Source organism: Hordeum vulgare, chromosome 4H (genome assembly GCF_904849725.1).
Source record: "Hordeum vulgare subsp. vulgare chromosome 4H, MorexV3_pseudomolecules_assembly, whole genome shotgun sequence".
Classification (NCBI taxonomy): domain Eukaryota; kingdom Viridiplantae; phylum Streptophyta; class Magnoliopsida; order Poales; family Poaceae; genus Hordeum; species Hordeum vulgare.
In genome coordinates, this window is record NC_058521.1 from 493,357,556 (window position 1) to 493,501,734 (window position 144,179).

The window sequence follows — 144,179 nt, forward strand, 5'->3', positions numbered from 1 at the left end:
CTTGGCAATTCAATCCATTTTGTACTTGAGCATGATCCGCCAATCTAAATCATAAAGGTTTTTGCAAAAACCTCTTAGGGTACGACTAGAGCGTTACAATTCAATACCCTATATGGTGTTATCTTTTTCAGGCAAGGATTCAATATTCTTACCAGCTCATGCAAAGCATGGTGACTATGAAGTCCTTTTTCTCATAAAGAGAAAATCCAAATCGCAAGGCAATAAAGCTCAAAAGGGTGGCTTATATTAAAAGGTAATTCCAAAAGCTTCATTAAAAATAAATTGATGCCTTATATGGTGTTATCTTTTCTCAGAAAACTGACACTATTTTATCATATGCATGCATCATCTTGCATTGCATCATGCATCATGCATACATTTCATGCCGGTTTACAAACCGGGTCAAAGCATAAACTTCTGAAGGAGCAAATAGATCTTTGATAGCCAATATGGTTGGATCTACATCATGGTTTATCATAACCAGTGTTAAATGATTGGGGGTTTCTAAGTCACCTCGTAAGAATTGATAATTTTGGAAGAGCTGTCCTATTGCATATAAAGCCAAGTCATCTAATTGACCGACTCTTGGATTTTTTTTTCAACTTGTGCTTTGTAGTAAACTACCACACTTATGGATTTCTCAAAAATATATTTGCCGGGTTATGTTGCAACCATGCTCCAGGATTTCTTTCACCACAAAGGCATCATGAGTTCACAAAGTGGATATCATTTTATTCCACAATGGAAGGAATAGTCCCAAGTCGCTGCAGGCACACGACCCGACACTTGGGGGCTACATTATTCAAATCACGATTACATCAAAGTATGAAAGTCCCATGTCACTGCAAGCATGCACCATAACACTTGGGGGCTAATGCAAACTGCTCTTTCAAATCGTCACATCATCAACAGACCCGGCCATCTCAAGGAGATAAGCCGGCTCTTGGGGGCTACATATCACTCTTTATTCAAGTATGGATTCAAGGAAGAACAGGGTCATCATTTTTATGATGACCCGATCCTTGGGGGCTACACATTGCTGCTCAAGTTTACATAATGAGATCTACAAAGTCCCTGCTCATTATTGCATAATGACCCGGCCCTTGGGGGCTACATCATATGATGTTTTATTTTCAAAGGAGAAGAACATGTAAGTCCCGAGTCGCCGCAAGCAACCAACCCGGCACTTGGAGGCTGCACTACTCAGATTAAGAAAAATTGAAGTCCCAGGTTGCTACAAGCACGACAACCCGGCACTTGGGGCTACATGGTCAAAGATATTATTGCAAACCACCAAGTCATCATGAAATGATAAACTTGGAGCTTGGGGGCTATAGGTAATATGGACATATCAAAAAATTGAAGAGCACTTTCAAGATGTCAATTTTGAGAAGACCGACTCAACATATTTTTATCTAGTTGAAGTATTGAAAGACCGGCTCAACATCATATAGGTTTCTTTAAATCCCAATAATTTGATCAAATCAATTAGAGTTCAGTTTTTTGACGAGGCATTACCAACTATGACCCGACATTATAAATCCTAACTCGGCAACTTCGACGATCGCAACTTGACAATCTCTCAACATCTTCCAGCCGGAAGTGTTCAAAGCTGGCTCAACACAAGAAGGTTATTTTAAGTCTAATATTTTTTTCAAGCCAAAAGAAGTGGAGGTCGACACAATGGCATATGAATTTTATTGCAAAGAACACGTGCCTGCAAGATGATTGTGAAGATGGCTCGTTAATATGAAGAAGAAACCCAGATTTTCTAAGGAGCCACTTCATTGAAGTACGCCGGCCAGGGAAGCAAGCCGGTCTCTTGGCATATTTATTTCAGGAGCTTACCATGAATAAATTCAAGCTAACCTGGGGTCATATGTCGGGGATATACCCCACGATGTAAACCAGCTTGAAGTATGACCCAACTGGGACTCGACGACTCACTCGTGACCCGGCCGAGCTTGGCGACTCAGTGGTGACTCGGTAGGCGGGTCAGACAAATGATAAGACTGAAGGCCCAAGGCACGGCGTGCACCCCGGCTTAAGGGCGCTCATAGAGAGGCATGGAGGGCCGACTCACAAGGAGAAGGCCCAATAAGAAGAAAGACTCCCCCGAGAAGGAAATAAGACTCGAATTAGGATTCAATATGGACTAGTCCTAGTCCTACTCCTAGTAGGACTCTACATGTAAAACCTATCCATTCCACCTATATAAGGAGGGGTAAGGCGCAGAAAGAGAGACAAGTTAGGTTAAGCCATGACAAGTTCAAGTCATTAGAGATATACAAATTGGACACCCTCGAGATTAGAGGTAGCGATTACGCACCCTTGTAATCGAGATCTTCATCTTCATCAATGAAACACAAGCAGGACGTAGGCTTTTACCTCCATCGGAGGGGCCGAACATGGGTAAACCTGCGTCTCTTGATTCCAACCAACTCCTCTCAAGCCGCCACATAATTACGACGGCCTCACACATAAGTCGTTTTACGAGGACATATGCCATGACTAAACCACGACAATGCCCATATTGGTTCCTATATATTCTACGAAGATCTTGAGCGGTTGAACCTCTATGTCAAGGATTCAGTTAACCCGGTGACTAGCACTCTCTGGCAATAGCTAGACGAATGCTGATTCTGTGACAACAAACCTTCCCCTGCAATGGCACCAGAAGAATGCTACTAGCACTCCCCGGCAATGAAACTAGAAGAATGTTGTTGACGGCCCACCAGCGCGTGGGATCGCAACAGTTTTCGAGGGTAGAGTATTCGACCCAAATTTGTTGATCGCCTATAGGAGGTGAGAGGATACTCTCAAGTATTAGCAGCTGAATGTGTCAGATTCAACCACACCTAAAAGATTAGTATCGTCAAGCAAAGTAGTAACAACAAAGTAGTATGATAACAACGCTGTCAGAAACGGTCTGTTGACACGGCAGACTATTTCTTACGATTGTATCAATGGCGCCAAGTTGCCTCGTTGACGGAAATTGTCTGTTCCCGTCAACGACCAGCGAATCAAGATTGTAGCACGTAGCAGCAGTGCAAGACAAGTAACAGCAGCAGTAGGACAAACTCGTAGGCAATGGGTCGGTGATTTGTTTGGATGATATTCATCATGCAACAGTTATAACACGAAGAGATATGTGGCTAGCTCCCGTTCGTCAATGTGATGTAGGCATGCATGCAGTGTGTCGTCATACGTGCTTAGGGAAAAGAACTTGCATGACATCTATTGTCCATCCCTCGCGTGGCAATGGGGTCCAAAAGGAAACTACGGGATATTAAGGTTCTCCTTTTAATAAAGAACCGGACTAACACATTAGAACTTGGTGAACACATGAACTCCTCAAACTATGGTCATCACCGGGAGTGGTTCCGGTTATTGTCACTCTGGGGTTGCCGGATCATAACACATAGTAGGTAACTACAACTTGCAAGATCAGATCTAAAACACACATATATTGGTGACAACATAATAATTTCAGTTCTGAAATCATGGCACTCGGGCCCTAGTGACAAGCATTAAGCATGGCAAAGTAGTAGAAACATCAATCTCAGAACATAGTGGATACTAGGGATCAATCCCCATCAAAACTAACTCGATTACATGATAGATCTCATCCTACTCATCACCGCCCAGCGAGCCTACGAATAGATTACTCACGAACAACGAAGAGCTTCATGGGATTGGAGAGGGAAGAAGTTTGATGATGACGATGGCGGCGATTTCCCTTCTCTGGAGCCCAAAACGGACTTCAGATCTGCCCTCCAGATGAAGAACAGGTTGTGGCGGCGCCTCCGTATCGTAAACACGATGAAATCTTCTCTTTTTATTTTTTCTGGGACGAAAGTGAACTTATAGAGCTGAGATGGGGGCGGCAGAGCCGTGTGGGCCCCACAAGCTTGCCCACCGCCACCAGGGGGTGGCGGTGGCAGGGCTTGTGGCCCACTGGCCCACCCCCTCAGGTGGATCTTCGCGCAGATATTTTTCATATTTTGCAAAAATGTTCCCCGTAAATTTTCAGGACGTTTGGAGAACTTTGATTTCTGCACAAAAATAACACCAAAGCAATTCTACTGAAAACAGCGTCAGTCCAGGTTAGTTCCATTCAAATCATGCAAATTAGAGTCCAAAACAAGGGCAAAAGAGTTTGGAAAAGTAGATACGATGGAGACGTATCACCCCATATGTTGTTCCCTTTGTCCAACGATATGTTACTTACCCAAGAATCGATCGTCGGTATCTGCATACCTAGTTCAATATCATTACTGGCAAGTCTCTTTACTCCTTCTGTAATACAAGATGTCGTGGCTAACTCTTTAGTCACATTGCTTCCAAGCTTTTTGTGATGTTGTATTACCGAGTAGGCCCTGAGATACCTCTCCGTCACACGGGGTGACAAATCCCAGTCTTGATCCATGCCAACCCAACACACACCCTCGAAGATACCTGTAGAGCACCTTTATAGTCACCGTGTTACATTGTGATGTTTGATACACACAAGGTATTCCTCCGGTGTCAGTTAGTTGCATGATCTCATGGTCATAGGAACAAATACTTGACATGCAGAAAATAATAGCAATGAACTGACAGGATCATATGGTACGTTCATAGTTTGGGTCTTGTCCATCACATAATTCTCCTAATGATGTGATCCGGTTATCAAATCACAACTCTGGTCTATGGCCAGGAAACCTTGACCATCTTTCATCAACGATCTAGTCCTTAAGAGGCTCACTAGGGACAGTGTGTTGTCTACGTATCCACATATGTAATTGACTTTCCAATCAATACAATTATAGCATGGATAATAAACGATTATAATGAACAAGGAAATATAATAATAACCACTCTATTATTGCCTCTAGGGCATATTTCCAACAATGCCATCCTCTGTATTGCGCCTCGTGTGTGCCTTGCCATGTGTCTTTCAAGGGGTACAAGAGTGATTTCGGAGTGGACCACTGGCCAGCGGTCAAGATTATCCTTAGTAACTAGAGAACTATGGAAATGTTTCTCGATTATGGAGGTGTTAAAAGAGTTCGTCCTAAATAGGTTACATCGATGCAAGCTTTCACACAAATCCGGATAACTCTGAGTAGCAAAATGGATTTGTATAGTGGAGTAGTCATTTGGAATAGCTCCAAGTCAAGTGTGGTAGAGGCGTCTACATTGTGACATGGAGAGCTTAAAAGTACACACGGTTCTGAATGTTACAGAACCATTGACTAAAACCTCTCTCACAAGCAAAACATGATCAAACCCGAGAACTCACTCGGTGTTAATCACATGGTGATGTGAACTCGATTATTGTGTGTAGTGCAAGTGGGAGACTGTTGGAAATATGCCCTAGAGGCAATAATAAATTGGTTATTATCATATTTCCTTGTTCATGATAATCATTTATTATCCATGCCATAGTTGTATTGATTGGAAACTCAGATACATGTGTGGATACATAGATAACAAAGTGTCCCTAGTAAGCCTATACTAGGCTAGCTGGTTGATCAAAGATGGTTAAGGTTTCCTAGCCTTAGATATGAGTTGTCATTTGATAATGGGATCACATCATTAGGAGAATAATGTGATGGACAAGACACAAACCGTAAGCATAGCATTTGATCGTTTCACTAAGTAAATTGCAATTGCTTTCTACATGTCAATGTATCTGTTCCTATGACCATGAGATCATGCTATTCCCTAACACCGGAGAAATGCCTTGCGTGTATCAAACATCGCAACGTAAGTAGATGATTATAAAGATGCTATACAGGTATCTCCGAGGGTGTTTGTTGAGTTGGCATGGATAAAGACTGGTATTTGTCACTCCGTTTGACGGAGAGGTATCTTGGGGCCCACTCAGTAATACATCAACACAATAAGCTTGCAAGAAATGTGACTAAGGAGTTACTCACGGGATCTTGTATTACGGAACGAGTAAAGAGACTTGCGGGTGACGAGATTGAACTAGGTATGGAGATACCGACGATCGAATCTCTGGCAAGTAACATATCAATGGGAAAACGAACTGCATACGGGATTAACCGAGTCCTTGACATCGTGATTCGACCGATATATATCTTTGTAGAATATGTAGAAACCAATATGGGCATCCAGGTTGAGGGATCGATAGAAGATGTGTCTAGAGGGGCGTGAATAGACTACTTTTCAAGAAAAATTCCTAGCCTAACCCAATTTCAAGGAAGGCAGAAATTCAGCAGTTCTAACAAGTGTAGTAGACCCTACACTTGCTAGTCTTTCCACAAGGTATGCGCACACTCAATGTTCTGGAACTGATTAAGCACAATTCTTGGTAATCCTCTAATGATTAGATAGAAAGTGTTAAGATTACCAAACATATCAATTTCATCATCATGAGAAGGATGTATGGGATCAATGGTAGGCTCATAAGGATATTCAACATCATGATATATGGGATCAATGGTAGGCTCATAGGCTCATAGGGATGTATGGGATCAATGGTAGGCTCATGGGATCAATATAAACTCTACAACTAAAAATCACGGAACTAGTCACACTCATCTTCCTCCAATGGTGATTAAACCAAGGTCTTGGAGACCATGCTGTGATACTAATTGAGGGATCGATAGAATATGTGTCTAGAGGGGGGTGAATAGACTACTTGTCAACATAAAACTCCTAGCCTAACCCAATTCCAAGGAAAGCAGAAATTCAGCAGTTCTGACAAGTCTAGTACACCCTACACATGCTAGTCAACATATATGTCAGCGGAAAAGTAAAGACTTTGCACATGTAAAGGAGTAGAGTTTAGAAGATCAAACGCAAAGAGGTTAACAAAGTGATTTTTGGCATGGTTCCGATAGGTGGCGCTATCGTACGCCCATGTTAGTGGAGACTTCCACCCAGGGAGGGTAACGACTGTGAGAGTCCACGGAGGGATCCACCCACAAGGGGTTCACAAAGAATCGGCCTTGTCTATTCCACCACGGTTTCCGCCCACAAAGGACTAGCCTTACTCACGGTAGATCTTCAGAAGTAGGCGATCTCCTTGCCCTTATAAACATCTTGGTTCAACTCCACAACACGAACTAGGAGGCTGATACGTCTGCAACGTATCTATAAATTTTTATGGTTTCATGCTATTATCTTGTCAAACTTTGGATGTTTTGTATGCCTTTTATATCTTTTTTGGGACTAACTTATTAACTCAGTGCCAAGTGCCAGTTCCTGCTTTTTCCATGTTTTTGACCCCTTTCAGAGGAGGATTTTAAACGGAGTCCAAACGGAACGAAACTTCCAAAAAGATTTTTTCTGAAACAGAAGAAGATCGGGAAGCCTGAGAATCAGGGCAGGGGGCCAGCAGGGACCCCACAAGCCCCCTTGCCGCGGCCAGGGGGGCCCGCGCCTCCCAGGCTGGTGGGCTCCCTAGGCCACATCTGCCCTAGGTCTTCCGCCTATATATTCCCTAAAATCCCAGAAAAAATCAAGAAATCGTAGAAAGTACTTTTCTGCCACCGCAAACTTCTGTCTTCGCAAGATCCCATCTGGGGCGCGTTCTGGTTCCCTGCAGGAGGGGGGATTCGGATACGGAGGGCTATCATGTAACGACTAAGATGCGGTCCTTTCTGATCTGGGGATCGAGGCCCTGAATTGGAAAGGAGCGCATCTAAGCGTCTCGCAAACATGTAACACAACACATACATAATAATAAAGATAGACAATGAGGGGTTCAATTGCCTTCTTGCAAATATATCAGAGTACATCACGCATACAAGCAAAGTAGTTCCGCTACGGACTACAAAACATAGAAAGGCTATGCTACCCTGCCTGCAAGCCCACGATCACGACCACGCCTCAATCTTCTGGATAGTTCACGTACAGGCGGTCTGTCTCCTCATCATACTGCCACGCCAGCTGCGTGCCGTCGGGATCATCTGTCTGTGGGATACCTGAACCTGTTGGTATTGTGGAGGAATCTGTGAGCCACGGGGACTCAGCAATCTAAGACCTTGGTGCCAGAACTAGTCAAGTTATTAGGTAGGATAAGGTGAAGTGTTTAAGGTTGCAGCATCCTAAGCTTGATTTGGTGGCTAACTTACGTAGAGCATTTATGAAGGTGTACTATTCTCGCGGTCGACAAATAGTTGATCACTAAGTGATCCTGAACACCTACCTACGTCAATCATAACCCCACCGTGTTCCCGATCGAAGAGAGATCTTCGAGTGGACAGTCACGGTTACGCACACTGTTGGCAAATTTATTAGCTTATGTTTAAGTTATCTATTACCGGATGTTTAGAAAATATTCCAAGTTGCCACATAACCGCGGGCACGGCTTTCCGAAACATTAAACCCTGCAGGGGTGCTCCAACTAGTCCATCACAAACGTACACAGGCCGCAAAGTAATCCTCTATCACGAATCTCGTGATCTCGTTGGATTCCTTAGAGGAAAACCTCAACTGTGGGGAGAACCAAAGCTTCACTGGGATTCCTATACGCAAGATATATCGCTAAGGTAAGGCAAGGCTAGCAGGACCTCCCGACGTGTCGACGACCCTGATAAGAGCTGCGTATCTCAGTCTCAGGACACGCCGGATGAGCGGTGGTTACCACGCCAAAACACCGAGTTGCCCCGGGGAGCGTAATAAGCTGTTGTGGGTTGGACCAACGCTCATGAGGAGCACTGGCCCGGGTTGTTGATTAAATTCCTCGGGGTAGCTATTCCCTATGCAGATTATTATTAAGTGATTAGCAAATTAACATCAATGTTGGGTCCTACCGTACAAGCCTTAGCACTACGCGATTTATCGAGGGGGTCCCCATAACAACCCCGAACGTGTTAGGAGCGATCAATAAGGAATCAAATACCGGTAGCCGGTAACTAAGGCGCCAATAACGGAACAAAGCACCCGGCAAAAGGCTAGGCCTTCCGTTATTTACCAAGTATATAGGTGCATTAATTAAATAACAGAATTTAGATAATGATATCAAGCTCATGTTGTCACATGAGACAAAGCACCTGCATCTAGCAACGCTAACATTAGTAGTTGAGCAAAGCCTACTTAGCCATTCAAGTTTTGCTAGGTAGGGACAAGTGTTTGGTTTCATGGCATATCAAGAGGCAATTTAATTTAGTGGTAGACAGCGAGCAATATGACATGGAAACGCCAACTAGCATAACAACTCTAGAGATGGAATCAAGGTCATATCATCTTGCCTGTGATATCCTTAGCTTGGAATGGTTCTTGATCGTCCTGCACGTACTCTCCTGACTCCACGTATTCGTTCTCCGATCCCGGTGCTACCCAACATAAGAATAACATACAATGAACAATAGCACCTCAAGATGCAACAAGCACATGATGCATGAAATGAAATGAGCATGCATTACTATTTCTATCACTAACACAAGCTTAAGGAGCTAAAACAAGTTCCTGGACAGAAATGCATGCTAACCTATTTTGACATGCATGAGAATGAAATGATCAGATGCTTCTCTTGAAAACGATGCAAAACCATATAAAGAACATTACAATCGGAGCTACGGATCAACGGGAATCAACGAAACAAGATATGAAGCCCTACGTGTCAAAATCATCACCACACACTCAAATGGCACAAATCTGGTATTCCCAGGTTGCCAAGACATAAAACAACCCATCATGGATGGGGTGGAGCAAAGAAGAACACCACAACATCAACTAAGCACTCACAAACATCAAAATGACAAAACTACATAATCTGCCATAAACTGCATCATAGCACTTTGTGAGCTACATGCAAAGCACCTACAGCCACCCAACTATGACAAATAATATATGTGGCTGTAGCTAGCCAAGAATACTACCAGCACAAGCAAGAATCACACAAAAAGGAATTAAACACAGGAAGATACAAGGCTGCAAACTTTCCCAAAACCATCAGATCACAGGGACTTAGTGAAAATTCCTGCACCTAACTTTCTGTCTTTGCTCTGAAGCTTTTTGACAGCAGCCAAAACAATACCTACAGGGCTCCAAATGACATGAAATGTTACAGGGAGCTACACAAACATATCAGGTACAACTTTCTAGTTGAAATCTAGGGCTAGATCACAACACAATGACCAGAACAACCTCATCTACAGGAGAATAAAATATAAACAGATTCTCAGACTCTCAGATTTTCACTAATCTGGAATTTCAGCCACATGCCTACTTTGGATGGGAACAACTTGCACACATGGATTCCAAATCATGAATTGAAACCAACATGTGGTAGAGGGGGTCACCCTCTACTACCACAACCAAGAAACAAATACAAGAGCACATCACAATTCATGGAACCAAGCTCTAAACTTAGAAGAAAATGTAAACATGACTTTTCCAGAAAATGTTCCAATGGCAAAAATGATTTCACCAATGGATTCCTGGGATCTTTCTACCCCAAAAACATATATAAAACATATGCACTTGCTTGGAGCAAGTGAGCTCAAACTAGGAAGAAAAAACTACATAGAATCCAACATAGTGAATAGTGCAACATTACATGTGCTATTTACTAGAGCTACACCTACATAATCCATGCACACTATCACAAGGCCAATGGTGGCATGAGTCCATCACCAAGCACATGGACACACCCATTCATACTACAATTAAGCAAGAACAAACACACACACTCACTCACCTACACACAAGGTTGTCAGAATCGCAATTCTGAATCGGATCGGAGCCGCGACAACAGGATCGCAAATCGTAGAATCTTCACTATCAGGATCGTAAAAACGTAGATTCTGTGAACCAAAATCGTTGAATCAGAGGGGTTTGTTTGGATCGTAAAGTCGTAGAATCGTACAACAGAATCACGATTCTGACAACCTTGCCTACACATACACACTCACATGGGTGTGTATGCATAAGTGTGTGGGGGGGGGGGGACACACACATGCACAAATATACTAACACACAAATCTTGAACTCAAGGGCTTGTGCAATTGCACAAGCATGTGTGTATAGACACACACACACTTGCACACACACTCACCCTCAAGCACTCACTCACACACACATAATTCTACACATGCATACAACCCTCACCTACATGCACTCCCTCTAGAGCACACACACACAAATCCAAATCTAGGTAGGGAAAGCTGGAATCAACAGCAAAAAAATAAAATCACACTGCTGCCCAAGCAAGCTGGGAAGGAATAAAGAAAATACTCCCAACAAAAAGAAAAAAAAACAAAGGGGGTCACTGGGTTCGAACCCAGGATCCCCTGGTTGCATTACACTGCCTATGCCACTCTGCTACTGGCCTGCTTCTCGACAGCATAGGGTCTCCTGGCAAGGTAAACTCACTCTGCTGCTACTGCACCAAAGCTCGACAGAATAAAGGAAAGTCAAAAAGGGGGTTGCTTCTACTGGGGATTGAACCCTGTATCTCGCACATACAACACACACTCTCGAACCACTGTGCTATGATATGGCTGCTGGTAGAACAGAGAGGGATGCACTAACAAAGTCACCGTATACGAGGCCTGCTCTGCCTACAGAACTGCATAGCGACAGGGAGGTCGTCGGCTTGCCTCGCCGTGGCTGCTGCTGCGCACTACCGAAGGATTCTACCACCACGTCGACACAACACGAAGGAGGAGATCGCCTGCTACTGCTACAACCTACATGTCGCCCTGATAGAGGATAAACACACGCACACATGCATCTACTGCTACTGCTACACATCTGCTTGACAGGGTCATGGCGACATGGAGGAAACGAAGAGCTCTACCTCGAATCTAGGCCGAACCAAGGAGGGGAAGGAAGGGCGATGCTCACCTCGAGAAGGGAGAAGGAAGGAGGGGTCCCGGTCGGAGGAGGAGGCCCTGCCGGAGATGAGGAAGAAGCTGGAGGCCCTCCTGTTGCAGAACCGCAGACGCGGAGCAGATCACGTGGAGCGCGGCCTTGGCGAGCTCGGGGCCGTCGGTGTGGTCGCTCCCCGACCCTACCGGCTGCGGGAATGGAACACGGGGTCGAGGCCCGAGCTCCTGGACATGGAGGACTCGCCGGACGGTGACGACGACGGGGTAGACGCGGCGATCTCCTTCTCTGCTCTCTCTGCTACTCCTACAGAAGTCTTACCACGAGGGAAGGAAGGGAGGAAAGATGGCGATGGGGAGAGGTGGCGGCGGCGGCCGAGGGGGGAAGGGGAACCCTAGGCGAGATGGCATGAACGCCAACGCGTTTTAAAGGGGGTGGCCTCCATGTTGCTGCTGCTCACGGCGCTTGCGTGCCCTCTCTGGTGGCCTAACGGAACGACAGAGAGAAAGGGAACGCCGTGAGGGAAGAAGGAGATGGCCTCGCTGGGCTCTGTGCGTGGAGGGAAAGGGGGAAGATGGGCCTGCCTTGTGGGAGGGAGCCCAAAAGGTGGCACCACTTAAAGAAAAAGACACCCTGGGCCTTTTCTTTTAACAGGAGAAACCAGAGAATAGGAGAAATGCACAGAGAAAACTACTAGGGAGAAAAATACAACAGAAATGCCCCTGCGCAAGGAAAAATCTATTCTACTTTAATAAAGTAACAGAGAAGTATTTGGGGCAACTAAATATTTACAAAACAGCATTGTCATTGGCTGTTTTGTAACTAGTTGCACCTTTTAAATATGGATTTAAAACAGAAGATACCCCACTTCACAACCACCACAAAATATGCTAAAACAAGGACATTTTAAAAACAGGGATATAAAGGTGGAATTTTGAACCTGAGAATAAAGAGAGAAAAGAGTTTGCAAGTAAAAGGAGGGGTTTTGAAAATATGACAAGCCCCACTACACTGAGTACTACCAACACATGAAATCATCGCAGCACCTCATCACATATACAAGAGCACATGCATCACAAGGTACCTAACCACAAGATCACAACCACCACATGAAATGCTATGACCATATTGCAACAACACAAGACATATGTTATGCATGCATGCAAGGGAAGGAAGTAGTAAGGGACACACATGAAATCATGACTCAAAATGACAACATCATATCCATGACAAGGTGGACCCACTTGCAATAGAGTTCCAAATATGGCAATTACACACTTGGGGCATTACATATCAACACCATGACCTCTCCGATGATGCGTGAGTAGTTCACCACAGACCTAGGGGTCCAGAGCTAGTAGCTAAATGGCTTCTTCTCTCTCTTGGATCTTCAATACAAAGTTCTCCATGATCTTCATGGAGATCTATCCGGTGTAATCTTCTTTTGCGGTGTGTTTGTCGAGATCTGATGAATTGTGGATTTATGATCAGATTATCTATGAATCTTATTTGAGTTTCTTCTAATCTCTCTTATGCATGATTTCATATCCTTGTAATTCTCTTCGAGTTGTGGGTTTTGTTTGGCCAACTAGATCTATGATTCTTGCAATGGGAGAAGTGCTTGGTTTTGGGTTCATACCGTGCGGTGACCTCACCCAGTGATACAAGGGGTAGCGAGGCACGCATCATGTTATTGCCATCAAGGGTAAAAAGATGGGGTTTTCATCATTGGTTTGAGTTTCCCTCTACATCATGTCATCTTGCTTAAGGCGTTACTATGTTCGTCATGAACTCAATACACTAGATGCATGCTGGATAGCGGTCGATGTGTGGAGTAATAGTAGTAGATGCAGAAAGTATTGGTCTACTTGTCTCGGGCGTGATGCCTATATGTATGATCATTGCCTTAGATATCGTCATGACTTTGCGTGGTTCTATCAATTGCTCGACAATAATTTGTTCACCCACCGTAATATTTGCTATTTTAAGAGAAGCCTCTAGTGAACACTATGGCCCCCGGCTCTAATTCACATCATACTTTCAGCCTTACACTTTTTCTTTGTTGCACTTTCCGCCTTCAGATCTCACTTTGCAATCAATCTTGAAGGGATTGACAACCCCTTTATAGCGTTGGCTGCAAGCTCTTTTGTGTTTGTGCAGGTACTCTGGACTTGACAAGATTCTCCTACTGGATTGATACCTTGGTTCTCAAACTGAGGGAAATACTTACTGCTCCTGTGCTGCATCACCGTTTCCTCTTCAAGGGAAAAACCAACGCAAGCTCAAGAGACGATAGAAGATCTCTGTCGTCGTAGCAGAAGAATTTCTGGCGCCGTTTCCGGGGAGGATCAAGTCAAGAACTCATGCAAGTAAGTGTCACAAACTCATCTCTTGCATTTACTTTTTTGTCTCTCATTTTCCTCTCCCCCACTTCTGAAAAAACAAAAATTTACAAAAAAATCTTTGCGTTTTTCATTTCCCTTTTCTTCATTTGCCCTTTTCTCTCGCTTGCTTTCTGTTCGCTTGTGTGCAATGTGCCTTCAAAATGCTTGCATCTTCGCTTGCTAAGAATCTAGTGATATGGATCCTCATCCACTTGCTAATCTCTTTAAGAGATCCAATTATGTTGATCCAATTGCTAGTGAGTTGAGTGCACTTGACTATCTTCATGGAGTTTTGCTTGAGATGCGTGAATCTGAAAATTGTGAGGAAGAAATTTATGAAGTGATTCACGAGGGCTCCTTGGATGAAAAGCATGATTGCAATGGTTTCACTATAAATTTTATTAGTGACAATCATGCTAAAAATATGCAAAACCCTAATGATTGGGGATGCTAAAAATATGCTAAAAATATGCAAAAATAGTGGGATGCTAGTTTTTCTATGTCCACTACTGGTTGCAATGATCATGATTGGGGTGATGATTTTTCTTATGATCTTGAAATTTTGTTTAAGCCTCATGATGAATATGATATTTGCAATATTATTGAAAGTGGGTTTGGAGAAGTCATGACTTTAGTTTATGATAATCCCACTATTTTTGAAGAGCGTCAACTTTGCATGCATGTGGATCATGAAAATAATATCCTATGTGATAGTTACATTGTTGAATTCGAATATGATCCCACATGTAATTCTTATGAGAGAGGACAATATGGTGGTAGAAACTTTCATATCACTAAATCACCTCTCGTTATGTTGAGATTGCTCTTGTCTCTTTCTTCTTCCTTGCATATGGTAACTATTGGTTGTCTTGACAATCTGTATTGCTATAAAATGCCTATGCATAGGAAGTATGTTAGACTTAGATGTGATTTTCACATGCTTTATGATGCTCTCGTTGTGCTTCTATTCTTGTCTTTTGTGTGAGCATCATTGAATTATCAATGCCTAGCTAAGGGCGTTAAACAATAACGCTTGTTGGGAGGCAACCCAATGAATTTATTTATTTTATTTCTGTTTTGTTGCGTCCACACCATCATATTCTGTTATGATCGTGTCTTTCATGTTTATTTTTGTGTTTGAGCCAAGCAAAACCTTTATGACTAGTCTTGGTGATGGTTGTTTGATCCTGCTGGAAAAAGACAGAAACTTTTCGCTCCCGAGATGATTTTTCATTTTTATTCAGAAAGAGATTTTGAGTTGATTCTTTTTTCTGCTGGTTGATATGCCTGTTTCCCAGGCAGTCGTACTTTTTCAGAATTTTTGAGGTACCAGAAGTATACGAAGTATACAGATTGCTACAGACTGGTCTGCTTTTGACAGATTCTGTTTTTGTTCAGTTGGTTTCTTGTTTTGATGAAACTATGGATAGTATCGGGGGGTACTAGCCATGGAAAAGTAAGAATACAGTAATCTAACACCAATATAAATAGAAATCAAGATTGCTACAGTACCTAAAGAGGTGGTAGTTTGTTTTCTTGTGCTAATGATATCACGAGTTTCTGTTTAAGTTTTGTGTTGTGAAGTTTTCAAGTTTTGGGTGATGTTCTCATGGACAAAGAGATAAGAAGTGAAAAGAGCTCAAGCTTGGGGATGACCGAAGCATCCCAAGATAAATTCAAGGACACCAAAAAGCCTAAGCTTGGGGATGCCCCGAGAAGGCATCCCCTCTTTCGTCTTCAATCCATCGGTAACATTACTTGGAGCTATATTTTTATTCACCACATGATATGTGTTTTGCTTGGAGCGTCTTGTATCGTGGGAGTCTTTTCTTTTTGTTGTGTCACAATAATCCTTGCTGCACACCTTTAGAAAGAGACATGCACTCATCATGATTTTGCTAGAATGCTCATCGTGCTTCACTTATATCTTTTGAGCTAGATAATTTTTCTCTATGTGGTTCACTTAGATCTTTTAGAGCACGGCGGTGCGTGACTTCGTAGTTGGCTTGTGCTATGAAAGTAGTCCCAAAGGTGATAGGTACCCAAAGAGGATATAAAAACCTTCATCTTCTTGTCCATTGAGTAGAAAGAGAAGTTTTGATTCCTCTCAATTAGTTTTGAGACGTGGATTTGGTAATATTAAGAGTTATGTTAGTAGGGTGTTGTGAATCTAGATATACTTGTGTTGAAGTTAGTGATTCCCGTAGCATGCACGTATGGTGAACCGCTATGTTAGGAAGTCGGAGCATAATTGATCTATTGATTGTCATCCTTTGTGTTGAGGTCGGGATCGCGCGATGGTTAAGACCTACCAACCCTTCCCCTAGGAGTATGCGTTTAGCACCTTGTTTCAATTACTTATAAAAACTTTTGCAACAAGTATGTGAGTTCTTCATGACTAATGTGAGTCCATGGTATAGATGCACTTTCACCTTCCACCATTGATAGCCTCTCTAGTGCCACGCAACTTTTGCCGGTGCACAAACCCACCATATGCCTTCCTCAAAACAGCCACCATACCTACCTACTATGGCATTTTCATAGCCATTCCGAGAAATATTGCCATGCAACTCCCACCGTTCCGTCTCATGGCTTGTGCCGTCACTCTCATATTGCCATTGCATGATTTTAAGATAGCTAGCGAGATGTTTCAACGTCATATGCCAAGCTAGATCGTTGCACATCCCGGTACACTACCGGAGGCATTTCCTATAGAGTCATCATCGTTCTAAGCTTTGAGGTTTGAGTAAATAAAAGTGTGATGATCATCATTCGAGCATTGTCCCATGTGAGGAAATAAAAAAAAGGCCAAAGAGCCCAAATAAAATAAAAAAAGGGCAAAAAAGAAGCCCAAGAGCCCATAAAAATAAAAAAAGAGAAAAAGAGAGAAGGGACAATGCTACTATCTTTTTCCACACTTGTGCTTCATAATAGCACCATGTTCTTCATGATTGGGAGCCTCTCGTTTCGTCACCACCATATGCTAGTGGGAATCTTCATTATATAACTTGGCTTGTATATTCCAATGATGGGCTTCCTCAAAATTTCCCTAGGTCTTCGTGAGCAAGCAAGTTGGGTGCGCACCCATTAGTTCTCCTTTTGAGCTTTCACATACTTGTAGCTCCAGCGCATCCTTTGTATGGCAATTCCTACTCATTCACATTGATATCTATTAATGGGCATCTTCATAGCACTTTGATATGCCGAGTCAATGTGACCATCTCCTCCTTTTTGTCTCACAACCACCACCACACTCTATTCCACCTATAGTGCTATATCCATGGCTCACGCTCATGTATTGCCTGATAGTTATAAAAAGTTTGAGAAAGTAAGAGTGGGGAAACAATTACTTGGCCGATACCGGGGTTGTGCATGATTTACATTACTTGTGTGAGGATGATGGAGTATAGCCAGACTATATGATTTTGTAGGGATAACTTTCTTTGGCCTTGTTATTTTGAAAGTTCATCATTACCTTGCTAGTTTGCTTGAAGTATTATTGTTTTCATGTCAATAGCAAACTATTGTTTTGAATCTTACGGATCTGAACATTCATGTCACATGAAAGAAGTTGCAAAGGACAACTATGCTAGGTAGCATTCCACATCAAAAATTCATTATTTATCACTTCCCTACTCGAGGATGAGCATGAGTTAAGCTTGGGGATGCTTGATACGTCTCCAACGTATCTATAATATTTGATGGTTTCATGCTATTATCTTGTCAAACTTTGGATGTTTTGTATGCCTTTTACATCTTTTTTGGGACTAACTTATTAACTTAGTGCCAAGTGTAAGTTCCTGGTTTTTCAATGTTTTGACCCCTTTCAGAGGAGGATTTTAAACGGTGGCCAAACGGAATGAAACTTACAGAAAGATTTTTTCCGAAACAGAAAAAGATCGGGAAGCCTGAGAATCAGGGTAGGGGGCCAGCACGGACCCCACAAGCCCCCTAGCCGCGACCAGGGGGGCCCGTGCCTCCCAGGCTTGTGAGCTCACTGGGCCACCTCTGCCCTAGGTCTTCCGCCTATATATTCCCTAAAATCCCAGAAAAAATTAAGAAATCGTCAAAAGTACTTTTCCGCCGCCGCAAGCTTGTCTCCGCAAGATCCCATCTGGGGCACGTTCTGGTGCCCTGCCGGAGGGGGATTCGGATACGGAGGGCTTCTTCATCAACACCATGACCTCTCTGATGATGCGTGAGTAGTTCACCACAGACCTACGGGTCCATAGCTAGTAGCTAGATGGCTTCTTCTCTCTCTTGGATCTTCAATACAAAGTTCTCCATGATCTTCATGGAGATCTATCCGATGTACTCTTCTTTTGCGGTGTGTTCGTCGAGATCCGATGAATTGTGGATTTATGATCAGATTATCTATGAATCTTATTTGAGTTTCTTCTAATCTCTCTTATGCATGATTTCATATCCTTGTAATTCTCTTCGAGTTGTGGGTTTTGTTTGGCCAACTAGATCTATGATTTTTGCAATGGGAGAAGTACTTGGTTTTGGGTTCATACCGTGCGGTGACCTCACCCAGTGACAGAAGGGGTAGCGAGGCACGCATCGTGTTGTTGCCATCAAGGGTAAAAAGATGGGGTTTTCATCATTGGTTTGAGTTTATCCATCTACATCATGTCATCTTGCTTAAGGCGTTACTCTGTTCGTCATGAACTCAATACACTAGATGCATGCTAGATAGCGGTCGATGTGTGGAGTAATAGTGGTAGATGCAGAAAGTATCGGTCTACTTGTCTCGGACGTGATGCCTATATGTATGATCATTGCCTTAGATATCGTCATGACTTTGCGCGGTTCTATCAATTGGTCAACAGTAATTTGTTCACCCACCGTAATATTTGCTATTTTGAGAGAAGCCTCTAGTGAACACTATGGCCCCCCGGGTCTACTTCACATCATATTTTCAGCCTTACACTTTTTCTTCGTTCACTTTCCGCCTTCAGATCTCACTTTGCAATCAATCTTGAAGGGATTCACAACCCCTTTATAGCGTTGGGTGCAAGCTCTTTTGTGTTTGTGCAGGTACTCTGGACTTGACGAGATTCTCCTACTGGATTGATACCTTGGTTCTCAAACTGAGGGAAAGACTTACTGCTCATGTGCTGCATCGCCCTTTCCTCTTCAAGGGAAAAACCAACGCAAGCTCAAGAGACGACAGAAGATCTCTGTCGCCGTAGCAGAGGCTCCCAAGCGACACCTAATCAATATAGGAGGCACCACCCTCCAAAAGGTAATATATGTGGTATATCAATGAACTCCTTTCTCTTGTGCTTCTAAAGATAGTCTCCTCGACACAAAATCACTCTCTCATAGAATATGCATGGGTAGGACAGATAGATTTGGTGGAAAGCCGTTTGGGGAGGCTAGAGATCAAGTTTCAAATGATTGGATTGGAATATCTTGGTATCAACACATGAGTAGGTGGTTCTCTCTCAGAAAATGAATCTGGCAATGAAGTGTGTGTTCTGAGTGCTTCTCCCACAAATGAGAGGTGGGTGAAGGGGTATATATATCCAACCGTTACACGTAAAGTGGCAAACTCGGTGACACCAAAGTCATAAACTCGGTGGTATCAATGAGTAGAAAAGGTAGACTTTTGAATCTCGATGAGACCAATATACACAACTCGGTGGGACCAAAAAGGTGGCTAACGGTCAGATGGCCAAACTCAGTGGCACCGATACTCAAACTCGGAAAATCTTATTTTGTGTACCGAGGCAACAGAATGTTGGTCACCCAAACTCGGTAGCACCGATATGGATTCAGTTGCACCGATTTGGTGGGAATGACTAGAGTTTATGTCTGAGGCCAAACACGGTGGGTCCGAAATATGAAGGTTGGTTACACCAAATTTGAGTATGTGGAATTGGATAGAATGGATATGTGGACAAATGACTGAGTATTTTGGTGGCTAACTTTGAGCACTTTGAGTAATCAGTTTATGTTACTACCTCACCCCCTTTTAATAGTATTAGCTTTCCTATGGACTCAAAAGTGATTTCTCACAAATATAAAATGAAGAGTCTTCTAGCTGTAAGCTTGAGCCAACCTATTCCTTTCTTGCATCAAGGGGCATCTCCACATCAACCTTTAGCCAAGCTTCTCCTAGGATTAAACCTGAAATATATGGTAAAAGTGTTAGTCCAAGAGACAATGCATGTTGTCATGAATTATCAAAACCACCAAGGGAGCATATTGTGCTTTCGATCTCCCCATTTTTGGTATTGATGACAACATAGAATCAAAGCATCAAATAAGGATAAGCATTAAAATATGACAGTGATACGTCTCCAAAGTATCTATAATTTTTGATAGTTTCATGCTATTATCTTGTCAAACTTTGGATGTTTTGCATGCCTTTTATTTATTTTCTAGGACTAACTTATTAATCCAGTGCCAAGTGCCAGTTCCTGTTTCTTCCATGTTTTTGACCCCTTTCACAGGAGATTTTGAAACGGAGTCCAAACGGAAGAAAATCCCCGAAAACATTTTTTCTGGAACGGAAGAAGATCGGAGAGCTTGGGTGCCAAGCCAGAAGAGCCCCACGGGCCCCACTAGCCCCCACCCCGCGGCCAGGGGGTCGCGCCATGCAGGCTTGTGGGCCCCTGGAGGTCCCCTGACCTGGATCTTGCGCCTATAAATTCACAAATATTCCCAAAAAATCAGGGAAGCATCATAATCACTTTTACGCCGCCGCAAGCTTCTGTCTCCGTAAGATCCCATCTGGGGCACGTCCTGGTGCCCTGTCGGAGGGGGATTCGGACACGGAAGGCTTCTCCATCAAAACCATGACCTCTCCGATGATGCGTGAGTAGTTCACCATAGACCTACGGGTCCATAGCTAGTAACTAGATGGCTTCTTCTCTCTCTTGGATCTTCAATACAAAGTTCTCCATGATCTTCATGGAGATCTATCCGATGTAATCTTCTTTTGCGGTGTGTTTGTGGAGATCCGATGAATTGTGGATTTATGATCAGATTATCTATGAATCTTATTTGAGTTTCTTCCGATCTCTCTCTTATGCATGATTTCATATACTTGTAATTCTCTTCGAGCTATGGGTTTTGTTTGGCCAACTAGATATATGATTCTTGCCATGGGAGAAGTGCTTCGTTTTAGGTTCATACCGTGCGGTGACCTTACCCAGTGACAGAAGGGGTAGCGAGTCACGTATCGTGTTGTTGCCATCAAGGGTAAAAAGATGGGGTTTTCATCATTGGTTTGAGATTATCCCTCTACATCATGTCATCTTCCTTAAAGCGTTACTCTGTTCGTCATGAACTCAATACACTAGATGCATGCTAGATAGCGGTCGATGTGTGGGGTAATAGTAGTAGATGCAGAAAGTATCGGTCTACTTGTCTCGGACGTGATGCCTATATGCTAGATCATTGCCTTAGATATCGTCATGACTTTGTGCGGTTTTATCAATTGCTCGACAGTAATTTGTTCACCCACAGTAAAACTTCCTATTTTGAGAGAAGCCTCTAATGAAAACTATGGGCCCGAGGGTCTACTTCACACCATATTTTCAGCCTTACACTTTTTACTTCGTTGCTCTTTCCGCCTTCAGATCTCACTTTGCAAACAATCTTGAAGGGATTGACAACCCCTTTGAAGCGTTGGGTGCAAGCTTGTTTGTTTTTGCGCAGGTACTTTGGACTTGACGAGGCCCTCCTTTTGGTTCGATACCGTGGTTCTCAAACTAAGGGAAATACTTACTGCTCCTGTGCTGAATCACCCTTTCCTCTTCAAGGGAAAAACCAACGCAAATCATAGAAGTAACAAGAAGAATTCCTACGCACCAGGGAAGGACTTTTGTTGCCGCAGCAGAAGAATTTCTGGCGCCGTTGCCGGGGAGGAAGATCAAGTCAAGAACTCATCCAAGTAAGTGTCGCAAACTCATCTCTTGCATTTACTTTGTTTGCGAGTTGCCTCTCGTTTTCCTCTCCCCCACTTCACCAATTTGCTTTTTTTTCATTCGCCTTTTCGTTCGCCCTTTTTCTCGCCTGCTTTTTGCTTGCCTGCCTGAATGGCCCCACCAAGGGATTTTGATGCTCACTTTGTGAAGTTAGAAGGGATTGAAACTAGTGTTAAAGGCTTGATGTCTACACAGTCTGAATATAATAGTTACTTCTGTAGAGAGCTGAAAGAGTAAAATTATTTTCTCACTTTTATGAGTAGAGAAGTTGATGATATGGCCAAAGAAATCCTAGCGCTAAATTCGCAGTTTGCTCATCTTGAAAAGTTAGTAGGCCAGATTTCTGATAAGCAAGCTACTTTAGTCAATAAAATGGCTGCTAAACCCGAAACTCATGATGAGAATCACGAAGATCTTAAAGTGCTTGGTGTGACTCCCATTGAATCTTTGTTTTCTTGTGTCAAACCTAATGATTATGGGGCTGGATATGAATCCACTTTGGTTGAAAAGTGCCCCAATGATTCGGAGTCCATGTATCTTGATGCTAAAAGCGTTAAAAGTGGTGTAGAAGACGTTAAAAGTGGATTTCAAAGAATTCAATTATGATAGTTGCTCCTTGATTGAACGCATTTCTTTGATGCAATCCATGTTGAACTCTCCACACGCTTATAGCCAAAACAAAGCCTTTACCGATCATATCGTCAAAGCTAGGATAAAAGCTCTTGAAGAGAAACTTGAATTGGAAGTCTCTATCCCTAGAAAGCTTCATGATGAGTGGGAACCTACCATCAAAATCAAAATTAAAAACTATGAGTGCAATGCATTGTGTGATTTGGGTGCTAGTGTTTCTGCGATTCCAAAGTCTTTATGTGATGTTCTGGGTTTTAATGAGATTGAAGAGTGTTCTCTTAATTTGCATCTTGCTAATTCTACTATCAAGAAACCCATGGGAAGGATCAATGATGTTCTTATTATTGCAAATAGGAACTATGTACCCGTGGATTTCATTGTGCTTGACATTGATTGCAATCCTACATGCCCTATTATTCTTGGTAGACCTTTCGTAAGGACTATTGGTGCCATCATCGATATGAAGGAAGGGAATATTAGATTTCAGTTTCCTTTAAGGAAGGGTATGGAACACTTTCCTAGAAATAAAATAAGATTGCCTTATTAATCCATGATGAGGGCCACTTATGGTTTGAGCACCGAAGACGACGATACGTGATTATGTCGCTTTTATGCCTAGCTAAGGGCGTTAAACAATAGCGCTTGTTGGGAGGCAACTCAATTGATTTATCTTTTTATTTCTGTTTTGTTGTGTCCACACTTTCATAATTATGTTGTCATTTTGTTTTTTGTGTTTCTTTTTGTGTTTGATCCAAGCAAAGCCTTTATGATTAGCCTTGGTAATGGTTGTTTGATCATGCTCGAAAAAGACAGAAACTTTCTGCTCACGAGATGATTTTTCATTTTTATTAAGAAAGAGCTTTTGAGTTTATTCTTTTTTCTACTGGTTGATATGCTTTTTCCCCAGACCTTCGTAATTTTTCAGATTTTTTTTAGGTACCATAAGTATACGAAGTATACATATTGCTACAGACTGGTATGTACTTGACAGATTCTATTTTTGTTGAGTTGGTTGCTTGTTTTGATGAAACTATGGTTAGTATCGGGGGGTACTAGCCATGGAAAAGTGAGAATACAGTAGCCCATCATCAATATAGATGGAATTCAAGTTTGCTACAGTACCAAAAGAAGTGGTAGTTTGTTTTCTTGTACTAATGTTATCACAAGTTTCTGTTTAAGTTTTGTGTTGTGAAGTTTTCAAGTTTTGGGTGGCGTTCTCATGGAAAAAGAGACAAGGAGTGGAAAGAGCTCAAGCTTGGGGATTCCCAAGGCACCCCAAGCCAAATTCAAGGACACCAAAAAGCCAAAGCTTGGGGATGCCCCGGGAAGGCATACTCTCTTTCGTCTTCAATCCATCGGTAACATTACTTGGAGCTATATTTTTATTCACCACATGATATGTGTTTTGCTTGGAGCGTCTTGTATCTTTGGAGTCTTTTCTTTTTGTTGTGTCACAATCTTCCTTGCTGCACACCTTTTTGAGAGAGATACATGCACTCATCGTGATTTTGCAAGAATGCTCATTGTGCTTCACTTATATCTTTTGAGCCTAGATATTTTTGCTCTATGTGCTTCACTTAGATATTTTAGAGAACGGCGGTGCATGACTTGGTAGTTGGTTTGTGCTATGAAAGTAGTCCCAAAGGTGATAGGTACCCAAAGGGGATACACAAACAACCATCTTCATGTGCATTGAGTAGAAAGAGAAGTTTGATTCCTCTCAATTAGTTTTGAGACGTGGATTTGGTAATATTAAAGAGTTATGTTAGTAGGGTGTTGTGAATCTAGAAATACTTGTGTTGAAGTTAGTGATTCCCGTAACATGCACGTATGGTGAACCGCTATGTTAGGAAGTCGGAGCATAATTGATCTATTGGTTGTCATCCTTTGTGTTGCGGTCGAGATCGCGCGATGGTTAAGACCTACCAACCCTTCTTCTTAGAGTATGCGTTTAGTACTTTGTTTCGATTACTAATAAAAACTTTCACAATAAGTATGTGAGTTCTTCATGACTAATGTGAGTCCATGGTATAGACGCACTTTCACCTTCCACCATTGCTAGCCTCTCTAGTACCGCGCAATTTTCGCCTGTGCACAAACCCACCATATGCCTTCCTCAAAACAGCCACCATACCTACCTACTATGGCATCTTCATAGCCATTCCGAGATATATTGCCATGCAACTCCCACCGTTCCGTCTCATGACTTGTGTCGTCAGTCTCATATTGCCATTGCATGATCATACTAGATCGTTGCACATCCCGGTACACTGCCGGAGGCATTGCCTATGGAGTCATCATCATTGTGATCTTTGAGCTTTGAGTAACTAAAAAGTGTGATGATCATTATTATTAGAGCATTGTCCCATGTGAGGAAATAAAAAAAAGAGGCCAAAGAGCCCAAAAAAAAGAGAAAAGAAAGAAAGAGGCCTAAGAGCCCAATTAAAAAAAAGAGAGAGAAAGAGAGAAGGGACAATGCTACTATCTTTTCCACACTTGTGCTTCATATTAGCACCATGTTCTTCATGATTGAGAGCTTCTTTCTTTGTCACTACCATATGCTACTGGGAATCTCTTATATAACTTGGCCTGTATATTCCAATGATGGGCTTCCTCAAAATTGCCCTAGGTCTTCGTGAGCAAGCAAGTTGGATGCACACCCACCAGTTTTCCTTTTGAGCTTTCACATACTTATAGCTCTACTGCATCTCTTGTATGGCAATCCCTACTCATTCACATTGATATCTATTAATGGGCATCTCCATAGCCTATTGATACGCCGAGTTAATGTGACCATCTCCTCCCTTTTTGTCTCACAACCACCACCACACTCTATTCCACCTATAGTGCTATATCCATGTCTCGAGCTCATGTATTGTGTGATAGTTATAAAAAGGTTGAGAAAGTAAGAGTGCGAAAACAATTACTTGGCCAATTCCGGGGTTGTGCATGATTTACATTAGTTGTGTGAGGATGATGGAGCATAGCCAGACTATATGATTTTGTAGGGATAACTTTCTTTGGCCTTGTTATTTTGATAGTTCATGATTACTTTGCTAGTTTGCTTGAAGCATTGTTGTTTTCATGTCAATAGCAAACTATTATTTTGAATCGTATGGATCTGAAAATTCATGCCATGTGAAAGAAGTTGCAAAGGACAACTATGCTAGGTAGCATTCCACATAAAAAATTCATTCTTTATCACTCCCCTACTCGAGGACGAGCAGGAGTTAAGCTTGGGGATGCTTGATACGTCTCCAACGTATCTATAATTTTTGATGGTTTCATGCTATTATCTTGTCAAACTTTGGATGTTTTGCATGCCATTTATTTATTTTCTGGGACTAACTAATTAATCCAGTGCCAAGTGCCAGTTCCTGTTTTTCCATGTTTTTGACCACTTTCAGAGGAGATTTTGAAACGGAGTCCAAACGGAAGAAAATCCCCGAAAAGATTTTTTCTCGAACGGAAGAAGGCGCAAGCCCCCACTGGCCACGCCATGGGGGCTTGTGGCCTCCCCCGGGACTCTCTGCCTTGGTTCCCAAGCTTTATGCGTATCTTCTATTCCGGAAAAAAATTCTTTTCGGAAGTTTTATTCCATTTGGACTCCGTTTAAAATCCTCCTCTGAAAAGGGTCAAAAACACGGAAAAACAGGAACTGGCACTTGGCACTGAGTTAAGAAGTTAGTCCCAAAAAAGATACAAAGGGCATACAAAACATCCAAAGTTTGACAAGATAATAGCATGAAACCATAAAAAAGTATAGATGCGTTGGAGACGTATCAAGCATCCCCAAGCTTAACTCATGCTCGTCCTCGAGTAGGGAAGTGATAAAGACTAAATTTTTGATGTGGAATGCTACCTAGCATAGTTGTCCTTTGTAACTTCTTTCATGTGACATGAATGTTTAGATCCGTAAGATTCAAAACAATAGTTTTCTATTGACATGAAAACAATAATACTTCAAGCAAACTAGCAAGGTAATCATAAACTTTCGAAATAACAAGGCCAAAGAAATCTATCCCTACAAAATCATATAGTGTGGCTATGCTCCGTCATCCCCACACAATTAATTTAAATCATGCACAACCCTGGTATTGGCCAAGTAATTGTTTTCGCACTCTTACTTTCTCAAACCTTTTTCAACTATCATGCAATACATGAGCGTGAGCCATGGATATAGCAGTATAGGTGGAATAGAGTGTGGTGGTGGTTGTGAGACAGAAAGGAGGAGATGGTCAAATTGACTCGGCGTATCAAAGGGTTCTGGAGATGCCCATTAATATATATCAATGTGAATGAGTAGGGATTGCCATACAAAGGATGCACTAGAGCTATAAATATGTGAAAGCTCAAAAGGAGAACTAGTTGGTGTGCATCCAACTTGCTTGCTCACGAAGACCTAGGGCAATTTTGAGGAAACCCATCATTGGAATATACTAGCCAAGTTATGAAATAAAGATTCCCACTAGTATATGGTGGTGACAAAACAGGAGGCTCTCAATCATGAAGAACATGGTGCTATTATGAAGCACAAGTGTGGAAAAAGATAGTAGCATTGTCCCTTCTCTCTTTTTCTCTTTTTTTTATTTGGGCTCTTTGGCCTCTCTTTTTTTATGTGGGCAACTTTGGCCTCTTTTTTTATTTCCACACATGAGACAATGCTCTAATAATGATGGTCATCACACTTTTATTTACTCACAGCTCAAAGCTTAGAATGATGATGACTATAGGAAATGCCTCTGGCAGTGTACCGGGATGTGCAACGATCTAGCGTGGCGTATGACGTTGAAACATCTCGCTAGCTATCTTACGATCATGCAATGGCAATATGAGAGTGACGGCACAAGTCATGAGACGGAACGGTGGGAGTTGCATGGCAATATATCTCGGAATGGCTATGAAGATGCCATAGTAGGTAGGTATGGTGGCTGTTTTGAGGAAGGCATATGGTGGGTTTGTGCACAGGCGAAAATTGCGCGGTACTAGAGAGGCTAGCAATGGTGGAAGGTGAAAGTGCGTCTATACCATGGACTCACATTAGTCATGAAGAACTCACATACTTATTGTGAAAGTTTTTATTAGTAATCGAAACAAATTACTAAACGCATACTCCTAGGGGAAGGGTTGGTAGGTCTTAACCATCGCGCGATCTCGACCGCAACACAAAGGATGACAACCAATAGATCAATTATGCTCCGACTTCCTAACATAGCGGTTCACCATACGTGCATGTTACGGGAATCACTAACTTCAACACAAGTATTTCTAGATTCACAACACCCTACTAACATAACTCTTTAATATTACCAAATCCACGTCTCAAAACTAATTGAGAGGAATCAAACTTCTCTTTCTACTAAATGCACATGAAGATGGCTGTTTGTGTATCCCCTTTGGGTACCTATCACCTTTGGGACTACTTTCATAGCACAAACCAACTACCAAGTCACGCACCGCCGTTCTCTAAAAGATCTAAGTGAAGCACATAGAGCAAAAATATCTAAGCTCAAAAGATATAAGTGAAGCACAATGAGCATTCTAGCAAATTCACGATGAGTGCATGTCTCTCTCAAAAGGTGTGCAGAAAAGATGATTGTGACACAACAAAAATAAAAGACTCCTACGATACAAGACGCTCCAAGAAAAACACATATCATGTGGTGAATAAAAATATAGCTCCAAGTAATGTTACCGATGGATTGAAGACGAAAGAGAGTATGCCTTCCCGGGGCATCCCCAAGCTTAGGCTTTTTGGTGTCCTTGAATTTGGCTTGGGGTGCCTTGGGCATCCCCAAGCTTGAGCGCTTTCCACTCTTTATCCCTTTGTCCATAAGAACATCACCCAAAACTTGAAAACTTCACAACACAAAAACTTAAACAGAAACTCGTGATATCATTAGCACAAGAAAACAAACTACCACCTCTTTAGGTACTGTAGCAATCTTGATTTATATTCATATTGGTGTTGGATTACTGTATTCTCTCTTTTCCATGGCTAGTACCCCCCGATACTATCCATAGTTTCATCAAAACAAGCAACCAACTCAACAAAAACAGAATCTGTCAAAAATAGACCAGTCTGTAGAAATCTGTATACTTCGTATACTTCTGGTACCTCAAAAATTTTGAAAAATTACGAGGCAAAAGGCATATCAACCAGCAGCAAAAATAATCAACTCAAAATCTCTTTCTAAATAAAAATGAAAAATAATCTCGTGAGCAAAAAGTTTCTGTCTTTTTCCAGCAGGATCAAACAACCATCACCAAGACTAGTCATAAAGGTTTTGCTTGGCTCAAACACAAAAAAGAAACACAAAAGACACAATCATAACAGAATTATGATAGTGTGGACGCAAAAAAACAAAAAGAAAAAGATAAATTCATTGGGTTGCCTCCCAACAAGCGCTATTGTTTAACGCCATTAGCTAGGCATAAAGCGATAGAATCACGTATCGTCGTCCTTGGTGCTCAAACCATAAGTAGCGTGATCACTCATCATCTTAAGGTCTTCATCTTTCTTACTAGATGATTCACCACTATTTTTAGGAACAAAAAAAGACTTGGTGGCCTTATTGTGGGCAAATTTTGGAGTATTCTGCACAGCGGCAAAAGCGGAACCCAAGTTGGTTATAACATCCTCTAGTTTGCCAATCCTAGCAGAATCATGACCTAGTTTTTCGTTAACTGTGGGTTCCTTCTCCTTTAAATTTTTCAAAACCATTCCCACCTTGGATCCGTACTGAGTGATTTGATTGTGGATCTTTTTATCCAAATTCTCAACGAGTTCGATCGTAGCAACTTTATTTTCAATGACGTCTAGCCTACGCATCACATGTTCCAAAGTTAAGGTAGTTCCATTAACCAAGAGTGGGGGTGAGCCTACCAAATTTATTACAGCTCCGTAAGAATCAACGGTATGGCTATCCAAGAAATTTCCACCTACAACGGTGTCAAGAATATACCTATTCCAAGGAGAAATACTGTAACATCCCAAATTTTGGAATGTTAAAATAATTATTAGAATGATTGTTTGTTTGATTGAGTGATTGAAACTTGAGTGAAAATTTGAAACTTTTTAAAAAATTTGAATGAGAGGGAATAAAATGACTTTCCCCTTCTCCGGTGAATTCAAATTCAATCATTTTAAAAAGCAAAGAGAGAAGATGACGTGACTTCTTCAACTATAAAGAATTTGAACGGATATTTGCATTTGAATTCTTTTGCATTTCTATTTGTTTTCTTCGTGCAAGAAATGCCGGGAAATACATTCTGTCAAACAGAAAAGAGAGGAGGAACATGACCCTCAAACACACGGTCATTTTGAAAGTTATTTGAACCCTAAAACTTAGAGGGTCATTTGAAAATTATTTGCAAAAGAAAATAAATCTTTTAGGCAATTTTGTGAAAATAATTTTTTCTGAAGTTTTTATTTTTGCCGTGGAAAAATGCCCATCATTTAGATTTTATTTTTCTGATAATTTTAGTATATAGAAACTCTATATTCCGAATTGATTTGATTTCCCTTTTATCGTTTTAGTTTCCTAGTTTTGAAAAAGGAAAGAAATCGTGTTTAAATGGAAATAAATGGTGGCCCATTAAGACCTTTCCAAAAACTGGCCCAACAGGATCTTCTTCTTCCTCTATCTCCTTCCTCACGTGCACAGGAAACTTCCATAGCCATGGTGAGAGGAATCTCCACCTTCCTGATCTCCTTGCTCCTTCCTTCTCTGAGCACCCCGAGCCCCTATAAATACTCCCCTCAACCTCCTCTCCCCATTTTCCCCATAGCCCAGCCCCTCCCCTCGTCGAAACGCAGCCCCCACCTCACCGGAGTTCGCCTCCAACAGGAACTCGCCGGAGCTCCTGCTACTCCCTCCCGTCGCCCCCACGCTCCGCGGACGCTACCAACCTTCCGCCCGAGACCTCCTCCATCACCTGGACCCCTCCACCGCCTCGGCCGGCCACCGAAGCAACCTTCCCGCCGTCTTCTCCAACTCCGGCGACTAACTCCGGTGAGATCCACGAAATCCCATATTGCAGTTTTTTCAGAAAATTGCAATCTTAGAAAATTCATATCTATTAGTGTGTAACTCCAAATTAGATGATTCTTTTTGCGTTGGATCAAAAAATTTATGCAGCTTCTGTAGATATATAATTTGTCTATGTTTGGATTTATAAAAATTGAGTTAGATCAGATTTGAATTAAAGATTGTTTTGCTTATTCTGGGAGTTTAAAAATAGCTTTTTATTTGATTCTTTTTGCTGCTGTTTCCTATTGATCATATCTTTCAGTAGTTTAAGTTTCAATTTTTTTTAATAATTTTACTTAGGGTTTTAAGCAAAACAGATTCTGTTTTAGCCTTTTTTGTTTTCTTGCTATTTCTTTGTATTAATTGTTCTTAATTTGTTCTTTTTGTAATTGTGACAAGTTATATTTTTTTATGATATTTACCAGTAACTTTTCAACAACAACAAAATTTTATTTTATTTATTCTTATTTGTTTGCATGGAATCAATACTAGTTCTATACTAACTTGCGAATTGATTGCATTGCTAGTCTGATTTCCTATTTTGAAAATACTTATAAAAAATATTGTTTTGTAAATTTTACTTCTGTTATCTTAGTTATTTTATATTTTTTTTTCTGTTATTTTTTCTATTTTAGTGTTTTATTTTCTGTTAGACAAAAACTATTTAGTGTTTGACGTAGTAGAAGACTCCCTAGTCTTATTTGAAGTTTCCTTCGGATTCCTATTCGCTCTCTCTGTTGTTTTGATTGCTAGAATGATTGCTAGTATGAGTGCTTATGTGAATGATATGTTTGTTATATAGATTTCATCGGAGGGTGACGAGTAGTCTATCAAGTTATTTTCTCGAGAAATTCTTCTTCGTCAACATCACCAGGCAAGTCATTTGATCATGTATCACCTATGTTTTATGCATCGTAGTTCTACCAAGCTATGCCCAATTGCATGCTGACTAGGTACATGGAAATTATGGTTACATATTGTAGTATCACGTGGTAGGCACCCAACAACCTCGATACTAGGCCCGGGACGACAAATTTCATATTGCTATGCTTGAGTAGACGGGATTTGGTTGAGTGCATAACACGAGTGATGCGAGGTTGATTAAATAATCAAGACCGGTTAAGACAAGATTTTCAAGACCTCAGACGCAATGCAACTCTGGGTGAAGGATGGTTGATCGGCTCCCTCGAGAACCCAGTGGATGACCCGGGATGCTGGAGAGGCCATGACATCCTGCGGAAAGCTTCACCCAGGCTCAAAGGGACGGACGGATATTTTCAAGACCCAAGGCTTACCTGCACAGCCACAAGTCATTATGGGCTCTGGCTTGGTTGGACAACGCGGCGACTCTAGACAGGCGGTGCTAGCAGATGTAGAAGAACGGTAGGAATGGATGGGCACCGACAGGGATTCAGAGGGACCCGTTGAAAGACCATGTTTTGATCATCCGGTCTTCAAACACCCTGAAGTGTGAGGACATACACGGAGGTGATCAAATCTTGTGGGGAATGTGTGCAAAACTCTGCAGAGTACTCAAACCTAATCGATTAGCCGTGTCCACGGTCATGGACAACTTGAGCCAAAGGAACTCAAGTTATCTGGATTTCTCAGCACCATTAAATATATTTGATGAGGGTAATTATTGACAACTCGGGTACGAGAACTGGTTGGCGGAACCATCGCGTTAACAACCAACAAAGTAGTAACATTTTGCTTTTAGCCCACTCTTGTTGTAGGAGAAAAACTTGCTTTTCGCTAAAAACTTATAGCCCCACCTGCCATATATGCATAAAGCATAAATGATTACTTTTCTCCCCTCTCTTATGTGACTTGCCGGCATATTCAATATGCTGACCTACACAGCTGCAACGTCTTATGTTCCAGATATTTTTCTTCGACGAGTAAGAGTACGATTCAGGGTTACGGTCTACACTCAACTTGCCGTTGGTGTTTATTGGGAATCCACTCCCTTGACTGCTTCCGCTGAGATATTTAAGGTATATATCAGTTTTACGCTATTTACATGTGATTGCACTTTGATATATACATTGATGTACTGTGTGTGCCAGCATACTGATCCAGGGATGGCACAGAAACACAGAGGCTTGACTCGTCTTGAGTCGGGTCGCTACAAATACCCACATAAAAAATGTGAAGCAGGACGGTAGTAGATTGCTTACGAGTAGATCTACTCTGAGCATTGCAAATCCTATACCAAGCATCCTTTAAGTTATCTTCCTCATTTTGCTTGAAATTGAGAACTTCTTTCTCGGGAGCATCGTTCGGAGCGGTGGGTCTATCCATGAGGACAGGTAGACTATCCCACACAAGCGAACAGGAAGCAAGCGAGAGAAAAGGGCGAACGAAAAAGGCAAAAGAAAAAGGGAAATATTTTTCTAAATTTTTCTTTTTCATAAGTGGGGGAGAGGAAAACGAGAGGCAAAAAAGTAAATGCAAGAGATGAGTTTGCGACACTTAATTGGATGAGTTCATGACTTGATCCTCCCCGGCAACGGCGCCAGAAATCCTTCTGCTACTTCTCAAACAACAGCGCCAGAAATTTGCACGTTGATGGAGACTTGGCTTGCGTTGGTTTTTCCCTTGAAGAGGAAATGGTGATGCAGCACATGAGCAGGAAGTATTTCCCTCAGTTTGAGAACCAAGGTATCAATCCAGTAGGAAAATCTCGTCAAGTCAGGAGTACCTGCGCAAACACAAAAGAGCTTGCACCCAACGCTATAAAGGGGTCGTCAATCCCTTCAAGATTGATTGCAAAGTGAGATCTGAAGGCGGAAAATGCAACGAAGTAAAAGAGTAAGGCTGAAAATATGGTGTGAAGTAGACCTGGGGGCCATAGTGTTCACTACAGGCTTCTCGCAAAATAGCAAATATTACGGTGGGTGAACAAATTACTGTCGAGCAATTGATAGAACCGCGCAAAGTCATGATGATAACTAAGGCAATGATCATACATATAGGCATCACGTCTGAGACAAGTAGACCGGTACTTTCTGCATCTACTACTATTACTCCACACATCGACCGCTATCCAGCATGCATCTAATGTATTGAGTTCATGATGAACAGAGTAACGCCTTAAGCAAGATGACATGATGTAGAGGGATAAACTCAAACCAATGATGAAAACCCCATCTTTTTACCCTTGACGGAAACAACATGATGCGTGCCTCGCTACCCCTTCTATCACTAGGTGAAGTCACCGCACGGTATGAACCCAAAACCAAGCACTTCTCCCATTGCAAGAATCATAGATCAAGTTGGCCAAACAAAACCCACAACTCGAAGAGAATTACAAGGATATGAAATCATGCATAAGGTAGATCAGAAGAAACTCAAATAAGATTCATAGATAATCTGATCATAAATCCACAATTCATCGGATCTTGACAAACACACCGCAAAAGTAGATTACATCGGATAAATCTCCATGAAGATCATGGAGAACTTTGAATTGAAGATCCAAGAGAGAGAATAAGCCATCTAGCTACTAGCTATGGACCCGTAGGTCTATGGTGAACTACTCACGCATCATCGGAGAGGTCATGGTGTTGATGAAGAAGCCCTCCGTATCCGAATCTCCCCTCTGACAGGGCACCAGAACGTGCCCCAGATGGGATCTTGCGGATACAGAAGCTTGCGGCGGTGGAGAAGTATTTTCATGGACCTCCTCATTTTTTAGGGATTTTTCGGAATTTATAGGCGAAGGAACTACGACAGGGGAGGCCCAGGGAACCCACAAGCTTGGGAGGCGCGGGCCCCCCTAGCCGCGCCATGGGGGCTTGTGGCCTCCCCCGGGACTCTCTGCCTTGGTTCCCAAGCTTTCTGCGTATCTTCTGTTAAGGAAAAAATATTTTCAGAAGTTTTATTCCATTTGGACTCCGTTTTAAATCCTCGTCTGAAAAGGGTCAAAAAGATGGAAAAAACATGAATTGGCACTTGGCACTGAGTTAAGAAGTTAGTCCCAAAAAAGATATAAAAGGCATACAAAACATCCAAAGTTTGACAAGATAATAGCATGAAACCATCAAAAATTGTAGATACGTTGGAGACGTGCCAGTCCTCGGGATACCTCACATACATCCTGCCACTGTCTTCGTCGAACTCCCACCTCAGCTTGCTGTCCTCGGGAACATCTGCACTAGGGGTACGTGTACTTGTGGGGGTTTGTAGTAAACTGTGAGCCACGAGGACTCAGAAATCCCATGACCTAGGTATCTTGTCTAACTAAGTTAATGGGTGAGGTAAGGTTAAGTGTTTGAGTTTGCAGCATCCTAAGCATATATGGTGGCTATCCTATGAAGAACAGAAAATAACATATGGCAGTCTACGGAAAAAGGTCGAAGACTAGAATGATCACTAGGTGATCCTGAACACCTACTTACGTCATTCATAACCCCACCGTGTTCTCGATCAGAGGAGGAGCTCTGAAAGAAACAATCACGGTTACACACTCAGGTGGCAAGTTTTATTAGAGTTACTTTAAGTTGTCTAGAACTGGATGTTAACAAAATACCATGTTTGCCACATAACCACAGGCACGGCTTTCCAAAAGATGAAACCCTACATGGGTGCTCCAACTAGTCCATCACAAATTACCACAGTCCGCATAGTAATCCTCTACCACGAAACTCGTGATCTCGTCGGATTCCTTAGTGGAAACACTCAACTCTGAGAAGACTCAAAGTCTCACTAGAATCCCAATGCGCAAGATATATCACTAAGGTAAGACAAGTTTGGCAAGACCTGCCAACGTGTCGACGAACCCGATAGGAGTCGCGTATCTCGTTCTCAGGACACGGCCAGATGAGCGCAGCGTACAGTGGCCTGATAGAGATCTCCCGAGTTGCCCCAAGTTGGCCCCGCACACGACTCTAGTTTGTACCAACACTCATGAGGAGCACTGGCCCGGGGGGGTTGATTAGATTCCTTGGGGTAGCTATTCCGTATGCTTTTTATTAAGTTATTAGCAAATTAATACCAATGTTGGGTCCTGCCAGACAAGCCTTCACGCTAACTGATTTATCAAGGGGATCACCATAACAACCCCGAACGTGTTAGGAACGCTCAGTTATGGAATAAAATACCGGTAGTCAAAACTAAGGCGGCAACAACACAACAAATCACCCGGCAAAAGGCTAGGCCTTACGTTATTTACCAAGTATATAGGTTCATTAATTAAATAGCAATTAAATATGATGATATCAAACTGCCCATGTTATCACATGGACCAACTGGCACGTGCAACTAGTAACGCTAACAATTAGTGGTTGAGCAGGCCTAACTTAGCCAAACAATATTTGCTAGGAGGGGAGGTGTTTGAGGTTTCATGGAAATGTTTGATGGCCTATATATCATGTGGTAGGCAACGGAGATGTAACAAAAGAAACAAATCACTAAGCATAACAAAGCTAGAAACGGTGTCAAGGTCACGATCATCTTGCCTGTGATTTCTTCAGAGCGGAACTGATCCTGATCTTCCTGCACGAACTCACCAGACTCTTTGAACTCGTTTGCAGTCCCAGTAGCTACCCAAAAGAAACAAGCAGGAAATAAATACTAGCAAGAAGATGATGCCACAGACATAATGATGCATGCATGCACTAATTCTAACCATGCACAAGAACCACCCTACGCACATAAAACTATTGCCACCTCACCACAAGGGGACTTTCTAGACATATGCTCAAAATCAGATACCGGTACCACCATTGGATTCCTTTGGATTTTCTACCCCAAATCCATATAATATATTGCCATGTTTGCATGCAGAAAAACGCCAAAAACAAGAAAAGAAATTGCACATAGTTTCCAATTCAACTTATAAGTCAAATCTTGCCTAGAATGGAAACTTTCCAAATATGTCTACCTCACCATTTGGAATTTACGTAAAGAGGAAAAACACTCAAAACCACATCACACCAAAGAAAATGCATGGGCTCAATGGTCATTGCACCATGGACCCTCGCGAGTGTATGCCAGTGGGCCATGCCCACATACACACACACACTCACTCACACTCACACACACACACATGCTCACATGGCATGCACACACACACATGTGTATGCACACACATAGGGCACACACACAGCCACACACACATAGCCACACACACACACATACACACAAAAAAATATAGGTGCAGGGGGGATTCGAACCCTGCACCCCTTGCTCACACCACACACACACTATGCACTAAGATACACTAGGATAGTTGCACTAGATGGGGTCGAAGGCCTCCTGTACTAATGCCACTGCTACACTACAAGAAATAAAACTAAAATGAAAAGGGGAGCGACGGGGACTCAAACCCGCGACACCAAGGCCAACGGAGAAGGCGCTGACCACTACACTAAAGCACGGAACTTGACATAGGGGGTGTGACTCCTTTTGAGCAGCCCCTCTACATCGCACACTACCACGGCGGCGGCCGGAACAGGGGATGACGCCGGCGACACTACGACCTATGAACTTCGAAGCGGACTACCAGCGGGGGATGCGGAGGCCAAGGGGGTCTCGTTCCCGTGGTCAACCCACCGGGAGGGGGAAGCCAACAGCGGTGTAAGGAGCTGCTGCTCCTGGCCATGGCAGAGCATGACATTGGCGACAATACTATGCACAGAGAGGGATAGAGCACGTGGGAGGAGAAGAGGACGATGCTGGCTCACCGAGGGGCACGAAGACGAGGACGAACAGTGCGAGGAAGCGAAAGAAGAGGCCAGGCGGCTCTACGGCGAAGCTGCAGCCGTTGTGCTCCGTGACGGTGGAGACGATGCCAGGGAAGGTCTCCAGCCTCCCCTAGCGGCGAGAATGGAACGAGAATGCCACCTGCATCCTCGCGGCCATCTTGGATACCACGGGGGAAGGCTACCGGTGACGAGGGGACGTGGGGACAGCGGCGATGCTCCTGTGTCTCTCTCTCTGAACCTCTCTGCAGTACTGAACCATACCTTGCAGAGGGGAAAGAAGGAGGGAGAAGACGATGGCGGCAGAGGAGGGGAGAGCACACAACCCTAGGCAACACAGGGTCACCTAAATATCCCCATCCACACACTCCTAGCCGTCTGATGATGGCTGGAGAGCATCAGTGGTGGAGGGGGAGGTCGTACAGGAGGTGATGACCGCACGAGGAAGAAGGCACGTGGGAACGGGCTGGACCGAAGGGGTAAGTTGGGGCTTGGCCCTCTCTCTCTCTCTCTCTCAAAGAATTAAAACCTCGGGAGCTAATTTAATTAAAACCCACAACAACTTTGAAATAAAAACCAGGGAGGAAAGAAAAAGAGTTTTTGTCAAAGTAAAAATACTTTTGGAAATATAAAGTGGACCTCCTATTTATAAAAATAGGTGGGACATTTTAGAGTAAAGAAAAATAACATGTTTTATTTGAATGTGGCTCTATTTTAAAATAAAATAAAAGGAAAAATAAATTCAAATAAGTGTGTGTTGCCACGCACAATTATCTAAAAGGGTTTTCAAAGATCTTGAACATTTTTAATAGGCCAAAACAGGAACTTGAAATATGCCCTAAATCATTTGAAAAGAGAGAGAGAGTTTTGGGCATGGTGCAACTAAGGGTTTTCAAGGGCTCTTGTTGCACCGACACCACACTTGACAAGATCAATCACAAGAACACATGCAATCACATGCCCACCAAGGAGGCACAACTACACCAAGATCAAACAAAGAATACAAAAGAAATAAATGCTATGCATGATGCATGATGCACATGAAATGACAACATCACCAAGTCTCTCATCCATTCACATTGCATCACAGGGTTGCCAAACATGGAAAGGAGTTACAAATGGGGAAGGAAAAACATTGGGGCTATCACAACTCTCCCACACTGCAAGAGGATCTTGACCGGAGATCTACGACTGGAAGAACTCCAGGTACTCGAAATGGAGGTGGTCCTTGCACTCCCAACTGGCTTCTTTGTCTGAATGATGTGACCATTGCACTTTGAGGAACTTGATTGACTTATTGTGGGTCTTGCGCTTAGTCTCTTCAAGTATTGCTATCGGATTTTCATGGTAGGATAGGTCGGGCTGGAGATCGATATCCTGGAGATCAACTATGCGCTCGAGAGTCTTGAAGCATCTCCGGAGCTGAGAGACGTGAAACACATCATGCACATTGGAGAAGTTGGATGGAAGCTCTAACTGATATGCAAGATCACCTCTCTTGCCAACAATTCAAAAAGGACCAACAAAGCAAGGAGCGAGCTTTCCTTTGATGCCGAAGCGCTGAGTGCCCTTCATGGGAGCCACTTTCAGATACATAAAATCATCGAGATGAAAAGTCATGTCACGATGCTTGCTATCGTAATACTCTTCTGGTGGCACTGAGATGCTTTGAGATTATCTCGAATGACACGACACATTTCTTCTGCTTCAGCAATCATGTCATTCCCAAGAATCTGATGCTCACCAGCCTCTGACCAATTGAGCGGGGTACGACACTTCCTGCCATATAGAATCTCGAATGGGGCCTTGCCTGAGCTTGCTTGAAAGTTGTTGTTGTATGAGAACTCCACAAATGGTAGGTAGTCTTCCCACTTCATGCCAAAAGAAATCACACAAGCTTTGAGCATATCTTCAAGGATCTGATTGACTCTCTCAACTTGCCCACTTGTCTGAGGATGGAAAGTTGTACTAAAACGGATCTTAGTACCCATCACAGTCTGAAAGGAATCCCAGAACTTGGAAGTAAAGATGCTTCCACGATTTGAAGAAATGAGCATAGGAACACCGTGCAACGAGACTATCCTTGATGTATACAACTATGCCAGCTAAGCTGCTGAGATAGACTCTTTGACCGGTAGGAAATGAGAAACTTTGCTCAACTTGTCGATGAAGACGAAGATGGCATTGTTGCCTTTCTTGGACTTCGGAAACCTAGTGACAAAATCCATTTCCACATGATCGAATTTCCACTTGGGTATAGGCAAGGGATGCAGAAGACCTGCTGGACGTTGATGCTCCGCCTTCACTCTACGACACACATCACACTCGTTCACAAACTAAGCAATCTCACGTTTGAGTCCACCAGAAGGTCTGCTTCAGATCCTGGTACATTTTGGAGCTTCCTAGATGTATCAAGAGAAGGGGATTATGGTCTTCCTCCATGATAACTTTCCTAAGCTCTCCTTTTGGAACAATAAGGCGGTCCTCGAAGAACAAGGTATCTCTGTCATCAACATGGAAGCACTTATATTTCGGAATGCTCTTTGCCAAGCCAATCTTTACTTTCTTCACCATCACATCAAGAAGTTGAGCTTGTCGGACTAGGTCTTCCAAGGTAGGAGAAATATGGAGATTAACAAGAAATCCCTGAGGTACTATATGAAGGTTGAGCTTCCTAAAAGATTCACAAAGATCAGGATGGAGAGGCTTCTGAATGAGACTGTTGCAGTAAGCCTTTTTGCTCAAAGCATCTGCAATGACATTTGCTTTTCTTGGAGTGTACTCGACACTCGGATTATAATCTTGGATCATTTCCACCCAACGAGTTTGCCGAAGATTGAGACTAGACTAGGTGAAGATGTATTTGAGACTCTTGTGATCAGTGTAGACGTCAACCTGGTCTGCCCAACAAGAGATGTCATCAAAGCATGGACCACTGCCGCCAACTCAAGATCATGAGTGAGGTAGTTCTTCTCACTTGGCTTCAACTGCCTCGAGGTATAAGCTACCACTTTCTTATCTTGCATCAAAACTGCACCAAGACCTTGAAGAGAGGCATCAGAGAACACTTGATAAGGCTTGGAATCATCATGAGAAGTCAAGACTGGAGTCGAAGTGAGCTTCTCTTTGAGTGTTTTGAAGGCCAACTGACGCTCTGGAGACCAGAAAAACTTCACTCTTTTGAAGAAGGCTGGACAGAGGCTTAGCAATCTTGGAGAAGTTCTCAATGAACCTTCTGCAATAGCTTGCAAGCCCGAGAAAGCTTCGAAGCTGCTTCACATTCTGAGGAGGTTCCTACTCGACAATGGTCTGCACCTTTAATGGGTCAACTTTGATGCCCTGGGCAGAGATGATGTGCCCAAGGTACACAAATTCCTTCAACCAGAACTCACACTTGGAGAACTTCGCATAGAACTTATGCTCTCTTAACTTATGAAGCACAAGCCGGAGATGTTCTTCATGCTCTTCCTTAGTTTCATAAAAGACCATAATGTCATGAATATACAGCAAGCCAAATTCATTCTTGAATGGGGAGAAGATATAATTCATCATCCGACTGAAGGTCGGGAGCATTGGCGAGACTAAAATACATCACTGTGTACTCATGAGAACCAAAGCTTGTCCTGAAAGAAGTCTTGGGAATTTCTTCTTCACGATTGTAGATCGGATGATAGCCCATCCTCAGATCAAGCTTAGAGAAAATCTTGGCCCCTTTCAATTGCTCGAACAATTCATTGATGTTGGTAAGTGGATACTTGTTTCTGGTCGTCTTCTTATTCAATGGACGGTAATCGACACAGAGTCGATCTGTTCCATCCTTCTTCTTGCCAAAGAGAACTCCACAACCCCAAGGAGATGAGCTTGGTATGATCAGACCCAGACACTCTTGCTCATCAAGCTGCTTCTAAAACTCTTTCGGATCTTCAGGACCCAGTTTATACGGTCGCTTGCATACTCCTTCAGTTCCCGGTTCAAGATCAATTATGTACTCAACTGCCCGGTGCGGAGGCATTCCTGGTAGTTCTTCCGAAAAGACATCTTCATACTCACAGACCACTCGAACCTGAGAAATTGGAGAGATCTCACCCTTCTCATTCAAGGAAAACAGACGGATCGTGTCATCGCAGGCAGCGAAGATAATCACGTCCTCTGAAGGATGAGTTAGCTTGACTTCTTTAGTTTGACAATCCAGAAACGCCTTGTTCATTGCCAGCCAATCCATCCCAAGGATCAGATCAATATCAAACTTGACAAGGACAATTGGAGAAGTCGATAAGGAATAGTCGCCCATCTTGACACAAACATCCCGAATGATGGACTAGAATTCACCATCAAACCAGGTGAGTGTTGGAAATATGCCCTAGAGGCAATAATAAAATAGTTATTATTATTTTTCCTATTTCAAGATAATCATTTATTATCCATGCTATAATTGTATTGAATGGAAACATAAATGCATGTGTGGATATATAGACAAAACTATGTCCCTAGTAAGCCTCTAGTTGACTAGCTAGTTGATCAAAGATGGTTAAGGTTTCCTAACCATAGACAAGTGTTGTCACTTGATGACGGGATCACATCATTGGGAGAATGATGTGATGGACAAGACCCAAACTATAAACGTAGCATGTGATCGTGTCATTTTGTTGCTATTGTTTTCTGCATGTCAAGTATTCATTCCTATGACCATGAGATCATGTAACTCACTGACACCAGATGAATGCCTTGTGTGTATCAAACATCGCAACGTTACTGGGTTACTATAAAGATGCTCTACGGGTATCTCGGAAGGTGTCTGTTGAGTTAGCATGGATCAAGACTGGGATTTGTCACTCCGTGTAACAGAGAGGTATCTCGTGGCCCACTCGGTAATACAACATCACATACAAGCCTTGCAAGCAATGTGACTAAAGAGTTAGTCACGGGATCTTGTATTACGTAAATTGTAAAGAGACTTGCCAGTAACGAGATTGAAATAGGTATGGGGATACCGACGATTAAATCTCGGGCAAGTAACATACCGAAGGACAAAGGGAATGATATACGGGATTGTTTGAATCCTTGACATAGAGGTTCAACCGATAAGATCTTTGTAGAATATGTAAAATCCAATATGGTCATCCACGTCCCGCTATTGGATATTGACCGGGGAGTGTCTCAGGTCATGTCTGCATAGTTCTCGAACCCGCAGGGTCTGCACACTTAAGTTTTGGTGACGTTTCGGTATAGTTGAGTTATAGGTGCTGGTGACCGAAGTTTTGTTCGAAGTCCCGAATGAGATCCGAGACGTCATGAGGGTTTCCGGAATGGTCCGGAAATGAAGATTGATATATAGGATTGTTGCATTTGGCTTCCAGAAAGATTCCAGGCATTGTCGGCAGTGTACTGGGAGTGATGAATGGGTTCTGGGGTTTTACCAGGAGGGGCCACCCACCCGGGAGAGAACCTAATAGGCCCATGGGTGGCACACCAGCCCTTAGTGGGCTGGTGAAGCCAGCCTAATAGGGCTATTTCGGCCAAGGAGAAAGAACAAGAAAAAGGAAAAAAAGGAGGTGGGAAGGAAGGAAGGGACTCCTCCCTCCAAACCAAATTGGAGGAGGATCCCTCCTCTCCTCCCTCGGCAGAAGCCCTCCTACTTGGAGTAGGAGGCAAGCCCCACCCCTTGGTTCCTCCTATATATATTAGAGGTTTTAGGGTTTTTGAGACAAAACTTTGCCACGTGCAATGGTATTGCAACAAAAGACCTTCCAATGGCGCCAGAAACACGTGGTGACGGGAGACTATTCTTGTCTTGATTCTCCTCAGCAACGGCACCAGGAATCCTTCTGCTACGGCTATGCCTTAAGGGACTTCATAGTCAAATATGCAAAGGATTTCCCTCGTGGCCTTGGAGCCTTGCGTTGGTGTTCCCTCGAAGCGGAAAGGGTGATGTAGCGCAGCGGTGGTAAGTATTTCCCTCAGTTTTGAGAACCAAGGTATCGATCCAGTGAAGGAGTATCACAAGTGCCTGCACAAACACAAAAGCTTGCTCCCAACGCTATGAAGGGGTTGTCAATCCCTTATAAATTGTTTGCCAAGTGAGAACTGAAAGCAACAAAGTAACAAAGCGAAGTAAAAACGAAGTGGAAACGATAGGTGTGAATAGACCCGGGGGCCGTAGTGTTTACTAGTGGCTTCTCTCATGAAAGCAAGTAGACGGTGGGTGAACAAATTACTGTAGAGCAATTTATAGAACCACGCAAAGTCGTGATGTCATCTACGGCAATGATTATATCTATAGGCATCACGTCCAAAACAAGTAGACCGATACTTTCTGCATCTACTACTATTACTCCACATGTCGACCGCTATCCAGCATGCATCTAGTGTATTAAGTCCAAAGAACAGAGTAACGCCTTAAGCAAGATGACATATGTAGATGGACAATCTCATATCTATGACAAAGTCCACCTTGTTACCCTTGATGACAACTACATGATGTGTGCCTTTCTGACCCTACTATCACTGGGAAAGGTCACCACACGGTAAGAACCCAAAACCAAGCACTTCTCCCATTGCAAGAATCATAGATCTAGTTGGCCAAACAAAACCCAAGACTCGGAGATACTTACAAGGATATCAAATCATGCACATAAGAAATCAACAAAGACTCAAATATATATCATAGATAATCTGATCACAAATCCACAATTCATCGGATCTCGACAAACACACCGCCAAAGAGGATTACATCGGATAGATCTCCATGAAGATCATGGAGAACTTTGTATTGAAGATCCAAGAGAGACAAGAAGCCATCTAGCTACTATCTACGGACCCGTAGGTCTGAAGTGAACTACTCACGAGTCATTGGAGGGGCGATGATGTTGATGTAGAAGCCCACCAACTCCAAAGTCCCCTCCGGCAGGGCGCCGGGAAGGGTCTCTAGATGAGATCTCGCGGAAACGGAAGCTTCCGGCGGCGGAAAAGTGTTTTCATGGATTCCCTGATTTTTTTCTGTATTTTAGGGAATATATAGGCGAAGAAGCTAGGTCAGGGGGGCGCTAGGGAGGCCACAAGCCTGCAAGCCCCCCCCCCCTAGTGGCGGCTAGGGGGCTTGTGGGCTCTGTGTAGCCCTCCTGGCTTGGACCTCAAGCCCCGTGATCTTCTTCCGTTCAGGAAAAAATTATTTCGGGGATTTTATTCCGTTTGGACTCCGTTCCAAAATCAGATCTGAAAAGAGCCAAAAACACAGAAAAAATAGGAACTGAATTAATAAGTCAGTCCCAAAAAATATTAAAAGATACATAAAACATCCAAAGAAGACAAGATAACAGCATGACACCATAAAAAAATGTAGATACGTTTGAGACGTATCAAGCATCCCCAAGCTTAACGCCTTCTCGTCCTCGAGTAGGGAAGTGATAAAGAATGAATTTTTGATGCTTTCATGCTACCTAGCATAGATGTCCTTTGTAACTCCACTTATGTGACATGAATGTTCAGATCCATTAGATTCAAAACAATAGTTTGCTATTGACGTGGAAACAATAATAATTCAAGCAAACTAGCAAAGTAATCATGAACTTTCAAAATAACAAGGCCAAAAGAAAGTTATCCCTACAAAAGCATATAGTCTCGCTATGCTCTATCTTCATTGCACAACGAATTTAAATCATGCACAACCCCGGTATTGGCCAAGTAATTGTTTTCACACCTTTACTTTCTCAAACCTTTTCAACTCTCGCGCAATACATGAGCGTGAGCCATGGTTTTAGCACTATAAGTGGTGTGGAGTGTGGTGGAGGTTGCAAGAAAAACAAGGAGAAGATGGTCACATTAACTAGGCATATCAATGAGCTGTGGAGATGCTCATCAATAGACATCAATGTGAATGAGTAGGGATTGCCATGCAAATGATGCACTAGAGCTAAGAGTATGTGAAAGCTCTTAAAGAAAACTAGTGGGTGTGCATCCAACTTGCTTGCTCACGAAGACCTAAGGCCATTTTGAGGAAGCCTATCATTGGAATATACAAGCCAAGTTATATAATGAAAATTTCCCACTAGCTATATGGTGGTGACAAAACGAGAGACTCTCAATAATGAAGATCATGGTGCTTAATATGCACAAGTGTGGAAAGGTGGTAGCATTGTCCCTTCTCTCTTTTTCTCTCATCATTTTTTGTGTGTGGGCTCTTTGGCCTCTTTTTTTTGGTGGGCATCTTTGGCCTCTTTTATTTCCTCACATGGGACAATGCTCCGTCAATAATGATCATCACACTTTCAACTCAAAACTTAGAGCAACGATGACTCTATATGGAATGCCTCCGGTAGTGTACCGTGACAATGATCTAGCATGGCATAGACATTAATGGAAACATCATGCTAGCTATCTTATGATCATGCAATGGCAATGTAGAAGTGGTGGCACATGTCATGGTGGTAGTTGCATTGCAATATATCTCGGAATGACTTTGAAAAAGCCATAGTAGGTAGGTATGGTGGCTGTTTTGAGGAAGGCTAATGGTGGGTTTTGTGCACCGGCGAAAGTTGCACGGCACTAAGAAGATAGTGATGGTGGAAGGTGAAAGTGTATCTAAACCATGGACTCAACATTAGTCATGAAGAACTCATATACTTGTTGCAAAAGTTTTATTAGTAATCGAAACAAAACATTCAACTCATACTCCTAGGGGAAGGGTTGGTAGGTATAAACCATCGCGCGATCCCGACCGCCACACAAAGGATGACAATCAAAAGACTAATCATGCTCAGCCTTCATCACATAGCGGTTCACCATACGTGCATGCTACGGGAATCACTAACTTCAACACAAGTATTTCTAGATCCACAACACATTACTAGCATAACTTCAATATTACCACAACCACAACTCAAAACTAATTGAGATGAATCAAACTTCTCTAACTATTCAATGCACATGAAGGTGGAAGTTTTCGTATCCCTTTGGATAACTACCCCTTTTGAGACTACTTTCATAGCAAAGATAAACTACCAAGCCATGCACCGCCGTGCTCTAAAAGATATAAGTGAAGCACATAGAGCAAAAGCATCTAGCTCAAAAGATATAAGTGAAGCACATGTGAGCTGAATTGTCTACCAAAGGATATAAGTGAAGCTCGACAAAATCACGGTGAGTGCATGTCTCTCTCTCTCTAGGTGTGCAGCAAGGATGATTGTAACACAACAAAAATAAAAGACTCCTACGATACAAGACGCTCCAAGCAAAACACATAACATGTGGTGAATAAAAACATAGCCCCAAGTAACGTTGCCGATGGATTGAAGACGAAAAAGGGGATGCCTTCCCAGGGAATCCCCAAGCTTAGGCTTTTACGGAATACTTGAATCATCTTGGGGTGCCTTGGGCATCCCCAAGCTTGAGCTCTTTCCACTCTTTATCTTTTTGTCCATAAGAACTTCACCCAAAACTTGAAAACTTCACAACACGAAACTTAAACAGAAACTCGTGATAACATTAGTATAAGAAAGCAAACCACCACTTCCTTAGGTACTGTAGCAAACTTAAATTCTACTTATGTTGATGTTGGGTTACTGTATTTTCAATATTCCATGGCTAATACCCCCCCCTATACTATCCATAGTTTCATCAAAATAAGCAACCAACACAACAAAAACAGAATATGTTAACAGCAGACCAGTCTGTAGCAATCTATATACTTCGTATAATTCTGGTACTTCAAAAGTTCTGAAAAATTACGAAAGTCTGAAGAGTTTGCGTAGAAATCAGCAGCAAAAAGAATCAACTCAAAAGCTCTTATATAAAAAAAATGAAAATCATTTTGTGAGCAGAAAGTTTTTGTCTTTTCCAGCATGACCAAACGATCATTCCCAAGACTAATCATAACGGTTTTGCTTGGCACAAACGCAAAAAGAAACACAAAAAACACAATCATAACATAATTATGAAAGTGTGGAAAACACAAAACAGAAAGAAAAAGGATAGATTCGTTGTGTTGCCTCCCAACAAGCGCTTTTGTTTAACGCCCTTAGCTAGGCAAAAGGTGATGGAATCACATATAGTCATCTTTGGAGCTCAAACCATAAGTAGCCCTCATCATAGATTCATAAGGCCATCTTATTTTCTTTCTAGGATAGTGCTCCATGCCCTTCTTTAAAGGAAATTGAAATATAATATTCCCTTCCTTCATACCGATGATAGCACCAATAGTCCTCAGGAAAGGTCTACCAAGAATAATGGGACATGAAGGATTGCAATCTATGTCAAGTATAATGAAATCCACGTGTACATAGTTCTTATTTGCAACAATGAGAACATCATCGATCCTTCCCATGGGTTTCTTGACAGTGGAATCCGCAAGATGCAAATTAATAGAACACTCTTCAATCTCATGAAAACCAAGAATATCACATAAAGACTTTGGAATCGCGGAAACACTAGCACCCAAATCACACAAAGCATTGCACTCATAGTTTTTGATCTTGATTTTGATAGTAGGTTCCCACTCATCATGAAGTTTTCTAGATATAGAGACTTCTAGTTCGATCTTCTCTTCAAGAGATTTCATCATAGCATCTACGATATGCGCGGTAAAGGCTTTGCTTTGGCTATAAGCATGTTGAGAGTTTGCAATGGATTGCATCAAAGAGATGCATTCAAACAAGGAGCAATTATCATAATTGAATTCCTTGAAATCCAAAGTGGGAGTTTCATTTGCGGCATTTTTCAACCAAAGTGGATTCATATCCATCCCCTTCATCAATAGGTTTGATACGCGAAAACAAAGATTCAAGAGGAGTCACACCAAGCACTTTAAGATCTTCGTGATTTGCATCACTAGAAAGCACCCTTTTAAACCATTCATGCCTAGCGCGAATTTGGGCGGTTCTTTCTTTGCTCTGATTCATGGAGACACGCATACCTTTCAAAGTTTCATCCAAGTTGACCTTGGGAGGAGCACATCTAACTTTCAAAGCATCAATATCACAAGACATTCTATCAACGCTTTTAGCCAAATCGTCAATTTTGAGTAGTTTTTCCTCTATGGACGCATTGAAAATCTTTTGAGAGTTGATGAACTCTTTGATATTACTCTCTAAATCAGAGGGTAATTTGTTGTGATTTCCATAAGTGTTGTTGTAGGAATTGCCATAATTGTCAGAGGAGTTACTAGGAAAAGGCCTAGGAACATAGTTTCCTCTAAAAGCATTGTTGTTGCCAAAATTGTTCCTACCAACAAAATTCACGTTCAAACTAGCGTTGCTACTCTCAATCAAGGAAGATAGTGGCATGTCATTAGGATCTAAAGGAGCGTTTATACTAGCAACTGAATTCATCAACTCGTCCATCTTAGCGCTAAGCGAGTTAATTTCTTCTATAGCGTGTACCTTTTTGCTAGCAGGTGACCTTTCAGTGTGCCACTAAGAGTAGTTGGTCACGATATTGTCTAGGAGTTTTGTAGCGTCTCCTAACGTGATTTCCATGAACGTTCCACCTAAGGCGGAGTCCAAGATATTGCTATAAGCGAAATTCAAGCCACCATAAAAGATTTGTATAATCATCCACAAACTCAAGCCATGAGCGGGACAATTTCTAATCATAAGCTTCATCCTCTCCCAAGATTTCCATGAAGGGGTTGTCAATCCCTTATAGATTGCTGGCCAAGTGAGAACTGAAAGCAACAAAGTAATAAAGAAAAGTAAAAGCAAAGTGGAAACGATAGGTGTGAATAGACCCGGGGGCCGTAGTGTTTAATAGTGGCTTCTCTCATGAAAGCAAGTAGACGGTGGGTGAACAAATTACTGTCGAGCAATTGATAGAACCACGCAAAGTCGTGACGTCATCTAAGGCAATGATTATATCTATAGGCATCATGTCCAAAACAAGTAGACCGATACATTCTGCATCTACTACTATTACTCCACACGTCGACCGCTATCCAGTATGCATCTAGTGTATTAAGTCCAAAGAACACATTAACGCCTTAAGCAAGATGACATGATGTAGATGGACAATCTCATATCTACGACAAAGCCCACCTTGTTACCCTTGATGGCAACTACACGATGTGTGCCTTGCTTCCCCTGCTGTCACTGGGAAAGGTCACCACACGGTAAGAACCCAAAACCAAGCACTTCTCCCATTGCAAGAATCATAGATCTAGTTGGCCAAACAAAACCCAAGACTCGGAGAGACTTACAAGGATATCAAATCATGCATATAAGAAATCAGCAAAGACTCAAATATATATCATAGATAATCTGATCACAAATCCACAATTCATCGGATCTCGACAAACACACCGCCAAATAGGATTACATCGGATAGATCTCCATGAAGATCATGGAGAACTTTGTATTGAAGATCCAAGAGAGAGAAGAAGCCATCTAGCTACTAACTACGGACCCGTAGGTCTGAAGTGAACTACTCACGAGTCATTGGAGGGGCGATGATGTTGATGTAGAAGCCCTCCAACTCCAAAGTACCCTCCGGCAGGGCACCGGGAAGGGTCTCCAGATGAGATCTCGTGGAAACGGAAGCTTGCGGCGGCGGAAAAGTGTTTTCGTGGATTCCCTTTTTTTTGTATTTTAGGGAATATATAGGTGAAGGAGCTAGGTCAGGGGGGCGCCAGGGAGGCCACAAGCCTGCTAGCCGCCCCCCTGGTGGCGGCTAGGGGGCTTGTGGCCCCCTCTAGCCCTCCTGCCTTGGCCCTCAAGCCCCATGATCTTCTTCCATTCGGGAAAAATTTATTTCGGGGATTTTATTCCGTTTGGACTCCGTTCCAAAATCAGATCTGAAAAGAGCCAAAAACACAGAAAAAACTGGAACTGGCACTTGGCACTGAATTAATAAGTTAGTCCCAAAAAAGATATAAAAGATACATAAAACATCCAAAGAAGACAAGATAACAGCATGAAACCATCAAAAATTATAGATACTTTTGAGAAGTATCATGCAACCCTAATCCTCTACCTCATAGTTCTTCCTCAAGATTAGATTTCTGCGGTGCTTAGGCAAAGCCATGCAGGAATAAGATCATCACCAACATTGACGCGGCGTCATGCTGCCGGAGAACTCATCTACTTCCCCGTCTCTCTTGCTGGATCAAGAAGGCGGAGATCGTCATCGAGTTGTACGTGTGTTGAACACGGAGGTGCCGTCCGTTCGGTACTAGATCTGGACAGATCGTGGGACCGCGGCGATTTAGATCGCGAGGAAGTTCCACTACATCAACCACGTTTCTTAATGCTTCCCGCTAAGCGATCTACAAGGGTATGTAGATCCAATCTCCCTCTCATAGATGATCATCACCATGATAGATCTTCGTGTGCGTAGGAAATTTTTTGTTTCCTAAGCAACGTTCCCCAATAGTGGTATTACAGCTAGGTTCATGCGTAGATGATATCTCGAGTAGAACACAAAATAGTTTCTGGGCGTTGATGATCCATTTGCTGCCCTCCTTGGTCTTTTATTGATCCTGCGATATTCCTGGATTGAAGCGACCCGGACCAACCTTACTCGTACGGTTATGAGAGATCGGTTTCATCGACTAACATGCAACTTGTTGCATAAATATGACTGGCGGGTGTTTGTTTCTTCAACTTTAGTTGAATCGGATTTGACCAAGGCGGTCCTTGGAGAAGGTTAAATAGCAATTTGCATATCACCGTTGTGGCTTTGCGTAAGTAAGATGCAATCATACTAGATACCCATAGCAGCCACGTAAAACATGCAACAAAAAATTAGAGGACGTCTAACTTGTTTTTGCAGGGTATGCGTGTGATGTGATATGGCCAAACACATGATGTAATATATTGGATGTATGAGATGATCATGTTGTATTAGTAAAATATCGACTTGCACGTCGATGCTACGGCAACCGGCAGGAGCCATGGGGTTGTCTTTAAGCTAACGTTTGTTCTTGCAGATGCATTTACTATATTGCTAGGTTGTAGCTTTAGTAGTAATAGCATAGATAGCACGACAACCTCAATGGCGGCACGATGATGGAGGTCATGGTGTGGCGTCGGTGACGATGAAGATCATGTCGGTGCTTTGGTAATGGAGATCAAGAAGCACAAGATCATGGCCATATCATGTCACTTATGATTTGCATGTGATGTTAATACTTTTATGCACCTTATATTACTTAGAACGATGGTAGGATCATAAGGTGATACCTCACTAAAATTTCAAGATAAAATTGAGTTCTCCCCGACTGTACACCATTGCGACAGTTCGTCGTTTTGAGACACCACGTGATGATCGGGTGTGATAGACTCAACGTTCACATACAATGGGTGTAAAAAAGTTGCACACGCGGAATGCTCAGTTTAAACTTGAGGAGCCTAGCATGTACATACATGGCCTCGGAACACAAGAGACCGAAAGGTCGAGCATGAATCATATGGTAGATACGATCAACATGGAGATGTTCACTACTGAAACTATACTCAACTCACGTGATGATCGGACTTCAGTTAGTGAATTTGGATCATGCCACACTCAAATAACCAGAGGGATGTCTATTTTAGTGGGACTTTATTAGTAATATTATTAGCTAAACTCTAGTTGTCTTGAACATAGTCTAAGTAAACTTTGCAATATTTTATGTTGTACATCAATGGCTCGCACAATTGCAACCGTGAATTTCAATACGTTCCTAGAGAAAGCTAAGTTGAAAGATGATGGAAGCAACTTTGTTGATTGGGCTCGTAATCTGAGGCTTATCCTCGCTGCTGGCCAAACGAATTATGTCCTAGATGCTGCGCTAGGAGATGCACCACCCACCACGGCTGACCAAGACATTTTGAATTCTTGGCAAGCGCATAAGGATGACTACTCACTAGTTCAATGTGCAGTCTCGTATGGCTTAGAACCGGGACTTCAAAGACGTTTTGAACGTCATGGAGCATATGAGATGTTCGAGGAGTTGAAGTTTATCTTTGAGAAGAACGCACCGATCGAGAGGTATGAGACCTCCGATAAGTTCTATGCTTGCAAGATGGAGGAGAATTCGTTTGTCAGTGAACATGTGCTCAGAATGTCTGGGTACTCAAACCGTCTAGCTGAGCTAGGGATTGAACTCCCGCAAGAAGCTATCACTTACATAATTCTTCAATCACTGTCGCCTAGCTATAAAGGCTACGTGTTGAACTATAACATGCAAGGGATGAATAAGTCACCCGGTGAGAGCTACGGCTACAGAAATCTTCTGTCGTCTCTTGAGCTTGCGTTGGTTTTTCCCTTGAAGAGGAAAGGGCAATGCAGCATAGGAGCAGTAAGTATTTCCCTCAGTTTGAGAACCAAGGTATCAATCCAGTAGGAGAATCGCGTCAAGTCCAGAGTACCTTCACAAACACAAAAGAGCTTGCACCCAACGCTATAAAGGGGTTGTCAATCCCTTCAAGATTGATTGCAAAGTGAGAACTGAAGGCAGAAAGTGCAACGAAGTAAAAGTGTAAGGCTGAAAATAAGGTGTGAAGTAGACCCGGGGGCCATAGTGTTCACTAGAGGATTCTCTCAAAATAGCAAATATTACTGTAGGTGAACAAATTACTGTCGAGCAATTGATAGAACCGCGCAAAGTTATGACGATATCTAAGGCAATGATCATACATATAGGCATCACGTCCGAGACAAGTAGACCGATACTTTCTGCATCTACTACTATTACTCCACACATCGACCGCTATCCAACATGTATCTAGTGTATTGAATTCATGACGAACAGAGTAACGCCTTAAGCAAGATGACATGATGTAGAGGGATAAACTCAAACCAATGTTCGTCGTTTTGAGACACCACGTGATGATCGGGTGTGATAGACTCAACGTTCACATACAATGGGTGTAAAAAAGTTGCACACGCGGAACGCTCAGTTTAAACTTGAGGAGCCTAGCATGTACATACATGGCCTCGGAACACAAGAGACCGAAAGGTCGAGCATGAATCATATGGTAGATATGATCAACATGGAGATGTTCACTACTGAAACTATACTCAACTCACGTGATGATCGGACTTCAGTTAGTGAATTTGGATCATGCCACACTCAAATAACCAGAGGGATGTCTATTTTAGTGGGACTTTATTAGTAATATTATTAGCTAAACTCTAGTTGTCTTGAACATAGTCTAAGTAAACTTTGCAATATTTTATGTTGTACATCAATGGCTCGCACAATTGCAACCGTGAATTTCAATACGTTCCTAGAGAAAGCTAAGTTGAAAGATGATGGAAGCAACTTTGTTGATTGGGCTCGTAATCTGAGGCTTATCCTCGCTGCTGGCCAAAAGAATTATGTCCTTGATGCTGCGCTAGGAGATGCGCCGCCCACCACGGCTGACCAAGACATTTTGAATGCTTGGCAAGCGCATAAGGATGACTACTCACTAGTTCAATGTGCAGTCTCGTATGGCTTAGAACCGGGACTTCAAAGACGTTTTGAACGTCATGGAGCATATGAGATGTTCGAGGAGTTGAAGTTTATCTTTGAGAAGAACGCACTGATCGAGAGGTATGAGACCTCCGATAAGTTCTATGCTTGCAAGATGGAGGAGAATTCGTTTGTCAGTGAACATGTGCTCAGAATGTCTGGGTACTCAAACCGTCTATCTGAGCTAGGGATTGAACTCCCGCAAGAAGCTATCACTTACATAATTCTTCAATCACTGTCGCCTAGCTATAAAGGCTACGTGTTGAACTATAACATGCAAGGGATGAATAAGTCACCCGGTGAGAGCTACGGCTACAGAAATCTTCTGTCGTCTCTTGAGCTTGCGTTGGTTTTTTCCTTGAAGAGGAAAGGGCAATGCAGCATAGGAGCAGTAAGTATTTCCCTCAGTTTGAGAACCAAGGTATCAATCCAGTAGGAGAATCGCGTCAAGTCCAGAGTACCTTCACAAACACAAAAGAGCTTGCACCCAACGCTATAAAGGGGTTGTCAATCCCTTCAAGATTGATTGCAAAGTGAGAACTGAAGGCAGAAAGTGCAACGAAGTAAAAGTGTAAGGCTGAAAATAAGGTGTGAAGTAGACCCGGGGGCCATAGTGTTCACTAGAGGCTTCTCTCAAAATAGCAAATATTACTGTAGGTGAACAAATTACTGTCGAGCAATTGATAGAACCGCGCAAAGTTATGACGATATCTAAGGCAATGATCATACATATAGGCATCACGTCCGAGACAAGTAGACCGATACTTTCTGCATCTACTACTATTACTCCACACATCGACCGCTATCCAACATGTATCTAGTGTATTGAATTCATGACGAACAGAGTAACGCCTTAAGCAAGATGACATGATGTAGAGGGATAAACTCAAACCAATGATGAAAACCCCATCTTTTTACCCTTGATGGCAACAACATGATGCGTGCCTCGCTACCCCTTCTGTCACTGGGTGAGGTCACCACACGGTATGAACCCAAAACCAAGCACATCTCCCATTGCAAGAATCATAGATCAGTTGGCCAAACAAAACCCACAACTCGAGGAGAATTACAAGGATATGAAATCATGCATATAAGCGATCAGAAGAAACTCAAATAAGATTCATAGATAATCTGATCATAAATCCACAATTCATTGGATCTCGACAAACACACCGCAAAAGAAGATTACATCGGATAGATCTCCATGAAGATCATGGGGAACTTTGTATTGAAGATCCAAGAGAGAGAAGAAGCCATCTAGCTACTAGCTATGGACACGAAGGTCTATGGTGAACTACTCACGCATCATCGGAGAGGTCATGGTGTTGATGAAGAGGCCCTCCATATCCGAATCCCCCTCCGGCAAGGCACCAGAACGTGCCCCAGATGGGATCTTGCGGAGACAGAAGCTTGCGGCGGCGGAAAAGTATTTTCGTGGATCTCCAGATTTTTTTCTGGGATTTTAGGGAACATATAGGCGAAAGACCTAGGGCAGAGGAGCCCCAGGGAGCCCACAAGCCTGGTAGGCGCGGGCCCCCTGGCCGCGGCTAGGGGGCTTGTGGGGTCCCTCGTGACCCTGTGCCTTGGTTCTCAAGTCTCACGATCGTCTTCTGTTTCGGAAAAAATCTTTTTGGAAGTTTTATTCCGTTTGGACTCCATTAAAAATCCTCCTCTGAAAGGGGTCAAAAACACAGAAAAAACAGGAACTGGCACTTGGCACTGAGTTAATAAGTTAGTCCCAAAAAAGATATAAAAGGCATACAAAACACCCAAAGTTTGACAAGATAATAGCATGAAACCATCAAAAATTATAGATACGTTGGAGACGTATCAAGCATCCCCAATTTTAACTCCTGCTCATCCTCGAGCAGGGAAGTGATAAAGACTGAATTTTTGATGTGGAATGCTACCTAGCATAGTTGGCCTTTGTAACTTATTTCATGTGACATGAATGTTCAGATCCGTAAGATTCAAAACAATAGTTTGTTATTGACATGAAAACAATAATACTTGAAGCAAACTAGCAAGGTAATCATGAACTTTCGAAATAACAGGGCCAAGGAAAGTTATCCCTACAAAATCATATAGTTTGTCTATGCTCCATCATCCCCACACAACTAATTTAAATCATGCACAACCCCGGTATTGGCCAAGTAATTGTTTTCGCACTCTTACTTTCTCAAACCTTTTTCAACTATCACGCAATACATGAGCGTGAGCCATGGATATAGAACTATAGGTGGAATAGAGTGTGGTGGTGGTTCTGAGACAAAAAGGAGGAGATGGTCACATTGACTCGACGTATCAAAGGGTTATGGAGATGCCCATTAATAAATATCAATGTGAATGAGTAGGGATTTCCATACAAAGGATGCACGAGAGCTATAAGTATGTGAAATCTCAAAAGGAGAACTAGTGGGTGTGCTTCCAACTTGCTTGCTCACGAAGACCTAAGGAAATTTGAGGAAGCCCATCATTGGAATATACAAGGAAAGTTATATAATAGAGATTCCCACTAGCATATGGTGGTGATGAAACGAGAGGCTCTCAATCATGAAGAAAATGGTGCTTTTATGAAGCACAAGTGTGGAAAAAGATAGTAGCATTGTCCCTTCTCTCTTTTTCTCTCATTTTTTGTTTGGACTCTTTGGCCTCTTTTTTTTATTTGGGCTCTTTGGCATCTTTTTTTATTTCCTCACATGGGACAGTGCTCTAATAATGATGATCATCACACTTTTATTTACTCACAGCTCAAAGCTTAGAACGATGATGACTCTATAGGAAATGCCTCCGGCAGTGTACCGGGATGTGCAACGATCTAGCTTGGCGTATGATGTTGAAATATCTCGCTGGCTATCTTATGATCATGCAGTGGCAATATGAGAGTGACGGCACAAGTCATGAGATGGAATGGTGGGAGTTGTATGGCAATGTATCTCGGAATGGCTATGAAAATGCCATAGTAGGTAGGTATGCTGGCTGTGTTGAGGAAGGCATATGGTGGGTTTGTGCACCGGCGAAAATTGCGCGGTACTAGAGAGTCTAGCAATGGTGGAAGGTGAAAGTGCATATATACCATGGACTCACATTAGTCATGAAGAACTCACATACTTGTTGCGAAAGTTTTTATTAGTAATCGAAACAAAGTGCTAAACGCATATTCCTAGGGGAAGGGTTGGTAGGTATTAACCATCGCGCGATCCCGACCTCGACATAAAGGATGACAATCAATAGATCAATTATGCTCTGACTTCCTAACATAGAGGTTCACCATACGTGCATGCTACGGGAATCACTAACTCCAACACAAGTATTTCTAGATTCACAACACCCTACTAACATAACTCTTAATATTACCAAATCCACGTCTCAAAACTAATTGGTAGGAATCAAAACTTCTCTTTCTACTCCATGCACATGAAGATGAAGGTTTTTGTATCCTCTTTGGGTACCTATCAACTTTGGGACTACTTTCATAGCACAAGCCAACTACCAAGTTACGAACCACCGTGCTCTAAAAGATCTAAGTGAAGCACACAGAGGAAAATTATCTAGGCTCAAAAGGTATAAGTGAAGCACAACGAGCATTCTAGCAAAATCACGATGAGTTAATGTCTCTCTCAAAAGGTGTGCAGCATGGATGATTGTGACACAACAAAAAGAAAAGACTCCTATGATACAAGACGCTCCAAGCAAAACACATATCATGTGGTGAATAAAAATATAGCTCCAAGTAATGTTACCTAGGCCTGGGCATTCGGTATAAACCAAAAATTCGGCTAACGTATTTTGGTATTTTTAAAATTTCGGTTTGACAAAACTCTAACCGAAAATGGCTGAAAAAAATAGGAAACTGAAACTTCGGTGAACCGATAATTCGGTTCAGTGTTCGGTTTCCACCGTATATACCGAGATATAAGTTCAATGGCGTGCACACCTGGGTTCCCTTGCAACCTAGCGTTTTATATAGCTGAGCGACGTGTGCTCCTTCACATAGCCAGTCGAGGTGGGACTAAACCCACGACGACAGTCACGGCACTCGGGAAGGCACCACGTCCTGCTGGTTTCCCATGTACAGAAATAGTATGTGGGCCGGACATTACCATGCACAAAGCCCAAAAACAAGATGCGTGCATGGTGGTTGTTGGCAAGGCCCACCCTTGGTGCGCAGTTTGTCCATATGGGATCGTGGTCGTGACTCACGGAGGCGACCCTAGTCGTGACTCGCGGAGACGTTCGCTGTGCGGACTGCGGAGGACTGTGTTATTCTTCATTTTTTAGTTTGACTCGTCTTCTTCGGTAGTTGTTCGGTTAACCGAGATGGAAAATGAACCAACCGAATCCTGTTCGGTTAGTTAACCTGAAAACCGATTTTTCGTGTGGCACTAGATAAAACCGAAAATCCGGTTTATTCAGTTTCGGTATCGGTTCGGTTTTTGGTTCGTCGGTTTTTATGCCCACCCCTAATGTTACTGATGGATTGAAGACGAAAGAGGGGATGCCCTCCCGGGGCATCCCCAAGCTTAGGCTTTTTGGTGTCCTTGAATTTGGCTTGGGATGCCTTGGGTATCCCCAAGCTTGAGCTCTTTCCACTCTTTATCCATCTGTCCATGAGAACATCACCCAAAACATGAAAACTTCACAACACAAAACTTAAACAGAAACTCGTGATATCATTAGCACAAGAAAACAAACTACCACCTCCTTAGGTACTGTAGCAAACTTGAATTCTATTGATATTGGTGTTAATTTACTGTATTCTCACTTTTCCATGGCTAGTACCCCCCCCCCCCTATACTATCCATAGTTTCACCAAAACAAGCAACCAACTCAACAAAAACAGAATCTATCAAAAACAGACCAGTCAGTAGCAAACTGTATACTTCGTATACTTCTGGTACCTCAAATATTCTGAACAATTATGACTGCTTGGACAAAAGGCATATCAACCAGCAGCAAAAAGAATCAACTCAAAATATTTTTGTGAATAAAAATGAAAAATAATCTCGTGAGCGAAAAGTTTCTGTCTTTTTCCAGCAAGATCAAACAACCATCACCAAGACTAGTCATAAAGGTTTTGCTTGGCTCAAACACAAAAGACACTGTCATAACAGAATTATGATGGTGTGGACAACAGAAAGAAAAAGATAAATTCATTGGGTTGCCTACCAACAAGCGCTATTGTTTAACGCCCTTAGCTAGGCATAAAGCGATAGAATCATGTATCGTCGTCTTTGGTGCTCAAACCATAAGTAGCCCTCATCATGGATTCACAAGGCAATCTTATTTTCTTTCTAGGAATGTGATCCATCCCTTCTTTAAAGGAAACTGAAATCTAATATTCCCTTCCTTCATATCAATGATAGCACCGATAGTCCTTAGGAAAGGTCTACCAAGAATGATAGGGCATGTAGGATTGCAATCAATGTCAAGCACAATGAAATCCACGGGTACATAGTTCCTATTTGCAATAATAAGAACATCATTGATCCTTCCGATGGGTTTCTTGACAGTAGAATCCGCAAGATGCAAATTAAGAGAACACTCCTCAATCTCATTAAAACCCAGAACATCACATAAAGACTTTGGAATCGCGGAAACACTAGCACCCAAATCACACAAAGCATTGCATTCATAGTTTTTGATTTTGATTTTGATAGTAGGTCCCCACTCATCATGAAGCTTTCTAGGGCTAGAAACTTCCAATTCAAGTTTCTCTTCAAGAGATTTTATCATAGCTTCGACGATATGATTGGTAAAGGCCTTGTTTTGGCTATATGCATGTGGAGAGTTTAGCATGGATTGCATCAAGGAAATGCATTCAATCAAGAAGCAACTATCATAATTGAATTCGTTGAAATCCAAAGTAGTAATTTCATTACTACTCAAGGTTTTAATATTTTCTACTCCACTTTCAATGCTTTTAGCATCAAGATAGACGGACTCCGAATCATTGGGGCGTTTTTCAACCAAAGTGGATTCATATCCAGCCCCATCATCATTAGGTTTGACACAAGAAAACAAAGATTCAATGCGAGTTACTGCTACTGCAACAAAAGACCTTCCAACGGTGCTAGAAACATGCGTGTTGCGGCACCAGGAATCCTTCTGCTACGGCTACGCCTTTAGGGACTTCCTAGGCAAATATGCAAAGGATTCCCCCGTGGCCTTGGAGCCTTGCGTTAGTTTTCCCTTGAAGAGGAAAGGGTGATGTAGCACAGCGGCGGTAAGTATTTCCCTCAGTTTTGAGAACCAAGGTGTCGATCCAGTGAAGGAGTATCACAAGTGCCTGCACAAACACAAAGAGCTTTCTCCCAACGCTATGAAGGGGTTGTCAATCCCTTATAGATTGTTTGCCAAGTGAGAACTGAAAGCAACAAAGTAACAAAGCAAAGTAAAAGAGAAAGTGGAAACGCTGGGTGTGAATAGACCCGGGGGCCGTAGTGTTCACTAGTGGCTTCTCTCATGAAAGCAAGTAGACGGTGGGTGAACGAATTACTGTCGAGCAATTGATAGAACCACGCAAAGTCGTGACGATATCTATGGCAATGATTATATCTATAGGCATCACGTCCAAAACAAGTAGACCGATACTTTCTGCATCTACTACTATTACCCCACACGTCGACCGCTATCAGCATGCATCTAGTGTATTAAGTCCAAAAGAACAGAGTAACGCCTTAAGCAAGATGACATGATGTAGATGGACAATCTCATATCTACGACAAAGCCCATCTTGTTACCCTTGATGGCAACTACACGATGTGTGCCTTGCTTCCCCTACTGTCACTGGAAAGGTCACCACACGGTAAGAACCCAAAACCAAGCACTTCTCCCATTGCAAGAATCATAGATCTAGTTGGACAAACAAAACCCAAGACTCGGAGAGACTTACAAGGATATCAAATCATGCATATAATAAATCGGCAAAGACTCAAATATATATCATAAATAATCTGATCACAAATCCACAATTCATCGGATCTCGACAAACACACCGCCAAAGAGGATTACATCGGATAGATCTCCATGAATATCATGGAGACATTTGTATTGAAGATCCAATAGAGAGAAGAAGCCATCTAGCTACTAACTACGGACCCGTAGGTCTGAAGTGAACTACTCACGAGTCATTGGAGGGGTGATGATGTTGATGAACAAGCCCTCCAACTCCAAAGTCCCCTCCGGCAGGGCACCGGGAAGGGTCTCCAGATGAGATCTCGCGGAAACGAAAGCTTGCGGCGGCGGAAAAGTGATTTCATGGACGCCCTGATTTTTCCTGGATTTTTAGGGAATTTATAGGCCAAAGACCTAGGGCAGGGGAGCGCCAGGGAGGCCACAAGCTTGGTTGCTGCGGCCTCCCCCTAGCCGCGGCAACACGACTTGTGGACTCCCTGTGGGCCCACTTGCTTGGCCCTCAAGCCTCCCAATCTTCTTTCGTTCTGGAAAAAATCCTTTTGGAGATTTTATTCCGTTTGGACTCCGTTCCAAAATCAGATCTGAAAAGAGTCAAAAACACAGAAAAAACAGGAACTGGCACTTGGCACTGAGTTAATAAGTTAGGCCCAAAAAAGATATAAAAGGTAAACAAAACATCCAAAGTTGACAACATAACAACGTGAAACCATCAAAAATTATAGATACGTTTGAGACGTATCAAGCATCCCCAAGCTTAACTCCTGCTCGTCCTCGAGTAGGGAAGTGATAAAGAATGATTTTCTTATGCTTTCATGCTACCTAGCATAGATGTCCTTTGTAACTCCTCTTATGTGACGTGAATGTTCAGATCCATTAGATTCAAAACAATAGCTTGCTATTGACGTGGAAACAATAACACTTCAAGCAAACTAGCAAAGTAATCATGAACTTTCAAAATAATCAAGGCCAAAAGATAGTTATCCCTACAAAATCATATAGTCTGGCTATGCTCTATCATCATTGCACAACGAATTTAAATCATGCACAACCCCGGTATTGGCCAAGTAATTGTTTTCACACCTTTACTTTCTCAAACCGTTTCAACTCTCACGTAATACATGAGCGTGAGCCATGGTTTTAGCACTATAAGTGGTGTGGAGTGTGGTGGAGGGTGCAAGAAAAACAAGGAGAAGGTGGTCACATTAACTAGGCATATCAATGAGCTGTGGAGATGCTCATCAATAGATATCAATGCGAATGAGTAGGGATTGCCATACAAATGATGCACAAGAGCTAAGAGTATGTGAAAGCTCTTAAAGAAAACTAGTGGGTGTGCATCCAACTTGCTTGCTCACGAAGACCCAAGGAAAATTTGAGGAACCTATCATTGGAATATACAAGCCAAGTTATATAATGAAAATTTCCCAGTAGCTATATGGTGGTGACAAAACGAGAGACTCTTAATCATGAAGATCATGGTGCTTAATATGCACAAGTTTGGAAAAGTGGTAGCATTGTCCCTTCTCTCTTTTTCTCTCATTTTTTGGATGGGATCTTTGGCCTCTCTTTTTTATATATTGGTGGGCATCTTTGGCCTCTTTTATTTCCTCACATGGGACAATGCTCCATCAATGATGATCATCACACTTACAACTCAAAACTTAGAGCAACGATGACTCTATATGGAATGCCTTCGGTAGTGTACCGTGACAATGATCTAGCATGGCATGGACATTAATGGAAACATCATGCTAGCTATCTTACGATCATGCGATGGAAATGTAGACCTGGTGGCACATGTCATGGTGGTAGTTACATGGCAATATATCTCGGAATGACTTTGAAAAATCCATAGTAGGTAGGTATGGTGGCTGTTTTGAGGGAGGCTAATGGTGGGTTTTGTGCACCGGCGAAAGTTGCACGGCACTAAAGAAGATAGTGATGGTGGAAGGTGAAAGTGCATCTAAACCATGGACTAAACATTAGTCATGAAGAACTCATATACTTGTTGCAAAAGTTCTATTAGTAATCAAAACAAAGCATTCAACGCATACTCCTAGGGGAAGGGTTGGTAGGTATAAACCATCGCGCGATCCCGACTGCCACACAAAGGATGACAATCAATAGACTAATCATGCTCAGACTTCATCACATAACGGTTCACCATACGTGCATGATATGGGAATCACTAACTTCAACACAAGTATCTCTAGATCCACAACACCTTACTAGCATAACTTCAATATTACCATAACCACAACTCAAAACAAGTTGAGATGAATCAAACTTCTCTAACTATTCAATGCACATGAAGGTGGAAGTTTTCGTATCCCTTTGGATAACTACCCCTTTTGAGACTACTTTCAAAGCATAGATCAACTACCAAGCCACGCACCGCCGTGCTCTAAAAGATATAAGTGAAGCACATAGAGCAAAATCAACTAGCTCGAAAGATATAGATGAAGCACATGTGAGCTGAATTGTCTAACCAAAAGATATAAGTGAAGCTCGACAAAATCACGGTGAGTGCATGTCTCTCTCTCTAGGTGTGCTGCAAGGATGATTGTGACGCAACAAAAATAAAAGACTCCTACGATACAAGACGCTCCAAGCAAAACACATAACATGTGGTGAATAAAAATATAGCCCCAAGTAACGTTACCTATGGATTGAAGACGAACGAGGGGGTGCCTTCCCGGGGAATCCCCAAGCTTAGGCTTTTACGGCATCCTTGAATCATCTTGGGGTGCCTTGGGAATCCCCAAGCTTGAGCTCTTGCCACTCTTTATCTTTTTGTCCATAAGAACTTCACCCAAAACTTGAAAACTTCACAACACGGAACTTAAACACAAACTCGTGATAACATTAGTATAAGAAAGAAAATCACCACTTCCTTAGGTACTGTAGCAAACTTGAATTCTACTTATGTTGATATTGGGTTACTGTATTTTCAATCTTCCATGGCTAATACCCCCCGATACTATCCATAGTTTCATCAAAATAAACAACCAACACAACAAAAACAGAATTTCTTAACAGCAGAACAGTCTGTAGCAATCTGTATACTTCGTATTCTTCTGGTACTTCAAAAATTCTGAAAACTTACGACAGTCTGAAGAATTTGCATAGAAATCAGTAGAAAAACGAATCAACTCAAAAGCTCTTACAGAAAGTAAATGAAAATTCTTTACGTGAGCAGAAAGTTTCAGTCTTTTCCAGCATGACCAAACGATCATCCCCAAGACTAATCATAACGGTTTTGTTGGCACAAACGCAAAAAAGAAACACAAAAAACACAATCATAACGAAATTATGGAAGTGTGGAAAACATAAAACAGAAAGAAAAAGAATAGATTCATTGGGTTGCCTCCCAACAAGCGCTGGTGTTTAACGCCGTTAGCTTGGCAAAAGGTGATGGAATCACGTATAGTCATCTTTGGTGCTCAAACAATAAGTAGTGTGATCATTTATCATCTTAAGATCTTCATCTTTATTGGATGACTCACCACTAACTTTAGGAACAAAAACAGACTTGACGATCTTTTTGAGAGTGAGATTTGGAGTATTTTGCACAGCGGCAAAAGCGGAACCCAAGTTGGTTATGACATCTTCTAGTTTGCCAATTCTAGAAGAATCGTTAACTATAAGTTCCTTCTCCCTTAAATTTTTCAAAAAATTTCCCACTTTGGATCCGTACTGAGTAGTTTGATTGTGGATCTTTCTATCCAAACCCTCAATAAGTTCAACTGTGGCAATTTTGTTTTCAATAGTGTCAAGCCTTTGCATCACGTGTTCCAAGGTTAAGGTAGTTCCATTAACCATGAGCGGGGGTGAGCCTACCAAATTCATGATAGCTCCATAGGAGTCAACAGTATGGCTCCCCAAAAAATACCCGCCTACAATGGTATCAAGGATATACCTATTCCACGGAGAAATTCCAACATAGAAACTGCGAAGAAGAACGGTAGTGGATTGCTTATGAGTAGATCTACTTTGAGCATTGCAAATCCTGTACCAAGCGTCCTTTAAATTTTCTTCCTCATTCTACCTAAAATTGAGAACTTCATTCTCAGGGGTATCATTTGGAGTGGTAGGTCTATCCATTGATGGACTATCTCAGACACAAACGAGCACGAAGAGGGAGAGTGAAACGGGCAAAAGAAAAACGGCAAGAGAGAAAGGCAAAGAAGAAAGGCAAATGAAAACGGCAAATGTGAAGTGTGGAGAGGAAAACGAGAGGTAACTGGCAAAAAAAGTAAATGCAAGAGATGAGTTTGTGAGACCTACTTGGATAGATCTCTCCTTCCCCGGCAACGGCGCCAGAAATTCTTCTTGCTACTACAACAAAAGACCTTTCAACGCGGCAGAAACAAGCGTGTTGCGGCACCAAGAATCCTTCTGCTACGGCTACGCCTTTAGGGACTTCCTAGGAAAATATGCAAAGGATTCCCCCGTGGACTTGGAGCCTTGCGTTGGTGTTCCCTCGAAGCGGAAAGGGTGATGTAGCACATTGGCGGTAAGTATTTCCCTCAGTTTTGAGAACCAAGCTATCGATCCAGTGAAGGAGTATCACAAGTGCCTGCACAAACACAAAGAGCTTTCTCCCAACGCTATGAAGGGGTTGTCAATCCTTTATAGATTGTTTGCCAAGTGAGAACTGAAAGCAACAAAGTAACAAAGCAAAGTAAAAGCGAAAGTGGAAACGCTGGGTGTGAATAGACCCGGGGGCCGTAGTGTTCACTAGTGGCTTCTCTCATGAAAGCAAGTAGACGGTGGGTGAACGAATTACTGCCGAGCAATTGATAGAACCACGCAAAGTCGTGACGATATATATGGCAATGATTATATCTATAGGCATCACGTCCAAAACAAGTAGACCGATACTTTCTGCATCTACTACTATTACCCCACACGTCGACCGCTATCCAGCATGCATCTAGTGTATTAAGTCCAAAAGAACAGACTAACGCCTTAAGCAAGATGACATGATGTAGATGGACAATCTCATATCTACGACAAAGCCCATCTTGTTACCCTTGATGGCAACTACACGATGTGTGCCTTGCTACCCCTGGTGTCACTCGGAAAGGTCACCACACGGTAAGAACCCAAAACCAAGCACTTCTCCCATTTCAAGAATCATAGATCTAGTTGGACAAACAAAACCCAAGACTCGGAGAGACTTACAAGGATATCAAATCATGCATATAAGAAATCAGCAAAGAGTCAAATATATATCAAAGATAATCTGATCACAAATCCACAATTCATCGGATCTCGACAAACACACCGCCAAAGAGAATTACATCGGATAGATCTCCATGAAGATCATGGAGAACTTTGTATTGAAGATCCAAGAGAGAGAAGAAGCCATCTAGCTACTAACTACAGACCCGTGGGTCTGAAGTGAACTACTCACGAGTCATTCGAGGGGCGATGATGTTGATGAAGAAGCCCTTCAACTCCAAAGTCCCCTCCGGCAGGGCACCAGGAAGGGTCTCCAGATGAGATCTCACGAAAACGGAAGCTTGCGGCGGCGTAAAAGTGTTTTCGTGGACGCCCTGATTTTTTCTGGATTTTTAGGGAATTTATAGGCCAAAGACCTAGGGCAGGGGAGCGCCAGGAAGGCCACAAGCTTGGTTGCCGCGGCCTCCCCCCCCCCCCTCGCCGCGGCAACAGGGCTTGTGGGCTCCCTGTGGGCCCACTTGCTTGGCCCTCAAGCCTCCCGATCTTCTTCCGTTCTGGAAAAAATCATTTTGGGGATTTTATTCTGTTTGGACTCCGTTCCAAAATCAGATCTGAAAAGAGTCAAAAACACAGAAAAAACAGGAACTGGCACTTGGCACTGAGTAAATAAGTTAGTCCCAAAAAAGATATAAAAGGTAAACAAAACATCCAAAGTTGACAAGATAACAGCGTGAAACCATCAAAAATTATAGATACGTTTGAGACGTATCAGTCACACCAAGTACTTTAAGATCTTCGTGATTCTTATCACGAGAACACGCCTTTTTAAGCCATTCATGTCTAGCACGAATTTGGGCGGTTCTTTATTTGCTCTCACTCATGGAAACACGCATAGATTTCAAAGTTTCATCCATATTGATCTTGGGAGGAGCACATCTAACTTTCAAAGCATCAATATCACTAGACATTCTATCAATGCTCCTAGCCAAATCGTCAATTTTGAGTAGTTTTTCCTCTATGGACGCACTGAAAATCTTTTGTGAGTTGATAAACTCTTTGATATTACTCTCCAGATCAGAGGGTAATCTATTGTAATTTCCATGAGTATTGTTGTAGGAGTTGCCAAAGTTATTAGAGGGGTTACTAGGAAAAGGCCTTGGAACATAGTTTCCTCTAAAAGCATTGTTGTTGCCAAAATTATTCCTACCAACAAAATTAACGTCCAAGCTAGCGTTGCTACTCTCAATCAAGGAAGACAAGGGCATGTCAACCAAATTCATTAACTCATCCATCTTAGCACTTAACGAGTTAATTTTTTCTATAGCATGTACCTTCTTACTAGTAGGTGACCTTTCAGTGTGCCACTGAGAGTAGTTCGTCATGATATTGTCTAGGAGTTTTGTAGCTTCTCCTAACGTGATTTCCATGAATTTTCCACTTGAGGTGGAGTCCAAGATATTTCTAGAAGTGAAATTCAAGCCGGCGTAAAAGATTTCTATAATCATCCAAAGACTCAAGCCATGAGCAGGACAATTTCTAATCATCAATTTCATCCTCTTCCAAGATTGTGCAACATGTTCATGATCAAGTTGCTTAAAATTCATGATATCATTACGGAGAGAGATAATCATAGCCGGCGGGAAATACTTGGATATGTAAGCATCTTTGCACTTATTCCAAGAATCAATACTATTTTTGGGCAAAGACGAAAACCAAGTTTTTGCTCGATCTCGCAACGAGAAAGGAAAAAACTTCAATTGAATCACATCATTATCCACATCTTTCTTATTTTGCATATCGCAAAGCTCAATGAAGGTATTAAGGTGGGATGCGGCATCTTCACTAGGAAGGCCGGAGAATTGCTCTTTCATAACAAGATTCACCAAAGCAGCATTGATTTCGTACGATTCCGCACTAGTGGGGGGAGCAATCGGAGTACTAATAAAATCATTATTATTAGTATTTGAGAAGTCACAAAGTTTGGTGTTTTCAGTCATGGTGACTTCAGCAAGCAAGCAAGCACACAAGCGAACAGAAAGCAAGCGAGAGAAAAGGGCAAACGAAAAAGGCAAACGAAAAAGGAAAATGAAAAAGGCAATCGAAAAAGGCAAATATTTTTGTAAATTTTTGTTTTTCGAAGTGGGGGAGAGGAATACGAGAGGCAAAAAAAGTAAATGCAAGAGATGAGTTTGCGACACTTACTTGGATGAGTTATTGACTTGATCTCCCCCGGAAAGGCACCAGAAATTCTTCTGCTACGGCGACAATAATCTTCTGACGTCTCTTGAGCTTGCGTTGGTTTTTCCCTTGAAGAGGAAAGGGCGATGCAGCACAAGAGGAGTAAATATTTCCCTCAGTTTGAGAACCAATGTATCAATCCAGTAGGAGAATCGCGTCAAGTCCAGAGTACCTGCACAAACACAAAAAAGCTTGCACCCAACGCTATAAAGGGGTTGTCAATCCCTTCAAGATTGATTGCAAAGTGAGAACTGGAGGCAAAAAGTGCAACGAATTAAAAGTGTAAGGCTGAAAATAAGGTGTGAAGTAGACCCGGGGGCCATAGTGTTCACTAGAGGCTTCTCTCAAAATAGCAAATATTACGGTGGGTGAACGAATTACTGTCGAGCAATTGATAGAACCGCGCAAAGTCATGACGATATCTAAGGCAATGATCATACATATAGGCATCATGTCCGAGACAAGTAGACCGATACTTTCTGGATCTACTACTATTACTCCACACATCGACCGCTATCCAGCATGCATCTAGTGTATTGAGTTCATGACGAACAGAGTAACGCCTTAAGCAAGATGACATGATGTAGAGGGATAAACTCAAACCAATGATGAAAACCCCATCTTTTTACCCTTGATGGCAACAACACGATGCGTGCCTCGCTACCCCTTCTGTCACTCGGTGAGGTCACCGCACGGTATGAAGCCAAAACTAAGCACTTCTCCCATTGCAAGAATCATAGATCAAGTTGGCCAAACAAAACCCACAACTCGAAGAGAATTACAAGGATGTGAAATCATGCATATAAGAGATCATAAGAAACTCAAATAAGATTCATAGATAATCTGAACATAAATCCACAATTCATCGAATCTCGACAAACACACCGCAAAAGAAGATTACATTGGATAGATCTCCATGAATATCATGGAGAACTTTGTATTGAAGATCCAAGAGAGAGAAGACGCCATCTAGCTACTAGCTATGGACCCGAAGGTCTATGGTGAACTACTACGCATCATCGGAGAGGTCATGGTGTTGATGAAGAAGCCCTCTGTATCCAAATCCCCCTCCGACAGGGCACCAGAAGGTGCCCCAGATGGGATCTTGCGGAGACAGAAGCTTGCGGAGGCGGAAAAGTATTTTCGTGGATCTCCTGATTTTTTATGGGATTTTAGGGAATATATAGGCGAAAGACCTAGGGCAGAGGAGGCCGAGGGAGCCCACAAGCCTGGGAGGCGCGGGCCCCCCTGGTCGCGGCTAGGGGGCTTGTGGGGTCCCTGGTGACCCTCTGCCTTGGTTCTCAAGTCTCCCGATCATCTTATATTTTGGAAAAAATATTTTCAGAAGTTTTATTCCGTTTGGACTCCGTTTAAAATCCTCCTCTGAAAGGGGTCAAACACACGGAAAAAACAGGAACTGGCACTCGGCACTGAGTTAATAAGTTAGTCCCAAAAAAGATATAAAAGGCATACAAAACATCCAAAGTTTGACAAGATAATAGCATGAAACCATCAAAAATTATAGATATGTTGGAGACGTATCAGTGAGCTGTTTGCGATGCTGAAAGTCGCAGAGTCAGAAATACAGAAAGAACATCAAGTGTTGATGGTCAATAAGACCACTGGTTTCAAGAAAAACGGCAAAGGCAAGAAGGGTAACTCCAAGAAGAGCGGCAAAATTGTTGCCTCCGACGAAGAAACCCAAGGCTGGACCTAAGCGAGAAACTGAGTGCTATTATTGCAAGGGGACTGGTCACTGGAAGCGCAACTGCCCCAAGTATTTGGCCGATAAGAAGGCGGCCAATGCCGAACAAGGTATATTTGATATACATGTTATTGATGTGTACCTAACCAGCTCTCATAGTAGTGCCTGGGTATTTGATACCAGTTCCGTTGCTCACATTTGCAACTCTAAGCAGGAACTGTGGAATAAACGAAGGCTGGCGAAGGATCAAGTGACGATGCGCGTGGGAAATGGTTCCAAGGTTGAGGCGATCGCCGTCGGCACGGTCTAACCTCGGTTACCATCGGGATTAGTTATGAACTTAAATAATTCCTATTTAGTGCCTGCGTCAAGCATGAACATTATATCTAGATCTTGTTTATTGCGAGACGGTTACTCATTTAAGTCACAGAATAATGGTTGTTCTATTTATATGAGTAATATCTTTTATGGTCATGCACCCAATGTGAAGGGTTTGTTCATATTGAATCTTGATTGTGATGACACTCATATCCATAACATTGAGACCAAAAGATGTAGTGTTAACAATGATAGCGCCACTTTCTTGTGGCACTGCCGCTTAGGTCATATTGGTGTTAAGCGCATGAAGAAACTCCATGCTGATGGGCTTTTGGAGTCACTTGATTTTGAATCACTTGACACATGCAAACCATGCCTCATGGGCAATATGACTAAGACTCCATTCTCTAGAACAATGGAGCGTGCAAGTGACTTGTTGGAAATCATACATACTGATGTGTGCGGACTAATGAGTGTGGAGGCGCGCGACGGATATCGTTATTTTCTCACCTTCACCGACGATTTGAGTAGGTATGGCTATATCTACTTGATGAAGCACAAGTCTGAAACATTTGAAAAGTTCAAACAATTTCAGAGTGAAGTTGAAAATCATCATAGCAAGAAGATCAAGTTCCTACGATCTGATCGAGGGGTGAATATATGAGTTACGAGTTTGGTGCTCACTTAAGACAATGTGGAATTGTTTCACAGTTGACACCGCCTGGAACACCACAGCGTAATAGTCTGTCCGAACGTCGTTATCGTAATTTATTAGATATGGTGCCATCTATGATGTCTCTTACCGATTTGCCATTATCGTTTTGGGGCTATGCATTAGAGACAACTACATTCACTTTAAATAGGGCACCATCAAAATCCGTTGAGACGACACCATATGAGCTATGGTATGGCAAGAAGCCAAAGTTGTCGTTTCTTAAAGTTTGGGGATGCGATGCTTATGTCAAAAAGCTTCACCCTGAAAAGCTGGAACCCAAAGTGGAAAAGTGTGTCTTCATAGGTTACCCGAAAGAGACAGTTGGGTACACCTTCTATCTTAGATCCGAGGGCAAAGTGTTTGTCGCTAAAAACGGAGCTTTTCTTGAGAAAGAGTTTCTCTCGAAAGAATTGAGTGGCAGGAAGATAGACTTGATGAGGTTGTGTAACCTCTGCTTTAACAAGATGGTGGCGTGGTGCAGAAATAAATTTATGTCGAGGTGACAACAGCTGAAGAGGAAGCTAATCATGATGATCATGAAGCTTCAGATCAAGTTACTATCGGACCTCGCAGGTCGACAAGAGCACGTACTGCTCCTGAGTGGTATGGGAATCATGTCTTATCTATCATGTTGTTAGACAAAAATGAGCGTGCGAATTATGGAGAAGCAATGGTGGGCCCAGATTCCAACAGATGGTTAGAGGCCATTGTTAGAGCATATATCTCCATATGTGGTTTTGGTAATTGATGACAATTCCTATGGACTAATGGTTGCCTTAAGTTATATTTATAGGATTTGTCCATAGGCACTTCTTGAAGTCCATCTGTTGGGTTCAAGGAGTTTATATGATGACCAAGATGGTATTCAAGGTATTATCCAAAGAATGGTCATAGATACACTAGGTTGATCAAGATCTTAGACAAAGAGTAAATCAAGATGATCAACACACAAAGCGTATAAGATGTACCGAGAGGAATCAAGTGATCCCATGGTATGGTAAGCATTGTCCATTACGTGTTTGTGTACTAACCCATGGTCTTCGTGAGAGTCCTATGTGGGGGTTAGGTGTGCTTCCATGGGCTTGCGTCAAAAGGAAGATCTCATACAACCCATGAAGGATGACGTCAAGTGGCGATCGTCATCAAGATTGTGGTGTGCAAGTTCAAGTGGATCAGCACGAATATATCATTGAAACTATTGTTAATGATCATGTGTTGATAAGGACAAGCTCATGTGCTAACAAGGACAAGATCAAGATAAGCATTCCTGAGCACTACATGCTTGATTCTTGTGGATGTTCACATGGTGGACAAATGAAGATGAATACATAAGCTAGGCTTTCCGCATTGTGTATGGGAGAGCTACTTGAAGACTTCATGTCTTGCTTTCAACTTGAGCCAAGAAGGAACAACAACATCAAGCTCAAGTGAAAGGGCTAAATCAAAGGTATCAGTTCCTTTGACGTTAGTGGTGCGGAGTGATGATCAGCGAATAAAAGTATACACTCAAGTATGGATCATCAGTACACCTTTTATGATTCTTGAGTCTTTAGGGATCCGGCACTATTAAGAGGGGATCACAGGTTTTGCGATGAACTTGCTCAAACTACATCTCCATTGTTCTTCTCAGACCACATCTCCACTGCTCTGCTATTATCAGAAAACAGGACCAGTGCCTCAGACATCCGGCCTCCTCCGGACGTCCGAGGCCCGGACGTCCGACAAGCTTCGGAAATCCGGAACTATGCACCACAGAAACTTGAGTTCTATAACTCGGATTTCCGGCTCCCTCCGGACATCCGAGCGCCGGACGTCCGACGAGCTTCGGAAATCTGGAGCCCTACACCAGAAGAACATTAGCTCTATAACTCGTATTTCCGGCTCCCTCCGGACGTCCGAGGCCCGGACGTTCGTTCCCCTTCGGAAATCCGGAATCACCCACCAGTAGCAGTTGAGTCGAATAACCCGGAATTCCGGTCCTCTCCGGACGTCCGGTCACTGTTCAATACTCAGTATTTTCAGTCATATCTACAGGCCTCGGACGACCGACCCCTGTCGGACGTCCGACCCCTCCCGGACGCCCGGACGTCCGGCAACTGTCGGACGTCCGGACCCTGTGTGACTTAAAGTGTCCCCAACGGCTGGATTTCACTCCCCACTATATATACTCTTCTCCCACCTCGTGAAAGAGTGCCTAACACAGCCTTATCCTCATAAGAACACACTTCCACCTCACACACATTTTCTCACATCAAACCTTAGATCCCAAGAGCATTTGTGAGCCCCTTTGAGAGTTGTTCCAATCAAAATATAGATTGTCTCCCTCTCCTTCTCTCAACCCAAGCTATTTGAGATTTGAGCAAGTTTTGAGCATTCCCCGTGATCTTGTTACTCTTGGAGGTTGGAGACTCCTAGGCGGTAGGAGTTCTTCGGAGAGGAATCAATCCGTGTGATTACCCCCGGAAAAGTTTGTGAGGGTTTGGAAGCCACCTCAAAGGCTTACCACTAGTGGTTGAGAAACGCCTTCGTGGTGTTATATCAAAGGGAGAATAGGGTGAGCCTTCGTGGCGTTGGTGTTCCTTCGTGGTAACATCCACCTCTCTAACGGTGACTAGCTTCCCTCCAAGGAAGTGAACATCGGGATACATATTCGTCTCAATGACCTTGGTTATCCTTAACCCTAACTCCTTACTTGTGGTTTACTTGTGTTACTTGAGCATACATACATTGCATATTGTTTGTGCTCATTATATTGTGTTGGCTATTTCTTGTACAAGATTAATCATTCAAGCATACCCTCTATATCCACACGTTCGTACTTGCAGCCTTTGATATATCGTGTGATATAGTGTGATCTAGTATCTTGTGTTGTTCACCTACTTGTCGTGTGATATAGCTCAAGTAAGTTTGTGTAACTTACTTATGCTTGTTAGTAACTGCATTGTGTCTATCTCGGTAGATCGTATTGTTGATACACGTTGCAGTGCCTAGTGCATTTAGGATTTGCGCTTGACAAGTACCCTCTTAGTTTATTTCCGCATTAGTTTCAAGCCAAATCCGAAGAAGTTTTTAAATAGCCTATTCACCCCCCCCTCTAGGCGTCATCGCGGTCTTTTCAATTGGTATCAGAGCTAGGTCTCTCTTTAATTAGGTTTCACGACCTAGAGAGTATTGATGTCGACTATTGGATTAGTGCACAATGGCATCTTTGACTTTGATGGCACAAATTATACCCTATGGAGAATTCGTATGCTTCATCACTTTCGGGCCATGGGCCCAAATACTTTACGAATTGTTCTTGTAGGGATTGCCGACAAAAAGGATGATGCATCTTCATCTACTAATGAAATGTATCTTGATTGTGAGGCTTTTCTAGCCATTCATCGAACCATAAGTCCTGAAGTGTTTAAGTCTATCTCGACTTGCAAGTCAGCTCATGAAGTTTGGACTAAACTTGACGATATATATGGTGGGTCCAATCTTGATGAATACGGTATTATGATGAAGGAGTTGGTGCATGAGCTCTTCACTCTTTTCGATCTTAAAGAGTCCACCACTACTTCCATATCCGATTGCTTGCACACCTCAGCATCTTCAATCTCACAAGGTAATGACATGGTGAGTGAAGAAATATATCTTGATGAAAATGTCATAGCCTCTATGGACACGAGCATATCTAGCACCACACATAGTGTAAATTATTGTGCTGATAGGTCATGCATTTCACTTAAAGATCCCTCGACAAATGTATATGGTGATATGCCTGCTTCCTCATGTCCTCTTGATCAAAATATCTTGTTTCTCCCTAGTTGCTCTATGACTAATCATTTAGGGGAAATCAAGAAATATGAAGTACTTTTGACTAATGAAGAATCTGATCCACCAAAAGAATGATCATCAACTCCTCCAGTTCACATGTGCCTCATGGCAAGAGGTAATAATGAGGTATCATCTTCCCTATGCAATAACGATGATATTTGCGATGAGGATGATGATGATGACTTGACTGAAAATATCTATGAGATCAGTAAAATTCTTCATAAAGCTAAAAATAGCGCTCTTCAAAGGTTCCAAGATGTTCTTGCTTACTTTGAAAATTGTAATGATTCACTTAATCATGAACAAGCTAAAAGTGAACAACTTGAACATGAACTTGAGAAGAGTCATCAAGCATGTAGAGACTTAAGATCTTCAAAAGGAGAGATTGAAGTTGCTCATGATAAACTTAAAAGGGATTTTGAGGTCCTTCTCCTTGAATGCAAGAATGTCAAGGGAGAGCTCGTCAAAACCTCTAAGATATTTTAGGAGCTTCAATCTACTCATGAGAAGTCTCTAATCGCTACTTACTCCTCTCATATTGTTGATGATACTTGTACATCTAACCCCATCTCTTTTAAAGTATCAACATTGAAGGAGAATGTTGAGCTACGTGCTCAACTTGATTTACTAACTAGCAATTATGGGAAGTTGGAAGAAAACCGTGTAATGCTCACAAGCTCTCATGCCGATCTTCTAACATCCCATAATGTGCAAAAGTTAGCTCATGAGGCTATCATCACCAAGGTAACATCAAGTGAGCCTCATGTGGACAATGGCACTACTTCTAGTCAAAGTACTATATTTCCATGTGCTAGTCCTCGTAATTCGTCTACTCATAATATTGCTACCTCGTGTGGTGAATTACTTTCCTTGCCTTGTTGCTCTAACATTAAAGCTTACACTTCCTCTAGTACTTGCATTGATACTAACCGTGCAGAGGAAATCAAAGAGCTCAAGGCCCAAGTCACTTCTTTGAAGAAAGACTTGGAACAATGTCATGAAGGGATGTCCACACTCAACAACGTCCTGTGTGAGCAAACATCTCCGAATGGCAAAAATGATGTTGGGTTAAACTCAAACAAGAACAAGAGGGGCCTAGAACAAGTCAAGAATTCGGCAAAAATCATTTTCTTCAAGTGCAAAGTTAAAGGGCACCATGTTAGATCTTGCCCTCTGAAGACGAAGTCTCAAAGTCACACAACAAGGGAAGCGGCCACATACTCAATCACATATTCAACTACAAGTTGAAGGAAGGCCTCTTCCCAATAATACCCAAACCAACACTCCCCGAGGTGAGAAATCAACTGGGAAGAAAGCAAAGGGTAGATGTTGCTACTTATGTCGTGAGAAGGGTCACATCGCTTCGTCTTGCACAAGAGGTAACTTATCCAACCCAATCACTATTGATGATATCTATTCCCTTGGGAAGGATATGGTTGGAAATGTGTTTGCCAAGTTTGTTGGTACTCAAAATGGTGTCAAGAAAAGAACCATTTGGGTTGCCAAGCCTATTGTGATTAACCTCTTAGGACAAAACTTAGTTGGGGACCAACAAGCTCAAACTTGATCAATAGGTGACTATGGAGGACATTAGAGACTTGGATACATAATGAAGAATTAAGGGGTCTTCATCATTCATATTATCTCAAGCCAAGTCAGTTGGATTATCGAGTTTCTATCTTATATCCAATGTGCCTCCTTACGGCAACTTGTACTTAAACTGTTTACACTGTTAGGTGCTTGCCCATTTGCATCTTGTGGTTTTGTACCTTGAATGCGTTTGTATATGTTGTGCTTCCAACTTGTTTATCTTGGAGTATGTGTATGTTGGTTTGCATATCATGTACATGTGAGTCTTATATTGAGCCTTTTTGCATCTTGTTTGTATTTTTGTTGGCTCTTTTGAGAGATTAATGGATTATCCCATTGTGGGGGAGTGATGTGCTTTGCACACCTCACAATCCTATAAATGTGTATACATGGGGAATACCACTTGGTTTTGATATTTCAAGATTATCTAGTTTCTATGTGGTATGTCTTACTCATGAGAAATTCAAATTCTATATGGTCCATTAATTATCTCTTGTTGGTTTCAATTTGCCACTTGTTAATATTGTTGGTTTATCACATTATGGGGGAGTAATATGCTATGTGCATATTACAAACCTAGAAAATGTGTACATTTGAGGTGTTGCCACTTAGTGTTGATATTGTAAATTATCGTCTTCCTAGGTGGCATGTTAGCTCTACAAGTGTCATTTGCTTGCGTTTTATGGGTAAAGATGATCTTGGATATATTTGCGATTTACTAATGAGTATCACTTCCAAAATACTTCTTGTCCTTGACAATTGGTATTCCCATCATGTGATAGGAATTGCTAATCGTCTTTACATTGGATTTTGTGTTTCGTTTGTCTTCCTTGCCTCTTACGAATCTATTTTAACATGTCTAGTGTTTTTATAGATATAGAGAAAGTGATGATCCCATCGTGTGCATTTTGTATTTAAATGCAAATTCTATATAATGCACGTCCCTTGGGGGAGCTATCCTATTTTCTTTAGAACACTCTTTATTCACCCATCATAAAATCTTTTGATCCCCATCAAGTGTGTGTTGATGGGAGGCAAGTCTTGCTCTTTATGATGCTTTGTGCCATCATGAAAATTTGTCGAGGGCTTGGTTTGTTGGAACCTAGCTCTCTTTTGGAAATTAGATACCTCGTGTTTTTTTCCTTCAATTGGTTTCTTGTTGCCTTCTATTTGGCATGTGTCAATGGATATCTCATTCCTTGAGGTATCTTTTAATTGATATCCTTCAAGTGATAGTTCTTTGTGTTTTAGGATCTTATTATCACTTGATACCTTGTCTTTTGGTGAATTATCAACTTTGTGTTGAGTTGATTCTTGAGAGAATTGAGCATGCGTATCTAGCTACTATATACAACTTATTTTGCTTGATTTCCTTGTTTGACCCAATATATAGGGGAAACTCCACCTTGTCAGAAATTGGCTAAAGTGTGCATGAAATTCAAATTCATATCTATATGCACATGTGTATGTGGAGTTTGTCCTATGTATTGCTGGTTTTCTAACTCTTTGGTCCCAATGAGTTTGGGTACCATTTTGTTTGTTTTGTTGTTCCAGGAACAACTGGAGATGCATTGGATGCTCGGCTCCCCTATAAGGAAGATGTTGAGACCATGTGATTATTGGAGCCAAGTTAGGATGATCAAAGAACAACTATCTACTACATCAATCCAATGTTGTCACGGTAACAAGTATCCACTTCATGCATTCTTTTCTTGCAAAGGACCCAACATGTCTTTTCTTTTCCAGGTTGCATCATGGCATGAATCTCTTGATTTGTTCTTGTAGTACTTGCTTGCTTTCTCAAAGCATCCGAACGATGATGTCTTACTACTAGTTGGAATGTCTTTGATGTTCGTATGTTGGAAGTTCATATTGTACAATAAGAAAATATTAGGCCATGTGTTATGCTTCCAAGCAAAAGATCTCATTGATATATATTTATGATTTCCTTTTGGATATCTAGTTTGTTCCTTCTTGTAACCATTTCGTGTGTACATCCTTCTTTGTGGATATATATCATCATGATTGTCTTCTACTTAGAATCTGTTACACATGATAGAAGTTACATCTCTAATTGATATCCTCTTTTCTTTCACGTCCATCGTTGCATTTCCTTTTTCAGTTTTTGGTGGCTTCGTGAAAGGATTTGTTTTGAGTGCGTATCTTATTTTCCTACATCTTGATGCACTCTTTGGCCGTGAAGATTATTTTTCCTCATGCTTGTCTTGATGAGGGTTTTGTCATTTCAATTAGTATCCCTCCTCTTGATAAGGTTCTTACTTCCTATCTTCACAATGGGTTGCCACAAGCGTTGGTTCTTATTTTGTTTATTAGTAAGCTTGTGAACCCATTTTCTCGTATGTGTGTGTGGGAATGATATGTCTTGCACTTTGTATCTCATTTCATCAAGACTATGTTGATGAGTAATGCGCATCCTTATCTTAGTCTTCTCAAGTGCTTTGCCATGACTCACACACATTACTTTGATTGAGCCTATTCTTAAGTTGCTTCTTTTACATGTTGCTCAACCATTTGTTTTGTGCAATCGATATGCTTATTGTCTCATCTATCTTCTTGCACTCGTTGTGTGTTTTTATTAATTTTGGGGGAGCAACGATCCTATTTTGTGCACCTGTATCAAATACAAAAATCTCTATTAGTGCACAAATCATGGGGAGCTTCTCTACTTTTTGATAAAAAAACTCTGTTGCCTTTATCATAATATCTTCTATTCATGTGGTTTGAAGACCATATGATTGTTTGTTCCATCTGGAATTTTTTGATTGCTTGCCTCTATCTTTGTATGTCTTTGTGGCATACGATCCTTTTATTTGCAGTCTTTGGGTCCTCAATATAGTTTGTTTTCCTCTAACTACTTATCATTGTATTTGTGTATTTTTCTGCACTCATTTGCTGAGAAGTATACACTTTTTGGAGGACCACCTACTATATTGGCTTTCTAAACTTTTCGTCCATTTTGGCAATCGATGCCAATGGGGGAGAAGTTTAGAGAGTTTACTTTGGATACTTTGGATATGTTTAGAGGGTTTTGCTTTTATTGCGTAAGCATTTACATCTTGCACACATGCATTATTACCTTGTATGTGTGTGCTTGGTTATGCTTATTCCCTTATATAAACTCTGTTGAAGTGGTTGTCTTCAATTACCAAAATGGGGGAGATTGTTAGAGCATATATCTCCATATGTGGTTTTGGTAATTGATGACAACTCCTATGGACTAATGGTTGCCTTAAGTTATATTTATAGGATTTGTCCATAGGCACTTCTTGAAGTCCATCTGTTGGGTTCAAGGAGTTTATATGATGACCAAGATGGTATTCAAGGTATTATCCAAAGAATGGTCATAGATACACTAGGTTGATCAAGATCTTAGACAAAGAGTAAATCAAGATGATCAACACACAAAGCGTATAAGATGTACCGAGAGGAATCAAGTGATCCCATGGTATGGTAAGCATTGTCCATTACGTGTTTGTGTACTAACCCATGGTCTTTGTGAGAGTCCTATGTGGGGGTTAGGTGTGCTTCCATGGGCTTGCGTCAAAAGGAAGATCTCATACAACCCATGAAGGATGACGTCAAGTGGCGATCGTCATCAAGATTGTGGTGTGCAAGTTCAAGTGGATCAGCACGAATATATCGTTGAAACTATTGTTAATGATCATGTGTTGATAAGGACAAGCTCATGTGCTAACAAGGACAAGATCAAGATAAGCATTCCTGAGCACTACATGCTTGATTCTTGTGGATGTTCACATGGTGGACAAATGAAGATGAATACATAAGCTAGGCTTTCCGCATTGTGTATGGGAGAGCTACTTGAAGACTTCATCATGTCTTGCTTTCAACTTGAGCCAAGAAGGAACAACAACATCAAGCTCAAGTGAAAGGGCTAACTCAAAGGTATCAGTTCCTTTGACGTTAGTGGTGCGGAGTGATGATTAGCGAATAAAAGTATACACTCAAGTATGGATCATCAGTACCCCTTTTATGATTCTTGAGTCTTTAGGGATCCCGCACTATTAAGAGGGGATCACAGGTTTTGAGATGAACTTGCTCAAACTACATCTCCACTGTTCTGCTCAGACCACATCTCCATTGCTCTGCTATTATCAGAAAACAAGACCAGTGCCTCGGACATCCAGCCTCCTCCGGACGTCCGAGGCCGGGACATCCGGCCTCCTCCAGACATCCGAGGCCCGGACGTCCGACCAGCTTCGAAAATCCGGAACTATGCACGAGAGAAACTTGAGTTCTATAACTCGGATTTCCGGCTCCCTCCGGACATCCGAGCGCCGGACGTCCGACCAGCTTCGGAAATCTGGAGCCCTGCACCAGAAGAACATTAGCTCTACAACTCGGATTTTCGGATCCCTCCGGACGTCCGAGGCCCGGACGTCCGTTCCCCTTCGGAAATCCGGAATCACCCACCAGTAGCAGTTGAGTCGAATAACCCGGAATTTCGGTCCTCTCCGGACGTGCAGTCACTGTTCAATACACAGTATTTTCAGTCATATCTACAGGCCTCAAACGACCGACCCCTGTCGGACGTCCGACCCCTCGCGGACGCCCGGACGTCCGGCAACTGTCGGACGTCCGGACCCTGTGTGACTTAAAGTGCCCCCAACGGCTGGATTTCACTCCCCACTATATATACTCTTCTCCCACCTCCTGAAAGATTGCCTAACATAGCCTTATCTTCATAAGAACACACTTCCACCTCACACACATTTGCTCACATCAAATCTTAGATCCCAAGAGCATTTGTGAGCCCCTTTGAGAGTTGTTCCAATCAAAAGATAGATCGTCTCCCTCTCCTTCTCTCAACCCAAGCTATTTGAGATTTGAGCAAGTTTTGAGCATTCCCCGTGATCTTGTTACTCTTGTAGGTTGGAGACTCCTAGGCGGTAGGAGTTCTTCGGAGAGGAATCAATCCGTGTGATTACCCCCGGAAATGTTTGTGAGGGTTTGGAAGCCACCTCAAAGGCTTACCACTAGTGGTTGAGAAACGCCTTTGTGGTGTTATCTGAAAGGGAGAATAGGGTGAGCCTTCGTGGCGTTGGTGTGCCTTCGTGGTAACATCCACCTCTCTAACGGTGACTAGCTTCCCTCCAAGGAAGTGAACATCGGGATACATCTTCGTCTCAGTGACCTTGATTATCCTTAACCCTAACTCCTTACTTGTGGTTTACTTGTGTTACTTGAGCATACATACATTGCATATTGTTTGTGCTCATTATATTGTGTTGGCTATTTCTTGTACAAGATTAATCATTCAAGCATACCCTCTATATCCACACGTTCATACTTGCAGCCTTTGATATATCGTGTGATATAGTGTGATCTAGTATCTTGTGTTGTTCACCTACTTGTCGTGTGATATAGCTCAAGTAAGTTTGTGTAACTTACTTATGCTTGTTAGTAACTGCATTGTGTCCATCTCAGTAGATCGTGTTGTTGATACACGTTGCAGTTGTTGGAATTATGCCCTAGAGGCAATGATAAATGTATAGTTATTATTATAATTCCTGTATCAAGATAATAGTTTATTATCCATGCTATAATTGTATTGAATGAAGACTCATTTACATGTGTGGATACATAGACAAAACACCGTCCCTAGCATGCCTCTAGTTGGCTGGCCAGTTGATCGATGATAGTCAGTGTCTTCTGATTATGAACAAGGTGTTGTTGCTTGATAACTGGATCACGTCATTGGGAGAATCACGTGATGGACTAGACCCAAACTAATAGACGTAGCATGTTGATCGTGTCATTTTGTTGCTACTGTTTTCTGCGTGTCAAGTATTTATTCCTATGACCATGAGATCATATAACTCACTGACACCGGAGGAATGCTTTGTGTGTATCAAACGTCGCAACGTAACTGGGTGACTATAAAGATGCTCTACAGGTATCTCCGAAGGTGTTAGTTGAGTTAGTATGGATCAAGACTGGGATTTGTCACTCCGTGTGACGGAGAGGTATCTCGGGGCCCACTCGGTAATACAACATCACACACAAGCCTTGCAAGCAATGTAACTTAGTGTAAGTTGCGGGATCTTGTATTACGGAACGAGTAAAGAGACTTGCCGGTAAACGAGATTGAAATAGGTATGCGGATACTGACGATCGAATCTCGGGCAAGTAACATACCGAAGGACAAAGGGAATGACATACGGGATTATACGAATCCTTGGCACTAAGGTTCAAACGATAAGATCTTCGTAGAATATGTAGGATCCAATATGGGCATCCAGGTCCCGCTATTGGATATTGACCGAGGAGTCTCTCGGGTCATGTCTACATAGTTCTCGAACCCGCAGGGTCTGCACACTTAAGGTTCGACGTTGTTTTATGCGTATTTGAGTTATATGGTTGGTTACCGAATGTTGTTCGGAGTCCCGGATGAGATCACGGACGTCACGAGGGTTTTCGGAATGGTCCGGAAACGAAGATTGATATATAGGATGACCTCATTTGATTACCGGAAGGTTTTCGGAGTTACCGGGAATGTACCGGGAATGACGAATGGGTTCCGGGAGTTCACCGGGGGGGCAACCCACCCCGGGGAAGCCCATAGGCTTTGGGGAGACACACCAGCCCTTAGTGGGCTGGTGGGACAGCCCCAAGGGGGCCTATGCGCCAAGAAAAAGAAATCAAAGGAAAAGAAAAAAAAAGAGGGAGGAAGTGGGAAGGGAGGGGGACTCGTCCCACCAAACCAAGTCCAAGTCGGTTTGGGGGGAGTCCTCCCCCCCTTGGCTCGGCCGACCCCTTGAGCGTCCCTTGGACCCCAAGGCAAGGTCCCCCTCCCTCCTCCTATATATATGGAGCAATTAGGGCTGATTTGAGACGACTTTCTCACGGCTGCCCGACCACATACCTCCATAGTTTTTCCTCTAGATCGCGTTTCTGCGGAGCTCGGGCGGAGCCCTGCTGAGACAAGATCATCACCAACCTCCGGAGCGCCGTCACACTTCCGGAGAACTCTTCTACCTCTCCGTCTCTCTTGCTGGATCAAGAAGGCCGAGATCATCGTCGAGTTGTACGTGTGTTGAACGCGGAGGTGCCGTCCGTTCGGTACTAGATCGTGGGACTGATCGCGGGATTGTTCGCGGGGCGGATCGAGGGACGTGAGGACGTTCCACTACATCAACCGCGTTCTCTAACGCTTCTGCTGTACAATCTACAAGGGTACGTAGATCACTCATCCCCTCTCGTAGATGGACATCACCATGATAGGTCTTCGTGCGCGTAGGAAAATTTTTGTTTCCCATGCGACGTTCCCCAACAGTGGCATCATGAGCTAGGTTCATGCGTAGATGTCTTCTCGAGTAGAACACAAAAGTTTTTGTGGGCGGTGATGTGCGTTTTGCTGCCCTCCTCTGTCTTTTCTTGATTCCGCGGTATTGTTGGATTGAAGCGGCTTGGACCGACATTACTCGTATGCTTACGAGAGACTGGTTTCATCGTTACGAGTAACCCCCTTTGCTCAAAGATGACTGGCAAGTGACGGTTTCTCCAACTTTAGTTGAATCGGATTTGACCGAGGAGGTCCTTGGATGAGGTTAAATAGCAACTCATATATCTCCGTTGTGGTGTTTGCGTAAGTAAGATGCGATCCTACTAGATACCCTTGGTCACCACGTAAAACATGCAACAACAAAATTAGAGGACGTCTAACTTGTTTTTGCAGGGTATGATTGTGATGTGATATGGCCAACGATGTGATGTGATATATTGGATGTACGAGATGATCATGTTGTAATAGAAATATCGACTTGCACGTCGATGGTACGGCAACCGGCAGGAGCCATAGGGTTGTCTTTATACTAACATATGTGCTTGCAGATGCGTTTACTATTTTGCTAGGATGTAGCTTTAGTAGTAATAGCATAAGTAGCACGACAACCCCGATGGCAACACGTTGATGGATGATCATGGTGTGGAGCCGGTGACAAGAAGATCGTGCCGGTGCTTTGGTGATGGAGATCAAGAAGCACGTGATGATGGCCATATCATGTCACTTATGAATTGCATGTGATGTTAATCCTTTTATGCACCTTATTTTGCTTAGAACGACGGTAGCATTATGAGGTGATCTCTCACTAAAATTTCAAGACGAAATTGTGTTCTCCCCGACTGTGCACCGTTGCTATAGTTCGTCGTTTCGAGACACCACGTGATGATCGGGTGTGATAGACTCAACGTTCACATACAACGGGTGCAAAACAGTTGCGTACGCGGAACACTCGGGTTAAGCTTGACGAGCCTAGCATGTGCAGACATGGCCTCGGAACACATGAGACCGAAAGGTCGATCATGAATCATATAGTTGATATGATTAGCATAGGGATGCTTACCACTGAAACTATACTCAACTCACGTGATGATCGGACTTGAGCTAGTGTAAGTGGATCATGGACCACTCAAATGACTAGAGATATGTACTTTTTGAGTGGGAGTTTAGCGAATAATTTGATTAAGTTAAACTCTAATTATCTTGAACATAGTCTAAGTCCACTTTGAATATATTTGTGTTGTAGATCATGGCTCACGCGAGTGTCATCCTGAATTTTAATACGTTCCTAGAGAAAGCTAAGTTGAAAGATGATGGAAGCAACTTTGTAGACTGGGCTCGTAATCTTAAGCTAATCTTACAAGCTGGGAAGAAGGATTATGTCCTTAATGTTGCGCTAGGAGATGAACCACCCGCTACGGCTGATCACGATGTTAAGAACGCTTGGTTAGCACGTAAGGAGGACTACTCAATAGTTCAATGTGCAGTCTTGTATGGCTTAGAACCGGGACTTCAACGTCGCTTTGAGCGTCATGGAGCATTTGAGATGTTCCAGGAGTTGAAGTTTATCTTTCAGAAGAATGCCCGGATCGAGAGGTATGAGACCTCCGATAAATTCTATGCTTGCAAGATGGAGGAAAACTCGTCTGTCAGTGAACATGTGCTCAAAATGTCTGGGTACTCAAACCGTCTAGCTGAACTGGGGATTGAACTCCCGCAAGAGGCTATCACTGACAGAATCCTTCAATCACTGCCGCCAAGCTGTAAAGGCTTTGTGTTGAACTACAACATGCAAGGGATGAACAAGTCTCCCGGCGAGTTGTTTGCGATGCTGAAAGTCGCAGAGTCTGAACTCCGTAAAGAGCATCAAGTGTTGATGGTGAGCAAGACCACTAGTTTCAAGAGAAACGGCGAAGGCAAGAAGGGCAATTCGAAGAAGAGCGGCAAGCCTGTTGCCAATCCGCCGAAGAAACCCAAGGCTGGACCTAAGCCTGAAACAGAGTGCTTCTATTGCAAGGGTATGGGTCACTGGAAGCGCAATTGCCCCAAGTATCTGGCAGATAAGAAGGCGGGCAAAGAAAAATCAGGTATATTTGATATACATGTTATTGATGTGTACTTAACCGGCTCTCGTAGTAGTGCCTGGGTATTCGATACCGGTTTTGTTGCTCACATTTGCAACTCGAAACAGGAACTGCGGAATAGACGAAGGCTGGCGAAAGACGAAGTGACGATGCGCGTAGGAAATGGTTCCAAGGTTGATGCAATCGCCGTCGGCACAGTGTCACTTCAGCTACCATCGGGATTAGTGTGAACTTAAATCATTGTTATTTAGTGCCTGCGTTGAGCATGAACATTATATCTGGATCTTGTTTATTGCGAGACGGTTACTCTTTTAAGTCTGAGAATAATGGTTGTTCTATTTCTATGAGTAACATCTTTTATGGTCATGCACCGAATGTGAGAGGATTGTTCATATTGAATCTTGATAGCGATACGCATATACATAACATTGAGACCAAAAGACTTAGAGTAAACAATGATAGCGCCATATTTTTGTGGCACTGCCGCTTGGGTCATATTGGTGTAAAGCGCATGAAGAAACTCCATGCTGATGGGCTTTTGGAGTCACTTGACTTTGATTCACTTGACACGTGCGAACCATGCCTCATGGGCAAGATGACTAAGACTCCGTTCTCCGGAACAATGGAGCGTGCAAGTGACTTGTTGGAAATCATACATACCGATGTGTGTGGTCCAATGAGCATGGAGGCACGCGGCGGATATCGTTATTTCCTCACCTTCACTGACGACTTAAGTAGATATGGTTATGTCTACTTGATGAAGCACAAGTCTGAAACATTTGAAAAGTTCAAGCAATTTCAGAGTGAAGTGGAAAATCATCGTAACAAGAAGATCAAGTTCCTACGGTCTGATCGTGGGGGTGAATATCTGAGTTTCGAGTTTGGTACTCACTTAAGACAATGTGGAATTGTTTCGCAGTTAACACCGCCTCGAACACCACAGCGTAATGGTGTGTCCGAACGTCGTAATCGTACTTTGTTAGAGATGGTGCGATCTATGATGTCTCTTACTGATTTGCCGTTATCATTTTGGGGTTATGCAATAGAAACAGTTGCATTCACTTTAAATAGGGCACCATCAAAATCCGTTGAGACGACACCATACGAACTGTGGTATGGAAAAAGGCCAAAGTTGTCGTTTCTTAAAGTTTGGGGATGTGATGCTTATGTCAAAAAGCTTCAGCCTGAAAAGATGGAACCCAAAGCGGAAAAATGTGTCTTCATAGGTTACCCAAAAGAGACAGTTGGGTACACCTTCTATCTCAAATCCGAGGGCAAAGTGTTTGTTGCTAAAAACGGAACTTTTCTCGAGAAGGAGTTTCTCTCGAGAGAATTGAGTGGGAGGAAGATAGAACTTGACGAGGTTGTCGAACCTCTCATCCCTCTGGATAGTGGCGCAGGGCAAGGGGAAACCTCTGTCGTTGCGACGCCGGTTGAGGAGGAAGTTAATGATGATGATCATGAAACTCCAGTTCAAGTTTCTGTTGAACCCCGCAGGTCGACGAGATCACGCGCTGCTCCAGAGTGGTACGGTAATCCCGTCTTATCAATCATGTTGTTAGACAACAATGAACCTGCAAATTATGAAGAAGCAATGGTGGGCCCAGATTCCAACAAATGGCTAGAAGCCATGAAATCCGAGATAGGATCCATGTATGAGAACAAAGTGTGGACTTTGGAGATACTACCTGAGGGCCGCAAGGCTATACACAACAAATGGATCTTTAAGAAAAAGACGGACGCTGACGGTAATGTGACCGTTTATAAAGCTCGACTTGTGGCAAAGGGTTTTTCACAAGTTCCAAGAGTTGACTACGATGAGACCTTCTCACCCGTAGCGATGCTTAAGTCCGTCAGAATCATGTTAGCAATAGCTGCATTTTTCGATTATGAAATCTGGCAGATGGATGTCAAAACGGCGTTCCTTAACGGTTTCCTTAAGGAAGAGTTGTATATGATGCAACCCGAAGGTTTTGTCGATCCTAAAAATGCTGACAAGGTGTGCAAGCTCCAGCGATCCATTTATGGACTGGTGCAAGCATCTCGGAGTTGGAACAAACGCTTTGATGAGGTGATCAAAGCATTTGGGTTTATACAAGTGGTTGGAGAATCTTGTATTTACAAGAAGGTGAGTGGGAGCTCTGTGGCGTTTCTAATATTATATGTGGATGACATATTACTGATTGGAAACAACGTAGAGCTTTTGGAGAGCATAAAAGGTTACTTGAATAAAAGTTTCTCTATGAAGGACCTAGGAGAAGCTGCTTACATTCTAGGCATTAAGATCTATAGGGATATATCAAAACGCCTGATAGGACTTTCACAAAGCACATACCTTGATAAAGTTTTGAAGAGGTTCAAAATGGAACAGTCCAAGAAAGGGTTCTTGCCAGTTTTACAAGGTACGAGATTAAGTAAGACTCAGTGCCCAGCAACTGATGAAGATAGAGAGCATATGCGCTCCGTCCCCTATGCTTCAGCCATAGGTTCTATCATGTATGCGATGTTGTGCACTAGACCGGATGTTAGCCTGGCCATAAGTATGGCAGGTAGGTTCCAGAGTAATCCAGGAGTGGATCACTGGACAGTGGTCAAGAATATCCTGAAGTACCTGAAAAGGACTAAGGAGATGTTTCTCGTGTATGGAGGTGACGAAGAGCTCGCCGTAAAAGGTTACGTCGATGCAAGCTTTGACACAGATCCGGACGACTCTAAGTCGCAAACCGGATACGTATTTATTCTTAATGGGGGTGCAGTAAGCTGGTGCAGTTCCAAGCAAAGCGTCGTAGCAGATTCTACATGTGAAGCAGAGTACATGGCTGCCTCGGAGGCGGCTAAGGAGGGTGTCTGGATGAAGCAGTTCATGACGGATCTTGGAGTGGTCCCAAGTGCACTGGATCCAATAACCATGTTCTGTGACAACACTGGTGCCATTGCCCTGGCAAAGGAACCAAGGTTTCACAAGAAGACCAGACACATCAAACGACGCTTCAACCTCATCCGCGACTACGTCGAGGAGGAGGACGTAAATATATGCAAAGTGCACACGGATCTGAATGTAGCAGACCCGCTGACTAAACCTCTTCCACGGCCACAACATGATCGACACCAGAACTGTATGGGTGTTAGATTTATTGCAATGTAATTCACATGGTGATGTGAGGGCTAGATTATTGACTCTAGTGCAAGTGGGAGACTGTTGGAATTATGCCCTAGAGGCAATAATAAATGTATAGTTATTATTATAATTCCTGTATCAAGATAAGAGTTTATTATCCATGCTATAATTGTATTGAATGAAGACTCATTTACATGTGTGGATACATAGACAAAACACCGTCCCTAGCATGCCTCTAGTTGGCTGGCCAGTTGATCGATGATAGTCAGTGTCTTCTGATTATGAACAAGGTGTTGTTGCTTGATAACTGGATCACGTCATTCGGAGAATCACGTGATGGACTAGACCCAAACTAATAGACGTAGCATGTTGATCGTGTCATTTTATTGCTACTGTTTTCTGCGTGTCAAGTATTTATTCCTATGACCATGAGATCATATAACTCACTGACACCGGAGGAATGCTTTGTGTGTATCAAACGTCGCAACGTAACTGGGTGACTATAAAGATGCTCTACAGGTATCTCCGAAGGTGTTAGTTGAGTTAGTCTGGATCAAGACTGGGATTTGTCACTCCGTGTGACGGAGAGGTATCTCGGGGCCCACCCGGTAATACAACATCACACACAAGCCTTGCAAGCAATGTAACTTAGTGTAAGTTGCGGGATCTTGTATTACGGAACGAGTAAAGAGACTTGCCGGTAAACGAGATTGAAATAGGTATGCGGATACTGACGATCGAATCTCGGGCAAGTAACATACCGAAGGACAAAGGGAATGACATACGGGATTATACGAATCCTTGGCACTGAGGTTCAAATGATAAGATCTTCGTAGAATATGTAGGATCCAATATGGGCATCCAGGTCCCGCTATTGGATATTGACCGAGGAGTCTCTCGGGTCATGTCTACATAGTTCTCGAACCCGCAGGGTCTGCACACTTAAGGTTCGACGTTGTTTTATGCGTATTTGAGTTATATGATTGGTTACCGAATGTTGTTCGGAGTCCCGAATGAGATCACGGACGTCACGAGGGTTTCCGGAATGGTCCGGAAACGAAGATTGATATATAGGATGACCTCATTTGATTACCGGAAGGTTTTCGGAGTTACCGGGAATGTACCGGGAATGACGAATGGGTTCCGGGAGTTCACCGGGGGGGCAACCCACCCCGGGGAAGCCCATAGGCTTTGGGGAGACACACCAGACCTTAGTGGGCTGGTGGGACAGCCCCAAGGGGGCCTATGCGCCAAGAAAAAGAAATCAAAGGAAAAGAAAAAAAAAGAGGGAGGAAGTGGGAAGGGAGGGGGACTCCTCCCACCAAACCAAGTCCAACTCGGTTTGGGGGGGGAGTCCTCCCCCCCTTGGCTCGGCCGACCCCTTGAGGGTCCCTTGGACCCCAAGGCAAGGTCCCCCTCCCTCCTCCTATATATATGGAGCAATTAGGGCTGATTTGAGACGACTTTCTCACGGCTGCCCGACCACATACCTCCATAGTTTTTCCTCTAGATCGCGTTTCTGCGGAGCTCGGGCGGAGCCCTGCTGAGACAAGATCATCACCAACCTCCGGAGCGCCGTCACGCTGCCGGAGAACTCTTCTACCTCTCCGTCTCTCTTGCTGGATCAAGAAGGCCGAGATCATCGTCGAGCTGTACGTGTGCTGAACGCGGAGGTGCCGTCCGTTCGGTACTAGATCGTGGGACTGATCGCGGGATTGTTCGCGGTGCGGATCGAGGGACGTGAGGACGTTCCACTACATCAACCGCGTTCTCTAACGCTTCTGTTGTACGATCTACAAGGGTACGTAGATCACTCATCCCCTCTCGTAGATGGACATCACCATGATAGGTCTTCGTGCGCGTAGGAAAATTTTTGTTTCCCATGCGACGTTCCCCAACAGCAGTGCCTAGTGTATTTAGGATTTGTGCTTGACAAGTACCCTCTTAGTTTATTTTCGCATTATTTTCAAGCCAAATCCGAAGAAGTTTTTAAATAGCCTATTCACCCCCCTCTAGGCGTCATTGAGGTCTTTTCAGCCATGAAATCCAAGATAGGATCGATGTAATCCGAGTGTGGACTTTGGAAGTATTACCTGAAGGTCGCAAGGCTATTCAGAACAAATGGATCTTTAAGAAGAAGACGGACGCGGACGGTAATGTGACCATTTATAAAGCTCGACTTGTGGAAAAGGGTTTTTCACAAGTTCAAGTAGTTGACTAGGATGAGACATTCTCGCCTGTAGCGATGCTTAAGTCCGTCCGAATCATGTTAGCAATAGCTGCATTTTTCGATTATGAAATTTGGCAGATGGATGTCAAAACAACGTTCCTTAATGGGTTTCTTAAGGAAGAGTTGTATATGATGCAACCCGAAGGTTTTGTTGATCCAGAGAATGTTGACAAAGTATGCAAGCTCCAGCGATGCATTTATGGACTGGTGCAAGCATCTCGGAGTTGGAATAAGCGCTTTGATGAGATGATCAAGGCGTTTGGGTTTATACAAGTTGTAGGAGAAGCTTGTATTTACAAGAAAGTGAGTGGGAGCTCTGTAGCATTTCTATATTATATGTGGATGAAATATTGTTGATTGGAAACAATGTGGAGTTTTTGGAGAGCGTAAAGGATTACTTGAACAAAAGTTTTTCAATGAAATACCTAGGATAAGTGCTTACATATTAGGCATTATGATCTATAGAGATAGATCGAGGCGCCTAATAGGACTTTCACAAAGCACATACCTTGATAAAGTTTTGAAGAAGTTCCAAATGGAACAATCCAAGAAAGGGTTCTTGCATGTGTTACAAGGTATAAAGTTGAGTAAGACTCGGTGTCCAGTAACTTCAGAAGATAGAGAAAAGATGAGTACCGTCCCCTATGCTTCAGCCATAGGGTCTATAATGTATGCAATGTTGTGCACAAGACCGGATGTCAGCCTGGCGATAAGCATGGCAGGCAGATTTCAAAGTGATCCAGGAGTGGAACACTCGGCGGCGGTCAAGAATATTCTGAAGTACCTGAAGAAGACTAAGGAAATGTTTCTGGTTTATGGAGGTGACGAAGAGATCGTCATAAAGGGTTACGTCGATGCAAGCTTTGACATTGATCCGGATGACTCCAAGTCACAAACCGGATACGTATTTATTCTCAATGGGGGTGCGGTAAGCTGGTGCAGTTCCAAGCAAAGCGTCGTAGTAGATTCTACATGCGAAGCGGAGTACATGGTTGCCTCGGAGGCAGCTAAGGAGGGTGTATGGATGAAGCAGTTCATGACAGATCTTGGAGTTGTGCCAAGCGTACTAAATCCAATAACTTTGTTCTGTGACAACACTGGTGCCATTGCTCTGGCCAAGGAACCAAGGTTTCACAAGAAGACCAGACACATCAAACGACGCTTCAACCTCATCCGCGACTATGTCGAAGGAGAGGACGTAAATATTTGCAAAGTGCACATGGATCTGAATGTTCCAGATCCGCTGACTAAACCTCTTCCACGAGCGAAGCATTCTCAACACCAGAACTGTATGGGTGTTAGATTCATTCCAATGTAAATCACATAGCGATGTGAGAGTAGATTATTAACTCTAGTGCGAGTGGGAGACTCTTGGAAATATGCCCTAGAGACAATAATAAAATAGTTATTATTATTTTTCCTATTTCAATACAATCGTTTATTATCCATGCTATAATTATATTGAATGGAAACATAAATGCATGTGTGGATATATAGACAAAACCATGTCCCTAGTAAGGATCTAGTTGACTAGCCAGTTGATCAAGGATGGTTAAGGTTTCCTAACCATAGACAAGTGTTGTCACTTGATGATGGGATCACATCTTTGGGAGAATGATGTGATGGACAAGACCCAAACCATAAACATGGCATGTGATCATGTCATTTTGTTGCTATTGTTTTTCTGCATGTCAAGTATTCATTCCTATGACCATGAGTTCATGTAACTCACTGACACCGGAGGAGTGCCTTCTGTGTATCAAACATCGCAACGTTAGCGGTTGACTATAAATATGCTCTACAGGTATCTCCGAAGGTGTCCGTTGAGTTAGCATGGATCAAGAATGGGATTTGTCACTCCGTGTGACGGAGAGGTATCTCGGGGGCCACTCGGTAATAAAACATCACATACAAGCCTTGCAAGCAATGTGACTAAAGAGTTAGTCAAGGGATCTTGTATTACAGAACGAGTAAAGAGACTTGCCAGTAACGAGATTGAAATAGGTATGGGGATACCGACGATCAAATCTCGGGCAAGTAACATACCGAAGGACAAAGGGAATGATATACGGGATTGTTTGAATCTTTGACATAGAGGTTCAACCGATAAGATCTTCGTAGAATATGTAGGATCCAATATGGACATCCAGGTCCCGCTATTGGATATTGACCGGCGAGTGTCTTAGGTCATGTTTGCATAGTTCTCGAACCCGCAGGGTCTGCACACTTAAGGTTCGGTGACGTTTCGGTATAGTTGAGTTATAGGTGCTGGTGACCGAAGTTTTGTTCGGAGTCCCGGATGAGGTCCGGACGTCACGAGGGTTTCCGGAATGGTTCAGAAACAAAGATTGATATATAGGATTGTTGCATTTGGCTTCCGGAAAGATTTCGGGCATTGTCGGCAGAGTACAGGGAGTGACGAATGGGTTCTGGGGTTTTACCGGGAGGGGCCACCCACCCGGGAGAGAACCTAATAGGCCCATGGGTGGCACACCAGCCCTTCGTGGGCTGGTAAAGCCAGCCCAATAGGGCTATTTCGGCCAAGGAGAAAAAAAACAAGGCAAAAGGGAAAAAAGGGAGGTGGGAAGGAAGGAAGGGACTCCTCCCTCCAAACCGAATTGGAGGAGGATCCCTCCTCTCCTCCCTCGGCCGAAGCCTTCCTACTTAGAGTAGGAGGCAAGCCCCACCCTTGGTTCCTCCTATATATATTAGAGGTTTTAGGGTTTTTGAGACACAACTTGCCACGTGCAACCCTAAACCTCTACTTCATAGTTCTTCCTCTAGATCGGATTTCTGCAGTGCTTAGGCGAAGCCCTGCAGGAATAAGATCATCACCACCACCGGCACACCATCACACTGCCGGAGAACTCATCTACTTCCCCATCTCTCTTGCTGGATCAAGAAGGCGGAGATCGTCATCGAGTTTCACGTGTGCTGAACACGGAGGTGTCGTTCGTTCGGTACTATATCGGTACGGATCATGGGACGGCAGCGGTTTAGATCGCGAAGACGTTCCACTACATCAACCGCATTTCTTAACACTTCTCGCTTAGCGAGCTACAAGGGTATGTAGATCCAATCTCCCTCTCGTAGATGATCATCACCATGATAGATCTTCGTGTGCGTAGGAAATTGTTTGTTTCCCATGCAACGTTCCCCAAGAGTGAGGCCACTGACATAGGCTTAGACAAATCTTGATAATCAAACTCATGCTTGACAAAAAATGGGCAAGACATAAAAAGTGCGATGCATCAGAATCAAATAAAACCTTTGCGGGAATATCATTAACCAAGAGATTACCCATGATCACATCTGAGGAGTTTTCTGCTTCTGCTGCATTCACCATATTGACTCTCGCAGACTTCGGATTGAACTTCACCATAGCATTGCCTGGAGGCTTGACTGGAGGAGGAGGCGGAAGACGCTGCTGAGTAGTCGACTTGTTAGAGTAGTGACCATTTTGCCCACACTTGTGACAATTCACCTCTAACAGCGGACGGAATTGCACTTGAGGATTCCCTTGCTTCTGCTGCTAAAACCTCTGCTGGAAGGCTGGGTTGGATGGGTGGGAAGAACCACGACCACATGACTGCTTGAACTGCTGAATCTGCCGAGGAGGAGGAGACACCCAATATTTCTGCTGCTTCTAAACCACCTGAGTTGAAGACGAGGAACTAGGATCTCTTAAACACTTCCTTGAGTTCTCCACTTTGAGCAAAGTCGCTTCAGCCGTGAGAGCCAAGTTGTAGAACTGGTCGAACTCAAGAGGCTCGTGCAAGGCAAGGGCCAACTGCAAGTCTTCCTTCAGACCACCTCTGAACTGATAAATCTTGCTCTTCTGATCTGGGATGTCCTATTTAGCATACCGAGCAATCTCCTGGAACTCGACATTTTACTTGTACACAGATGAACCTCCTTGGTTCAAGCGCTTGAATTTCTCACAAATCTCTTCCACAAAGCTTGCTGGAATATAGTGAGCCTTAAAATCCCTCCAGAAATCATCCTAGCTGATCATTTTGTCGCCTCTGGATTCCTTCAATTGTTGCCACCATTCTGTTGCCTGACCCTTGAGCTGAAAATTTGCAAACTTGACGAAGTCCTCTGGTCGCACATTACTGCACTCGAAGTGCTTGTTCATGTCATGAATCCAGTCATCTGCATCGAATGGTTGGTCACAGGAAGTGGAGGACTTCGGTTGTTTCGCCAGGAATTGATTCAGAGTTGCAAACTGATGTCCACCATAGTTGAAATTGCCCTACTGTTGATTGTTCCTCTCTTGCAACAAGTGAAGTAACATCTGAGTGTTTGCATTGGTTGCAGCCATCACCGCTTGCCATGCCTCTGGAGGAGGTGGTGGAGGATCAACACTCTCACGTCCGGATTCAGGCAAGTTGGTGGAGCCACCCTGGAGACGGACAACAATGTTAGCCCAGATTAAAATTGAAAGACTAAGTTGAATCAATAGACAGAAATATCTGAACAAGAATACTTAGCAATTGCACTTGAACTATAATTAGTAAGAATGCTTCCTCAAAGTAACTGCTGCCAACATCTGATTCATAGCCACTCGTAAACCAAGTATGAGCTAGGATTGCTCGGAACAAATGTATGACAGAGATTCCATCCGATATTTTCGTGGATAGGATCGCATGGGCTCTATCCTACAGTAGCCATCATGTACAAGGCAGTGCACACAACATACGAAGCGTCCCCGAGTCGTAGCAAGCTACAAGGACTCTTTAAGATACAACGAGAACCATCGTAAGATGACCGTGAACAAACGAATCCATTGAATGTCGAATCCCAACCTCACATCATGCATCTGTTGGAAGATTGTCCTATAAGTAACTACCTGAGTTCCCACCTAAGAACTCCCAAAATTTCTGGTCATGCAATCTGGTCCATGGATACAAGGCGTAATATATCACCCAACTCCTATACTAACCCGTCCAGTGTATCGCATCCGTCAACACATAACCAGAATCTCAGAACTTCATCTATCTCACACCCTAGTAATCACGACCATACAAAGTATGGCAGTGCTCCTGAACTCACTGCACCAGTACTGGGGATGTCGTGGTTATCTCGCCACTACTAGTATTGAAGCAACTTCGAACATCCTTCGTCCTGAGATACTAAGAAAACTGAATGATAACGATGTGCTCAAGAATTACCTGGAGCTCAACTCCCCAGAATAAAATCAACAGAGTGGGAGGCACCAAGACAGAACTCCGTCACATCAGTATCATATAGACTCCAAAATATCCGCGTGATCCTAAAAAAATTTGAGTGAGAAGAGGAGTAGAATTGAGATTTTCTTAGTCTTGAACCTCACCAGAGCATAGAAGAGGAGAAAAATGAAACCTACTATCTGATATAACTAAGACTCAAAATAGATTTTGCTAGACTCGACTCGGCCAAGTTCGATCAATCAAAGGCTCCTATGGTTGTAAGGCTCTGATACCAACTTGTAACGACCAAGATGTGGCACTTTCATTATATGGGGGCGAGGCCTCAAAAGGGTAAAGGGTCGCATCTAAGCATATCGCAAGTAGGATAACAATGGCATTACATAAATAGAGAGTAGAGTATAAGATTCGGCTTACACTCGCCACATGCTAAATTACAATCCACTCAAGCATTCATTATTCATACATAAAGCAGGGTCCGACTATGGACAAGATAAATGGAAAAATCATGCTCTCCCATCTTGCTAGTCCCACGATAACGACAATGCGCCTCTAGTCCTCGGGATACGTCACATACAACATGCCACTCTCTTCGTCAAACTCCGACCTCAGCTAGTTGTCCTCGGGAACATCTGCACTAGGTGTACCTGTACCTATGGGGGTTTGTAGTAAACTGTGAGCCACGAGGACTCAGCAATCCCATGACCTTGGTATCGAGTCTAACTGAGTTAATGGGTGAGGTAGGGTTAAGTGTTTAAGTTTGCAGCATCCTAAGCATATACGGTGGCTATCTTATGAAGAACGGAAAATAACATATGGTGGTCTATGGAAGACGGTCGAAGACTAGAATGATCACTAGGTGATCCTGAATACCTACTTACGTCATTCATAACCCCACCATGTTCTCAATCAGAGGAGGAGCTCTCAAAGAAACAGTCACGGTTATGCACTCAGTTGGCAAGTTTTATTAGAGTTACTTGAACCAGATGGTCCAGAACCGGATGTTAACAAAATATCCATGTTTGCCACATAATCGCGGGCCCGGCTTTCCGAAAGATTAAACCCTGCATGGGTGCTTTAGCTAGTCCATCACAAATTACCACAGGCCGCATAGCAATCCTCTTCCACGAAACTCGTGATCTCGTCGGATTCCATAGTGGAAAACCTCAACTCTGAGAAGACCGAAAGTCTCATCGGGATCCCAATGCGCAAGATATATTACTAAGGTAAGACAAGTCCGGCAAGACCTCCCGATGTGTCGACGAACCCGATAGGAGCCGCGTATCTCATTCTCAGGACACGACCGGATGAGCGCAGCGTATAGTGGCCTGATAGAGATCTCCCGAGTTGCCCTAGGTTGGCCCCGCACACGACTCTAGTTTGGACCAACACTCATGAGGAGAACTGGCCCGGGGGGCTGATTAGATTCCTCGGAGTAGCTATTCCCTATGCTTTTTATTAAGTTATTAGCCAATTAACACCAAAGTTGGGTCCTGCTAGACAAGCCTTAACATTAAGCGATTTATCAAGGGGATCCCCATAGCAACAACGGAACAAATCACCCGGCAAATGGCCAGGCCTTCTATTATTTAGCAAGTATATAGGTGCATTAATTAAATAGAAATTAAATATGATGATATCAAATTAACCATGTTATCACATGGACCAACTCGCACTTGCAACTAGCAATGTTAACAATTAGTGATTAAGCAAGCCTAACTTAGCCAAACAATATTTGCTAGGAGGGGAGGTGTTTGAGGTTTCATGGAAATGTTTGATGGCCTATATATCATCTCGTAGGCAACGGATATGTAATGAAAGAAACGAATCACTAAGCATAACAAAGCTAGAAACGGTGTCAAGGTCACGATCATCTTGCATGTGATTTCTTTAGAGTGGAACTGATCCTGATCTTCCTGCATGAACTCACTGGACTCTTCCAACTCATTTCTGGTCCCACTAGCTACCCAAAAGAAACAAGAAGGAAATAAATACCATCAAGAATATGATGCCACAAACATAATTATGCATGCATGCACTACTTCTAACCATGCACAAGAACCACCCTACATAGATAAAACTATTGCCACCTCACCACAAGGGGACTTTCTACATAATTGCTCAAAATCAAATACCAGTACCACCATTGGATTCCTTGGGATTTTCTACCCCAAATCCATATAATATACTACCATGTTTGCATGCAAAAAAATACCACAAACAAGAAAACAAATTGCACATAGTTTCCAATTCAACTTATAAGTCAAATCTTGCCTAAAGTGGAAACTTTCCAAATCTGTCTACCTCACCATTTGGAATTTTCCTAAAGAGGAAAAACACTCAAAACCACATCACACAAAATAAATTCATGGGCTCAATGGTCATTGCACCATGGCCCCTAGTGAGTGTATGCAAGTGGGCCATGCCCACATACACACACACACTCACACACACTCACATGCACACACACAGGCTCACATGGCGTGCACACACACACACATGTGTATCCACACAGACATGGCACACACACACACATACACAAAAAAATAAAATAAAAGAAAGGTGCAGGGGGATTCGAACCCTGCACCCCTTGCTCACACCACACACACACTATGCACTAAGCTACACTAGGATTGTTACACTAGAAAGGGCCGAAGGCCTCCTGTACTAATGCCACTGCTACACTACAGAATATAAAACGGAAATAAGAAGGGGAGCAACGGGGATTTGAACCCGCGACACCAAGGCCAACAGAGAAGGTGCTGACCACTACGCTACTACACCGGAACTTGACACAGAGGGGGTATGACCCCTTTTGAGAAGCCCCTCTACACCACACACTACCACGGCGGCGGCTGGAACAGGGGATGACGCCGGAGACGCTACGGCCTATGAACTGCGAAGATGACTACTAGCGGGGGATGCGGAGGCCAAGGGGGTCTGGTTCCCGTGGTCAACCCACCGGGAGGGGGAAGCCAACGGCCGCGCAAGGAGCTGCTGCTCCCGGCCATGGTAGAGCACGACGGTGGCGATGATACTACGCAGAGAGAGGGATAGAGCACGCGGGAGGGGGAGAGGACGACGCTGGCTCACCGAGGGGCACGAAGACGAGGACAAATGATGCGAGGAAGCAGAAGAAGAGGCGAGGCGGCTCTGCGGTGAAGCTGCAGCTGCTCCGCCACGAGACGGCGGAGACGACGTCACGGAAGCTCTCCAGCCTCCCTAGCGACGGGAATGGAACAAAGCTGCCACATGCATCCTCACGGCCATCTTGGATGCCAGGGGGGAAGGCTGCCGGTGACGAGGGGACGCGGGGACGGCGGAGATCCTCCTGTGTCTCTCTCTGTGAACCTCTTTGCACTACTGAACCTTACCTTGTAGAGGGGGAAAGAAGGAGGGAGAAGAGGATGGCGGCGGAGGAGGGGAGAGCATGCAACCCTAGGCAACACAGGGGATCCTAAATATCCCCATCCACACGCTCATGGTCGTCTGATGATGGGTGGGGAGCATCAGTGGTGGAGGAGGAGGTCGTACAGGAGGTGACTACCGCAGGAGGAAGAAGGGGCGCGGGAATAGGCTGGATCGAAGGGGTAAGTTGGGCCCTCACCCTCTCTCTCTCTCTCTCAAAGAATTAAAACCTGGGGGGCTAATTTAATTAAAACCCACAACAGCTTTGAAATAAAAACGAGGGAGGAAAAAAAGAGTTTTGTGAAACTAAAAATACTTTGGAAATATAATCTGGACCTCCTATTTATAAAAATAGGTGGGACATTTTAGAGTAAATAAAAATAACATGTTTTATTTGAATGTGGATCTGTTTTAAAATAAACCAAAAGGAAAAATAAATTCAAATAAGTGTGTGTTGCCACCCACAATTATTTAAAATGATTTTCTAAGATCTTGAACATTTTTAATAGGCCAAAAGGGAAACTTCAAATCTGCCCTAAGTCATTTGAAAAGAGAGAGAGTTTTGGACATGGTGCAACTAAGGGTTTTCAAGGGCTCTTGTTGCACCGACACCACACTTCACAAGATCAATCACAAGGACACATGCAATCACATTCCCACTAAGGAGACACAACCACACCAAGATAAAACAAAGAAGACAAAAGAAATAAATGCTATGCATGATGCATGATGCACATAAAATAACAACATCACCAAGTCTCTCATCCATTCACATTGCATCACAGGGTTGCCAAACATGGAAAGGAGTTACAAAGGGGGGAGGAAAAGCATTGGGGTTGTCACAATGTATTTATCTCCGGTCATGTGATCGATGCATCCACTTTCGAGAACCCACTCCTTTCCACCGGCCATGTAGTCTCTAAGGTTCGCCATAAGACTAATATACCTCATGGTCTTCTCATACTCGATGTCAAAGTCCTCATCTTCATCGCAGTAGACATGCTCCACATAATCATCATCGGATGAAGTTCCGTCATAAGAAATAAGAGTTTCATCAGAATTTTGACTATGACAATGTTCATGTTTATGCATTCTAATGGATTCAACAATGATATTGTTAAAAGTAATGACATCTCCTTTGGCATGCATGAGGTCACGAAGGTCAAATAGGAATTTATCGAAATTATTAATGGTTGGCTTCATTTTGTGAAAAGCAATGTATTTGTGGAAAATGATATCAAGATTTTTCAAGGAATAATTTGGATATCTTTTCTCTAAGTCTTTCCACAAGGTATAAGCATACTCAAAGTTATGCAACTGATTAAGCACATTTCTTGGTAATTCTCTAATGATTAGATTGAAAGTGTTAAGATTACCAAGCACATCAATTTCATCATCATGAGAAGGATGTATGGGATCAATGGGAGGCTCATAGGGATATTCATCATACTTGCGCAAATGGAACTCATCAAATATATAAAGCATTTCATATTTCCATTGTCTAAAATACTCCCCATCAAGAATAGGCACTCTACAACTAAAAATCACAGAACTAGTCATACTCATCTTCCTCCAATGGTGATTAAACCAAGGTTTTGGAGACCTTCCTATGATACCAATTGAGGGTTGATAGAATATGTGTCTAGAGGCGGGGGTGAATAGACTACTTGTTAAGATAAAATTCCTAGCCTAACCCAATTTCATGGAAGGCAGAAATTCAGCAGTTCTAACAAGTCTAGTACACCCTACACATGCTAGTAAACATATATGGCAGCGGAAAAGTAAAGAACTTGCACATGTAAAGGAGTAGAGTTTAGAAGAACAAACACAAAGAGGTTGACATAAAGATTTTTGGCATGGTTCCGATAGGTGGTGCTATCGTACGTCCATATTAGTGGAGACTTCAACCCATGGAGGGTAACGGTTGCGAGAGTCAACGGAGGGCTCCACCCACAAGGGGTCCACGAAGAAGCGGCCTTGTCTATTCCACCACGGTTTCCGCCCATGAAGGACTAGCCTTACTCACGGTAGATCTTCACGAAGAGGTGATCTCCTTGCCTTTACAAACATCTTGGCTCAACTCGACAATACGAAGTAGGAGGCTCCCAAGCGACACCTAACCAATCTAGGATGCACCACCCTCCAAAAGGTAATAGATGTGGTAGATCTATGAAATCCTTTCTCTTGTGCTTCTAAAGATAGTCTCCTCAACAGAAAATCACTCTCTCATAGAATATGCATTGGTAGGAGAGATAGATTTGGTGGAAAGTAGTTTGGGAGGCTAGAGATCAAGTTTCAAATGATTGGATTGGAATATTTTGGTCTCAACACAGGAGTAGATGGTTCTCTCTCAGAAAATGAATCTGGCAATGAAGTGTGTGTTGTGAGTGCTTCTCCCACGAATGAGAGGTGGGTGAGGGGGTATATATAGGCAGCACACAAAGTCCAACTGTTACACCTAAAGTGGCAAACTTGGTGACACAAAAGTCATAAACTCGATGGTACCAATTAGCACAAAAGACAAAACTTTTGAATCTCGCTGAGACCGATATACACAACTCGGTGGGACCGAAAATGTGGCTAATAGTCAGATGGCCAAACTCGGTGGCACCGATACTCAAACTCAGAAATTCCGATTTTGTGTACCGAGGCAACAGAATGTTGGTCACCCAAACTCGGTAGCACCGATATGGATTCAGTTGCATCGATTTGGTGGGAATCGCTAGGGTTTATGACTGAGGTCGAACTCGATGGGTCCGAAATAGGAAGGTTGGTGACACCGAATTTGAGTATGTCGAATTGGACAGAATGGACATGTGGACAAATGACTGAGTATTTTTGTGGATAACTTTGAGGACTTTGAGCAATCAGTTCATTTTACTACATCACCCCATTTTAATAATATTGGCTTTCCTATGGACTCAAAAGTGATTTCTCACAAATATAAAATGAAGAGTCTTCTAGCTTGAAGCTTGAACCAATCATATTCCTTTCTTGCATCAAGGGGCATCTCCACATAAACCTTTAACCAAGGTTCTCCAAGGACTAAACCTGAAATATCTAGGTAAAAGTGTTAGTCCAAGAGACAATGCATGTTGTCATGAATTATCAAAACCACCAACGGAGCATATTGTCCTTTCACAGGTCCATCTATTGCTTATAGATCGTAGAGGTGTCTCGGTCATGTCTGCATAGTTCTCGAACCCGCAGGGTGTGCACACTTAACTTTCGGTGATGATATAGATATAGTTGAGTTATTGTGTTGGTGACCGAAAGTTGTTCGGAGTCCCGGATGAGATCCCAGACATGACGGGGAGCTTCGGAATGGTTCGAATGTAAATATTGATATATGGCAGGTTGGTATTTGAGTTGCGGAAGAGTTTCAGAAACTTGCCAGTTTTGTGACGGAGGTTTCGGAAGAGGGGGGTCTACCGGGAGGGTCCACCTATCTCGGAGGGCCCCATGGGTTGTGAGATGTGGCGCACCAGCCCCTAGTGGGATGGTCGCCCCTCCCACCAAGAGGCCCATGCGGCCAAAGGACTAGGGCAACCCAAAGATGGGCACCACCCCTTGCCTTGGGTGGCAAGGCAGCCCCACCTTGGCCGCCACCCCTCCTAGGGGAAACCCTAGGCCGACCACCTCTTCACCCTATATATATGAGAGGAGAGAGAGGCAGCCAACACAAAAGTCCTTGGCGGCGCCCTTCCTCCCTCTCTCGTAGTACTTCTCCACCGTCGCGATCATGGCAGCACTTCACGAAGCCGTGCTGAGATCGCACCACCACCACCGTCACCATGTCGCTGTGGTGCCGGAAAACTCAGCTACCACTTCGCTTTCGCTCGCTGGATCGAGGTGGTGAAGGCATCATCGAGTTGTACATGTGCTGAACACGGAGGTTCCATCCGTACGACACTAGATCGGATCGAAATTGGATCGCGGGGCGGATCGTGATTGGATCGCGGGACGGATCATGATTGGATCGTGAAGACGTTCGACTACATCCATCGCGTTTATTAATGTTTCCGCTTAGCAATCTATAAGGGTACGTAGATGCACTCCCTCTCTCATAGCTATTGATCTTCATAGATAGATTTTGGGTGCGCGTAGGAATTTTTTTTGTTTCCCATGCAATGTTCCCCACCTACCGGACCCTAGTTTCCACCCCGCGAGCTGCCGCAACTTCCCGATGGTCTGCCGTCATTCCATGAGCTATCGCCGTTGCTTGGGTCGCAAGGTGCGGGCGCCAGTGAGAGCAATGCAAGCTGAGCTAGCTAGCTAGTTCTTGTTGTCGCCGCAACCACTAGGTAGCTAGTTGTTGCTGTCGCGCCACGTGCTAGCTAGCTGGCTGCCGCAGCCACTAGCTCATGTCGCCATGGCCGTGGGATTGATGCAGATGGCATTTTGTTGCAGTGAGGTGTAGCGCCGACATGTCCATCCTAGCGAGATCCTTGTGGTGGAAGCGGCCGAGAGAGACCCAATAGTAATTTAGCGAGCGTTTTTACGGGAGTTTGTGCAATTTTATTAGAACCATAAAATAATTTTACGGATTTTGTTCTTCCAAAAAAAACTTACTGTAAAAATATAAACTATATTTTGCGATGCACGATAAACCGATTTTTGTGGGACTAGGCATACCGGATGTGCTAGACATGCTCTAACTAGCGTTCTAGTGCCATATTCTTGAAAGTTTGTAGGGCGCTACCAACTTAAGGAGACTAGAGCCTCACCCCCAAAAAAAGAGACTAGAGCCGTTTTTTCACAGCGTCTTCCAGTTTTTTTGTTATAAACTGTTTATCCATTTGCATTGTTTCTTTTTCTTTGGTTTTCCCTTTTTTCCACTGATTTTTTTTTGAGTTTTTCACATTTGTTCTTTGGTTTTACTGGTATTTCTCCTTTCTTTGTTTTTCGTTGTTTTTATTCAATTTTCTTATTTCTTTCTTGGTTTTCACTAGATATTTTATTTCTTTCTGTTTTCTTTGTTTTTCATGGGGTTTTTGCTTCCTTGAAAATTATATTCTTTGAATATTCGTTGAGATATTGCATATACATATTTTATTTAATTTCAAATACTTGATTAATAGTATTTAAATGAAAAAATAACATTTTTTAATACATGTCAACATTTTTTATACACATCTAACATTTTTCATATGCTTGATTAACGTTATTCAAACACTTGTTCAACATTTTTCTAAATTCTTGATTAACATTTTTATATAATTGATTAAATATTTTCATCATTTTTTCATACATGGTCAACATTTTTTTGTATAAATTTAATATTTTTAAAATGCTTGATCAACATTTTCTAAATACTTGTTCACCTTTTTTTCAAACGCTTGAGTAACATTTTTTATATACGTGATAAAAAATCATAATTTTCTAGTACACGGTCAACATTTTTATAAACATTTAACATTTTCCGAGTGCTTGATTTATATTATTCAAACACTTGTTCAACATTTTTTAAAATTCTTGCTTAACATTTATAAATACATGATGAAATATTTTAAGAAATTTTCAATATATGTTCAACATCTTTTACATACACATATAACATTTATCAAATGTTTGATCAACATTTTTCAAACACTTGTTCAACCTTTTTTTAGATGCTTGGCTAAAATGTTTTTAGGTACATGATACAAAATCATCATTTTTTTATTTCATGGTCAATATTTTCTTCTATACACATTTAACATTTTCTAAATGCTTGGTCAACAACTTGCAAATACTCTTTTATGTATACGATAAAAAAATCATCATTTTTAGAGTTTGATTAACATTTTTATATACATGATAAAAACATTCATCATTTTTAATACATGATCAACATTTTTCCTATACACATTTAACAAACTTCAAATGCTTAATCAAAAAAATTCAAATACTTGTTCAAAATAATTTCAAATGTTTGATTAACATTTCTCAATTACATGATCAATTGTTTTATACAATATGTGTATACGTCCTTAACCTTCTCTTTACGCATGTAATATTTTTAAATGCTTGGTGAACATTTTTCAAAAATAATTAAAGAGTTTATTTGTAATATATATATTTATAATATTTAAAAAAATATCATTTATGTCACTGGTTATGTCCCATTACTTAGTTTTGTAAGTAGGAATCTCAACTGCTCAAAAATGGCATCGTTTCGTTATGTGCATATTCAGAAATGCCACCAGCTCAAATCTCCTTTTTCATGTTATACTGATCAAAATATCTATGGACCAACCCATCTGCTCTCCTCTATTCACTATGATAAAATATGGGTCCCACTTGATTCCAAGAGCGTTTTAGGTTCCTCTATTTTTTACTTGTTTACTCTTGACAAGTGGGGGCCACGCTTATCGTTGTGAGATAGAGAAAGATGACATGTAGGTCTAAGTGTATTTTTTTCATATAAGATGGTCAACAGGGTTGACCTGATAATAACGATGTCTAATGACATTTTTAACCAAACATGTAATAAAACGATATCATTTTTAGGTATCTAATGACATTTTTAAGCAAGCATCTCGAGAAATGATGACATTATTGAGTAGTTGTAACTTCTAATGCAAACTTGAGTGGCGGGACACAAAAACAAAAAAAATGCAGAAAAGAAAGAAACAGAAAAAGGAGGTTGTACCCTCCCACGCTCCGGGACCGGCCCATCTCGGTCCCCCCTTCGGTGAGGATTCTTGCCCTCTCGTTGAAGGTGAGATATAGCCCCCACCACCCTACGTCATGTGATTAGTGATACATAGTGGTGCCCGTGTTTAGCGCAATATGGGCAGAATAGGGATCCCCAATCTAGGCGGGGGCCGCTATACCTTGCTTGCATGGGCCCGGTCCAATAGTGCTCTAGGAGGAAAAGCTTCAGTTGGTCTATTTGTAAACATGACACACTGAATAATTTTTTTTACATTTTTGAAAATGTATATATAAGTATACATTTCAGAAATCACTTTAAATAGATTTTACAAAATTAACGCCACATTAAAAAAATGTCATGCAGCGTAAAAATATGTTTCCATAGCTTTCTAAAAAAGGTTGATTGCGTTCACAAAATATTAGAATTTATAAAATATAATATAAAAAAATGTGTTCTTTACAGAAAATACCATTAGAAAAATATTAATTTTAAAAACATTTCTATGGGTTTTTAAAAACATTTCTATGGTTTTTTTAAAATATTCATGATTGTTTTCCAAAATAATATTTATGCAATGTAAAAAATGTGTGCATAGTTTCCAAAAATATTCTGTACCATTTAGAAAATATTGGACGTGTATGTCAGAAATGTTTAACATGTATGTGACAAAATATTCAAAATATATGTTTAAAAAATGTTTAACATGTATGCACAATATTCCACGTTTATACACAAAATGTACGTAATAAAAAGGGAGATATGTATTAAAAAAGGAAAAAACTGAAGAAAAGAAAGAAAAACTGCTACGAAGCATAAACAAACCAGAAAAGGAAAAACCTACACCGAATGTTCTAAGACTGGTTTGTACCGGTCTATATATTAGAAGAGTTCATTTTTAAAAAAGGAGAATGACCCCGGTCTCTGCATCTGGAAGATGCATGCGACCATTTTATTGATTATTTTCGAGGACCTTACAAAGTAGTACAACAATAAGTCTGAATCCATCATCTTGACAACATTTGCCGTTACTCCTATCCAGATGAAGGGGTGCAAGCTGAGCCAAATACTCAGACCTCTCACCTAAGCCTAACATCTAAAGCCGGAGGCCCCGACCGAGCCACATACCGGGTCAGGGGCACAAACCGGTCTGACGCATCCACATGTGTCGCCGCCACCATCTTCCACTGGTTCATCTTCAGAGCAGATTGAGGTACCAGCCTTGGCAGGTGCTTCCGCCATCGACGTCACCATGACGTCAAACGACGACCTCCACCTACGCGAGTCCATCTCCAAGCAGCGGACGTAGATCCATGCTAGGATAGGGCCGCACCACCACCGTCGCCCACCACCCACAAGCACCACACAACCCCAAGGTTTCCAAAGCGGCGCCTTCAAAAAGGGAACGAAACCGTGAGCGCCGCCGCCACCCAACAAAGTTAGGGCTTTTGCCCGGGAGACCTAGGGGAAGGAGAAGTGAGGGGATCGGTCCATATCGACGCCTCCAAGGAGGGGAACGACGCCTTCAGGCGTCGCCATCGACGCACTCGGCCATGGCCGGCCAGAGATTTCGTCCGAACTAGATCCCCGTCACCAGCAATGCCTCCTGTACAGAACCGACGACCCAAGAAAGCGCGGCCCGACCAGGCTAGCCCGCACGCCGAACATGGGAGGAGGGGATGCGCGAGATCACGCGCACCGATCACCGCAGAAGCCGCCGCCGACCGCCAACGACCACTGGATCCCGCCGCCCGCACGGTCCGGACGCCAGATCCATCGTCTGCACGGCTGCTAGATTGCCGTGCCTTATCCATGGTCATACCGGTCTATAGAACTTCTAAACCGCTTTATATAGGACCTTCAGAATACCGATTTAATGGTCCGGTCAACTCATGAGTGCCCCAAACGTCAGAGGTAAGGCCATGCTATTGCTACATGTCGCAATAAGTGAGATATAGCCCCAGCGAGTTTAGCTGTTTTGTTGCCTGTTTGGATTGAGCATCATTTCTTCTCTACTTCGAACATTATGTGTACCCCTATTGCGTTTGTATCATGTGTTGTATCACATCTTATACTCGTTTTAAGTTTCTTTTATCAATGAAATGATATGTAAGTTTTGTGTATTCGCCAAAAAAAAAAATGACCCTGGCATATGTATTCTCAGCTGACTTGCCCAGGTCAAGCAGCTTAAAGTCTAATGGACGTCGGCTGGGCGTAATCTTTTTCGTTTGCGGGAAATGGCTGGCCCTTTTCTGCTCCCACGGCTGGTTTCCTGAATAAGAGGCGGTGGTACTGCTACACTGGGATTTTTCAATTACCCAGGATGTGAATTTTGCTCCCAAAAAAAACCAGGATGAGAATGCACATGTCGTTGGCACTGCAGAAATAAAAGTGCATCTAGCAAATTGTAAGTGTTGAGTCATGCCGAGTAGTCCTTCCATTTTCATTTTTTTTGCGGGGTACCTCCTTTTAGGTTTTTTTGGAAAAAATTTCAAATCAGTACAAAGAAGTTGACCCTTACAAGCACACTGAAACGCCAACATAGAGGACCTTGAACACCTAGAGTACCTAAGACAACCATAACAAAAAGATCTCTGGAGCCATATGTCATCATCCTTGAATCTTGAGAGAAGACCCCTGGAGTAGAAAGATCTGCAACCAGTCGCAAGCAGGTCATCATCTTCGAACACGGTACAATTGCCGCCACGTCGCTTTCTCCTTACTTGACACCAGCGCTGAGAGGGCATGGACATCAGTCCAACACACCTGCAACGGCCGTCGCCATCCGCGCGATCCTTTAAGAACCATCGTTTATATCATGTATAATACTTCCTCGTCCTAAATATAAATCTTTTTACTAGAGTATAGATTCATTTTTTTAATTTCATATGTACTCCCTCTGTCCCAAAATACGTGTCTCAAGTTTAGTACAATTTTGTACTAGAGTTAGTACAAAGTTAAAGACACTTATTTTGGGACAATGGCAGTTTTCCTGGGCCCATCTGAAGTATATATTTATGAACAGAGAGAGTAGTATTCAGATAGCTGTTGTTCATTTAGGTTCCGGGTATCACGTCTCCTTCAATCCGCGTTGAATATAGGGCCAGTTCTTTTGGTGGCTTATAGAATAAGCTGAAATAAGTTGTCCTCTATCCAGCTTATTCTGAAAGCCCAACCAAATTTATTTTTTAGAAGCCTAATAGTTAAGACTTGACTAATAGGCTTTTAAAAAGAAAATTTTAGTTGAGCTTCTAGAATAAACTGGGTAGGAGGCAGCTTATTCTGAAAGCTCAAAAAAGCCAGCAAAAGAATTGACCCATAGTCACCTGCACAGCGAACATATTTTTTGAATCGGAGCACGGCGAACATATAATTTTGACTTGTTGAGCCCTTTCCCCATTCTGACCACGGAAAGCTCCTTTACCACTTGAATCGTGCATTTCCTTTCTGCAGATTCCATCAAGACTTGTGAAAAGCGATGCTGTATTCATGGACGCGTACGGTAGTAGGTTTTCTTTGTCAACTGTCAAGGTGGACAGGCAACGTTATGCCTTCTCATAATTGTGCCTAATTATTCAACTGTATAATTAGCCTTCAGACGGGCCCAGGTAAACTGCCCTTGCTTCAAGTGGCGTAAATCGTCAAAGCTTAAGCCTCCCTGGCATCACTCTCTGTGTTTAGATCCATGTACATGAATGAAGCACAGGTTGTCCGAACTGCAGATTATTAACTCGAACCGTTGCGTGCCCATTGAAAATTGTGCACATTAACTTGAACGAGTGTTGTGCCGATTCATAGTCCAGTTTCCTTGCTTTCGTCTGACATGCTATACATTGCTTTCGAAAATGGGACTCACTTTGTGAAAGTCTGGTGCCGCTTTTGAAGTGTGATCACCGTGTCCACATGTTGCTCTCGCCGGCAAGTGGTCACTCCCATTCACAACTTTGCCGCGATTTTCACGCTGCCTCCATCCACGAGCCCACTCAAAAAAGAGTTTACTCCTCCTGCTCCTACTTTCTCTCAAAAAAAGATGGCCATGGCTTGAGTGGATCGCACCGGAAAGACCTTGGATGGGCACCGAGAGCCCTTGCCACAAGGAGGACATGAACCATTTTCACGCCCTTGCGAAGGTCATGATAGAAGATGTTTGACATTTTCAAAAGTAAAAGATGAAGTGTAAGGAAGGCAATTCAAAATGGTGTCTTGGTGAACAAAATTCGATGCTCAAATGGCCTGACAGTGATGCACATCCAGGAATTCATGTCGCTTTGGACTTTGATGACTCAGATCCAACTACAAGACAACCACCCCGACACCATCACTTGAAAGCTTACCACCTCGAGGCATTATTCGGCGGCCACTGCAAACAAGGTGTAGTTTTATGACATCATGGCTTCTAGTTTCAAGAGCACAATTTGGAAGAACTGAGCATCGCAAAAATGCAAGTTCTTTGCCCCGTTGATCACTCGGAATCGAGTTTGGATGGCCGACCGCCTTACTAAACGTGGTTGGCCAAATTGTGGCAATTGTCTGTTGTGCAATCAAGTTCCGAAGTCGGCGACACACCTACTATTTTAATGTAGTTTCTCCATAAGGGTGTGGATCATGGTGCGCGATTGGCTTCAGCTCGAAGGGTTACACCCAAATACTTGGCATGGGTTCGAAGATGTCCAATCTTGATGATACGCCATGGTTCACGATGGTTTTAGACGTTGTAAAGCTATGGCTTCTATTACAATGCTTGCGTCTTGCGAGATATGAATCGAGCACAACGCAAGGATCTTCAACAACAAGTTAACCACGTCGACGGTAATCATGGCCAAAATCCGATGCAAGACGAAGAATTGGGGGTCGGCACGCACAACCCATTTGTGTAATCTTATGGGGGAAGAGTAGGCTTTTGTTTTACTGGCTACATGCCCTAGCTCGGCCAAACTTGTTCTAAACTCTCTTAATTAAAAAATGCAGCATGTCTTTTGCCCTTTAAAAAAAAAAACTTTCTCTCGTGGTAGGCTAGTGAAAACCTAACGGGGTCAGTGAGTCACACACCTACCTGCTCAAGTGCTCATCTCATCTCAATGCAGCATGCACAAGAAACTGGTAGAGCAACTTGGTAGTACTAAGTCGACGTCGGCGGCGTGGTCAAGAAGTGGACCGGCGCAACGCGGATATCCAATCGGAAGAGCAGATTCTGTGGATGAGGATTCCTCTCCCAATCAGTGAGTGACCGCCAAAAGCCTAGTGCCGTATAGCTACTTGCTTGGCATAATGCTGCTGCATGGAGATGGAAGGAACCAACCAAGAACCAAGGCCATCATCATCTATCCATCCGGCCGGCCGTAACCGAGGAGGAAGGCAAGGAGCAGGACGTACATTCCGGCGTCCTGTCCTGCTGCACATATGCCACGGTCAAAGAGGCATCCTATCTGGTTCCGGCCAAAAGGGAGGGAGGGAGGGAGGAGCATGTCGCCGCCTGTCAAGAATCAAAATTCGTCTCGGGCTGTGGCTTGAATGGCATGATCCATCTCACTCTCGGCCGCTTTTGCCAGTGAGTGCCTCCGTCTCAGCTTTGCCATTCCTTCATATCGGAGCGAACCACTTCTTGTTGCGTGTATAGCCTAATAAAAAGTTCTTGTTGCATGCGGGTGCTTGTCGTCGTCGTCGTTCTTGTTGCAAGCAGCTAGGGTATGTTCTGGCTGCCACTGACAACTTGTTAGTGTGTCTAGGCAATCTTGACAGTATATTCTCGATCCATTAATGTTTCCTGGGTCGTTAGTGTGTCTACGCAATCTTATTTTTCTAAAGGAAGATTCCATACTGCATGGCGTGTTCTAGGAGATATTCGTGTTCGTTAATAACGATCCCGAAATCATAATCCTACCGCCCGTACACGTGCGGTATGATTAGTTTGTAAGAGCTATACTTGATACAGGGGATGTAAACCGGGTCCCGTTTAATTCTCTTTAAACCCACTTACAATCTTTTTTCTTTTTGTGAATATACCCATTTATGATCTAACAGTTCAATAATTTGTTCTTCTTCTTCGAAAAATGAACTATAGAGCTAAAGCTAACTAAATGAGACTTGGGGACGCCGTTTATTTGCCATTTACACCACTACATGACACTCTCCTCCTATGGCTATGTGGTGCATCCCTCGATGGGCACGCAGAGGGTATTCCCCTCTTGTCGAAATAAGAAGATAATACTTCCCTGCATAGCACATAAAAAAAGGATCCGGATAGTTACATTTCAGATTATTATTTTTGAGGACATTTCAGAATTTTAGCATCGGTTGCACGCTTCTGTGCCACGTGCTTCGAAAACTCGGCCCTGTCGAACCTTCCTTTGCCCATTCTGCTTCTTTCCGACGATCTCTTCAAAGATCTGATGCATGCATCTTGATCTTCAGAAAAAAAGAACGTGCAATTCGAAGCGCCTGACCAAATCTTGCATGCTTTGAGCTAAGCCTCGCACCAAGATCAGAACAGATCCCACGGCAGGCTGCTTATCCTGGAAGAACATGGAAAACATGGAAAAAATTCCACCACAGTCCACAGCAGCATCTCCATTTTGACATCGCGGCCTGGCCGGTTTGACAGTTTGGCACACACCGCAGGTAGGCCATGTTTGGATACTCTAGCTTAGCTAGTGGTTAGAGTTAGTTTCTAGTTCATGACTAACCTTAAACTAACTCTAGCCAAATAGGTGTTTGGATGGAAGGGTTAGATTGACAATAGATGCACTTTATGAAAAGAGAAAAGTGATTTTTTAATGGGTCTCATGAGAACTAGCTTCAATTAGCATCTCTTGGCTGGTGGAAGAGAGAGAAAAATATTTTTGAATGGGTCCCACGAGAACTAGCTCCAATTAGCACCTCTTGCGTGAGATAGTTTTTTTGATTGGGTTAGATGCAACAAGCTTTACTCTAACTCTTATGTTTAGATACTTTAAGGCTAGTTGAACGTCAACTAGCTCAAACTAACTCTAAGGCCGTAGTACGTAGGTAACGTACGTAGGTACGACGTACGCGCTTGGGTGCGTGCGTGCGGTGGTCAATGCATGCAGGCTGGCCGGCCGTGCGGTCGCATCGGCTAAAGATATGAGCGAATATTTTTTCCGTTGAGGAATAAAGCTGCGCGTTTTATGCGATGGCGATGCCTGCCGGGAAAACAAGTGGCGATGGAACGCTTCTCTGACCGGCAGTGCTCTGAATGTGTTGAGGCATGGCGAAGAGAGGATGGAAGCCGGGATTCTCGAGAGATCTTCCGGGATAGATCGGGATTCCCCGCTGCGATACATGGGGATCTCTTGGCGCCTAGCATATCGGACCATTATCACATGGGCGCCATATGGACTTTGATCTGCATGCTGAACCTTGGTATGCCCAAGGGCCGGGGGAACACGAGATTTCTGAAGTTTGGATAGTGATCTTGTCCTGTGAGAAAACAATTTCTGAAGTTTCTATCAGCCCGGCTTCCAAAGGAATGCATAATTATACTACAAAATATACTAACTAGTGATAAGAAAAAGGTTTTTGGTAAATCTAAGTTGGTTGCAATGTAAATCTAAGTTGGTTGCAATGTTTTTATGTCTAAGTCGACTCGTTGAGCTGCTGGATGTCTCTACGATGATTAGCGGTGTCAAAATTGGATCAGACATCTAGCAACACTGACTGAAACGTGTCATTTTCTTTTTTATAAAAAGAGATGACCCCGCCTTTGTATGTGAAAGATGCATGCGGTTATTTTATTAATTATTTACGAAGATTTTATAAAACAGTACATCAATATATTTAAATCCGTCATCTTGACAATATGAATTGCTATTCCTATCCGCTCGATGAAAATGTGTAGAAATACTGGGCCAAATAACCAGATCTCTCATCTAAGCTTAACATCTAAAGTCGGAGGCCTCAGCTCGGCCACATACCAGACCGATCCAACATCCAACACACTCTCGTAGGTCGTCGCCGTCGTCTTCTATCGATCTATCTTTAAAAAAGGTATTGATGCATCGATCTTGCAAGGCCGTCATTGACGCCGTCACCGTGCCAAACAAACGTCTCACTTGACTTCGGTGTAGGTCAATTCATAACACAATGAGTTGCTGATGTGAAAATATTGTCAAAAGATTTATCACAATTATAGTAAACGGTTGTTGTTCTCGTACATCAAGATAAATACTTTAACAATAAAATGTATTATATTTCATCACGGAAAAGGGCGACGAATCAAAGGGAGACAACCGCCCACTCTTCCCTCACAAAGTTGGTTTTCACTCTGCAAAAGCGTCGTCCATGACGCGTTTCCGAGCTCGCTGGTGACGCCCTTCTCACGACCAATGCCACGTTGGTCTCCTTGCACCAAAGAGGTAAGCTTTGGAACTCATCTTCGGGGGAGTACCGCTGCTCTCTCCCCTTTTAGCACGAAACAAGAAAGGTTCCCTGCATGTGCCTGCTGGCGCCGTCCTTGCAGCCTCTATCGCCTTGCCACATCATCCATGTGGCGGGCACATGGGTGTGCAATCAATATTGCATGGCCCCTCCAGGCAAAGGGCCTCGCGAGAAGCCGCCACGTGAGGAAGGTATCACGAGGCCACTCACAACTTGTAGACATGTGTCCTAAGGGGTCCCTCTTAGAGAGAGAAAGAGTCGCGGGATGATCCCAAAGCCTCGAAGTGGGATGCTCGCTAATCTGGGCCTCCTTCGTTTAGCCAACTGGGCCGGCAATAGATGGGTCATGGTACCCTGGTTCCACTGGACCAATAGTAGCCGGCGGGCCCGCGACACGCACGTTTCACCAGTTCAAGGCGAAATGGTACGAGACGAAACATCGTGGGCCTAACGAATTGCAGGACGTGAAGAGCAGATCTCCGAGGCTCCCTTCAAGGAGGAGTGCGCCAAGGCCAACTCGCAGCTAGCAGCGAGGGAGGAGAAGATTAATGCCGACGCCAGCGCTAAGGTCGCTATGGACCGTGAGGCACTCCTAAAGGATCGTCGTCGCAAGCTGAAACAGCAGGAGTCCCGCTTCAAGGCCAAGCACGCCGAGCTCGAGAAGAAGATCGATGAGCTCAAGAAGCAACTCCAGAAGGCTGAGGCTGATCTCCATCTTACACTCAAGTGCCTAGTTAAAAAAATCGGACCGGACCAATGGCCGTACCGGGAAAAACCAGAACCGATAGCCTTATCGGTTTTTAAGCTAATAAGATTGTTCTGCAATCGGATCAGAGAAAATCGGTCAAACCGGGCGGTTTTCTGGAAAACCAGTGAAAAAAACGGGTCATTAAACCGGGAAAAAAACAGAAAAATATTTTAATATAAATTTATAGAAATGGGATTCGATCGCTGGTCGTGTGAGCAATGCGCAAGGCCTGCCCACGGTCCAATAATCAACTCAGCTATGCTACTTTATTGTCCACTACATGGAAATAATTTTATTTGACCATTGTTTCATACTATATTAGCACATATATTACTAAATATGTATTATTCTTTGCTTAAAAAAACGACAATTGAACCGGTGAACAGGCGGTCCGACTGGTAAAAACCTGAACCGACCACTTTTTCTGTTCGATTTCCGGTTCGGTTTTTTCAACTATGCTCAAGGGCAACGAAGATGGGGAGCTGAAGTCGCTCTAGGCGAAGGTCGGTGACGTCTCCGAGGTTGCCAAGAAGGCCAAGGACGAGGCCACGTGGGTGCGGTCGATGTAATCACAACACTCCAAGTTGTTACTAGGGCTCGGGAGGCGTGCTTGTAGGGCACTCTGTCGGTTCCTCGAGGACATCCGGGACTTCCCCCTCACTGAGTACGACAACAGCTACCTCGACTTCTTCACCAAGGTGGTGAAGTCGCTGGAGCTGAGGGTCTCCAGGCAGGACGCTGTCATTGAGAACGGGGCTCACGATCTCATGGACCAGGCGGCGTGCATTTTCGGCAACCTATCCGCCATGACCTTGCCTTCGACCTTTCCCGCGTGGTGCATCATGTGCGTGAGGAGCTCCACGACTAGCTCAAGACGGAGGTTCGCGAGCACGTGAATGCCTTGATTGAGCGGTTCGCGCAAGTTGCCGAGTCTTCCGAGGAACACATCGAACCTGAGGTGACCGGTCATGACGATGAAGACGACGCCTCTTCTGCTTGAGGCCTTATCCCTTGCCACCTCTTGAGCTTGCGTTGGTTTTCCCTTGAAGAGGAAAGGATGATGCAACGAAGTAGATAAGTATTTCCCTCAGTTTGTTGAGAACCAAGGTATCAATCTAGTAGTAGGAACAAACAAGACTTCAATAGTAGTACCTACACAAAATAATCAAACACTTGCACCCAACGCTATAAAGGGGTTGTCAATCCCTTCAGAGTTATTTGCAAGGGATGAGATCTCATAGAGATAGATATAAAATTTTGATACACCTAAAAGTAAAACTAAAGTAAATAAATTGCAGCAGATTATTTTTAGTATTTTTGGTTTATAGATATGAAAATATGATATGGAAAATAGACCCACGGGCCATAGGTTTCACTAGAGGCTTCTCTCATAAAGGAAAATAGTACGGTGTGTGAATAAATTACTGTTGAGCAATTGACAGAAACGCAAATAATTATAAAGATATCCAAGGCAATGATTATGCATATAGTCATAACGTCCTTATCAAATAGACCGAAACGATTCTGCATCTACTACTATTACTCCACACATCGACCGACTCATGCCTGCATCTAGAGTATTAAGTTCATGAAGAACGGAGTAACGCATTAAGTAAGATGACATGATGTAGAGGGATAAACTCAAGCAATATGATGAAAACTCCATCTTTTTACCCTTGATGGCAACAATACAATACGTGCCTCGCTACCCCTACTGTCACTGGGTGAGGACACCGCAAGATTGAACCCAAAACTAAGCACTTCTCCCATTGCAAGAATTACCAATCTAGTTGGCCAAACCAAACGAATAATTTGAAGAGACTTTGCAAAGATATGAAATCATGCATATAAGAATTCAGAAGAGACTCAAATAATATTCATGGATAATCTGAACATAAACTCACAATTCATCGGATCTCAACAAACACACCGCAAAAGAGTATTACATCGGATAGATCTCCATGAAGATCATGAAGAACATGGTATTGAAGATCAAAGAGAGAGAAGAAGCCATCTAGCTACTAGCTATGGACCCATAGGTGTGCGGTGAACTACTCACACATCATCGGAGGGGCAATGGAGTTGATGTAGATGCCCTCCGTGATCAATTCCCTCTCCGACAAATTACCTCCCAGATTGGATCTCTCGGGAATATAGGCTCCCGGTGGCGTTTCCGTGGCTCTCTTTGACGTTTCTGGAATATTTGGGAATTTACAGGTCAAGAATTAGGGTTAGGAGACCTGCAGGGGGCCCACAAGCTAGGGGGCGCGGCCACCCCCCAGGGCGCGCCCTGCAGGCTTGTGGCCTCCCGGCAACTTCCTTGCCCCCTACTCCAAGTCTGTTGCGTGTCTTCTGGTCCAAGAAAAATCTTTCCGGAGATTTTATTCCGTTTGAACTCCGTTTAATATTCCTTATCTGCAATATTCAAAAACGTGGAGAAAACAAACACTGGCACTAGGCTCTAGGTCAATAGGTTAGTCCCAAAAATAATATGAAACAACATATAAAACATCCAAAACATATATTATGATAGCATGGAACAATCAAAAAGTATAGATACGTTGGAGACGTATCATCCCTTTCTTTTACTTCTTGGTGGACCAACATTTGAAGGCCGTGTGGGGGCGATGGCATAAAGACAATTTATTTTTGTAATCATACTTTAAGTTCTTAATCTTTTGCTACCATTTTGCCGCTTTCTCACAAGATTTGCTTCCCTTTTTATTATGCCCTTTTTTTGCTCTACATTGCTTGGACCCACCCCCTGAGTGTAATGCGACCATCGCTGGTATTTTGAGACGCACGTTCAATAAGGCTAGAGGGTGCAGGGCTATGCGGGGAAGTAAGGGCTCCTCAGGCGCGATGCTCGGGATACCCCATCTTTGACGCACAAGCGGCTCGTGCCAAGGAGGAAACTGGGATACTCAACGAGATCACGAGGGAGAAAAGATCAAGAAGCACCAAGAAACTCGCGAAGTGTTTAGACTTAGTTTTTTACGGGCATGAGCCTTCGGGCGATATAGCTTGCGGGAAGTGCCTCGCGAGTCATTAGCTCGTGAGGCCTTGTTCCGAGGCTTGGCGGAGGTGGAAACACATGTCGTCTGATGAGGCAGGCTCATGAAGCCTTCGATGCCTTGTACCTGCAGCGAAAACGAGCCAACACATCTTTGCAGGTGATGTAACAGTACATGCTCATGAGCTCGCTTATGGGTGTCATGCGAGGATATAGAGCACCAAGGACCTTGGTGAGATGACACGCACGGGAGCAGGAGTCCGAGCCAGAGCTCACTCACTTGGGTTTTGCGATGCTGCAAGCACATGCACCGCGCCAAGCCCCCTCTCGCATGATAGGCATGAGGGAGATCACGAGCGCGAACTACTACCGAAGACAACATACTTACCCAATAGACAATATGTTTCACGAAATAAACTTTACTCCTGCATAGAATAATACATTACACAACCAAAAAGCGCTTGCTGCCATGAGGAACACGAGTCAGTTTGAGGATGTAATACAACCAGACGGTGCCATCAAAGGTTAGACAGAAGTGCTGTCATGACAAACATGTGACAACTTGAGGATGTGATGCAGCCAGGTGACACCTTCATGTTACATTCCCTCCATGTCTAAGCATGGGGGCCCCACTGGGACGTGGGTGGGAGCTCTCGTGGCCTCGTGGTGATGGTGAAAGAGAGGCTCCAGGGTGTGTACAACCCCCTTGCGTTCGTACCCATGAGGTCACGGATAGAACTTGCGGAGATGGTGGATGTTCCATGTGTTTTGTACTAAAACACCCTCCTCCGTCTCTAGTCGTGCCGCTCCATGCCAGGAAACATGGACGACCTTGAACAAGCCTTCCCACATTGGCGAGAGACTGTGGAGTCCTTCCCTGGAGAGAATCCTTTGCGGGACAAGATCGCCAACCTCCAGCATGCGAGGGCGTATGTTGCGGCTGTTGTAGCAACGCAGTGCGTGATGATACCGCCCCAGAGGGACGCCTCGCAGCATGCTTCCTCGAGGAGGAGCATATCAGCTTCCCGCAGCCCATCCCGAGACTCCTCTTTGAAGGCCAGGACCGACGGGGACCCGTGCTTAAGCTCGACGGGGACGACCGCTTGCACCCCATAGACGAGGAATAAGGGTGTTTCACCAGTAGGCTTGGTCACTGTTGTGCGGATCAACCATAGAACGGACCGTAGTTCGCCGAGCTAGACTTTGTTGTAGGATATGAGCTTCTTGTTGAAGCTTCTTGTCTAGAGGCCCTCGAGGACCTTAATGTTGGCACGGTCGGCCTGCTTGTTGCTTCGTGGGTGTGCCACGGAGGCGTTGCAGATCTGCATGCCGATGTTGGTGCCGTACAATTTGAAGGGGCCGCTGTTGAAGTGTGTGTCGTTGTCGGCGATGATGCTGTTGGGAACGCCGAAGACACACACCAATCCCTTGATGAACTTGACAACTGACGTGGCTAGGATGGTGCGAACATGCTTCACTTTGGCCCATTTGGTGAACTTGTTGATGGTGACATAGAGGAAGCGGTAGCCGCCAGCCACGCGGGGGAAAGGGTCCAAGATGTCTAGCCCCTAGAATGCGAAGGACCACGAGAGAGGAATGGTCTTGACCCTTTGCGCCGAGTGGTGGATCTACTTCGCGTGAAATTGGTAGGCTTCACAAGATTGAACTAACTCGGTGGCATCCTCAACCACTATGGGCCAGTAGAAACCGCTGCGTAAGGCCTTGCCGACAAGGGTGCACGACGATGAGTGATGGTTGCAATCTCCTCCATGTATATCAGCAAGCAGGTCACGTCCTTGATCTACAAAGATACAAAGCAGCGTGACTACATTGGGTAGCGTGTGATGGAGCTCGCCATCCAGGATACAGTGGGATGCATCCTAGCAGGCCACATGCTCGGCCTCAATGTCATCCTCACGAAGCATATCGCTCCCTAGATAGGCTTGGATCTCCGTCATCGGCCGCGGCTCGAGTGCCAACTGTAAGAGCATATTTCTACCCCATTTGTTTTGGTGATTGATGACAATACTTTTGCGGACTAATCATGTGCACTAAGCCTTTCAGGTACTTCATCTCTTTGCACAAAGACGATTCAATCCCCTCAGTGTATTGATATGAAGACGACTTTCTCTCTTACGTTTAGTTGTCGGTGGACTTGAGTCGTAGGAAAAGCCGTACTATTAAGAGGGGGTCCACATTGGAAAAGTCAGAGTGGAATCATCACGTACACTTTCCCTCGCACCATCATTTTCGCTTAAATGGAGCCTCTATCCTTGCCCATCTCTGCACAGAAGGACTCAAGCGGTATCGCTTCCAGGAGCGATACTACCTCTTATCATCGGTAGTACCGCCCTGGCCGGCGGTAGTACCACTCCAGGGCGTTAGTGGTCCAGCTTGTACCACTAACCAATATCGTTATCCATATGTTTTGACACTTTTTGGGGTCGGACTTTGCATTAGTGCTGGGCGGTAGTACCGCCCTTCTCGCGGTAGTACCGCTCTTCGGGCGATAGTACCGCGTCGGGAGTCCATGGTTTTTATAAGATGAGTTCGCTGCTCATCCCCGAGCGGTGGTAGGAGGCAGTACTACCTCTTATTAATGGTAGTACCGCTCGTGCCAGCGATAGTACTGCTTCGGCGGTACTATCGATCCCATCCCTCCACTCAGATCGGCCACCATCCGCGTGAGCGGTAGTACCACTCACACTAGAGTGGTACTACCTCTTGTCATCGGTAGTACCGATAGTACCACTCTAGTACGGGAAAAAGTGGTGGGTAACGGGCAGAATCTTTCCCCCACTATATAAAGGGGTTCTTCTTCCGTGGGAACCTCACCTTTCCTAACCCTAAGCTCCATTGTTGCTCAAAGCTCCATTTTCGTCTGATCTCTCTCCCTAGCCAACAAAACTTGTTGATACTCTAGGGTTTGGTTGAGACGGCCTTGATCTTCACTTCCACCAAGAGAAATTTGACCCGCCCACTAATCCCTTGCGGATCTTGTTACTCTTGGGTGTTTGAGCACCCTAGACGGTTGTGGTCACCACAAATCCATATTCCATTGTGGTGAATCTCCGTGGTCTCGTTGGGAGCCTCCAATTAAGTTGTGGAGATTGCACCCACCTTGTTTGTAAAGGTTCGGTCGTCGCCTTCAAGGGCACCACTTAGTGGAATCACGACACCTCGCATAGTGTGAGAGCATGACAAGAATACGGTGGCCTTAGTGGCATCTTGGGGAGCATTGTGCCTCCACACCGCCCCAACGGTGACGTACTTCCCCTCAAAGGGGAGGAACTTCAGAAACACATCCTCGTCTTCATCGGTTCCACTTGTGGTCATTTCTTACCTTTACTTGTATTTACTTCTTGTTTACTATTGTTGTTGTTAGCATCACATAGGTTGCTCACTTTGTTGCATATCTACACAACCTATTTGTTGCTAAACTTAATTTGTTAAAAGAAAAGTTTAAAATTTGTTAGTTGCCTATTCACCCCCCTTTAGTCAACCATATTGATCCTTTCAATTGGTATCAGAGCCTCGTCCCTTTATTAAGGGTTTCACCACCAAAGAGTATGGTTGACGACAAGGTTAGACCGGTGGAGCTGCCGGAGGAAGCTCTTTCGAATTCGATCTCCTGAGAGGACCTAAATGAGGCCATGTCCACATTTAGATCCTCAGTGGCTATCGAGGCCAAGAACATGCTTAAAGATTTCCTTGATAGTTTTAAACTGTCTACCCACCCATTACATGTGGTTAATCCCACAACTTCGGATACGGGGACCAATTCCGGAAAGGAAAATGCAAGTAGTGATGCAGATAAATTGCCTCAAGGAACGAGTGGGGCAAATACCTTTGCCTCGGTTCCTCCTCCCATGGTCTATGGAGGACTGGTTCACCCTTATTAGTAACCTCGGCCCTCCACCTAAGCTTGTTAAGAATGATTTTGCTAACTGTGTTTTTCGTATAAAGGCTCATTTGAATCACAACTCAACACAACTTTGTAGAATCATTGAGCAAGGCTATTATCCACATGATCCAAGCAACCTCACTCCAAGAGAATAGGTTGACAATCAGGTCAATCACTCTGCCTTGTTCATCCTTCAAGCAGGTGTTCCTATTGAAGATCTTTCTCATTTGCGTCCCTTCACTCGTGTCAAAGATTGTTGGGAGCACATCATTTCCATGTACAAGGGAAGTTCTAGTATTCAACGATCGAACTATGAAGTGATAGTTGATGAGGTAGATGAATTTGTTATGATCGAGGACGAGAATCCTCGTGAACTCTATCGAAGAGTGACAACTCTTGCAGTTGCTCTTCAAGATCATGGAAGCGAAGATGTGGATGACAATTGGATCAAGCGTAAGTTTCTCAAGGACATTATGCCTTTCAACAAATCCATGTCCTCCATCATCCGTCAGAGACCATAGACCAGACTTTTACTCCTTGTCCTCAAGCAATGTTTTGGATGAGTTCATTGCCATGAACATGTTGAAGAGGACAGCGGATAGTGCTCTATCTCGTGTTCAATGGTCAAGAAAATACTCTCCCAACCTTGCGTTGAAGGCCAAGGCTCCTTTGGAGGAAGATGAAGAAGAAGAGGAGGATTTGTGCCCAGAATACACCAAGTATGCTTATCATGAGCATATGGCTCTTGCGTCAAGACGGTTTTGGGGAAACATGATAAACTCAAAGCCCAACTTCTCCAAGAACAACACAAATGGGCCCAAAGGCAAGCAACGTGTGAGGACTTGCTACAATTGTGGTAATGTGAGTCGCTTTGTGGCCGATTGTCCTTATGAGAAGAGGGAAGACAATGGTGGCAAACTTATTCGCAAAGACAAGGCCAATCCCTTCCCCAACAAGAACGCCTTCTTCAAGAACAAGCCCCAAAAGGTGTTGGTGGCTCAAGAAGAGTACTGGTCCGATGAGGATGAGGACGATGATGCAAGTGGTGAAGTGATGGTAATGGCCACCATGGCCATTGCGTCCTTTTCTCTAAGCAAGGTGTCCCTCTTCAATGCCCCAAACGAGAACCACGTTGCCAAGTGCCTTATGGCGAAGGCATCCAACAAGGTAACCCCCAACATCAAAACTACCATTTCCACTACTCCCGTTCCTACGGTTAGTGGAGATGAACAAGAGGAGGTTAATGGTGAAGGAAACTCCTTTGATAGCTTCATGAGAAAAACCAAGGGTAAACCCAAAAAACACTCTCTTGCTCTCTTGCAACAACTCGGACAAGCTAATGAACTCATCAAAACTCATGAAGGAACTATCTATACCTTGCAAGGACATAGTTGTGACTATGCCGATGAGATAGCTGATCTCTTCATTTCTCTTGAGGAAGAGCAAGGACTTTCTTTGACTCTTAAGGAGTCACACAACGATGACCTTGCTAAATTACAAAAAGATCTTGATCATGTTCTTGTTCTTACTTGTGTGCTTGAATCTGAAAAGGTTGCACTTGGGGTTGACCATGTTAGACTAAAGAAAGAGCTTGACATACTTGACAAGGCTCACAAGGCCTTGAAGAGTGCTCATGCCTCGTTGAAATATTCTCATGCTCAACTCCAAGTAAAACTTACTAACGAGACAACCATGTGTTCTTTGTTTGTCTTAATTGGTAATGCACATGCTACTAACCCATATTGTGAGCATGTACATCTTGTGGATGAGAATGCCAAACTAAAGGAGCATCTTGAGAAAGGCCTTGTGACATGCATTCAAGGTGAAAATAATCTCAATGAAGTCCTAAGCAATCAAAAGAAGTGGTTGCTAAGCAAGGAGTTGGGTTTGCTCCCAAGGCCAAGAAGAACAAGAAGATTAATACCAAGCAGCCTCCCTTGCTTACAAAATCCTTTGTCAAGGTTATAGAGGATACTCACGAGAAGGAGAAGAACAAAGCTAAGGGTGGCAATGCCAAGAAGAAGACCTCGAACCTTCGGGCTAAGGTCGAGAGCCACCCGAGGGCCCCACAAGCCAACATGGTGCGCCCAGGGGGGGTGGTCGCGCCTGATTGGGTCGTGCCCCCCCCCCCCCGTGGTTCTCCCGACATCGTTCTCTGGCTTATAAATTCTCATATTCCCTAAAAACTCTAGGGGAGCTCCCGAAACACTTTTTCCGCTGACGCAAGTCTTTGTTCTTTCGTGTGCCCATATGAAACCCTATTCCGGTGCCCTGTTGGAGGGGAGGGGTCGATCATGGAGGGCCTCTACATCATCCTTACTCCTACCATGGTGATAGTTAAAGGATATTATTTGATATTCATCTAAATATTGCTCATGTCATGGTGATGATGGGTGAGCATTCTTATTCTCGTTGAAATCCTAGTGATGTTTAGGTCGGGGGCTGATACGTCTCTAACGTATCTATAATTTTTGATGGTTCCATGCTATTATCTTGTCAACTTTGGATGTTTTATATGCATGAATATGCTATTTTATATCTTTTTTGGGACTAACCTATTAACTCAGTGCCAAGTGCTAGTTTATGTTTTTTCCGTGTTTTTGACCCTTTTTCAGACGGAGTCCAAATGGAATAAAACTTTACGATGATTTGTTTTGGACCAAAAGAGACCCCCGAAGCTTTGGAAGAAGGCCATAAGAGCCACTAGGGAGTCCCAAGCCCGGGAGGCACTGCGACCCCCCAGGCCGCACCTACCAGGCTTGTGACCTCCTCGTGGGCCCAACCGACGTAATTCCACCACCATAAATTCCTATAAATTCAGAAACCCCCAGAAAGAAACCTAGATCGGGAGTTCCGTCGCCGCAAGCCTCTGTAGCCACAAAAAACCAATCTGGAGCCCGTTCCGGCACCCTGCCGGAGGGGGAATCCATCTCCGGTGGCCATCTTCATCATCCCGGTGATCTCCATGACGAGGAGGGAGTAGTTCTCCCTCGGGGCTGAGGGTATGCACTAGTAGCTATGAGTTTGATCTCTCTCTCTCTCTAGTGTTCTTGAGATGTCTTGATCTCGATGTACCGTGGGCTTTGCTACTATCGTTGGATCTTAAGATGTTCTTCCCCCTCTCCCTTCTTGTAATGAATTGAGTTTCCCTTTTGAAGTTATCTTATCGGATTGAGCCTTTGAGAACACTTGATGTATGTCTTGCACGTGTCTATCTGCGGTGATCAACTTGCGAGTTTGTGACATTGGGAACCTATGCATATGGATTGGCACACGTTTGATTCATGTGAGTACTCGATGTATGTTTTGGTGATCAACTTGCGGGTTTGTGACATTGGGAACCTATGCATAGGGGTTGGCACACGTTTTGACTCTCCGGTAGAAACTTCGGGGCACTCTTTGAAGTTCTATGTGTTGGTTGAATAGATGATTCTGAGATTGTGTGATGCATATCGTATAATCATGCCCACGGATACTTGAGGTGATAATGGAGTATCTAGGTGACACTAGGGTCTTGGTTGATATGTATCTTAAGGTGTTATTCTAGTACGAACTCTTGAATAGATCAATCAGAAAGAATAGCTTTGTGGTGGTTTCGTACCCGACAATAACCTCTTCGTTTGTTCTCCGCTATTAGTGACTTTGGAGTGACTCTTTGTTGCATGTTGAGGGCTAGTTATATGATCCAATTATGTTATCATTGTTGAGAGAACTTCACTAGTGAAAGTATGAACCCTAGGCCTGGTTTCCATGCATTGCAATACCGTTCGTGCTCACTTTTGTTACTAATTACCTTGCTGTTTTTGTAATTTCAGATTACAAAAACCCATATCTACCATCCATATTACACTTGTATCACCATCTCTTCACCAAACTAGTGCACCTATACAACTTACCATTGTATTGGGTGTGTTGGGGACACAAGAGACTCTTTGTTATTTGGTTGCAGGGTTGCTTGAGAGAGACCATCTTCATCCTACGCCTCCCGCGGGTTGATAAACCTTAGGTCACCCACTTGAGGGAAAATTGCTACTGTTCTACAAACCTCTGCACTTGGAGGACCAACAACGTCTACAAGAAGAAGGCTGCGTAGTAGACATCAAGCTCTTTTCTGGCGCCGTTGCCGGGGAGGCTAGGTAAGCGGCACTCACCTCCCGTCAATGAAGCTATTTTCTGGCGCTGTTGCCAGGGAGGTTAGCGCTTGAAGGTATATCTTTAGATCTTGCAATCGAATCTTTTTGTTTCTTGTTCTTTCTCTAGAAAACTACAAAAAAATGGAATTGAGGATGCCTCACATTCTCCATCTTTTCAATGTCTTTCGTGAGCATGATGGGAAGGAAAATTGTGCTCAAGTGCTAAAAGAAGAATTACATAGAATGCTTGGTATAGAATATGTGAATGATCAGCATGATTGCAATGTTGTTAGCATGAATTCTTTGAATACCCATGATGCTAATGATATGCAAAGCCACAAGCTTGGGGATGCTATATTTGATGAAGATGATCTTTTTAGTTCTTCCACTTTGAGTGATGAAAATCTAATTGATGAAAGCATGCCCCCTATCTATGATGATTATTGTGAGGATACTGATACGTCTCAAACGTATCTATAATTTTTGATGGTTTCACGCTGTTATCTTGTCTTCTTTTGTTGTTTTAGGTACCTTTTATATCTTTTTTGGGACTAACTTATTACTCAGTGCCAAGTGTCAGTTCCTGTTTTTCCGTGTTTTTGACTCTTTTCACATCTGATTTTGGAACGGAGTCCAACCGGAAGAAAAACCCTGAAATGATTTTTTCCCGAACGGAAGAAGATCAGGGGGCCTTTGGGCCAAGCCAGGTGGGCTCTAGGGAGCCCACAAGCCCCCACTCCGCCACCAGGGGGGAGGCGGCGGTGGGCAGGCTTGTGGCCTCCCTAGCCGCCCCCTAACCTAGATATTTGGCCTATAAATTCCCAAATATTCCGCGAAAAACCAGGGGAGCCTCAAAAATAATTTTCCGCCGCCGCAAGCTTCCGTTTCCGTGAGATCTCATCTGGAGACCCTTCCCGGCACCCTGCCGGAGGGGACTTTGGAGTTGGAGGCTTCTTCATCATCATCATCGCCCCTCCAATGACTCGTGAGTAGTTCACTTTAGACCTACGGGTCCGTAGTTAGTAGCTAGATGGCTTCTTCTCTCTCTTGGATCTTCAATAAAAAGTTCTCCATGATCTTCATGGAGATCTATCCGATGTAATCTTCTTTGGCGGTATGTTTGTCGGGATCCGATGAATTGTGGATTTGTGATCAGATTATCTATGATATATATTTGAGTCTTTGCTGATTTCTTATATGCATGATTTGATATCCTTGTAAGTCTCTCCGAGTCTTGGGTTTTGTTTGGCCAACTAGATCTATGATTCTTGCAATGGGAGAAGCTCTTGGTTTTGGGTTCTACCATGTGGTGACCTTTCCCAGTGACAGTAGGGGCAGCAAGGCACACATCAAGTAGTTGCCATCAAGAGTAAAAAGATGGGGTTCTTATCATTGGTTTGAGATTATCCCTCTACATCATGTCATCTTGCTTAAGGCGTTACTCTGTTCTTATGGACTTAATACACTAGATGCATGCTGGATAGCGGTCGACGTGTGGAGTAGTAGTAGTAGATGCAGAAAGTATCGGTCTACTTGTTTTGGACGTGATGCCTATAGATATAATCATTGGATAGATATCGTCACGACTTTGCGCGGTTCTATCAATTGCTCGACAGTAATTTGTTCACCCACCGTCTACTTGCTTTCATGAGAGAAACCACTAGTAAACACTACGGCCCCCGGGTCTATTCACATCCATCGTTTACACCTCCGCTTTTACTTTGCTTTGTTACTTTGTTGCTTTCAGTTCTCACTTGGCAAACTATCTATAAGGGATTGACAACCCCTTCATAGCGTTGGGAGCAAGCTTTTATGTTTGTGCAGGATCTTGTGATACTCCTCCACCGGATTGATACCTTGGTTCTCAAACTCAGGGAAATACTTACCATCGCTGTGCTACATCACCCTTTCCGCTTGAAGGGAACACCAATGCAAGGCTCCTAGGCCACGGGGGAAATCCTTTGCATACTTGCCTAGGAAGTCCCTTAAGGCGTAGCCGCAGCTGAAGGATTCCTGGTGCCGTCGACACACCTGTTTCTAGCGCCATTGGAAGGACTTTTGTGCATTAGCATAGCTGACATCAGATGCATTTTTGGCGCCATTGCGAGGGAGGAGGATCGTGTTGGGGAACGTCGCATGGGAAACGAAAATTTTCCTACGCGCACGAAGACCTATCATGGTGATATCCATCTACGAGAGGGGATGTGTGATCTACGTACCCTTGTAGACCATAGAGCAGAAGCGTTAGTGAACGCGGTTGATGTAGTGGAACGTCCTCACGTCCCTCGATCCGCCCCGCGAACTATCCCGCGATCAGTCCCACGATCTAGTGTCGAACGGACGGCACCTCCGCGTTCAGCACACGTACAGCTCGACGATGATCTCGGCCTTCTTGATCCAGCAAGAGATACGGAGAGGTAGAAGAGTTCTCCGGCAGCGTGATGGCGCTCCGGAGGTTGGTGATGATCTCGTCTCAGCAGGGCTCCGCCCGAGCTCCGCAGAAACGCGATCTAGAGGTAAAACCGTGGAGATATGTGGTCGTGCTGCCGTGGCAAAGTTGTCTCAAATCAGCCCTAAAACCCCACTATATATAGGAGAGGGAGGGGGGAGCCTTGCCTTGGGGTCCAAGAACCCCCAAGGGGTCAGCGAGCCAAGGGGGGAAGGATTCCCCTCCCAAACCGAGTCCTACTTGGTTTGGAAGGTGGAGTCCTTCTTCCCTTTCCCACCTCCTCCTTTTTTTTCCTTTCCTCTTTGATTTTCTTCCCAATGTGCATAGGCCTCTCTTGGGCTGTCCCACCAGTCCACTAAGGGCTGGTGCAGCACCCCAAACACCTATGGGCTTCCCCGGGGTGGGTGGCCCCCCCGGTGAACTTCCAGAACCCATTCGTCATTCCCGGTACATTCCCGGTAACTCCGAAAACCTTCCGGTAATCAAATGAGGTCATCCTATATATCAATCTTCGTTTCCGGACCATTACGGAAACCCTCGTGACATCCGTGATCTCATCCGGGACTCCGAACAACATTCGGTAACCAACCATATAACTCAAATACGCATAAAACAACGTCGAACCTTAAGTGTGCAGACCCTACGGGTTCGAGAACTATGTAGACATGACCCGAGAGACTCCTCGGTCAATATCCAATAGCGGGACCTGGATGCCCATATTGGATCCTACATATTCTACGAAGAACTTATCGTTTGAACCTCAGTGTCAAGGATTCATATAATCCCGTATGTCATTCCCTTTGTCCTTCGGTATGTTACTTGCCCGAGATTCGATCGTCAGTATCCGCATACCTATTTCAATCTCGTTTACCGGCAAGTCTCTTTACTCATTCCGTAATACAAGATCCCGCAACTTACACTAAGTCACATTGCTTGCAAGGCTTGTGTGTGATGTTGTATTACCGAGTGGGCCCCGAGATACCTCTCCGTCACACGGAGTGACAAATCCCAGTCTTGATCCATACTAACTCAACGAACACCTTTGGAGATACCTGTAGAGCATCTTTATAGTCACCCAGTTACGTTGCGACGTTTCATACACACAAAGCATTCCTCCGGTGTTAGTGAGTTATATGATCTCATGGTCATAGGAACAAATACTTGACACGCAGAAAACAATAGCAACAAATTGACACAATCAACATGCTACGTCTATTAGTTTGGGTCTAGTCCATCACGTGATTCTCCTAATGACGTGATCCAGTTATCAAGCAACAACACCTTGTTCATAATCAGAAGACACTGACTATCTTTGATCAACTGGCTAGCCAACTAGAGGCTTGCTAGGGACAGTGTTTTGTCTATGTATTCGCACATGTAAATGAGTCTTCATTAAATACATATATAGCATGGATAATAAACGATTATCTTGATACAGGAATTATAATAATAACTATATTTATTATTGCCTCTAGGGCATAATTCCAACAGTCTCCCACTTGAACTAGAGTCAATAATCTATCCCTCACATCATCATGCGAATTACATTGTAATAAATCTAACACCCATACAGTTCTGGTGTTGATCATGCTTTGGCCGTGGAAGAGGTTTAGTCAGCGGGTCTGCTACATTCAGATCCGTGTGCACCTTGCATATATTCACGTCCTCCCCTTCGACGTAGTCGCGGATGAGGTTGAAGCGTCGTTTGATGTGTCTTGGCTTCTTGTGAAATCGTGGTTCCTTTGCTAAGGCAATGGCACCCGTGTTGTCACAGAACAAGGTTATTGGATTCAGTGCGCTTGGCACCACTCCAAGATCCGCCATGAATTGCTTCATCCAGACACCCTCCTTAGCTGCCTCCGAGGCAGCCATGTACTCCGCTTCACATGTAGAATCTGCTACGACGCTCTGCTTGGAACTGCACCAGCTTATCGCACCCCCATTAAGAATAAATACGTATCCGGTTTGCGACTTAGAGTCATCTGGATCTGTGTCAAAGCTTGCATCGACTTAACCTTTTACGGCGAGCTCTTCGTCACCTCCATATACGAGAAACATCTCCTTAGTCCTTTTCAGGTACTTCAGGATATTCTTGACCGCCGTCCAGTGATCCACTCCTGGATTACTCTGGAATCTACCTGCCATACTTATGGCCAGGCTAACATCCGATCTAGTGCACAGCATTGCATACATGATAGAACCTATGGCTGAAGCATAGGGGACGGAGCGCATATGCTCTCTATCTTCATCAGTTGCTGGGCACTGAGTCTTACTCAATCTCGTACCTTGTAAAACTGGCAAGAACCCTTTCTTGGACTGTTCCATTTTGAACCTCTTCAAAACTTTATCAAGGTATGTGCTTTGTGAAAGTCCTATCACGCGTTTTGATCTATCCCTATAGATCTTAATGCCTAGAATGTAAGCAGCTTCTCCTAGGTCCTTCATAGAGAAACTTTTATTCAAGTAATCCTTTATGCTCTCCAAAAACTCTACGTTGTTTCCAATCAGCAATATGTCATCCACATATAATATTAGAAACTCCACAGAGCTCCCACTCACTTTCTTGTAAATCCAAGATTCTCCAACCACTTGTATAAACCCAAATGCTTTGATCACCTCATCAAAGCGTTTGTTCCAACTCTGAGATGCTTGCACCAGTCCATAAATGGATCGCTGGAGCTTGCACACCTTGTTAGCATTCTTAGGATTGACAAAACCTTCGGGTTGCATCATATACAATTCTTCCTTAAGGAAACCGTTAAGGAACGCCGTTTTGACATCCATCTGCCAGATTTCTTAATCGAAAAATGCAGCTATTGCTAACATGATTCGGATGGACTTAAGCATCGCTACCGGTGAGAACGTCTCATCGTAGTCAACTCCTTGAACTTGTGAATAACCCTTTGCCACAAGTCGAGCTTTATAAACGGTCACATTGCCGTCAGCGTCCGTCTTCCTCTTAAAGATCCATTTGTTCTGAATAGCCTTGCGGCCCTCAGGCAGTTCTTCCAAAGTCCACACTTTGTTCTCATACATGGATCCTATCTCGGACTTCATGGCTTCTAGCCATTTGTTGGAATCTGGGCCCACCATTGCTTCTTCATAATTTGCAGGTTCATTGTTGTCCAACAACATGATTGATAAGACGGGATTACCGTACCACTCTGGAGCAGCACGTGGTCTCGTCGACCTTCGTGGTTCGACAGAAACTTGAACCGGAGTTTCATGATCATTATCATTAACTTCCTCCTCAACCGGCGTCGCAACGACAGAGGTTTCCCCTTCCCTGCGCCACCATCCAGGGGGATGAGAGGTTCGACAACCTCGTCAAGTTCTATCTTCCTCCCACTCAATTCTCTCGAGAGAAACTCCTTCTCGAGAAAAGCTCCGTTTTTAGCAACAAACACTTTGCCCTCGGATTTGAGATAGAAGGTGTACCCAACTGTCTCTTTTGGGTAACCTATGAAGACGCACCTTTCCGCTTTGGGTTCCAGCTTTTCAGGCTGAAGCTTTTTGACATAAGCATCACATCCCCAAACTTTAAGAAACGACAACTTTGGCCTTTTGCCATACCACAGTTCGTATGGTGTCGTCTCAACGGATTTTGATGGTGCCCTATTTAAAGTGAATGCAGCTGTTTCTAATGCATAACCCCAAAACGATAACGGCAAATCGGTAAGAGACATCATAGATCGCACCATCTCTAATAAAGTACGATTACGACGTTCGGATACACCATTACGCTGTGGTGTTCCAGGCGGTGTCAACTCTGAAACAATTCCACATTGTCTTAAGTGAGCACCAAACTCGAAACTCAGATATTCACCCCGACGATCAGACCGTAGGAACTTGATCTTCTTGTTACGATGATTTTCAACTTCACTCTGAAATTGCTTGAACTTTTCAAATGTTTCAGACTTGTGCTTCATTAAGTAGACATAACCATATCTACTCAAATCGTCAGTGAAGGTGAGAAAATAACGATATCCGCCGCGTGCCTCTACGCTCATCGGACCACACACATCGGTATGTATGATTTGCAACAAGTCACTTGCACGCTCCATTGTTCCGTAGAACGGAGTTTTAGTCATCTTGCCCATGAGGCATGGTTCGCACGTGTCAAGTGAATCAAAGTCAAGTGACTCCAAAAGTCCATCGACATGGAGTTTCTTCATGTGCTTTACACCAATATGACCTAAGCGGCAGTGCCACAAAAATATGGCGCTATCATTGTTAACTCTAACTCTTTTGGTCTCAATGTTATGTATGTGTGTATCGCTATCAAGATTCAATATGAACAATCCTCTCACATTGGGTGCATGACCATAAAAGATGTTACTCATAGAAAAATAACAACCATTATTCTCTGACTTAAAAGAGTAACCGTCTCGCAATAAACAAGATCCAGATATAATGTTAATGCTCAACGCATGCACTAAATAACAATGATTCAAGTTCATAACTAATCCTGATGGTAACTGAAGTGAAACTGTGCCGACGGTGATTGCATCAACCTTGGAACCATTTCCTACGCGCATCGTCACTTCATCTTTCGCCAGCCTTCGTCTATTCCGCAGTTCCTGTTTCGAGTTGCAAATATGAGCAACAGAACCGGTATCGAATACCCAGGCACGACTACGAGAGCCGGTTAAGTACACATCAATAACATGTATATCAAATATACCTGATTTTTCTTTGGCCGCCTTCTTATCTACCAGATACTTGGGGCAATTGCGCTTCCAGTGACCCATACCCTTGCAATAGTAACACTCTGTTTCAGGCTTAGGTCCAACTTTGGGTTTCTTCGTCGGATTGGCAACAGGCTTGCCGCTCTTCTTTGAATTTCCCTTCTTGCCTTTGCCGTTTCTCTTGAAACTATTGGTCTTATTCACCATCAACACTTGATGCTCTTTACGGAGTTCAGACTCTGCGACTTTCAGCATCGCAAACAACTAGCCGGGAGACTTGTTCATCCCTTGCATGTTGTAGTTCAACACAAAGCCTTTATAGCTTGGCGGCAGTGATTGAAGGATTCTGTCAGTGATAGCCTCTTGCAGGAGTTCAATCCCCAGCTCAGCTAGACGGTTTGAGTACCCCAGACATTTTGAGCACATGTTCACTGACAGACGAGTTCTCCTCCATCTTGCAAGCATAGAATTTATCGGAGGTCTCATACCTCTCGATCCGGGCGTTCTTTTGAAAGATAAACTTCAACTCCTGGAACATCTCAAATGCTCCATGACGCTCAAAGCGACGTTGAAGTCCCGGTTCTAAGCCATACAAGACTGCACATTGAACTACTGAGTAGTTCTCCTTACGTGCTAACCAAGCGTTCTTAACATCCTGATCAGCCGTAGCGGGTGGTTCATCTCCTAGCGCAGCATTAAGGACATAATCCTTCTTCCCAGCTTGTAAGATTAGCTTAAGATTACGAGCCCAGTCTACAAAGTTGCTTCCATCATCAACTTAGCTTTCTCTAGGAACGTATTAAAATTCAGGGTGACTGTTGCGTGAGCCATGATCTACAACACAAATATATTCAAAGTGGACTTAGACTATGTTCAAGATAATTATAGTTTGACTTAATCAAATTATTCGCTAACCTCCCACTCAAAAGGTACATCTCTCTAGTCATTTGAGTGGTTCATGATCCACTTACACTAGCTCAAGTCCGATCATCACGTGAGTTGAGCATAATTTCAGTGGTAAGCATCCCTATGCTAATCATATCATCTATATGATTCATGATCGACCTTTCGGTCTCATGTGTTCCGAGGCCATGTATGCACATGCTAGGCTCGTCAAGCTTAACCCGAGTGTTCCGCGTGCGCAACTATTTTGCACCCGTTGTATGTGAACGTTGAGTCTATCACCCGATCATCACGTGGTGTCTCGAAACGACGAACTGTAGCAACGGTGCATGGTCGGGGAGAACACAATTTCGTCTTGAAATTTTAGTGAGAGATCACTTCATAATGCTACCTCGTTCTAAGCAAAATAAGGTGCATAAAAGGATTAACATCACATGCAATTCATAAGTGACATGATATGGCCATCATCACGTGCTCCTTGATCTCCATCACCAAAGCACCGGCACGATCTTCTTGTCACCGGCGCCGCACCATGATCTCCATCAACGTGTCGCCATCGGGGTTGTCATGCTACTCATGCTATTACTACTAAAGCTACATCCTAGCAAAATAGAAACGCATCTGCAAGCACAAACGTTAGTATAAAGGCAACCCTATGGCTCCTGCCGGTTGCCGTACCATCGACGTGCAAGTCGATATTATCTATTACAACATGATCATCTCATACATCCAATATATCACATCACATCGTTGGCCATATCACATCACAAGCATACCCTGCAAAAACAAGTTAGACGTCCTCTAATTTTGTTGTTGCATGTTTTACGTGGTGACCATGGGTATCTAGTAGGATCGCATCTTACTTATGCAAACACCACAACGGAGATATATGAGTTGCTATTTAACCTCATCCAAGGACCTCCTCGGTCAAATCCGATTCAACTAAAGTTGGAGAAACTGACACTTGCCAGTCATCTTTGAGCAACGGGGTTACTCGTAGCAATGAAACCAGTCTCTCGTAAGCGTACGAGTAATGTCGGTCCAAGCCGCTTCAATCCAACAATACCGCGGAATCAAGAAAAGACTAAGGAGGGCAGCAAAATGCACATCACCGCCCACAAAAACATTTGTGTTCTACTCGAGAAGACATCTACTCATGAACCTAGCTCTGATACCACTGTTGGGGAACGTCGCATGGGAAACGAAAATTTTCCTACGCGCACGAAGACCTATCATGGTGATGTCCATCTACGAGAGGGGATGTGTGATCTACGTACCCTTGTAGACCGTACAGCTGAAGCGTTAGTGAACGCAGTTGATGTAGTGGAACGTCCTCACGTCCCTCGATCCGCCCCGCGAACTATCCCGCGATCAGTCCCACGATCTAGTGCCGAACGGACGGCACCTCCGCGTTCAGCACACGTACAGCTCGACGATGATCTCGGCCTTCTTGATCCATCAAGAGAGACGGAGAAGTAGAAGAGTTCTCCGGCAGTGTGACGGCGCTCCGGAGGTTGGTGATGATCTCGTCTCAGCAGGGCTCCGCCCGAGCTCCACAGAAACGCGATCGAGAGGTAAAACCGTGGAGATATGTGGTCGGGCTGCCGTGGCAAAGTTGTCTCAAATCAGCCCTAAAACCCCACTATATATAGGAGAGTGAGGGGGGAGCCTTGCCTTGGGGTCCAAGAACCCCCAAGGGGTCGGCTGAGCCAAGGGGGGAAGGATTCCCCTCCCAAACCGAGTCCTACTTGGTTTGGAAGGTGGAGTCCTTCTTCCCTTTCCCACCTCCTCCTTTTTTTCCTTTCCTCTTTGATTTTCTTCCCAATGCACATAGGCCTCTCTTGGGCTGTCCCACCAGACCACTAAGGTCTGGTGCGGCACCCCAAACACCTATGGGCTTCCTCGGGGTGGGTGGGCCCCCCCGGTGAACTCCGGAACACATTCGTCATTCCCGGTACATTCCCGGTAACTCCAAAAACCTTCCGGTAATCAAATGAGGTCATCCTATATATCAATCTTCGTTTACGGACCATTCCGGAAACCCTTGTGACATTCGAGATCTCATCCGGGAATCCGAACAACATTCGGTAACCAACCATATAACTCAAATACGCATAAAACAACGTCGAACCTTAAGTGTGCAGACCCTGCGGGTTCGAGAACTATGTAGACATGACCCGAGAGACTCCTCGGTCAATATCCAGTAGCGGGACCTGGATGCCCATATTGGATCCTACATATTCTACGAAGAAGTTATCGTTTGAACCTCAGTGTCAAGGATTCATATAATCCCGTATGTCATTCCCTTTGTCCTTCGGTATGTTACTTGCCCGAGATTCGATCGTCAGTATCCGCATACTATTTCAATCTCGTTTACCGGCAAGTCTCTTTACTCGTTCCGTAATACAAGATCTCGCAACTTAGACTAAGTCACATTGCTTGCAAGGCTTGTGTGTGATGTTGTATTACCGAGTGGGCCCCGAGATACCTCTCTGTCACACGGAGTGACAAATCCCAGTCTTGATCCATACTAACTCAACGAACACCCCCTTGAGATACCTGTAGAGCATCTTATAGTCACCCAGTTACGTTGCGACGTTTGATACACACAAAGCATTCCTCCGGTGTTAGTGAGTTATATGATCTCATGGTCATAGGAACAAATACATGACACGCAGAAAACAGTAGCAGCAAAATGACACGATCAACATGCTACGTCTATTAGTTTGGGTCTAGTCCATCACGTGATTCTCCTAATGACGTGATCCAGTTATCAAGCAACAACACCTTGTTCATAATCAGAAGACACTGACTATCTTTGATCAACTGGCTAGCCAACTAGAGGCTTGGTAGGGACAGTGTTTTGTCTATGTATCCACACATGTAAATGAGTCTTCATTAAATACAATTATAGCATGGATAATAAACGATTATCTTGATACAGGAATTATAATAATAACTATATTTATTATTGCCTCTAGGGCATAATTCCAACAGATCGCTTGCCGAGGAAGATCAAGACAAGAATAATCTCCCGTCAACACGCCATTTCTGGCGCCGTTGCCGGGGAGGAGAAGTCAAGATCTATCCAAGTAGGTCTCACAAACTCTTCTCTTGCATTTACTTTTGTTGCCAGTTGCCTCTCGTTTTCCTCTCCCCCACTTCACATTTGCTGTTTTCATTTGCCTTTCTCCTTCGCCGTTTTCTTTTGCCTTTGCCGTTTTCCTTTGCCGGTTCTCTTGCTTGCCTGTGTGCTTGTTTGTTTGTTGAAGTCATCATGGCTGAAAACACCAAACTTTGCGACTTCTTGAGCACTAATAATAATGATTTTATTAGTACTCCGATTGCTCCCGCCACTAGTGCGGAATCGTATGAAATCAACGCAGCTTTGCTGAATCTTGTTATGAAAGAGCAATTCTCTGGCCTTCCTAGTGAAGATGTCGCATCCCATCTCAATACCTTCATTGAGCTTTGTGATATGCAAAAGAAAAGAGATGTGGATAATGACGTGATTAAGTTGAAACGTTTTCCTTTCTCGTTGCGAGATCGCACAAAAACTTGGTTTTCTTCTTTGCCTAAAAATAGTATCGATTCTTGGGATAAGTGCAAAGATGCTTAGATATCCAAGTATTTTCCTCCGGCTAAGATCATCTCCTTACGTAACGATATCATGAATTTCAAGCAACTTGATCATGAACACGTTGCACAATCTTGGGAGACGATGAAGCTTATGATTAGAAATTGTCCCGCGCATGGCTTGAGTTTATGGATGATTATACAAATCTTTTACGCTGGCTTGAATTTCGCTTCTCGCAATATCTTGGACTCCGCCTCAGGTGGAACGTTCATGGAAATCACGTTAGGAGACACTACAAAACTCCTAGACAATATCATGACCAACTACTCTTAGTGGCACACTGAAAGGTCGCCTGCTAGCAAAAAGGTGCATGCTATAGAAGAGATTAACTCGCTTAGTGCTAAGATGGACGAGTTGATGAATTTGGTTTCTAGTAGAAACGCTACCGTAGATCCTAATGACATGCCACTATCTTCTTTGATTGAGAGTAGCAATGCTAGTTTGGACGTGAATTTTGTTGGTAGGAACAATTTTGGCAACAACAATGCTTTTAGAGGAAACTATGTTCCTAGGCCTTTTCCTAGTAACTCCTCTAATAATTATGGCAACTCCTACAACAACACTTACGGAAATCACAACAAATTACCCTCTGATTTAGAGAGTAATATCAAAGAGTTCATCAATTCTCAAAAGTTTTTCAATGCGTCCATAGAGGAAAAACTACTCAAAATAGACGATTTGGCTAAGAGCGTTGATAGGATGTCTTGTGCTATTGATGCTTTGAAAGTTAGATGCGCTCCTCCCAAGGTCAACTTGGATGAAACTTTGAAAGCTATGCGTATCTCCATGAATGAGAGCAAAGAAAGAACCGCCCAAATTCGCGCTAGACATGAATGGTTTAAAAGGGTGCGTTCTAGTGATGCAAATCACGAAGATCTTAAAGTGCTTGGTGTGTCTCCTCTTGAATCTTTGTTTTCGCGTGTCAAACCTACTTATGGAGGGGCTGTATATGAATCCACTTTGGTTGAAAAATGCCCCAATGGTTTGGAGATCACCTATCTTGATGATAAAGGTGTGGAGAGTGGAGTAGAAGAAGTGAAAATTTTGGGTAGTAATGAAACTCCCACTTTCGATTTCAAGGAATTCAATTATGATAATTGCTCCTTGTTTGAATGCATTTCTTTGATGCAATCCATTGCAAACTCTCCAGATGCTTATAGCCAAAGCAAAGCCTTTACCGCGCATATCGTAGATGCTATGATGAAATCTCTTGAAGAGAAGCTCAAACTAGAAGTCTTTATACCTAGAAAACTTCATGATGAGTGGGAACCTACTATCAAAATCAAGACCGAAAACTATGAGTGCAATGCTTTGTGTGATTTGGCTGCTAGTGTTTCCGCGATTCCAAAGTCTTTATGTGATATTCTTGATTTTCATGAGATTGAAGAGTGTTCTCTTAATTTGCATCTTTCGGATTCTACTGTCAAGAAACCCATGGGGAGGATCGATGATGTTCTTATTGTTGCAAATAAGAACTATGTACCCGTGGATTTCATTGTACTTGACATAGATTGCAATCCTTCATGTCCCATTATTCTTGGTAGACCTTTCCTAAGGACTATTGGTGCTATCATCAATATGAAGGAAGGGAATATTAGATTTCAGTTTCCTTTAAATAAGGGAATGGAGCACTTCCCTAGAAATAAAATAAGATTGCCTTCTGAAAATCTATGATGAGGGCTACCTATGGTTTGAGCACCAAGGATGACTACACGTGATTTCATCACCTTTCGCCTAGCTAAGGGCGTTAAACAAAAGCGCTTGTTGGGAGGCAACCCAACGAATCTATCCTTTTTATTTCTGTTTTGTGTGTCCCACACTTTCATAATTCTGTTATGATTGTGTTTTTTGTGTTTCTTTTTGCGTTTGTGCCAAGGAAAACCGTTATGATTAGTCTTGGGGATGATCGTTTGGTCATGCTGGAAAAGACAGAAACTTTCTGCTCATGAAAAGAATTTTCATTTTTTTTCTGTAAGAGCTTTTGAGTTGATTCTTTTTGCTGCTGATTTCTACACAAATTATTCAGACTGTAGTAATGTTTCAGAATTTTTGGAGTACCATAGGTATACGAAATATAAGGATTGCTATAGACTGGTCTGATGTTAACAGATTCTATTTTTTGTTGTGTTGGTTGCTTATTTTGATGAAACTATGGATAGTATCGGGGGGGGGGTATTAGCCATGGAAGATTGAAAGTACGGTAACCCAACATTAGCACAAGTAGAATCTAAATTTGCTACAGTACCTAAGGAAGTGGTGGTTTGCTTTCTTGTACTAATGATATCACGAGTTTCTGTTTAAGTTTCGTGTGGTGCAATTTTCAAGTTTTGGGTGAAGTTCTTATGGAAAAAGAGATAAAGAGTGGCAAGAGCTCAAGCTTGGGGATGCCCAAGGCACCCCAAGAGATTCAAGGATGTCGTAAAAGCCTAAGCTTGGGGATGCCCCGGGAAGGCATCCCCTCTCTTGTCTTCAATCCATCGGTAACGTTACTTGGGGCTATATTTTTATTCACCACATGTTATGTGTTTTTGCTTGGAGCGTCTTGTATCGTAGGAGTCTTTTTTTTGTGTCACAGTCATCCTTGCTGCACACCTAGAGAGAGAGACATGCACACACCGTGATTTTGTCGAGCTTCACTTATATCTTTTGGTAGACAATTCAGCTCACATGTGCTTCACTTATATCTCTTGAGCTAGATACTTTTGCTCTATGTGCTTCACTTATATATTTTAGAGCACAGTGGTGCGTGGCTTGGTAGTTGATCTATGCTTTGAAAGTAGTCTCAAAAGGGGTAGTTATCCAAAGGGATACGAAAACTTCCACCTTCATGTGCATTGAATAGTTAGAGAAGTTTGATTCGTCTCAATTAGTTTTGAGTTGTGGTTATGGTAATATTGAAGTCATGCTAGTAAGGTGTTGTGGATCTAGAAATACTTGTGTTGAAGTTAGTGATTCTCGTAGCATGCACGTATGGTGAACCGCTATGTGATGAAATCTGAGCATGATTAGTATATTCATTGTCATCCTTTGCGTGGCGGCCAGGATCGCGCGATGGTTTATACCTACCAACCCTTCCCCTAGGAGTATACGTTGAATGCTTTGTTTCGACTACTAATAAATTGTTTGCAACAAGTATATGAGGTCTTCATGACTAATGTTGAGTCCATGGTTTAGATGCACTTCCACCTTCCACCATCACTATCTTCTTAGTGTCGTGCAACTTTCGCCGGTGCACAAAACCCACCATTAGCCTCCCTCAAAACAGCCATCATACCTACCTACTATGGCTTTTTCAAAGTCATTCCAAGATATATTGCCACGCAACTACCACCATGACATGTGCCACCACGTCCACATTGCCATTGCATGATCGTAAGATAGCTAGCATGATGTTTCCATTGATGTCTATGTCATTCTAGATCATTGCCACGGTACACTACCGAAGGCATTCCATATAGAGTCATAGTTGCTCTAAGTTTTGAGTTGAAAGTGTGATGATCATCATTAATGGAGCATTTTCCCGTGTGAGTAAATAAAAGAGGCCAAAGAAGCCCACCAAAAAAAAGAGAGGCCAAAGAGCCCACCAAAAAAAATGAGAGAAAAAGAGAGAAGGGACAATGCTACCACTTTTTCCACACTTATGCATATGAAGCACCATGATCTTCATGATTGAGAGTCTCTCATTTTGTCACCACCATATAGCTAGTGGGAAATTTTCATTATATAACTTGGCTTGTATATTCCAATGATAGGCTTCCTCAAAATTGCCTTAGGTCTTCGTGAGCAAGCAAGTTGGATGCACACCCACTAGTTTTATTTAAGAGCTTTCACATACTCGTAGCTCTATTACATCATTTGTATGGCAATCCCTACTCATTCACATTGATAACTATTGATGAGCATCTCCACAGCTCATTGATATGCCTAGTTAATGTGACTATCTTCTCCTTTTTGTCTTGCAACCCCCACCACATTCCACACTATCTATAGTGCTATAACCATGGCTCACGCTCATGTATTGCGTGAGAGTTGAAAAGGTTTGAGAAAGTAAAGGTGTGAAACAATTACTTGGCCAATACCGGGGTTGTGCATGATTTAAATTCGTTGTGCAATGATGATAGAGCATAGCCAGACTATATGCTTTTGTAGGGATAACTTTCTTTTGGCCTTGTTATTTTGAAAGTTCATGATTACCTTGCTAGTTTGCTTGAATTATTATTGTTTCCACATCAATAGCAAACTATTGTTTTGAATCTAATGGATCTGAACATTCACGTCACATAAGAGGAATTACAAAGGACACCTATGCTAGGTAGCATGAAAGCATCAAAAATTCATGCTTTATCACTTCCCTACTTGAGGACGACAGGAGTTAAGCTTGGGGATGCTTCATACATCTCAAACGTATCTATAATTTTTGATGGTTTCACGTTGTTCTCTTGTCTTCTTTCGTTGTTTTATGTACCTTTTATATCTTTTTTGGGACTAACTTATTAATTCAGTGCCAAGTGCCAGTTCCTGTTTTTCCGTGTTTTTGAATCTTTTCAGATCTGATTTTGGAACGAAGTCCAAACGGAAGAAAAACCCCGAAATGATTTTTTCCCAAACGGAAGAAGATCAGGGGGCCTTTGGGCCAAGCCAGGTGGGCTCCAAGGAGCCCACAAGCCCCCACTCCGCCACCAGGGGGGAGGCAGCGGTGGGCAGGCTTGTGGCCTCCCTCGTCGCCCCCTAACCTAGATATTTGGCCTATAAGTTCCCAAATATTCTGCAAAAAACCAGGGGATCCTCGAAAATACTTTTCCGATGCCGCAAGCTTCCGTTTCCGCGAGATCTCATCTGGAGACCCTTCCCGGCGCCCTGCCGGAGGGGACTTTGGAGTTGGAGGGCTTCTTCATCATCATCATCACCCCTCCAATGACTCGTGAGTAGTTCACTTCAGACCTACGGGTCCATAGTTAGTAGCTAGATGGCTTCTTCTCTCTCTTGGATCTTCAATACAAAGTTCTCCATGATCTTCATGAAGATCTATCCGATGTAATCTTCTTTGGCGGTGTGTTTGTCGGGATCCGATGAATTGTGGATTTGTGATCAAATTATCTAGGATATATATTTGAGTCTTTTCTGATTTCTTATATGCATGATTTAATATCCTTGTAAGTCTCTCCGAGTCTTGGGTCTTGTTTGGCCAACGAGATCTATGATTCTTGCAATGGGAGAAGTGCTTGGTTTTGGGTTCTACCATGTGGTGACCTTTCCCAGTGATAGTAGGGGCAGCAAGGCACACATCAAGTAGTTGCCATCAAGGGTAAAAAGATGGGGTTTTTATCATTGGTTTGAGATTATCCCTCTACATCATGTCATCTTGCTTAAGGCGTTACTCTGTTCTTATGGACTTAATACACTAGATGCATGCTGGATAGCGGTCGACGTGTGGAGTAATAGTAGTAGATGCAGAAAGTATCGGTCTACTTGTTTTGGACTTGATGCCTATAGATATAATCATTGCATAGATATCGTCACGACTTTGCGCATTTCTATAAATTGCTCGACAGTAATTTGTTCACCCACTGTCTACTTGCTTTCATGAGAGAAGCCACTAGTAAACACTACGGCCCCCGGGTCTATTCACATCCATCGTTTACACCTCCGCTTTTACTTTGCTTTGTTACTTTGTTTCTTTCAGTTCTCACTTGGGAAACAATCTATAAGGGATTGACGACCCCTTCATAGCGTTGGGAGCAAGCTTTTGTGTTTGTGCAGGATCTTGTGATACTCCTCCACCGGATTGATACCTTGGTTCTCAAACTGAGGGAAATGCTTACCGTCGCTGTGCTACATCACCCTTTCCGCTTCAAGAGAACACCAACGCAAGGCTCCAAGGCCACGGGGGAAATCCTTTGCATACTTGCCTAGGAAGTCCCTTAAG